Below are 112,467 nucleotides of genomic sequence, written 5' to 3'. Positions count from 1 at the left end.
GAATAGTGCTTAGCAGGTAATTGATTAATAAATACTAACTGTCCTTTTAGTTCTGTAAATTTTGGTTATCAATATCCTACTTAAGAGCTATTGGATCTTTTCATCTCAAAATTGGAGTCCGTAAGTCTTTCTTGATCTCAGTTTTCTGACTCTAACTCCTTTCACGAATTCTTGTGGTTGGAACACTGTGTTTGGGGACCATTTCTCCCTATCTAGGCTGATTATTATCTCCACACTTCATTGGCTAAGAAATTTTGTATAAGAAAAAAACCTGTATCTCATTTTATTCTCCAGATTATTTTTCCTATCATCTCATAACAAAAATATTTTTTCTGTAAACCAGGAAAATTAAGGAATGTTCATATTATGTAGCATAAGTAGTAATTTAGGGTAGTATTACTTGTTTCCCAAAACATGATTTGAGGTGACATACCAGATGCATTAAAACAAATGGAAAAGAATGGGATGAAGCCAAAATAGAGGGGGGAAAAGAGGGTGAAACAGTTTTTAAATCATGCAAATACCATACTATCAGATCTTGTACATTAGCTCAGAGGTAGAACAAAATTGACAAAGAGCAGAAGATAATTAGAAGATTCATGGTAACCATAAGATAGAAGAAAGTTTATTGCACAGGAAAAGCAGTATTCCCTGGTCCTGAGACGTCCCCACAGTTCAGATGTATCTTGACACTGAAATACAGTCCAATAAAGGTAATGCAATAAGAAGTACTGATGCAATGGTAAAAGTTAACATTTTCTCAAAGTAACCTAGAACCATTCACATCATACTAACTTGGGTTGTTTATTTAAAATATAGATTCTAGCCCATCCAGGCGTGGCTCAGTGGTGGAGCATCGACCTAGGATCCAGGAGATTGAGGTTCGAATTCCGGTAAGGGCACATGCCCAGGTTGCGGGCTCCATCCCCAGTCAGGGGCGTGCAGGAGGCAGCTGATCAGTGATGACTCTGTCATCATTGATGTTTCTGTCTCTTTCCCTTCCTCCCTGAAATCAATAAAGATATATTAAAAAATATACACACATATATATATATGTATGTATATATATACATATATATATTTTTTCTAGGGCCCTAGACATGAACTTTTGGGTTGCCAGGAATCTGCATTTTGACAAACTCAAGTAACTTATTCATACTATGTTTGAGAACTTGCCCTAAATTTTGTCAGCACTGGTCCCTGAGAAATACTGCTCTGGAACAGGGATTGGCAAACTCACTCTGAAAGAACAACTAGTAAATATTTTAGGCGTTGCCACTTACATATTGGTCTCTGTTGCTTTTTATTCTTTAATTTTTAAAAAATCACCCTTTAAAAATGTAAAAACCATTCTTACCTCAGGTTGTACAACCCAGGCTGACCCTTCCTCTGGAGGAATGAGTGGATTGAATGTGCCATAGGCCATGATTCATGAATTGTACTAAATCAAAGCTTTGTTAAAGTAGAGCTTGAGATAACTTGCTGTGATAGGACAATAGATGTATTGAAATTCTATCAAGTGAACCAAGAATCACCCTTTAGTAGTCAAGGAAAGTGGACAAGTTGATATTCTCATGAAAGTTAGCCTAACTAGAACTACTGAACAGAAAGGTGGGACTTGTAAGACAGGAAAAAGTGCTAAGGCACTGATTCCTCGGTAAATGACATAACTTCAGTATTACAAACAGATGGCCTTGGTAGATTAATTTTTTTTTAAAGTTTCCCTGTACTCAGGAACTAATTACAAAGGAAGAACCCTTTAAAGGTCATGGCTTTGTGAAGCAGGCTTTAGAAGGGGCCACAGCAGTCCTCAACTATTAACATCTGAAACAACGCAGTATAAATTTGAGAGTATGGGGTTAGGCCATTGAAATTCTGTGTGCTTGAAAGTTGTAGAGTCAAGAGATGTGGATGGTTTGTGATAATTTTTCCCACTTGTTTATTGTAATTTTAAAAGTTCATTGCTTGGATCCTCCAATAGGCAGACACTAAGATGGAGTCAGAAGGAGATGCCTGTGAAGGATACAGGGAGAGGGCACAGTAGGCAGGGAAAGTCTTCAGATTGCAGCGTGAGTCTGACACGTGGGTAAAAAGAGCATCAGATCTAAGCTGCTTGGAGAATGTCTGCCAGCTTGATGGAGAATCTCAGAGAGACTACCCCTTATCGTAGCCCAGCATTGGGCAGATATGATCTGACTGGTATGCTGGGAGCAACCTGGGGAGAAAGCATGGCCTACATGTGAATCCTCCAACCAGCTGGGAGGAATGGCACTTGCAGACTGCATCAGGTTTTCCTTTCCCTCTTTTTTTTTTTTTTGAGGAAGGAGAGTATTATTTTTTAAAATTTTTTAAAAATGTATCTTTATTGATGTCAGAGAGAGGAAAAGGGAGGGAGAGAGAGAGAGAGAGAAACATCAATGATGAGAGAGAGTCATTGATCGGCTGCCTCCTGCATGCTCCCCACCGGGGATCGAGCCCACAACCCGGGCATGTGCCCTGACCAGGAATCGAACCCCGATTGCCTGGATCCTAGGTCGATGCTCAACTGCTGAGACCTGCCCAGCCAGGCGAGAGTATTATTTTTTAAATATGTTTTTATTTGTTTCAGAGAGAGGAAGGGAGATGGAGAGAGAGAAAGTTACTGATTGGCTGCCTCCTGCAAACCCCTTACTGGGGATCAAGCCCGCAGTCCTGGCATGTGCCCTGACTGGGAATCGAACCTCTATCACCTGGATCAGACGTCGACCTTCAACCACTGAGCCACACCCAGCTGGTTTTGTGGGTTTTTTCCCCATGTTTTCAAACTTTTTTAAAGAGCTTGTCGAGGTCTGTGAAAGCTTCTGCTGAACCCTTCACTGTGAATTTTGCGGGAGGTTCTTCTGCAGTTTCCTTTTCTCTTGGTCTTCTTCAGCTATGCATTCCTGCTCCACTTCCAGCATCTCATTAGACAGTTTCTAGGAGCTCCTCAACATCATCCTCATAAAGTTTTTTGCCATCTCAGCCACAGCCTTGTTGATTTTGCAGGCTCCTCATCCTTGACCAATCCTTTGAAGTCATGAACAAACCTTCTGAGTGTCTTCTTCCAGATGCCATTTATACCCTCCTAATACCACTCCAAGCCCAAGCAAGGTTCCTGATGCAGTCATAGATGTTGTAATCCTTCCAGAACTGCATCACATTCTTCTCAGTGTCTTCCTCAGTTGCAGCAATAGTTTGGGATAAGGTGCCCCTCACAGTAGGCCTTAAAAGCTGTTATAGTTCCTTGATCCTTTGGTTGGATCAAAGAAGTGGTGTTTGGAGGCGAAAACACCACTTTGATATTGGGATGAAGATCACAAATAAAAGGATGATTCTGGGAGCATTATCAACAGGAATCAAAATCTTGAAAGATAGGTTATTCTGTAAGCATACTTCTCCATTTCACTGGCATAGCAATTCAAGAGCTCATCTTGGAAGAGGAGCTGGGCCATCCATGGCTTATTGCTCCTGTAGTACACCAACAGTGTGTGCTTGTTAATAGGCTTGACGGCCTGGGGTCTCACTGTGTCAGATCCCAAGGGTTTCAATTTGTAGTCTGCAACATTGCTCCCAACCAAGACTGTTGTCCTGTCCTCAAAAGCCTTGAAACCTGGCATTGACTTGGCCTCCTTATAGATCAAAGTCTTTTCAGGCTTGTTTCCAGAATAGGGAGGTTTCATCCATGTTGAATATTTGCTCTGGCAAGTAATTATCTTACACAATCACTTAAGATTTCCAAAAAGTCTTCAGCTGCCTTCACATCAGCACTCACTTTCACATTATGTAACGAGTAACAATTCCTGAATTGTTTAAACCACCCAGAGCTAGCACTAAATTCGTCATCATAGGTCCAACCTTTTGATCTTTCAACATCACAAACAAATCTTTTGCTTTGGCTATGATCATCATGGTGCTGAGAAGGATACTCTTCTGTGTTTGGTCTTTAATCCAGGTAATTAGAAGTCTTTCTATGCCTGATACAGGTCCTTGTCAAATTTTTTTTTGTTGGTCTTGCTGCCTTCAAGGATCTGAAGCAGATCCTTTAACAGCTTGCATCACTATGTTCTTGATCATAGATATGGTGGAATGGGACATGCCTGACAGGCGAGTAATAGTCATCGCTAACTTTCCACCTTGGTAGTTCTTTTAATTTTGTTTCCAGGTCAATTGCTTGATGTGGCCTCTCACCGGCAATATTCACAGTAGATTTTCTATTCTACAATGTTAAGATGGTTACAATGTCACTAGGTGATAGGAATTTTTCATATGCAGTCCGTCAGTCACCAAAAGTTTGTTATGCGGTACATGATGGTAATGCATTTATGTGATGTTCTATGGAATGTTCAGATTTCCTGTAATTTAGATTATATCATCTAAAGTGCAAGGGCTAACATATCCCTGAAGAAAAACTAAATGAATATTGTCCATTCTACATGTATGTAAACCATTTCTGGTCCTCTATCCTGGTCAAGATAGAAAAAAAAATTATTTGCCAAATCAATGACTATATATTATATACCTGAGACCAAGTTATTGGTCTGTTGTGCAGTCATTGGCTAAAAGTAAACCAGGAAGAGAGTGTCCTTGGTGTGAATTCTGAAGTGGATCCAAAAGACTGGCAGCTGGAGGCTGGCCAATCAACTATATTTCACAGCTAGTTTTAGGAGAGATCTGACTGGCGAACCTCTGTGGTTGCCACGGTGTTCGTGTTGAACAAATAGTTCTCAAGAAAAGAATAAACTGGAAAATAAAATCCACTGGCACCCCTTCCCCTCCTCCTGCTCTTAATCCCTAGAAGGAATTACTGTTTTTTGCATATTCTTTCAGAAATTCTAAATTCATTATAAGCATGTGTTCTTTTGCTTAACCCAGTGAGATCCAAACAGTGCTCCATAAGTTCACAGTATATCTTCAATAGCTTGCATACAAGTAGGTATAGTGCTACCTCAATTTTTAAAGCTGCTACATAAAATTCTATTATTTGTTTCTACCATAATTTATTAACCTTGGCTTAGTTGCATGAAATATCCCAGTATTCTTCCAATAAGTTTTTCCTCTTTGTTTAAATTTGTTACATGCAACCAAAGAATTCTAATATAATACAACAAACGAGACTGAGAACAATAAAATAAACATTATTTGACAGATTTTCAATTGAAAATTATTTGAACACAAATTGAGCACTGCTGGAGAGATAGCCCTTTGTGGGAGAAATCTGCATACTAATGGTAAAAAAAAAAAATAGTGCCTTGGAAAACTGGAGAAGCTTTCTATAGTTATGTCTAAAGCAAATCTGTAAATTTGATCATGTGGTTCATTATCAAAGGATGAAGAAAAAAGATGAGTTGATAAAAGAATTATAATGGCTTGTTGACTGGCACTATATCTAATGGAGAATAAGCTGAGTTATAAGAGGGATATGGTAAAATTAAAGAATTGCCAAGTCTAATTAACCTCTAGGGACAATAAAGTACCAACAAGAATAGTAAAGTCATTTGTACTAGTTCAATAAAATCAATTGTGTATTTAAACACACACTCAAGGAATATATTAAAAATCCATAGTTGGTGTAAGTAGAGGATGGAATCATAATGAAAGCAGAAAGAAAGGAAAGGCTGCCAACCAATTCAGTATTTCCAAAACAATGTTTATAGTCTTCAATTTTATTTCAGTATGTACTCCACTCCATCTCTAAATCTACAGGGAAATCCATTTGATAGCTAGTCAGAAACATTTAATATGCATTTGTTGGCACAGGTAGTAAATATTTTATAAATTCAATTTATGTATTAGCAGATAAACTAGCATAATTCTAGACCACTTCATGTAAGGTTTCTCTGCCAAAAAGCCTGATGTATACTGCGCCTCGTCTGGGCTGAACAGACGCGACATTTGGCAACATAAATACGTTATCCCCAGAGCAGAGCTATGCAGATTTCCCAGTTCAGGGAGCCTGCAATGAAGTCAACTAATAAGACCAATTAATAAGACCAATTAAGTCCACTATTTGCTCAGTAGTCTTTAATAACCCTAGCCTAATCATTTGACAAGAATCATTCTATATAGTGAACAAAGTCAAGTTAGAGCAGAGTCTGAATTTTAGTTTTGTAACATACAAGTTCTGTGATTGTGAACAAGTTAACCTCTCCATGCACCATTTTTTTAATTTGCAAAAGATGATCAATGATAGGTGTTTTTTTAATTTAAGAGTGATTCTAGTAGCATTTGGAACATAATTGATATTAAAGAAATGGCTCTCCTAGAATTTCTCCCCTCTGTACTGAAGGCTCATAAAAGAGCTAAGTGATATCCTTTGGCTTCCACTAGCATAAAAAATACTGTGAACACTTAAAACAAAAACAAATTTGCCCTGGCCGGTTTGGCTCAGTGGTTAGAGCGTTTCCCACGGACTGAAGAGTCTTGGTTTCGATTCCGATCAAGGGCACATACCTGGGTTGCAGGCTCAATCCCTGGCCCTGGTTGGGGTGTGTTCGGGAGGCAACCAATTTATGTGTCTCTCTCTCTGGCGTTTCTCTCCTTTCCCTTCCACTCTGAAGAGCAATGGAAAAAATATCCTCAGGTAAGGATATTTTTTGCATAATGTTAACAGTAAAAAAGCAACCTTCAGAATGGGAAAACATATTATATATCTGATAAGGGATTAATGTCCAGAATATATAGAGAACAAAATTCAGCAATAGAAAAACAACCCAATTAAAAAATGGGCAAAGAACTTGGATAGACAGTTCTCTAAAGAAGATATACAAATGGCCAATAAGTACATGGGAAGATGCTCAAAATAACTAATCATTAGGGAAATGCAAATCAAAGCTACAGTGAAATATCACTTCATACCCATTAGGATGACTAATAGGTGCTGATGGAATTCTGCCTACTACAATACTTAATGGAAGATACTTCCTTCTCACTTCCTAAGTATCCAGAACTATTCTAATTGATTTCTCTTTATCAGTTGAAATCCCCTCTCTGATAGGTGCTGACGAGATAAGTCAGCTCCTCCTAATGTATATAGAATGAGTTTCCCACAAGAAGAAAGGGGAGCAGGCAGTTTTCTTCCCTAAAAAGATAATAGAAGAAATACTGAATGAAAAGAAAGTGATGGGAATATTAATATAGAGACAGTTTCTTGTTTTACTGGAGATAAACAATATTTGAAAGATTAAGACATAGGTTTAGAGGAATTAAGTGACCTTGGAATGGTCACACAGTAGCAAAACTAAAATAACCAGCCACTTGTTCATTGCTAGTCACTGCTCTCAGGGGATTTCAGCTGATAAAGAGAAATCAATTAGAATAGTTCTGGATACTTAGGAAGTGAGAAGGAAGTATCTTCCATTAAGTATTGTAATAGGCAGAATTCCAAAACAGCCTCCAAGATTCCCATCCCCTGGTGTACATTCCCTGTATAGTCCCCTCTCCTTGAATGAGACCTGTGAATATAATGAATTACCAGTCCTGTAATTAGGCTATGTTGTATGACAAAGGTGAAGGGATTTTGCAGTTATAATTAAGGCCCCTAATCAGTTGACTTTAATCAAAAGGGAGATTTTCCTTGGTCTACCTAATCGAGTGAGCCAGGTAAGAGAAGATCTAGAGGACAGAGATCTGAAGCAGCAGAGACACTCCTGTTGGCTTTTAAAATATATATATATACTTTTATTGATTTCAGAGAGGAAAGGAGAGGGAGAGAGAGAGAGAGAAACATCAAGGATGAGAGAGAGTCATTGATAGGCCGCCTCCTGCACGCCTCCCCACCGAGGATCAAGCCCGCAACCCAGGCATGTGCCCTGACCGGGAATTGAACCACAGTCTCCTGGATCACAGGTTAATGCTCAGCGGCTGAGTCACACCAGCCAGGCTCCTGTTGGCTTTGAGGAAACAGTGCCACATGAGAGGAGAGGAGAGGGAGGGGGAAGTGATGGTCATATGACACAGAACAGTAAGTGACCTCTAAGAGACAAAGCCTTCAGTCCTACAATCACAAGGAACTGAATTCTGCCAACTCATGAACTTGGAAGAGGAACCTGAGCCTCAGATGAAATTGCAGCCCGGGGAAACCCTGAGCAGACCTGTGCCCACTCCTGACCGTGAAAACTATGAGATAATAAGCATCATCTGTTGTTTCAAACCACTAAACTTGGGATTTTGTTATACAGCAATAGAATCCTAATACAAATATCTTTGTAGGAAAAATATTCATATAAAAGATGCATATTGATTATTAAATATATTTAACAATTATATTTTTAATTTATATTTTTATTATATAGTTTATAAATATTCACGTTTTTTATATTTTTACATAATATATATTTTATACTATAAAGCTATTTATAGTATAGACACTGTGTGTGGCAGAATTGTGCTGCCTTCCCTGATGGTGGGATAACAAGTCATGGACGTAGCTTACAGGTTCATAGGATAGGGGTCTAGTATATTGAATTTAGGGCAGTAGCAATGTGTCATGCAAAGAGCACTGGATTGAGAGACAGGAAATAACTAATTGAGCAACCCTAGATAAATCAGTTAACCTGGGGCTTCCGTTTCCTCATCTGGAAAAGGAAGGGATTAGATTGGGTGAATTCTGATGTCCCTTCTATTAACTTTCCATCCTATACACATGATGTAGTTGAAGGGAGGTAAGCCTTTCAAAGCAGTGCCATATGCATATTCAGGAGCTAAAATGCATTGTGTGCTCTCAGTTAAAGGTCAGGTCAGCAAAGAGAGGCAGCAAAGAAATTAGAAAGATGAGGGGCAGGGAGGAGACAGACGCGGCAGAGGAAGAAGAGAATCCCACGCACTTTGAGCACGCCCGTGTCCTCTGTTCCTCGGCATGTACTTCACTTCTGTCCTAAGCTCTAAGGGTCCCAGGATGACCTGCACCCAGGGGAGCAGCGCGTCCCAGGCTTACCCTTGATCCTGTCTTCCGGAGCTCTTCCTTTGCCTCAACTGTCCCAAGTTTTCATAAACTTACTCTCACTTTCACCTGGAAAAGAGAGAAGGGGTGGGGGGGAGAGGGAATATATCAATGTGAGCAAAGTCTGAAAATCAAGGAAGAAGTGAGTTTTTAAATGCACCTGGGTGTGAATTGTAAAAAACATAACCTGCTAATCTTTGCCCACTCAAAAGATCACAGGCAGTAAATATCCTGTACTCTTTATAAATTTCTGTCTAAATGAGAACACCAAGATGAATGTCCTTAATGCGACCAAACTGTACACTTAAAAATGCTTAAAAGGGGAAATTTTGTTATGTATGTTTTACTACAATTTAAAAAAAATTAACAAACATTTGTAACAGTTCTACCATTAGTCTATTAGGTGCCCATTTCACCACATCTTTCATCAGCATTGAAAATCTTGACAAATTGATATTTAAAAAGTATGGTAGCATTATATTGCAAGCCAGTGAATTCTAGTAGGGATAATATTTTCCGAGTGCAAATCCAAACTCTTCCTGAAGTTTTGCTATTAGACATTTTTGTCCTTTGAAGTCATGTTTTTGAGGCATTTCAGGCTGAGTTTAATGTCATGTCCTGCTTCCCACAGTTTGAGTAACTTTATTCCCATCTCAGCCCAATCTCTAGGTTAAATTCTGGTCTTTGGTGAAACACATTAAATACCTTTTGTCCAACAATAACACTTGGCATCAAATGACTTCTGTTACTGGCAAGATTCTGATATTATACTCCATTTTTGGTAATTGGATTTCTATTTTGTCTCCTATGGCTGAGTGCCTGTTTCTGTAACCTTTCCAATATCCTAAATGCTCTGTGCTTGAGCTCAGACTTTAAAAAAAAAAAAAAAAAATCTTTATTGATTTCAGAGAGAGGAAAGGAGAGGGAGAGAGAGAGATATAGAAACATCAATGATGAGAGAGTCATTGATCGAGCCCACAACCTGGGCATGTGCCCTGACCGGGAATCGAACCCCAATCACCTGGATCCTAGGTCGACGCTCAACCACTGAGCCACGCCCTGCCGGGCAAGCTCAGACTTTGACTGAAGGGTATTTCAAGGGTCTACTATGTGCCATGCATAGTAGGCTGGGGTTAAATCAGTGATTAAAATATAATCCTTGCCATTATTTACTTTATAGTGCAGTAGGGAAAACAGGCTGGATTATAAATGTTATTAAGCTGGAAGTGTGCCTGGAATGTTTGAGGGTCAGCAACGAGGCCTGTGTGCATGGAACAGAGAGAGCAGTAGTAGAACAGAGAGGTAACGAAGGGTCAGGTTAAGCAGAGCCTTAAAATAGCTGCAGACACATTGTTTTATTTTGAAAGAAATTGAGAGGCATTGGACAGTTTGGAGCAGAGAAGTAATATGATCTAACTTAAATTTTAAAAGGATCATTTTTGCTATATTGTTGATAATGTGCTCTGGATAGTCACGGGTAGAAACAGGGAGGCTTCTGTAGTAACACCAGCAGGAGGACTTCTGCTTCTGGCCAAGATGAAGTAACAGAGACTGAATTTACCCTGCTGTCTGAAAGAACTAAAAAGTAAGACATAATACTATATAAAACAATGGTTTTCAAATATTGGGCATCAGTTAGCACAAGGTTTATTTCTTAGAGGTGAGCAACAACTACGGTGAGTCCTGTAACTGCCCCAGCTTACTACCTGGGGAGTTTCCAGGTCAAGTGCAGAGAAAGGCAATCTCACGGGAGCCTAGTGGTCTCAGTGAGTTGAAGAGACGGAGCTGAGAATTAGAGGGCCAGCATAGCTGGAGTTCTCAGAGCGGAGTACCAGAGAGCAAAGAGCTGCACACAGAATACAGAGATCTGTAGAGGGTCTCCCTGAGTTTTTGGGTGAGTACTGATGGGCACATGCATGTAAAGAAACTACTCAAGTGCAGAGAAAAAAACCACCTGAAATTATCAGTGGGAAGTCCCTGGGGCTCACAAAAGGACCAGAATAGTTTGTATTCCCACCAGCCAGAGTGGAAACACCAAGTATGTCATGGGAAAAAAAGTAGAGAACTCTAGTGAATTTTCCATTTCAGTTATTTTTTACTTTTCAACTTCAGAATCTATTTGGGTCCTTTTAAAAATTTCTGTCTTTTTATTGATATGCTCTGTTTGATTAGACATTGTTCTCATGCTCTCTTTTGTTCTTTAGACATGGTTTCCTTTAGCTCCTTGAACATATTTAAAATGATTTAAAGTCTTTATCTAGTAAGTACAACATCTGGGCTTCTTCAGGGACTGTTTTTATTGATTTTTTTTCCCCATGTGTATAGGTCATACTTGCTCGTTTCTGGGAATTTTTTGTTGAAAACTAAATATCTCAAATAATGTGACATCTCTGAATCGGATTCTCCTGCCTCCCCAGAGTTTATTATTTTGCTGCTTTTTATATTTGTTTTTTGCTCAGTGACTTTTGGACTAACTCCATAGAATTTTTCAATGTCAGAGATTTGCAAAGTCCCTATGGATATTTCATTCCACAGCTCTTCCTTTGAAGCTTTTTGGTTAGTCTGTTGTTTGTGTCATCACCTCAGACAGCTGTGCTGTGTAAAACCCAGCAGACAGGGCAAATAATGACATTTCTTTGGGAATGAGATCCTTTCAGCTCTCCCCAGGATTAGGAATGCAGGCTGCTGTTTCTCAAGGTTACAGTGGAACTGGGAGTGGGGGATGGACTAAGGTAAATGAAAATGCCACAAAGCTCACTGCTCTCACCAGGATCCAGCTGTTTTTCTTAACTAAATGTCCTGTGATTGCTGCAAGGCTATGGTTAATTTTCAGTCCAAAAGCTGTTTTTGACCATTTTTAATTTTTTTAAAATCCTCACTCAAGGATGTTTTCATTGATTTTAGAGAGAGGTGAGGGAGGGAGAGAGAGAGAGGGAGAAAGAAACATCAATGTAAGAGAACATCGATCGGTTGTCTCCCTTACACACTCCCATCAGGGATCGAACCCACAACCTAGGTATGTGCCCTGACCAGGAATCGAATCCCTAACCTTTCAGTGTATGGGCCGAAGCTCCCACCAACTGAGCCACACCAGCCAGCGCCTGACCATTTTTTGGCCAGGCTTTTTCTTTTTCTTTTATGGAGGGATAAACTTTTGGAGGTTTTTACTGTATGATTTTTTGCTGAAGTCACCCAATGAGGTCTTTTTCCCTCATTTTTCATTCATTCATATTTATTAAATGCCTGCCACAGCGAGATACTGTTTTAAGTGTGCTGCGGATACAGCATGTTCTTCCCTGGGCTCGCATGTTATATAAACACAGTCATAAAACAGCGGCTTATGGTATTGTAATGATAATGATTATGATAATGTAATATTATCTAGCATCTTGCTCTGAAGAGTTTGTATCCTACTCATTCTCTCCTCTTTAAAGCTTTATTATTCATATTTTTTATTTGTTTTCATGTAGCTAAGCAAGTATTCTGCTTCCTCTGGAAATACTTGTTTCAAGTTAAACCATTCCCTCTGTGCCTACCAATTCCCCAAGCGACTCTGTTTCATTAAACGTAGTTTAAATTTCTTTATGAAAAATAATAAGCCAACAAGAACACATTTTTGGTTTGCTGTACTCTTTGCAGGGAAAACAAAATGCTATTTGTAATGCTACTCATTTTAAGAATACTGTTTTTATAGTTATTTAATCTAAAAGCCAGAAATAATATCTTGTGTTAACACTGAAAAGTTTGGTCACTCTTCAATTTATGAGTTTAACCTACTTGTTCTCTTAAGCAGTCAATGAAAATGTACTGAATGCTTCCTATGTGTCCAGCACCGCTGAGTTTTTAGGAGACCTTTAGTTCCCCTCTCCATCAATCCCTTATAAGCTCCTTTTCCAGAAGAAAGTTTATCCTTCGCAGGAAGCACTTCTGTCTGTTCCATCAACTTCCACCTCCTCACTTCAAAATAGTGCCACCAGACTCAGAAAGGGTGGGCTTGATAGGGACAAGCAGGTGTCTCAGAGGAAATGATGTGATTGGGGCTGAGGGGGAAGGTCTTATCTTTCACAAAGAAGACTTGTTGTTTTTTTTAATTTGAAAGAATTTGAAGTTAAAAAGTAAGAGTAAAAACACAATGAAAACCTGGATGAAAGATTCACTGAAGCTTCTCAGTTACATGCTACACTCCACTGAACTTTCCCTTGTAACTCTTAACCCAGCCCACAGATTTGTCTTCTAAATGAGTAATATTTGTCATCGGTAGCACATTTTAGGTACAAAATCATATGCTGTTCAGTGACATTTCTTTAGTATTTTTTGTTTGTTATTGGACTTTACATATGGGAATATCTTATGTTATGAAATATTTCCCTTGAAGTCAAAGAAAAGGTCTTCAAATATATTCTCTATTTCTTTTTGTGTCCAACATTCTGAAGGTGTTATATATATTTAATATCAATAAATATTATATATAGATAGAGATATATAGGGAGATTTATAATTGGCTCACATGTTTGTGGAGGCTGGCAAGTCCAAAATCATAGGGTAGGCTGGCTGATTGGACTCTATCTCCGAATACAGCCACAGCCTCAGCTACAGGAAGTTAGGACTTCAATAGATGAATTTTGAGGGTGGCACAATTCATTCCATAACAGTAATCAATAAATATTTGTTGAAAAAAGAAGTCCTTCTCCCTAAGTGTAATCTGAGCATGTGAGCTCTGTGATTCTCCCTTACCTCTTTGAAGGTGAACTTTTAGTTTTTTAAAACAAAATTTTGTTTTGTACTTTGGGAAACTAAATGATTCATTTCATGTCCCGGTTTGGGTGTGGTTGGGCGGCAACCTCACCGAACTTTGACATATTGCATAGTTCACTCCCATGAATTTGAAAAAGGAAGAGTGAAGCCTATAATTAGTAGAGAAGGGTGGAGGAAATTCAGAGGCAAGCAAGGAGTGGCCCTAGCTTCAGCTGGTTCCTCCCTTCTTTTTCCCAATGCTATGACTTGGTTTGATTAGCTCCTGCTCTACAGGCGCAGAGCCTCAGATCAGCGGTTCTGGAGTGGGACAGAAACTGGCCCCTCTCTGCTGGCCTTTGGTATGAGGAGAGCAGGAAGCTGGCTTGCTGAGAATATCATCCCCTAGGGGGTAGCACCAAGGTATCTCCTAGGAAATTACCAAGCCAAGTGGCCTTTTGGAGAGCAAAGTATTCAAAGAAAATGTTAGCAGATGGAAGACCAAAGACCGCATGTGAAAAAGTAGAAAGAATCTAGAAATGAGAATATAACACCCTTGAGTAGAATGGTGTGGGAAAATATCAAATATATAAAAAAAGGTCAGGGAAACTGGAGCTATATAAAAAAGAACTCCAAACATACTGGAACAATTTTTTTTTCTTAGCTGTACTGATGAGTGTTTATCATCACTAATTTTTTTGGTGTGGTTAAATTGGAAATTTATGAGTATTCCTGAATAACTATTTTATATATATATATATTTTACACACACACACACTCACATATATATATACATACACACAGTCATGCCTAAGATAATATATAGAATAAGATAATAAGCTATTATAAGATAATGATAAGATAATATTTAATTGGTATAATTATACCAATTATAATTGGTATAATTCTTACTCCAGAAATACTTTTATTGTTTGCAAGAGAAGTCCACATGCAAGAGCGCTTCCAGCCCAGCTGGGCATGGCTCAGGGGTTGAGTGTCGACCTAGGATCCAGGCGATCAGGGTTCGATTCCCGGTCAGGGCACATGCCCGGGTTGCGGGCTCGATCAATGACTCTCTCATCATTGATGTTTCTGTCTCTCTCTCTTCTTCTCTCTGAAATCAATAAAAATATAAAAGAAAAAAAAAAAAGCGCTTCCAGGTAATAAATGGTGCCTATTTAGGCTAAAGCCCTCAAGTAAGGATTCTGATACCCAGAACAAAACTAAGTGAGCTAACTCTTTACAGAATCATCATTAACACAGCTATTTTATCTGTATGTGCCACATGATATGCCAGGAATAGGTTTTATGCAGCCTAAATTTTGGAGATTATTAAATCCTGGACATTTCCCTCACCAAATTCCAAGCAGATGACCAGGCTGATAACTACATTAAATGAATTTTAAAATAGACCAGAAGAGATAAAGATAATTGGTGGGCCAATTTGACTGACAAAAGTGGTAAAGGGAAGTAAGCACCTCCCAATGGAAAAGTTAGCCTCCTACAGAGGAGCTGGTAACCTTGGCGCTGAGTGAGCCCCTTATCCAGAAAGCAGAAACAGAGTGATGGGGCTAAGTAGAGACAAGACTTGCCAGAATCAAGCTTCTATCATGTTTCTGTCATATGCCAGTGTTCTGGGCAAATCGCATTCATGGGGACCTCAGGGAGTGTTCACACTTATTTTCTTTTTCTTTTTCTTTTTTAAAATTTATCTTTATTGTTGAAAGTATTACAGATGTCCCCTTTTCCCCCCATTGATCTCTTCCACCCCACATCCACCCCACCCCAGGCCTTCCCCAAACCAATGTCTGTGTCCATAAGTTATGCATATATGCATATAAGTTCTTTGATTAACCTCTCCCCTCCCACTCCCTCACCCCCGCCTTCCCTCTGAGATCCTTCAGTCTGTTTCATGCTTCTGTGTCTCTGGATCTTTTTTGTTCATCAGTTTATTTTGTTTATTATATTCCACATATAAGTGAGATCATGTGGTACTTGCCTTTCTCTGCCTGGCTTATTTCACTTAGCATAATACTCTTCAGTTCCATCCATGCTGTCCCAAAGGGTAAGATATCCTGCTTTTTTACAGTTGCATAGTATTCCATGGTGTAAATGTCCCACAGCTTTTTCATCCACTCGTCTACTTATGGGCCCTTGGGCTGTTTCCAGATCTTAGCTATTGTAAATTGCGCTGCTATGAACATAGGGGTGCATAAGTTCTTTCTGATTGGTGTTTCAGGTTTCTTAGGATATATTCCTACATGCTTATTTTGCAAAGCAGCTTAATTCATATTGAGAGCAGAGAGAGGTTTCCTGATTCTAACTCAAAACAGCTATTAGATTAGGAAATGTAATTGATAGGAAAACTTTGGACTAAATTAGTATAAATTTAACCAATGAAGCATATATGAAGTTTCCCCCAGCTTTATTGAGATATAATTGAAAAATAACATTGTATTAGTTTAAGGTGTGCAACATAATGATTTGAAATATGTATATATTGTGAGAGGATTACCGCAATAAGTCTAGTAAACACATCCATCACCTCACAGTTATCATTTTCGTGGTGAGAACATTGTTTCTGTTGCTTGTGTTTTAAGTGTCATATCTGGCTTATGTCTTTATGCCAGCACCATACTGTTTTGATTACTACAGCTTTGTAATAACGTAGCTTGAAATCAAGAAGTGTGGCAACTCCAGCTTTGTTCTTCTATCTCAAAATTGCTTTGTCTATTCAGGGTCTTTTGTGGTTCTATATAAATTTTAGGAATTTTTTTCCTATTTCATGAAAAATGCCATTGGATTTTTGATAGGGATTGCATTGAATCTACAGATAACTTTGAGTAGTATGGACATTAATTCTTCTGATCCATGAACATGAGATAGCTTTCCATTTATTTGTATCTTTTTCAATTTTTTACTGATGTCTTTGTCAGCATGTGAATCTTTCACCTCCTTAGTTAATTTTTAAGTATCTTATTAGTTTTGATATTATTATAAATTATTATTTTTTTTAGATGGTTTGTTGCTTGAACTATCTAAAAGGTAAGACTGGCCTCATCAGCAGTTAAAAGCTACCTGACACCTACCTTAAATGGTCACCTCAGGGAGGGGTAGATAGGAAAGGGAAGGGTTGGTACAGGATAGAACCGTGAATTTAAAGACAAGTAGTTATTAATAATAGAAAAAAAAGGAATATAGTTCAGGATATCTCAACATTCCAGGTTTTATGTTTTTCTAAATTAATATTCATTTTCTTATATACTTTCAATATATTATGAATGTATTTATAATAAAGTAATTTACTTACGACTTTTTTTGATGTAGACTAAAACCTGAGTCAGATGTACCGGTTTTCCCTCATGTCCATATCAGCCTGAGCCTCCAGAGGCAACCACAGAGTGTTCCACACTTAACCAAGACTTTGGTACATACATATAGGTGTGTGCCTGTTGTGTGTATTTGTCATGGGAATGAGGGAAACATGGAGGGATTATTTTATACCGTAGAAATGAGTTCCCTAGGGTATTCCTACCAAGGCTCCCAAGTGATTTTATGGAAGATCTTGTCATGATCTCACCAGTGCTCACCACTATTGACTGATTGACTGAAAGTTTTCTAGGCACCAGGTGTTATATGAAATGTGGAGATACAATAAATAACAAAACAGAGTTCCTGCCCTCACAGCTTATATAGTTTGTGCACACTGGGAGAGGTTCCCAAATGAATGTAGATGTGACTCTTACATTCTGGGCCTTTGAATGCTAACTGAGTACTCCAGGGTGGAGATTGAAATTAACATTCAGTCGTTCACTTATATATCACTGCTTCTATGGATATATATTTTTAAAAATTATAGCTGATAAAACACAGAGGCAGCTCCTCATATTTTCTGAGCAACTCTCCCATCGAGGGGAAGTTCATCTGGATTCATTCCACAGACAGCTCATTATTGTTGGCATCTTATTTCTTCTACCCCATATGGCTGCTATTTTCATTTTACTCCTGGTAGCAGAATACCAAATTAAAATTGCTAACAATAAGTTCAGAGAAGTCCTGGGAGGAACAGACTGCAGAAGACAAAGGATGGAGAGAGAAAGGAAGACAGCTTCATAACCTCTTTCCATTGGACATTAGTGAGAGAAATGCAGATGGGAGGTTGACATTCTGCACCTTTGTTATCAGAACCTTGCTCTAAGCTCCAGGAAGGCATTCATAGCAGAAGCTCTCAAAGTGTGGTCTCTGGACCAGCAGCATCAGCATCACCAGAGAACTTGTTCAAAAGGCAAATTCTCAGGCCCCACCACAGACCAAGGAATCAGAAACTCTGGGACAGGGACCCAGCAAAATGTGTTTCATGAGCATTTTGTTATGTCTTCCTTATTAACAAATCAACTGAGACAGTGAGTATGTGAAATTAGCTGTAGGAAAGAAAATTAATTAATGATGCCACTAATCATAAAGTCCTACCAACCAGGAGCCCCAAACAGGGAAGGAACATGGAAAGAGTTCAGGATCAGGAGGAGAGGGAATTAATTTGTAGGAGTGAAGAGATGGATGGGGTGTGGGATCACCTTTGCCCTTGGCCCCCCATTTATGCATTCACACTGAGTGCCCAGGCCGGGAGAAGGCGGATAAGCATTAATTCTCGCTCTGAAGAGTTTCACAGTATGGGTGGGGAAAGAGGAAAGCAAGTAAAGAGCAACGAGACAAGCTGGCTAATGCTGCGGTCACGTTCACTAGGCCCTGGGGCAGAGAAGAAAGGAATTCGTTCTGCTGGAGCAGTGGAGAATGTGAGGTGGGCTAGAAATGCCTCCGCGGAGCTGCTAGCTGCATCTGGAAGGGCAACGAGAAGTCCTCCAGGTAGAGAAGGTGAAAAGGCAGTCCAGGCAAAGGGAATGCACAGCAGGGCCAGCACGTGTATGAGGAAGCTGCCTTCCAGGGCTTTTCCTGTCTGCTTCGCTGTGACTCTGGGCCCTCTGCTGACCATGTGGGACCCTCAGTGCACCCTAACAGGAGCAAACATCTGTCCATAAATCTTTCTCTTTTTAATGCGAGTGACAAGCTTTTTAAATGTAAGAAATATGGGAACTAATTTACTTTGTACTATTTTTACCACCCTCAAGATCTTTATTTATTGTTGTTATTAATTTTTTAAAATGACCTAAACTTTTTTTTTTTTTTAATCTTCACCCGAGGGTATTTTTTCCATTGCTTTTCAGAGAAAGTGGGAGGGAGAGAAATTGGGAAAGAGAAACATGGATGTGAGAGAGACACATGGATTGGTTGCCTCAAGCAAGCATCCCGGCTGGGGCCGGGGATCGAGGGGGTCGAGCCTGCAACCGAGGTATGTTCGCTTGGCCGGAACTGAATCCAGGACTCTTCAGTCCACAGGCCGACGCTCTAACCACTGAGACAAACCAGGTAGGGCATTATTATTAATTTTTAATCATGGTAAAAACTACATATAAATATAAAATTTACTGAAGTAAATTTACTGAAGTAATCTAAAATTTACTGAAGAACAGATTGGTTAATAACTTGTCATGGGTCACACAGCTAATAAATGGCATTCGCTGTACAGATTCTTTATACCATTATCTCTCTTCTGTAAGAATGGTGTTTTCTGGTTGCCAGAGCAGTAAATAGCTGTTTTAAATCTCCCTTAGCAGTAAAGTTGACTTCCTAGAAATATAAGCTAAATAAATTTAATGTGAAAAAGCACCCCTCCCTAGCTCAGGCATTATTATTGTTTCATTCATGGCTAATATACTGGGTGTACAGAGAGCCCTCAGAGCTGGAACCACACTGGCCTCCATTCTGGCTTCTCTCTTAGATGCACAGGATTGGAAAATGTGCAATATAATCCCAAAGTTAACAAATCTTATCTGATGGAATCATAGGGCCAGGGTAAAAGAAGATTCATGGCTGGAGAGAATAAAGGCCTCTTTACTGGGATTTTAGAAAAGCTAAGAGAACTAGGTATGAGTAGTGGTGGGCCCTGAAAAGTGAAAAAGAAAAGAGGAGAGAAAAATTTAGAGTCAGGAAATTCAAAGTAGGAGAGAAGGAAAGTGTGCCAAAGGAATTATGCTAACGTTCTACAGTGTTTCTTTATTTTTAATTTCCTTTGTCTTGACTTATAAAAAATGCCTCACCCCTGCATTATAACTCAGAATGAATTATTGTTTGCTTTAGGAAGTCATTTATCTTTTAAAGTGATTTAAATGTCTTTTATATTTATTTTATTTGATAGCATTTCTAGAGATCTTCGTTTGTGATTCCTTAAGTTTAGCATGGTAGCACAAAACACAAACGAGTTACTATGCTCCAGTAAACCTCTATATACAAAACCTAGGGCAGGGTGGATTTGACCCACAGGCCACAGCTGGTCAACCTGGGCCTTACATCTTCTGCCCTAAGAACTCCTTTTAATGTTGTTGGTAGCACAGATCTGCTGGTAATAAATTCTCTCAGCTTTCGTTTGTCTGAAGAAATCTTTTCCCTCTTCATTATTGTAAGACAGTTTTGTTGGGTACAGAATGCTGGATTTTCTTTTACTGTTTTAAAGATGTCAATTCATTGTCTTCTGGCTAACATTGGAGAAGTTTGCTATAATTCTTCTCTTTGTTCTTCTATATAATGTGTCTTCTTTAACTGGCCACCTTTATTTATTTTTATAATTTTTTTAATCCTCTTCTGAGGATATTTTTTTCCCATTGCTTTTCAGAGAGAGTGGAAGGGAGAGAGAGAGAGAGAGAGAGAAACATCGATGTGAGAGAGACACATTGATTGGATGCCGGGGTTCGAGTCTCTGGCCATCTTTAAGACTTCTTCTTCCTCTCTGATTTTCAGCAGTTTGAATATGATGCTATTAGGTGTGTTTTATTTTGATATTTTTCTTGCTTGGAGTTCTCTGTGATTCTTGGATTTGTTATCTCTTGTCTTTTTGATGATGTCCATTTTGTCCAACTCTTTGTGTTTCAGTTTGGATAATTTCTATTGACCTTTTATTTTTAAAAGATCAGGGGTTTTTTTGTTTTGTTTTTTAAAAAAATATATCTTTATTGATTTCAGAGAGAGGGAAGGAGAGGGAGAGAGAGATAGAAACATCAGTGATGAGAAGATCACTGATTGCCTGCCTCCTGCACGCCCCCAACGGGATCGAGCCTGCAACCTGGGCATGTGCCCTGACCGGGAATCGAACCCCGATTGCCTGGAGCCTAGATCGACGCTCAACCACTGAGCCACACCCTGCCAGGCTCTATTGACCTTTGAGACAGATATTGTCTGATTTTTTCTCAGCTGTGCCAAGTTTGCTTATGAGCCCAAAGGAACTGCTCATTTCTAATACGATAACGTTTCTACAGAGCCAGAGCAGCCCTGCCTAGTCTCTCTCGTATTGCTATCTATCCTAGCCCTTCCTTATTTCACTGTCCCCAGCTTTAATAAGCATACTCTCAAAATTACCTGGGCTCATATTGTGAGATCTTTCCTGCACAAAGCCAAGAACCTGCGCACCACCAGCCAGCCCTAGGCAGACCCACTCTGGGCCTGGTCCCCTTTCTGGTAACAGTAGGAGACAAGCAAATCGAGTTACTGAAAAGAGTAAGGCAGGGCTGCCACCAACACGCCCCCCACACACCAAAACGGTCTGGAATGTGGTTCGGAATGTGTAAGCCGCTTGTTCCTAATGGTCCATAGTGAGGGAAGATAAGATCTTGTGATTTATTATCTGCCTATAAATTACTCAGCCCTTTAACTACCTGTCTCAGTTTCCCCATTCCACTTGCCAACTAACTTTCCTAGCTGCTTTTGGACAGCATCAGGTCTCTAATTTCAGGCCATAAAGTATTCAGAATTTCTCTGGTTCCTTCAGTTCTTTCTTCATGTTTTATCCACCCCAGTTACTGAAAATTCTTTTTTTTCCCTTGTTGGTTTTATTTGGGTTGGTCATTGGTCCAGAAAGTATTTTAGCTGATTTATTCTGTAAGTGGCTTTTAAGTCTTGCATTATAACAAGCGCTATAAAGAAACTCAACGTAGGCACTTTTTTTTTGCATGTATGCATGTTCTCTTTTCCTGTTAGGAAACATTTCCATAGGAGTTGCTGCGTCAAAGTGTATCCAAATCTGAGAAGATTTTGATGCTCACTGTGAAATTACCTTCAGGAAAGTTGTCCTCGTACAGTTTCTCAAGGAGTGCGTACGTCCCTATTTCCTCACAGTCATAATATTGAGCAGTGCTAATTTTTCCAAATTCCCTATTAGATAGAGGTATTATGGTTTTCTATCAACACTGCTCCCATCCCCCTGATCCCAAATACGTCTTAATAGATTAATAAAGAGGTGAAAAGATCGAATGGGCATGAGAATTTGGAACAAAACCAGAAAAAAGGGGTGGAGTCCAAAATCTGTTCTGTGTTTGTCACTGTGAATACTCAGCACTGGCTTTCCCCCCAAACAGGTATTGTGGACTGGCTGAGCCAGTATGAACCTCCTGGGGAGAAATTAATTTAAAGAAGTGAACGGAAGCCCCACCCTCACTTACCACTTTAGCCTCAGGCCCCGGAGGATGATTGGCTGGAGCTTCAATGATAGTTCCACGCCCGGCCTGGAGAGTTGAAATGTGTGCTCCAGCAGGGAGGTGGATCTCTGGTTCCCGAGCCTTCAGATCTGCGTCACCCACGGAGATGTGGGCTCAACTCCTCTTGGGAATATTGGCTTTATCACCAGCTATTGCAGAAAAACTCCTTCCGTAAGTGCTTGACATCAGAGTTATTGAGGACAAGTGGCTTCTTTGCCCACCTTTCTCAAACCTAAGTTTGGGATGAGGTGGGGAGATAACCTTTAGTTTATTTTAATTTCTTTCTCATCTTTTCCCTTTTTTGGTTGCATTTCTCCTTCACCCAGAAGGAAAAGTTGAGGCCCAAGAGGAAGCTTTAAAAAAAAAGATAATATTAAAATATAGTAGACTCCCTGTGCCCTGTCCTCTGGAATAGAACTGACTTCCTCCTTGGTACCCTAGGCATCGGCTCTCAGTGATGGCTTCCTGACTGTGGGAGGTTCAAGGCTGTGCACTGAGTTGTTCGTTACTTGTCTATTCCTCTACAGAAAATAAGGTTCATAGAGGCAGGGGCTCAGGCTGTTTAATTCTCTGCTATATGCTGCGTGTTTGAGAGGGCTTAATTTCCCACTGAATGCATGAATCATTACTGTCTTGAAATCCTTTTGCTTCTTTAACAGAAACTACCTGGTGACATTACCAGCCCAGCTTCACTTTCCCTCTACTCAGAAGGTTTGTTTGGATCTGAGCCCTGGATACTATGATGTAAAATTCACTATTACTCTGGAGACCAAGGGCAAGACCCAGAAGTTGCTAGAACACCATGGAATGCAGAAGAGGCACTTACATTGCGTGTCCTTTTTGGTAAGCACAGACTTAGCCCCAACTCTAATTCCATGCTTTCCCACCCTCCTCCTTAGACGCTCATTATGATCTAACTTTAAGTGTGATCTCTGTTATCTCACTTTTGCCAGGGCCCTTAAACCTATCTCCCCTAAACTTGACTTCAGTTCCTGGCCATCACTCATTCATAATTTCCCTGACCTTGGATTTCCTCTTTTAGTTCCTGACCTTAACTTCTGATGATTTTTCCCCTTCTTCCTGGCAATGTGTTTTATGGCTCTACCTTGGCTACTCCCATCTAACGCAGTTCTCTCCTTTCACCCTCCCTCTCTTGGGTTGAGACCAGTCAATTCTGTTCCCCCGTCTCTCCTCTCTTGGCCAGGTACCACCTCCTGTGGGCGATACAGAAGAAGTGGCTACTATCCGGGTGTCAGGAACCGGAAATAATGTCAGCTTTGAGGAAAAGAAAACGGTTCTAATTCAGAAGCGGGGCCATGGCACCTTTGTGCAAACTGACAAGCCTGTCTACAAGCCCGGGCAGCCAGGTAAGAGGCACGCTTATGGGGTTAGACAGAAAAAAAAAAAGGCTGGGGATCAGCGGTAGGTATTGGTAACCGGGGGCTTTGTGACTTGGTGGCAGGCCTGTGGCGTGGTGAGCGCAGAGGAGAGCAAGGCCTGGGGGATGCCGTGTCCCACAAGCCAGAGTAGCGGGTGGAGTGGGCTCCTGTGCGCGTGTTTCTGGATGGCTGGGCCCCCAGGCGAGCGGCTCGTGTGAGCAACATGCAGAGACTCCTCTGGCCGGGCTCCTGTCATTCGCGTTTGTTCCTTTGTACTGAGAGGGCCATTCCACTGAGTGTCAGAGTCCGCACGGCGAAGAGGAACCGCTTGAGGGCTTTATCTTTCCCGCGGACTAGGTTTCTTTATTTTTTAAAAGTAAAACCGGATGGGGTTTTGCTCACCCCGAGTGTGTGTGAGGAAGCAGAAGGGCAGAAGAAAGAGAGACTCGGGGGGAAATTTCCCCTTTGCTGACGGTGCCCGTCTCCTTCCAGTGCACTTCCGCATCGTCACTCTGGACAGCAACTTTGTTCCCGTCAACGACAAGGTGAGGGTCTAGCTGGGCGATGGGAAGGGGAAGCGGAAGGGGAAGGGGAAGGGGAAGGGGAAGCGGAGGGGAAGGGGAAGGGGAAGCGGAAGGGGAAGCGGAAGGGGAAGGGGAAGCAGAAGGGGAAGGGGAAGGGGAAGCGGAAGGGGAAGGGGAAGCGGAAGGGGAAGCGGAAGCGCAGGCTGGGAGAGAACAGGGGAAAGAAGAGGCTCTTTCCAGGGGCGAGAGGAGTGCGGCCCCCTGACATGCAGGATGCGCTGGCGACGGGAATACAGGCCTAAGCCCTCCTAGCCCCTGGCTGCCTGGGGACAAGCAGATGGTCCAGTCCTCAGGCCTGACAGCTGAGAGCATTAGTGAGGTTCACATTCCTCAGAGATGGCTACCTGCCCTGCTGTTTTAAAAGAGTTTTTCCAACTTCAGGACTTTCCAGGAATGACACCAAGATGCTTGGCTGTTCAAATATTTAGAAATAATTCAGGAGTGTGTTTAACAAAAGGGAAAAATAAGAATATTCACCACCACCCCGCTCAGCTTTTTTTCTTCTTCTTCTGTGAGGCAAGGTAATTTATAACATAGACAGTTCTCTTAAGGTAACATTTAAAAATATCAATTTATAAAGTAGACAGTTCTCTGAAGGCAGCATTCAAAAAGTGCCAAAGGTAAAAATGTGGTAACATTTGGCCAATACTTAAAGTTTCCTGGAACAACTCGATTGCTAGAATCATGAGCCTTAGGAGAGGTGTGATCTCAAGCATGTTGTTTCTGGATGCTTGGGAAATACTTCACTTTCACACAGCCCTGCTGCCTTCTTTCTCCTCAGTCACAGCCTAGGAATTCAAGGGAAACTTTCAAAGATAATTATAGGGAAAGCATTTTTACTTCCATCTCCAGGTTCTCAGAGCTTCTGTTTCCTTTCCCTGTGCACAGGGAGGCTATGGCTTATTGATCAGTAGCCTCGCCCACCACTGCTTTCTTTCCCAATTTAGAATTCTTTTTAGTTTCTCCTTCCTATCACCTGTATCCTTCATAAAAAATTCGGTATAATATCGAGTCGTTATTATTTAACAGACTGTTGATTCCAGAGCTAACAAGAGGAAAGGCTAAAGTGAAAGTGTGGTCACAGGCAAAGTCGTCTCAGACTCTGCTGCGCCTTCGAGGCTGATCTCATTAACCACCCCTGTTACAGCCATTACCTTTCCTCTGCTCACTTTACGCCACTTTACTGGGAGGTGCTCTGATTTCCATAGTTATGCTCTGTTTCTGATGTAAAATTGCTCCTTCCTCTCCTCTCCATTTCTCTAGCCAGCTCCCCCCACCCCATGCCAAGTTCCAGTTTGAATGCTGAAAACTTGAAATGCTTAATTTGAAACACTGAAATTGACCAAAGGAATTTTACTAAGAAACTGAGAGACAAAAATTATGAGTATACAGAGCACAGTGTTTTATCCTCAAGCAACCAAAGTATACTTGAGATTGACGGAGCCTGTCTGCTTTGGTTGCTACACCCCTTCATTCAGAAACCTCGGGCAGCTTCCAGTTGGAAATGCCGTCTTCCTAGCTGAACTCTTGTTTCCTTCCAGAGCCTACTTCTGGGTAACTGGTGTCCTCCTTGTGTCTCGACTCCCTGTGTGAGAAAAATACTTTGTCATCTGAGGAAGTGTTCTTTTTCTGGAATTTCTAGGATTCCCTAATAATCTCAGTGATAGTTGTCTCCTTATTGTCTGTACAGTCCCTGGTTTGTGGAGGTCCTGTCCTTCTTTGATCCAGAAGTAGAGCAGAACAGGCCACCCCAAAATGTGCCCCTTTGGCACGTAGGTTATTTTGAGTTGAAGGCATTTAAGATTCTGCAGACTCAAGAAAAACATTTACTTCTCCCTTAACTGGTTAAATGAATTTAGGTGGAGAGCCTGTACCAGAGAGAGCTGTTATCAGAGATCACTTTTTCTTTAGCTGAAAGACTTACCTGCACGGCAGGGCAAACATCTGATTACCAAGCATCTGCTCTTCTCGTCTCCTGTGAATTGCCCTCCTCCCCTTTGAAGGCCCAGGCCCCTGTTCCGTCCCTTAGCTCAGGATGGCATATAAGCCTCTCAGTTGCCTGATTCCTTTTCAGTCTCGTTGTCTTTGTGATGCTCCTATATGTACGTAATTAAATTTGCTCTTTCTTGTTAACCTGTGTTAGGCCAATTTAATTATTAGATTAGCCAAAGAACCTAGAAGGAAAGAAGGGAAAAATTTTCCATCCCTACAATTTCTCTCTCTCATTTTTTGGCTTTCCTGGAGAATTGCCATTATCCTTGGTGTCAAGGCTGATGTTTGTATGTAGTGACACTCTGCTTCTCCCGCTGGTCGGCATCACGTGGTACTTGGCCCAGGAATCAAAGGCAAGTGCCAACTAGATTCCATTCTGTCTCCTTTCCACGTGAGACCCAAACTTTGTATCCTAAGACGCCCATATCTAAATTCCAGCTTTCAACCTCATTTAGTTGCAAGTCCTTTTAAGTGTGTGTAATAAATACTAACTGGAAAGCCCTGAATTCAGCAAATGTATAGCCTCTAATCAGATTTTTAATTATATTCACACCCTAGACATTGTAATTATCTATTTCCATGGCCATGATTTTGTAAAATTCCAACAGTTACAATTTATTATTATTTTTTAAATTAAAAAAAAATCTCTTTATTGATTTCAGAGAGAGGAAGGGAGAAGGAGAGAGAGAGAGAGAAACATCAATGATGAGAGAGTAATTGATCGGCTGCCGCCCACAACCCGGGCATGTGCCCTGACCGGAATCAAACTCCGATCTCCTGGATCCTAGGTTGATGCTCAACCACTGAGCCACGCCTGGCTGTCCCAACAGTTACAATTTAAAAATCAAAATCTCTTACACAAACAGAAGCAAAGCGGTAAAAAGAGAATTCTCTCATAGGAAATTTATCTTGAGCAGTCATTTTGTTTTCAACTTTCAATTATTAGAATTCTCAAACATAACACCAAGATTCAACATGTTTCATTTTGCCACATTTGTTTTAACCTATCATTTTTTAACTAAATAATTTTAAAGTTGCAAACATCATAACATGTTACTTCTAAATACTTTAGCATATATCTTCTAAAAAGGATGTCTTAAAAATAATATCATTATCACACCTAAGGAAATTAATAATAATCATTTAATATCACTTAATATGCAATCCTAAATCAGTTTTCTCCACATTTTCAAACTAAGAGTGAAAAAAATAAAATAAAATTGATGCATTACATTTAATTATTATGTTTTAATTTTTCTTAATATAAAATAATCTCTTATTTTTTATTATATTGACTTTTTTTCCCGAGAGAGATTAGGCTAGATGGCTTTTAACATGTCCTCATTCTGAAATATGCCACTCACTTAAGGAAACCTATTTGTCTTACGGGATATTTGACATCCTTAATTTGTCTGATCATTTCCTTATTGTTTAATGTAACTTGTTCACCTAGAAGTAGGTGAAGTAGGTGTGAGGTCTCAATTAAATTTAAGCCAAACGTTTTTGGCAAGAACACTTAGTAGGTGATGCTGTGAACCTTAAATGTATCTCTTCCGGAAGGAAGCACATAACGTCCGGTTTCCCACGATTAGTGATGATGAGCTTGATTACTGGTTAAGGTGGTGACAGCTTAATTTCCCCAGTGTAAAGCTATGTATTTTTTCCTTTGAAATTGGCAAGTGATTTGAGGGTGCTACTCACACCTAGCGCAATGACTTGCTCGCCAACTTAATGGTCTTAGCATCCATTTTCTTGTGGAAACTATACATGATCCTTTGATGGAACTCTTTTAGACAAAGTTTTTTTAGAAATTGTTTTGCAATGCTTGGAAAGAAGGTTCCTGCCCAGTGGCATGCACATAGCAGAGGAAGGGCCAGGAGATGGTTGGCTCCAAGGAAAGGTTTCAACAATGGGACATCCAGACGCCAGCACTTTCTGGAAGAGCTCAGTCACAGAGCGCTGAAGTGTCTGCAGCTCCATTTCGTCAAATATTTTGGAAACTGGCAACCCCTTTGAGGAAATCCCTTCTCTCTCCTCCCCCAGCCAGTAAGCCTTTGCCCCAATGTTACTCTTATCTGAGCACAAAGAAGCCATTTGAAAGGAAGGAGTGGGCAAAGGAGAAAGAAAGGCCTTTGTGAACTTGCTGTCAACAAACCCATCCTTAGTGCCTATCTTGCTTTAACCACATTATCTGGTTTTCCTTTTCAGTATTCTATGGTGGAACTGCAGGTGAGTAAAAGTTTCTTTTGCTTTTCTGTCAGTGGTGGTGAAGGATGAATGAGAGTTTGGTGCTAAACTTGGAAGCCAGAAAGAACTCGGAGATCTTGGCCCAGGCCCGAGACTCTGCCCAGCACCAAGTGCCCACAATTCCACGCACACTGTGCCTGTTGTCTGGCCTCAGCCGGCCCCTGTCCTCTCAGCCCTAGAACTCTGTAAGGAAAGTCACCAACCTCTGCTGCGACTAACCCTCCCACTCTGATTCCTGTAACTTCTCTGTGCCACGCCAACTCACTGGGTTCTCTACTCCTCTTAGTTTTCAGTAATAAGCTCTTGTCATAGACGCTCAACAGTTGAATATGACATCAATACCTGTGAGAAGTGTTAAGAAGGGGCTAGAAGTGCAAATTCCCCACAGCATCCCCTCCATTTTCCTGTTAAATTATTTATCTCTCAGATGTCTTAAAACCAATCCCCTCAGCACTGTCCCTTAATAGGGACCAAGAATAAAGTAAACATTCTTCGTAAAGGACATTCTAAACCTCACTCTCTGAAACTGGTCATAACACCTTAGAGGACTCAGTCTGATCATATGAAACTACAAGAGCCCCTTTCTTTCCAAATGGAGGCTGACTCTGTAGGTAAATTGATCTCATTTAGTAATGCAGAAAATTATAAACAACCCAGGGAGCTGTTCTTCCTGGACACAGACCACGGGGGGAAATCTGTACCAGCTTTTTGCTCCTTTACTTGCTTTTTGCAGTGTAAAGTGGGACTCAGGCAGGCAGGTACATCATGAGGTTTCTTTTCAATGGACACAGGATCCAAATAGCAACAGGATTGCACAGTGGCTGCAAGTGGTGCCCGAGCATGGCATTGTGCAGCTGTCCTTCCAACTGGCACCAGAGGCAACGCTGGGCACCTACACAGTGGCAGTGGCTGAGGGCAAGACCTTTGGCACCTTCAGTGTGGAAGAATATGGTAGGTGGGAGAATTACGAGGTCAAAGTGTTGGACATAATCTGGTCCCAAAATCAGCAAAGGCGAAGTAAAATCTTCTATCTGGAGGGGTATTTATTCATTTTTGAATCAGTGCTAAACCAGCCAATAACTTCAGAAGCGTTTTACCTTAATAAACCCCCCATTAATTAATTAAATGGTCACCATTCTTATAGCCCACTGTTCACTACCTGTATGGTCAAGCTCTCCTGCTACTCCTTTCCCATTTTTCTTTCCACTCTCTCCAGTGCTGCCCAAGTTCAAGGTGGAAGTGGTGGAGCCCAAGCAGTTGTCAACGGTGCAGGAATCTTTCTTAGTAAAAATTTGTTGTAGGTAAGAATAAGGCTCTGGATCTGGTGAGATCACAGCTATGTTGAGAAGTATGGAGAGATGAAGGCAGTGGTTAAAACTCAGGATAGTTTATGTTGTCCAGAGTCAGGATTTCTCCGAGAACACAGGACTGCTCCTAATCCTGTTTCTGCTCTCACTTCCCACTGCTCACTCAGCATTATCCATTCGAGTCTACTTTGTGCTGAATGCAACATTGACTCTCATGGAGAAATAGGAGCAAGGCAAACGAAAGACACTTTTCTGTGCTTTGGGTGGCACTTACCGTGTCATGGCGATGCTCTGAGGCTTTGAGTCAAGCCAGGAAGGGAGCGAGAGCGAGAGCAGGAGAAGGGTGGGATCGTCAGAGCCCTTGCAGAGGGTGGAGTGCAGGAAAGAAGGGAAAGTGGTGTTTTGGGGGTGAGGGTTGGCCCTGTAGTGGAATTTCCCAACTCTGACTCCTCACACTTTTCTGGGTTAGGTACACCTATGGAAAGCCCATCCTAGGGGCACTGCAGGTATCCGTGTGTCAAAAGCCACATAATTACTGGTTTGGAGAAGCAGAACAGAAGCAGCTCCCTGACAAATGCAGGAACCTCACTGGACAGGTGAGTGAATGGCTTGTAGAAAAGGCGTCTTGTTCACATACCCTAAAGAGTAAGAAAGTAAGTAAAGGCCAACATGGAAAAGCGGTACAAAGCCCAGAGCAGAAAGCATTTCACACGATTATTACCCAGTTCCAAAGACCGAAGGAGTCTTTTTTATCCTAAACAAATAAAGTGTTTTAGAATCTGCCCTGTAATCAAGAAATAAACTCTAACCTTTGGGAGATAGAATTTTCCTGTTCTACAGCTGGTTCTTTTTCTCTTCTCATATTTTGGAGCTTCAAAGTCGTTTCATGATTATATGTGTGCAGGTGTATACTCTATGTTGTAGGGGAGGTTTTCTATCTTAAAAAAGATGCAGAAACTAAAGTATAAAGATAAGAAATTATTTCCTTCTACGGTATATTATGAAATGGAAGTTGTGATTAGATTATTCTCTCCCCCCCCCCCCCCCGACTCACTAGACTGACAAAGCAGGATGCTTCTCGGCTTCTGTGAACATGTCCACCTTCAACCTCACTGGGTATTTGTACAGCCACAGCATCAATATTGTGGCTACGGTGGTGGAGGAAGGGACAGGTAAGTGGGATACTTCTTGGTTCATTAAGAAAAAAAGAAAGGAAAGGGGCTGTTGCAGGGACACACCTATTCACTCAGAGGATTCAAGACCTGCCCTCATTAGTGTTCCTAGTTCACAGTCAAAGGGAAATGCCAGATTCCAATCTGCCATCCAGTACCTATTTCCCCCAAATGTTTGGGGAGGAGGAGTTGGTTTTGGACCTTTGGCTGGAAATATATTCAGCTTTATACTTCCAGGGGTTCCTGGAGATTTCTTACTAAACATGAAGACGAAGCTTTCAGGCATTTAGGTTAACGTACATCTGGTTTCCTTCTGCAGGTGTGGAGGCCAATAGCACTCAGGAGATCTACATTTCTTCACAAATAGGATCAATGACCTTTGAAGATACCAATAATTATTATTACCCCAATTTCCCCTTCAGTGGGAAGGTATGTTGAAGTCTGTCTCTGCACAGACAAAAAAAAAAAAAAGCTTAACTGTTGCCACCTTTTTGTAGACATATAAAACTAAAACTAACAGCATTGTTCTAAGTACTCTATGGGTATTCACTTATTTAATCTTTACAACAATCTATGAGACAGACATTATTATTGGCCCCATTTTACAGATGAGGAGACTGAGGTAATAGAGGTTAAGTGATTTTCCCAAGGTTATATAGCTAATAAGAGGTAACTATGATAAAAACCAGGCAGCCTGCATCCAGAATGTGTTAAGAGAATACTCTTAACTCCTTCCTTTGTGCTGCCCTTAATCCTACATGAGATGTACCTTGAATATTAATGTGACTTTAGTGTCCTTCCTACTACCAAGGACTCACATTCTAATGTTCAAGTCTTTGAATTTTAGAGCTGCAAGGTATTTGGAGAAATCTAGTCTGGGCTCCTGGATCTAGACAAGGTTAATATCAAACTTTCCTTAACAGAGAGACATTTATAGATCCTTAAGCATTTTTTAGAGAGTTTAAATTTTCTTTTGTCTTTCTAATAGCTAACAATCTACCCTTTTCTCCAGCTTATCTTTCTTCACTTCTCAGACAACTGGCCAACTCAATATTGTACATCTTTAGATCCATATTTATTCCTTAGTCATCTTTTCTCTAGACCACGAGCAGATCCAGATTTTCTTAGAGCCTAATATTATACAATTTGAGAGGGGAAGAGGATTCTCTTTAAGAAAATGAAAGCAGAATACTGTACGGAGCCTTAGGAAGAGCCTGTGCAAATGAAGGGCCCTAAAGCTTTAATCGCTACATGGCAAATATACTTCTGCTCCAGGCCAAGCGACTTCTGTTTGTTTCTCAGTTCTTCACAGAGCTTAGTTTCCAGCCCCTGAATACATTTACCTTTTTCTGGACTCTTTCCTGAAGTGCATTCGTAGGAATTCTGTTATCATGTCACTTTACCCTATACTTGAATCTACTCCCAACCTAACTCTAATGACCTTTGCCCCTCAGATAAGAGTTAGGGACTATGATGGCTCCCTCCTCAAGAATCATGCAGTGTTTCTGATGATTTTTGGCATAAATGCAACCATCAACCACACCCTAATTACTGACAACGATGGCCTGGCTTCCTTCAAGCTGGATACGGTTAACTGGAATGGGACAGACATTTCTCTGCAGGTAAGCACTGGGGAGGACCAGCTTTCCAGCAAGGAAAGCTTCCCTGAAAGAAAGCTTCAAAATGTTTCTTTTCTCCCCCCACCACCCCCATTTGTAATTCCATCTTCCTCACTGACCAATTCTACAGCCCCATTGGAGAAAACCTTTTCTTAGATCCTGCTTGCTTTTAATATTAATCAAATAAGTGACCCTTCAGATCAAAATTGTTCTTTATACTAATACATCTTATAACGTATTCCTTTCTTTATCAGCCCTAATGTGAAATCAGAATAGGGAGGAAAATGGTCCAGAGTCGTTTTCCACCCCTTGTCCCCTTACCCCTCCCCCATTACTCATAAAAATGGCAAAGAAGATAACTCTAGATTTTGGATACTTACAGGGAAGGATACTTGTATCAGTTACCAACTGTCACACAATGCTGCTTAACAAACAACTACAAAGCTTTAGCATCATACAATGAAAAGCATGTATTGTTCGTGCATCTGGGGTAGTTAGACAGCTTGAAGTATATTCTCATGGCAACAGTGTGTTGCAAGAGCAAAAGTGGACATGCAAGGGCTTTTCCAAGCCTCTACTTACCTCACATATGTTAACGTCTATTTCCAATAAGTCACATGGCAGGCCCACTGTAAGATTTCATGGTAAAGATGTTGATTCAGGAGAAATGAAAAATTGAAGCCATTAATGCAATCATCTAGCTACACTACTTAAGCAAACACATGCTGTTTGCCTCATGGCTAATTTAACTATTTCTTCAAGCATTCCTTGATCACTATATTTAGAAATAATTATTTTCAATCCTATTTTCCTCTATACCTAGTTTTCTTGTCCCTGGGATATAGTCTTTAATTTCTCTATAATTGTAGTCATGCTTATCCATTCCCCAGCCATCATTCTATAAAAGTATATCACCCACAATTTTCCATTACTTGACAACTATAATTCAGCCCTTGTTTCACTCTCCTATATACCAAAATGTTGCTGCACAAAGCCACTATTGTGAATTCCTCAGATACCCTTAGCTGGACTTGTAGTGAAATATCTACCTGCCATTCTTAAGCAGTGAAGATTTGAGAGAAATCTATTTGAAAATCACAAGTCATTGTGGTTAATATGGTTGGAGTACATGCTGAAAGCGCCCCCCCCCCCACTCTTTCTCAGGGCAGGTTCCAAAAGGAAGATACGGTATATAATCCAGAACAGGTGCCTCGATACTACAGCAATGCCTACCTGTACCTGCAACCCTTCTATAACACAACTCGCAGCTTCCTCGGAATCCGCCGGCTGAACGGCGTCTTACAATGTGGGCGGCCCCAGGAAGTGCTGGTGGAGTATTACATTGATCCAGCTGATGCAAACCCTGACCAGGAAATCACCTTCTCCTACTATGTGAGACTGGGAAACGGGGGTTGGTGAAAATGTGTCGGGAAGGAAAGGAAACGGGGAGAGTCAAATGGAGAGGGTGGGTAGGCCATCCAGATAGAGATAATGCAAGCCACATAGGCAATTTCCAAAATTTTAGAAGCACCATTAAAAGAAATTAAAAGAACAGGCGAAACTAATTTTTAAAATATATTTTATGTGATCAGTATAGGTGTAAAGGAAGGGGGGAAATGAGGAATAAAGAGATTGTGAGCAGAATCCCAGGGAAATTGTGTGGGGAAATAAGATGAGGAATTAACAAGAAAATGTTGCTGGCCAGAGCTGAAAGGGAACTGGGTGGGTGGGTAGGTGGGAGGGAAGATGAGGAGAGGACCCATCTTCAGAATAAATTTAATTCTGTGTTTTATTGACCAGTATTTTAAAATAGATGATTCAGGGTTAAAATTAACATTGATAGCAGCCTTGTTGGAGAAAGAAAATCACAACTTGGAGCCTGAAAAAAATGTGTAAAAATCAGCAGCTTTATTGGCCACCTCGGTGATAGTGAGGATTAGACTCCTGTAAAGCTCAGGTTTGATGGTCCAGAGTCTCTTCATTCCCTTCTCACCCTCTCAAATGGTGCACTCACCTTTCAGGTGCACTCATTTCCATGGAATTTTGAATTGAGTGGTGATAATAAAGTTTGTGAGGATGGATTTTAGCTAAATTTATGTTACAAAGATTATAAGGGAATAAAACCTGGAGATGTTCAAGAAATTGCGGACAACTGTCTACTGTGAAGAACGGTTTCCATTAGACCTGAAGGAAATGATGACTTTTGTCTCAGGCAGACCTTCAAATGGAGGAAGAGTCATCAGGACCATTGGCAGTGCCCAACATTTGATGCTAAAGGATGCTCTGTGAAATGTTGAGTCAGGCTCTGGAACTATGAAAGGAGACTCTCCTTACAGAGAGATGCAGGGATGCCCCAGAACTAGGGTCAAGGTTAATCCCCCATAACATCTGTACTGTTGATGATTTTTTCTCCCTCTCTTTCATAGTTAATAGGGAAAGGAAGTTTGGAGATGGAGGGGCAGAAACAACTGAAATCTAAAAAGAAAGGTGAGTGTTCATGCTTATTTTGGAAGAGAAAAGAATAATTTAAACTTCCAGGAAATAGTTCTTGTGCACAGAAGCAATGAGAACAGAACAGTAGCAATGACCATAGAAGCACAGGAAATGGGGGAGTTACTTGCACCATGAGGCAGGATGCTGGCCCAATGGGAAGCGCAGACATAGGGCTGGATGCCGTGGGCAGGTGAGTGCACGCTCACCCCTGTGTGTCCCCTCTTCTCTTTCAGGCCTGAAAGGCTCCTTCTCTCTCTCACTGACATTCAATTCCAGACTTGCCCCTGATCCTTCCCTGGTGATCTATGCCATTTTCCCCAGTGGAGGTGTTATAGCTGACAAGATTCAGTTCTCAGTGGAGATGTGCTTTGACAATCAGGTAAAACGGCAGCTGAGGAGGGTGAAGAAAAAAAATCTGGGAGTAGAGAGAGCTCTTGTGTATGCTGGGGTTGAAGATAAGGCAGGGGCTGGGAAATAAGGTAATATTGAAGTTGGGTGGCATATTGTATTTATTCCTTTAGTATGTTTTGTTGAAATCTGTCTCTCTCCTGCTTCTTTTTAAAAAGTCATGCTGGGAAATCACATATATAGCTCTTTCAAATATAGCTATTCCATATGTTTTCTTTTTTCCTACTTTTTATCTTTTTAACATTCTATATCATTTTACTCTGCTGCCCACTTTTCTCAATTCTATCACAAGACACTGGTTCTCAAGGGCTAGGCTTTATAAAGGAAAATCAGTATAAAAGTGAAAGAGTGGCCTGGATACCATAGTTGGAGCATATTAGCTGATGAGCCAAATTACATTTTTGTCTTGTCCTCTCCAGACTGACCTGATTCTCAACCAAGTTATATTTTTCCTTCCCCAGGTTTCCCTTGGCTTCTCACCTTCGCAGCAGCTTCCCGGAGCAGGTGTAGACCTACAGCTGCAGGCGGCTCCTGGGTCCCTGTGTGCAGTCCGGGCCGTGGATGAGAGTGTCTCACTGCTCAGGCCAGAGAGAGAGCTGAGCAACAGCTCCGTGAGTAGTCTGCTAATGGGGTGGGAAGAGGGAGTTGACAGGGAAGACAATTAGACTGTATTAGAATAAGGGATAGATTAGAATAGGGAAATAGAGCACCACCATAAGGTGGCAGAAAAGCGGGTATGCAAATAAAGGTGGAAATGATGGTATGAGAAGAGCATGGCTAATATGGACATAGAGATAAAGAAAATGAAGTAGGAGATAAGGATGACAGATTATGAAAAAAGGTGAGATAGAGGTTAAAATTTTAAAAGTAAAGGAAAGGGTTATGATGAAATAAACATAAGAATAATTCTGGAGTAATGAAGGGAAATAATATGGGAGTGGTGAGCTATCGCACCAGAACCTGAGAGAAGTCTCTCAACTGATTTCACTGTCCCAGTACTTTATTTCTTTTTCCCCTTTTATCTCAGGTCTATGGGATGTTCCCATTTTGGTACGGTCACTACCCCTATCAGGTGGCTGAATATGATGAGTGTCCAGTGTCTGGCCCAACGGACCTTCCTCAGCCCCTCACTGTTCCGGTACCTGAAGAGCGTTGGAGCAAGCGCTCAATTATGTGGAGGCCTTGGTTCTCTGAAGGCATGGACCTTTTCAGTTTTTTCCAGGTAGATGTTCTTACCTATTTTGTTCTTATAGAAACAATGGTAGTGGGGGGGAAGGGGGGAGGAGAGTCCATATCTTAAAAAGCAAAGAGAGTCATGCAGGCCCTGACAGATAAAATCTTGAAAAAAACCTCCTGATATGCAAGGCAGCCACTCTTAGTTCTGAGGCTTGAAGGATTTGCCCAGCTGCATTGGAACAGAACCACTGAGAGAGGCTGTACACCTAGACTTCTCTCTTGGTGGTCCCCAAATACTGATTTCCATGGGAGCAGTCAAGAAGGAAAATGAGGGAAGGTAGACCAGAAGTCTCTTTTCATTACTAGAAACAAATATTGCACCTATTTAATGAACAGAAGTTGGGGTGCTGTGGCCCCAGTCTGACCAGGAGGCCCTGATGGGAGCCATGTCTTGCTCATCTTTGTCGTCTCTTTAATGCCTGACCCTTCATAATGCTCAATGTATTTTTGTTGAATTGATTGAGCTAATATGGCCCCCTGGTCTCTGAAGTTTCAGAGTCTACATCAAATAATAACATTTTTTTATTAATATTTGAAAGAAGCATTAAACATATTTAACAATGAAGTAAGTTTAACCGGAAACCTTTCACACTAGCTGGAACAGAAGTGAACCAATCTTGGTAGCTGAGTATTGATTAATAATCACCAGTCTTACCATTAATAGGAAAAGAATGTCTTGGTTGAACCCTTTGAGGGTGCAATTCCTAGGCAGTAGCCCTTGTAGTAAGGGAGGGGACTTAACATTTTATTCTTTGCTCTCTTTGATACCTATCAGAATATGGGACTGAAAATACTGTCCAATGCCCAAATCAAGATGCCAGTCGACTGCAGTCACCATTCTCCAAAATATAGCAGCATCCTGGGTGAAGGTAAGCTACCTCTGTGGCTTGTGGAGTCACTGAGATGTTTAGAATTGCGGAGCTCTGAAAGCTCCCTCTTTGCCTCTGGCTCTTGTCCGGAGCCTCTAGCCTCAGAATAATAGGTTGTGAATCATAGATGCAGGCAGTTTCCCAAGGATCCCCCTCTCTCCAGGGAGGGCTTCTGAAGTCTGAAGGCTTTATCTATCCATTCCCTGGACAAATGTCCTTGTCTGTCACCGGCCCTGTGACTAGTAGTCTCTTCACTTCAATTTATCTCACAACAGAAGTCTCCTGTTTTCTAACATTCCCTTATTCTTAGGATCCTTAGATGATGGTCGTATTACTTCAGGTGCTTCTGAGTTCTCACCTTCATCAATTTCATCAGAGGATTCTCAGGTTCGCCAGTACTTCCCAGAGACTTGGCTCTGGGATCTGCTTCCTATAGGGTAAGTGATGTCTCAGTGGTACAGCAAGATTATACAGTGTGAACTCAGCAGAAAACTCAGGATCAGACAATTTCTCATGAATCTAAGTCTCAAGCCAAGAAAGTTTAATGGGACGTGGGAATGTGTTTCTTTCCTGAATTCTTATACAATCATATACAATCACTCAAAACAAATTCACGAATCTTCACATTTACACAGTACAGACAGTGCATTCTCACTTTAGATCCACAACATCTTAAAGGGACATATTGACATTAGTTTAGTTCTTGCTCACAGTTTACCTTGTCATTTTGACAAGCCACAAGAATACATACCTTCATGGACTCAGAGGGCACTGGTCTCTCAGATACGTTTGCACACATGTGTCTACCCACACATACCACCCCCAACATACTCAGGCATTCTGCTTTTCCTATCTTCGTACATCTTCATTCACCTGCAGATTCACACTCCAAGATTACACGGTCCTCCAATTTCAGTTGCCTCTTTGCTTTTCCACCCAGGCAAAACCACAACAAAAATTCACTTCTGCAGGTGACTTTGTAACTTAATTCTCAAATGCTGTCTTTCGTTTACTGTCTGCCTCACCTGGGTTCTTGTGTTCTCGCAGTAACTCAGGGAAGGAGGCTGTCCATCTCACTGTTCCTGATACCATCACCAAGTGGAATGCCATGACTTTTTGCACCTCCCAGTCCAGTGGCTTTGGTCTTTCACCCACTGTTGGACTAACTGCATTCAAGCCATTCTTTGTTGATCTGACCCTCCCTTACTCAGTGGTTCGTGGGGAATCCTTTCGTCTCACTGCCACCGTCTTCAATTATCTAAAGGACTGCATCAGGGTAAGAACTGGGGGTACAGGGAACAGGTGCCAGCCTGGGAACCACAGCCCCCACTGTAAGTTTTTCCTAAATTGGAAGCATACCAGTTTTCCCTGGGAAAGAGATGCAATGTCGGTGTCTCAGCCCCCATGCTTTCCTAAGCCTCCGTGTTCTCTCTCCTTTACTCAGACTCTTTATCTCTTAAAAATCCTCTTCAGGTTCGGACTAGCCTGGCTACATCAGAGGAATACCGGGTGGAATCATGGACCGATTCTCAGGCCTCCAGCTGTCTCTGTGCTGATGAAGCAAAAACCCATCACTGGAATATCACAGCTATCAAACTGGGTAAGAGAAGGAAGTGGTGGGTGGGCAAGGAGGGCACAGCTTGAAAGCTCAGAGACTGAGAACTCCATCCTTTCCTCCGCTGCATTCTGTTTCCCCTTTCCCTTTCTTTTTATTAGCCTCTATTTTTCTCCTTCCTACATCTCTGTTACAAATGTATAAGCAAATACTCTTTGATATATAACCTAAATATTTATCCAAACTGGACTGTTTTGAGTGTGAAAGAGGGAGCTTTTAAATATTTATACCAGGACAAGGGATATATGGTCATGTCACTAATGTGGGCCAGGCACTATTCCCACTGCTCTACATGTGGTAAGTCATTTCTTTATCACGCTAACTCTAAGAGATGTCATTAGCTCATGGAATAAATCCTTGCAACCCAAGTACTGTCTTCGAGTGTATTAGTTATCTACTGCTGCTCAACAAATCACCCTACAATGTAGTGTCTTAAAAGAACAAACATTATCACACAGTTTCTGTGGGTCAGGAATCTGGGTACAGCTTAGCTGGGTGCCTCTGGCTCAAAGTCTCTCATGAAGTGCCAGTCAGGCTGTCAGCCGGGGCTGTGTTCTCATCTGAAGACCTGACTAGAAGGGGATCCATTTCTAAGCTTATTCCACAGTCTCTGGTCCTCACAGGCTGCTAGACTGAAGGGTACAGTTCTCAGCCTCAGCTGTTGTCTGGTGGCCTCTATCAGTTTCTCATCACATGAATCTGTCTCCTGGGTGCCTCATGACATGATAGTTGGTTTTCTTCAGAGCAAGGAGTTCAAGAGAAAGAGTGTACCCCAAACAGGAGCTGCAGTCTTTTTAAAAACTGAATATCAGGCCTGGCTGGCATGGCTCGGTGGCTGGACATCGATCTATGATCCAGGAGATCCTGGTTTGATTCTCCGTTAGGGCACATGCCCGGGTTGTGGGCTCAATCTCCAGTTGGGGGCATGCAGGAGGCAGCCAATCAATGACTCTCTCATCATTGATGTTTCTCTCTCTCTCCCTCTCCCTTCCTCTCTCTCTGAAATCAAGAAAAATATTTTTTTTAAAAACAAAAACAAAAAACCTGAACCTCAGAAATGACATCTCATTACTTCTGCCCTCTCTTCTTTATTAGTAGTGAGTCACTAAATCTAGCTCACATTTAATGAGAGAACATTACACAACAGTGTAAATAATAGGGTGCACGGATCTTTAGGGCCCCTTAGAGGCTGCCTACCACACTGGACCATCATCACTGATGTCACCTGGAAGCTTTTTAAGAATGTAGAATACAGGCCCCTACCTCAGATCTACTGAATCAAAGTTTGTATCATAACAAGATCCCCAGGTGATTCGTATGCTATTAAATTTAAGAAGCACTGGTCCAGGGGGGGCGAGACCTCATTGGTACCTCTGGCAATAGGTCTAATGCCTTCCCTTATCCTTCTTTCTTCTCAGGTCACATAAACTTTACTATCAGTACTAATATTCTGGACAGCAATGAACTCTGTAGGGGCCAGAAAGGCTTTGTTCCAGAAAAGGGCCGGAGTGACACACTCATCAAACCAGTTCTGGTCAAGGTGAGTTTTCTGCAAGCCTGGCTTCAGAGGTATGGACAGTAACCAACCCAGGGATGCTCAGTGTGGGCCTAACATACCAGTTAGTCTCTCACAGCAGCCTTATTCCAACTCCAGTCAGGTAGCTCACCTTTCTCTTTCCCTGGCCCCTTTCTACCTTAAATGATTTGCTTAATGCATACTAATGGTCCATGAAAATGCCTAATACACTTTATTAGTGCCTGGTACTTCCTAGATACTCAATGAGTGTTAGTTTCTCTTATTAAAGTGCCTAAAGTCATCATTAGCTGCTTTTTTATCCTATCATGAACCTCCCCGTAATCTTAATTCTTGGAAGTTTCCTAAACTTGTCCTTAGCTCTTACCCTTACCCTTACCCAGAAAGAATTTTACTGAGAGGCCCATCCCTGGGTTGAAATGGAGTCCTCCTGAGCTTCAAAGAAAAGCTCTGTTCTCTCCAGCTCTGAGAGAAGCCCAGAGGGCAAAGGGAGGGCCTCTTCTCCCCATTTCCCTTCCCCTGCCTACTCCTTCAGTGCCACCTGCCCTGACATTCATCATCATATTTACCCATCTGTGTCTCTCTTTATGTCAGCCTGAGGGAGTCCTTGTGGAGAAGACACACAGCTCATTGCTGTGCCCCAAAGGTGAGTGAACTCAGAGGGGTTGGTGGTGAGGATTCCCTTAGGCGACAGGAAGTTTTCTTAGGCAAAATGAAGAATATAGAGGACAAGAAGGTGTGGGAGCATCTAGGGGTGTCATCCCAAAAGGCGCCAATTAGCTGGAAGGCAGGATGAAGAAGAGAAAACGTACAGCAGAGCCATGAATATATTTTCCGCAAAGATCACTATGAATAGGTTCAAAAATCTGCCTCCACCCTAAAGAAAGCACTGGGTCCAGAAAACCCTGGGTTATGAAAAATTTTCTTATGGGTTGGGCTTGAGAACCCCACTATTTCCACCTTCTACCTTCCATTGTTTCACCTTTCTGCCCTCTCTCACAGGAAAAGTGGCTGCAGAATCCATCGCCCTGGAACTCCCCGTGGATGTTGTTCCTGATTCAACCAAGGCTTATGTTACTGTTCTGGGTAAGCAGTTAGAGATTCTTGGCTCAAAAAAGGAAAGGAGGCTGCCAAGGTGTGGAGCGGGGTGGGACATGTGAACCTACCTGAAGGAAGGTGTGGTGGATTAAAAGTAATGAAGGAAGAGCTTATTTTATATAGTGAGCGATACAGCCAGGTACAGCTGGATTAGACAGACATAGGCTGTAGTTAAAAACAGAAAAGAATCTGGGCAGGAGTAAGTTGAAGGTTGTTGAAGCTTGATATGTATTTAGGTTTAGGCCATCTGTCAATTGGGTGGAGGAGAGACAAAATGTATACAGCAACCATTTAAAAATGAGGACTTTATTTGCATATAGTTTGGGGAAGATTCGACCATATTTGCCTAGACAGGACACTTTGCTCCATTGGGCAAGGAGAGGGAGCGAGTAGAAAAGCATGAGCTTGAAAATCGTGTCAAACTGAGTTAGGATTCCACTTGTGCCATTTATTAGGCATGTGACCTTGAATAAGTTAGCAAACAATTCCAATCCTTCTTTTCCTCTGTAAGGCTGTGATAATAACCTACCTCTCAGGATGAGTGTAAAGATTAAAGTTGATATCAAGTTCCCAGCACAATAGCTAGCTTAGAGTAGAAGCCCTAAAAATGGCAGGTTCTTTCTTTACTTTTACCCCCTTTCAAGATTCCCTTCCAGGCTAAAATTTATCCATTTTGACTGTATTTCATTCATACCTCTGGGTAGCACTCAAACTCACTGCCTATCTTCTACAGTGCATTGCGAACTCCTTGAGGACAAGGGCCATGCGTTCTTTATTTCTGATCCTCATACAGTTCCTGCAACATAGTTGACATTCAGTGCATATTTATACATTTGAATTGGACTCCATGGCTGATATGCAAATGTTCATGAATCGTTTAGTTCAGGCTTCCTGGCTTATGAAGTATAAGGAAGGGTCAGTAGCTATAACTTGGAAAATGGTATCAGGATTGTGTGTGTTTGGGAGGGACTTGGTGACTTAAAGGGTGGTGTACATACAGGCATTGGAGGAGCTTAGAGATTGAGTCTAAGTGGTGTAGGTTTTGTTACATCACTTATCATCTCCAGTGACACGTTTTTTTTAAAGCCGTAAACTCCCTCAGGTGGCCCATGTACCTCTCTGTATACTACAGCACCTGTACATTCCCAATATTGTAGCACTATATTATATTTATAATGATTTATAATTGCAATGTATTGTAACTGTTTGCCCCTCTGCTCTTTGAGGTAGAGACCGTGCTTGACTTACTGGGATCTCCAAGGCCAGAGTATTCACAAAATGATAGCTAATACATGTTAAGTGAAGGATAATAACTCTTAAAGGTTCCTTCTTCAACCACCACCTTCTTTCTCTCTCCTTTGGCTTCCAGGAGACATTATGGGCACAGCCCTGCAGAACCTAGACAATCTGGTACAGATGCCGAGTGGCTGTGGGGAGCAGAACATGGTGTTGTTTGCTCCCATCATCTATGTCCTGCAGTACCTGGAGAAGTCGGGGCTGCTGACCGAGGAAATCAGGTCCCGGGCAGTGGGTTTCCTGGAGCTAGGTGAGTTCGTTCAACCTTTCTTCTTGGGCACCTTCTGTAGGGCCCGTGATAGCTTATTAAGATGCAGGGAAGTTCAGCCCCTGAAATGTCCCACATCCTTGAAAGCCATGGGGGGTGTTCTTTGAAACTGTCACTGATCTAAAACTCTATCTGGCTTCCCAGGGTACCAGAAGGAGCTAATGTACAAACACAGCAATGGCTCTTACAGTGCCTTTGGAGAGAAGGATGGAAACGGAAACACATGGTAATATTGCCCAATTCTCAATCCTTCTGTAGAGGAATGGAGCTCTTCCTCTACCTGCCCCCGTAACACCTTTCCTTCCTGCACTCTGTCCTCTACCTCTTTCATTCTGCTTATCTCAGCCACATGTATGGTCTCCTGCCTGACCTTGTACCTCCCAGTTCCTGTCCCCATTAATACCCATAGTGCCTCCCTTCCCCAGGCCTTCTAAGGCATCATATTTCCTCAACTCCCTCTTGGAACCATAGACCAGAATAGACTACAGAACTATTGCACCCTCACCTAGAAATCCCCCTTCATGCCACGTTTCCCTCTTTACCCAATAGGCTGACAGCCTTTGTCACCAAATGCTTTGGCCAAGCTCAGGAATTCGTCTTCATTGATGACAAGAACATCCAGGATGCTCTCAAGTGGATGGCGGGAAACCAGCTCCCCAGCGGCTGCTATGCCAATGTGGGGAAGCTCCTTCACACAGCTATGAAGGTGGGGATCTGCCCAGGGGCCTGCCGCCCACCACTGTGTCTGGGAGGAGCTCGTGCCTCTGACTGAACGGAATCAGAAGAGCGTCGGTCTGGGAGTCGGTTTTGTTCAAGTCTCAGCCTAGTCTCTGGGTGACTTGGTCAATATACTGAACCAGTCTGAGCCTCAGCTTCCATGTCTGTAAAATGAGAGTATGAACTAGAACATGGTTCTCAAAGTGCAGACCCAGACCGACAGCATCAGCAGTGCCTGGGAACCTGTTTGAAATACAAGTTCCAGCCGCCACCCCAGACCAACTCTGAGAAACTCTGGGGGTGTGGGCCAACAATTTGTGTTTTAACAATCAATCCCTTGTGACTCTGGTACTTGCTACAGTCACCCCCTCCCACAGGCTTGATTATTTTTATTGTTTTAAAATATATTTATTTTTTATTTTTCAATTACAGTTGATACTCAATATTGTATTAGTTTCAGGTATGTAGCATAGTGGTTAGACATCTGTATAATGATCCCCCCCAATAAGTCTTACACACGCCTGACACCACATGTAGTCATTACAATATTATTGACTATATTTCCTAAGCTGTACTTTACATCCCCATGACTATTTTTATACTTGCTAATGTTTGATAACCATTGGATCCGAAGATTTCTGAGTCTTTCATTATCTCTCTAAATCTGAAGCAAAGCCACTTGCTCGGGTGGGGATTAACAGGCAGCCCAGTGTCACTGTGAGGGGTTTTACTCTCTGCCAGGCACTGTTCCAAGTACTTCATTTATTTGATATTTAATGTTTACAACAAATCATTGAGCTAAGTACTGATATACCACTATTAATCACATTTTACAGATGAAGAAACTAAGGCTCAGAGATTAAGTCAGTTGCCCAACGTGAATGCTAATGAGTGAAGTGGTAGGACTAACTGGGACCACAGCAAGTGGACTCCAGAGACACGGCTCCCACCCATTCACCCCATTGCCTGTCTGCTCTCAAACACGGGGGAGGTGTTGATGCTGCAGGACATACTTGTTCAATCCAGGACATACCAGTGAAAGAAAGAGTTGCATGAACTTTCCTAGAGAAATTATTCACTGTTGCAGGACCTGGATTCAAACTCTGGAGCATTCAAACGAAATCTCAGTATGAGATTCGTTAGCATTCCTTATGCAGAATCTTATCAGCGCCCTGCCGCCCCCAGGTCTCTTTCTTCTCTTATGCACTGTGCGAAATAAACCCGGAGGTAGCACAGGCCAGGACTTGAAGCAGGTCCCAGAGGCTTTTGTTCTCCTTTCTGACTGGGGCCGGCCAGTCTGCGGACCCTCTCGCGTGCAGGCAACCTTAGTGGTCTGCACAGGATCCAGAGTGAAACTCCCTGGGTTCAGATCCCAGTCCTGCTCATTAGCCCTGCAATCTTGAACAAGCTATTTAAATACCTTTGTAAGTGTTTTGTCTTTCATCTACAAAATGAGGATAAAAATTTAGATGATTTTTTTTTTTTAAACTTGCTAAATCTTTCTGTGAAAGATGTTAAACAGGGAAGGTGTCACTTAACCTCCACTGGGGCTTTGTGTTACCTGAGGGGACATACATTCGAGGAGGCTGAGATTCTGTAAGAACCTGGGAATAAGAGAGTCTCTTCTTTTCCTCCCCCCTTTTAACCTCTCATCGTTTCTGACCCCTTCCCTTGGGTTTCCGATACAGCCGCTCACGGCTGAAGACCTCACGTTACCCCCCATGGCTGCTGTTTAAGTCTGTGCGGTTATTGAAGTCCAGCCAGTTCTCCCTCACTGCGTGTCCTGGAGGCTTGGGGTGCAGTCAGCCTGTAGAAAGGAGTGCCTTAAAAAAAAAAAAAAAATCCGCGTGTGTGGGGGGGGGGACAACGACACACTATTTTGTAATTTGCACACAATTCTTGCCTGTGCTGGCTGCTCCCCTGACTTTCTGCCTCCCCGTTTCCCTCCAGGGTGGTGTTGACGATGAGATCTCCTTGACCGCATACATCACAGCTGCATTGCTGGAGATGAAAAAGACCAGAGATGTGAGTTTTGCTGGCTCCTCTTCTTTATATTCTTCTCATCGTGCCTATTTCTAGAGAAATTCACCTATTTTTGTCCCTATTCAGCCTTTTAAACTCAAAGAAGATATGATGACTTCCCTATCACTTCCCATCTTACAAGAAACACCTTATAAATTCAGTCCTTCACTTTTGCTTTTCAGGACCCAATGGTGAGTCAGGGTCTGCAGTGTCTCAAGAATTCTGTTTCCTCCACCACCAGCCTCTACACGCAGGCCCTGCTGGCATATACCTTCTCTCTGGCTGGGGAGATGGACCTCAGAAACATCCTTCTGGAACAGTTAGAGCAGCAGGCTATCATCTCAGGTATGTTGGCCATGTTAGGAGTTTTTGGAAATTGTAAAAATAAGCTGTGAGTTATCTATAATTTTCTCTAGTCTCCATAGCTCCACATATATTCAATTCTAGGATTCATTTTAGCAAAAGTTATTGTCATAAGCCCTGGCCGAGTGGCTCAGTTGGTTGGAACCTCATCCTGTGCACCAAAATGTCATGGGTTTGATTCCCAGTCAGGGAGTATACTTAGGTTGCGGGTTCGATCCCTAATTGGGGCGCCTACGAGAGGCAACCTATCAATGTTTCTTTCTCACAGCCAGATGTTTCTCTCTCTCTCTCTCTCTCCTTCTCTCTCTAAAATCAATATATATATCTTCAAGTGAGGATAAAAAAAGTTATTGCCATAAAATCATTGAGAGTTTTGTGGGAAAGCCCATGTAAATCCTCAAAGGCATTGCTATCCTTTCGACAGGAAGGGGAAATAGATGGTAGAAGCTAGTTAGAAAACTTCCTGGCGTTGTAGCATCACCCTTTTGCAGGTATTTAACAAGTCTTTGGTGTGAGATCATTGAAGCTGGTGGAGTAAGACTAAGCCTTAGAGATTTCTCAAGGCCCCTTTAAAACTTTGGATATATTTAGAACAATATTTGAGGCTCTAACAGATCTTGTAAATGAAATATTAATGCATTTTATTTATTTAGCTGTGTATTTAAAATTATACTTCTAGGCAAAAATTTAATCTCGGCCTTTCATTTGTACAAATGTCATTGCCACATTGTCCTCTCATATGGACTCTGGATCATTTTTGGCCTGGATATAAGCAACTCAAGTCATGGAACAGGCGTCTCAGGCAGTGATACTCACTCCAGAGTATATTGATTTAATGTGGTTGTCTCTTCTCTATTATCTTGCACTGCAGGTTCTCATGTTTTCTGCTATGTTCTTCCAAGTACGTTGCCTCCTTTGGGTTATTTATTTATTATCTATAAGCACATTTAGTTAGACTTTCACTCTTCTCACTTCTATTTGTTCTTCTTTGTCTTCTGTCCCCTTGGTTGTCAGAATTTTTATTTGTACTCATATTCTATTTGCTCACCCTTATCAGCATTTCTTCTATGGTTTCTCAGAGTTCTTATGCAAATGCTGAAAATTAATAAAATTTTGTTAGCCAAAAATATGCCCCAAACATATAAGGTTCTTTTAAGAAGTATCTACCCATCTGTCTCCATTAGCATTAGAATTTATAAATTGACAAGGGCTGTTTTCATATAATTGCCAGAGGCATTTATCGATGCTCCCAGCTTTACTTTGGGAATTATGTGTGAGTGTGTACACACACACACACGCGCATGCATATATTAGGGCCAGGTAATCAGATTCTGAGAAATATTTTTTTCTAACTCATGATTAATTTTTGGTTGGTGCTTTCTCTGCTTTAAGGAGTAGCATTTACAAAGTGAATATGGGAAAGTTATTTCCTTTGAAGACCTTCCTAATTATGCGTCTTTCTCCATAGGAGAGTCCATTCACTGGAGCCAGAAACCTGCTCGGTCGCCGGATGCCAGCCCTTGGTCTAAGTTTGAGGCTGTTGATGTGGAACTTACGGCATATGTATTGTTAGCCTGGCTTAGCAAAGCCAGTCTCACTCAAGAGGAGATAGCCAAGGCCACTGGTATAGTGGCTTGGTTGGCCAAGCAACGTAATGCATATGGGGGCTTCTCCTCCACTCAGGTAAATAGCCTGCTCTCTTACTGTCACTTATCAGGTAGGATTAGATCCCACGTGGAGATGGAGGAAAAACTATTACTCTTTCCCTCTAGGTTTAGGCACTTATAATTCTATAGAGAGGGAGAAAAAGCATGTGAAAAATATATAGAAGGAGTCATAAATTGAGTCAGATGAGTCATAAGTAGTACTATATGCATTTAATGCTCTTCCTTTGCAGAGTGTGAAGCGTCACGAGATTCATGTTTCATATGGAAAGAGAACATACACAATTATGGCTAAATTTATATATTAACAAATTAGAAAACCAATTATGGGGGCTGTAAGCATAAAAGCAAGATTTTATGTGCATACCTCCTTCTATTATTTCAGGTATTGAAAAGCTAGTAAGATATAGTCTAAAAAGTTTACAGTCTAGAAGGAAAGTTAGGAAAAGTTGTATATATTACCAAGCAGGATCTGGTTATATAACATAAGAAAGATACAAAAGGTAAAAAATATTGAATTTCACAAGGGAGAGAAAAAAAAGGGAGAGATTGATTGCATAAGCTTGGGCAATAAAAGTCTTCACAGGGGAATAGCATTTGAGGTAGATCTAAAAGGATATGTAAAATTTGGGTAGACAGCTATTAAAAGAAAGAGGAAATGGTGTGAGTAGAGACACCCATCTGCAAAAGTATAGGGTGGCTGTTGAGAAAACTGGTTTAGCTGAAGCATGATGGGGCTTAGGTTGGAAAGGTATTGCAGGTTCATATTATGAAGGGCCTTGTATATCAGACTCAAGTTTGTGCCTAATTCTGAGCAGCTATTAATGTTTTTAACTTTGTTTCAGAAATATTAATCTGTCACTTGGTGTATGGGATGATTTAGAGGCGGGAAACACTGGATTTGAAGAGATCAGGAGATTATTTCACTTATGTAGGTTAGGGGTAAGGAGAAATTAATTAGTGGGGTGGCAGTAGGGGAAAAAGGGTATGATAAATTCAAATAATGTCATAAAAAGGGTCAGATGATCACAAAGAGAGTTAACGTTAATTTATTTGTTCGACAAATGTTATTAAAACATACCATGTCCAAGTCACTGAGGATACAGAAGTAAACAAGAAAACACATTTCTTGTCCACATAGAGATTATATTCTTGTTTTAATTAGGGCCATTTTCGTTGAGGTTATAACATGTAAATTAGGCCTGGAAGAATGAACAGATTTTAACAGGTAGTGTGTCTGGTAAAGATGTTATGTGCACTGAGCTTGAGCACGGTAATAACTTAATTGAATTTTAAAATATTACGTGGTACTCTGCTTCCTTATCTCAGGGAAATTCTTTGCCAAAGATCAGGAAAGACTTCCTTCTTCTTGTCGAGCCCTAAATAATTACAATATATAATTTTTAAAGCAGTGAATCAAGTGTTTAGAACTCCCAGGGACAGATATATGTCAGAATTGTTTTCAATAAAATCCTTGGCTATTCTAAGAAGGCATATATCAGCCACATCAGTTTTTGAGCTGACGTGTGGTCCCATTCCTTGAATTGTTTCACATGTCCAAGCAATAAAGACCTCCTTGGCTCTAGTTCACAGAGGGTGGACTAAAGTTGTTTGTCAAAGTAGACTGTCAAGCTGCACAGGCATCCCTTATTCACAGCTTCCCCAGGGTGATGACATATCTTTTTATTTTTATATGACAGTGTCATGTCTAAATAAGACTGTTCTCTGGCATTTGGGATAGGAGGAAGTGGGTTCCTTTATTCAGTAATAGATATTTTATTATATTAAGTGTTGAGAATGTAGAGATTCTCGTGACACAGAGATATGACAGTTTTGCCGCACACCTCATTCTTTTCTTCTTTCCCCTAGTTGTAATTTATATAAATAAAGGTAAAATGTTTTCAGAAGGAAAGGTGCAAACCATGTGATGCCAAGCTCTCTTAGTGCCAGGTTATCAGCCTTCTTCCTAGATGAAGGAAAGCTTGTCACGTGGCATAATGGCTCCGAAGCCTTGGCCTTGGCCTGCAAGGAAGGATTTCCCAGGGATTTCCTAATGCCCTCTCCAACTGGGCCACAGAAGATCGTTACATAGTTAAATAACTTCGAAAAATGTGCAATTTTTAGGGCTATCAAGCTGCTGCCTTTTCCTTCTCAAATAAGGAAACTGCAAAATATATGCTGATCCACTCGCTTCTAACAACAGCCCATCTGAAACTAGGTTTGGTTAGTGAATCTGAATGTATGGGATTAGCCGAGGGACCTGTGCACGGTCAGGAACAGCTTGATGGAGATTTCCTCCGCAGGTGAGATGTTGTGATTTCTACGTCAGCTTCCTCAGGGCTGGCGAGTGTGATTCTTAGGTACATAGAAGATACACCATGTGAGCTAGCAAACCACCACCAGCTATGTGGTTGGCGACATATCGCTTTAGGGGCTATAGGGCTCCTGAGGCTCACTGCGGTGGCCCACGGAGCGGTCGGCGCACGCTGTCTTCCTCAGGACACTGTCGTCGCGCTCCAAGCCCTGGCCAAATACGCCACCACCGCCTACGTGCCGTCCGAGGAAGTCAGCCTGGCTGTAAGATCCACTGAGAATTTCCGGCGCACCTTCAGCGTTCAGGCGGCCAACCGGTTGGTATTTCAGCAAGAGATTCTGCCCAGTGTTCCCGGAGTGTACGCCTTGGAGGCCGCAGGCCAGGGCTGTGTCTATGTGCAGGTACGCAGAGGCCCGCGTGGGGACGAGCGTGCGCTGGGACGGAGGGTCCGGGGCATGCTCGCCTCCGGAGAACCTTCTCTCTGTCTACCTTATTTGTAAGTCAGACAGTGTGAACTGTACACGTTCTGAAGTTCTTCTCAACTCAAACTTGCTTATCTGTTTCTTCATACCAGACGGTGCTGAGATACAACATTCTCCCTCCTAAAAATGCGGAGACCTTTAGCCTAAGTGTGGAAATGGGAAAAGCTGTATGTGACCAGCCAGCTTCACCTCGATCCTTGGCGCTCACCATCCGCACCAGGTGAGGAGAGCTGAGGCTGTGGTGGGGGCACCTGGGTTATAGAAGCTGAGTTGGGGTTTGTGTGTGTGTGTGTGGGGGGCAGAGCGTGCTGAGAGGGAAAATCATGGGCTCACACAGGTTTGCTCCTTTCTGCCAGTTACGTGGGCAGTCGCAGCTCTTCCAATATGGCCATTGTGGAAGTGAAGATGCTTTCCGGGTTCAGTCCCACGGAGGGCACCAATCAGCTAGTAAGTCACTTCACTCTTCTTCATTTAACCAGTCCCAGGGCACCTAACATTATCATTAAAAAGCTGGCGAAATGGGCATCATGGTATATACACACACACGAGTTGTATACATACAACTCATGATCGTATTATCTAAATGGGCTACAGAGGTGTGTCAGATCTTTGAAATGGAACCTGTAAGTCTTTGTTCCTTTTCTTACATTTGTCACCATATATATTGTTTTCTTGATCACGACAGAGCTTTGGGAGGTTCCCGTGGAGCGTAGGGAAGGCTCAGGCTCTTAGTCTCTTTTTTTCTCCTTTCTTATTCAGCTTCTCCAGCAACCACTGGTGAAAAAAGTTGAATTTGGAGCTGACACACTTAACATTTACTTGGAAGAGGTAAGTATTCAAGAACTGAAACAACTATATTTTCTAAAACAAAAAATAATAAGAATGCCGGATTGTTTTACATTTTTGCTTTACTATCTGGCTTAACTGAAGTGAAATTTTATCTGCTTCTGTAGTCAATCTGTTGCAGTATCACACATTAAGTAGCCCCTGTACACGTGTACGTAAAAGAGAATAAGAGTGGAAAGAAAACAAATAATGTCTTAGTATTATTCCAAAAATAATTTCGATCTTGCAGAACCCTACATATAGTCTAGGGGTTCCCTGAGAGTTCCTGGGCCACATTTTGAGAGGCACTGTACCTAAAAAGAAAATCCATTTGGAAATCTCTTCCTATTAGGCATTTATAATTCCATATCTAAATGTATAACATGAATCTTATTTTTTTATTATATTAGATTAATTTATACAATTGTCTTAAATTCTCCCTTTTTTCACTTATTCAACAAATATTTATTGAGCAACCAGTATATGCCAGACACTCTTCGATGTGGAGATGCAGCAGTAAAAGTAATAGACATGGTCCCTGTCCTCATGGAGTTAATGTTCTAGTGGAGAGACAAACAATATGCAAATTTTAAAATAAATATATATGCGCACACACACATTCCGTAGTAATTTCAATAATAAGTGCTACGAGGTTAAGGAGATAAAGAGTGATGGTGGGAGTAGAGCAGGATGTGACTATTTTAAAATAAGATGCTCAGGAAAGGCCTCCTGAGCATACGTCATTTGATCAGAGACCTGGATAAACAGAAAAAAGCAAGTAGGGAGCATAGAGCTGTTGGAGTAAATGTCTCTGCTTCTGTGGCCACTTCAGTTAATTTAGTGGAGGAGCCATGGCCTCAAGTAGACCAATGATGAGGAACCACTTTACAGAAGGGCCAGGAGGCTGTAAGATCCTGAAAAGAAAGAGCCAGAAAGTCAGCAGGCAGTACCTTTCAGCCTGGCATAGGGCAGAAGGGACAGATAGAGGGTTTCAGAAAATCTGTGTGAAGACCAAAGTCCTTTAACGTGCACATTACATAGACTGTTATTTCCACCTTAGTTTCAATGTGATGTTGTGTCTATCTTCCCCATAGCTCAGTAAGGAGACTCAGACCTACACCTGCACCATCAGCCAGAGTGTGTTAGTCACCAACCTGAAACCAGCAACCATCAAAGTCTACGATTACTACCTCCCAGGTGAGGGCTGAGCTTCACCTGCGTCTCCCAGCAGAGTTCTCCTCATTCTTTAAAGCATCTCTCCCGCCCTGACCGGTGTGGCTCAGTTGGTTGGAGCACCGGGCTGTCCTGTGGGTTCACTTCCCAAGCAGGGCTCACACCCAGGTTCAGGTTCCGTCCTGGTTAGGGCGCCGTGCGGGAGGCAGCCCATCAGTGTTTCTCTCTCATGTGGATGTTTCTCTCTCCCTCTCCCTTCCTCTCTCTCTCAAGTCAATAAAAGCATATCCTTGGGTGAGAATTAAAAGAAATATAAAATAAAATATCTCTCCTAATTTTACAAATATTCCTTCCCAGGGCAAGTAGCATATAATTATATTATCTGATCTCTTAAAATACTTTAGTTCAATTATATGCCATTTTAAGAAGTCTTCTGCATTAGAGATATTTTATAGGATGTGGTCCGTAGACCAAAAGAAAAAGGTGGACCATTGTTCTCTAAGGACTAACTGTTAATATTCTTGCTGTGGTAAATAATTTACCATAAGAGTGCAAATATCAGTGATTGGAACCTTCCTGTAATTCTGAATATAACCTGTAGAGATCCTTTGAAAAGGGCTAACACAGTAGCTTTTATGAAATACTTTCTCTCTAATGTATGAAGCCTGCGATGTAATAAAATATGTCATTTCATCTCACAGATGAACAGGCAACAATTCAGTATTCTGATCCCTGTGAATGAGGTAAGCCCGGGAGAGGGGAGGGTGGGCTTTTGGGGTAGGGTGGTGGTGGTCAGAAGTTAAGGGAACCTTCTTCTGAGTTACTGTTATTGTCTTTTGGGAGCTTATTTTTGACAGAAAGTGGGTTTTTCTTTTTTGTCCTAAACACTTGAAGGGAGAGTAATAATCTCCATAGTTCACATCAGAAAAAGTTAGTAGTCCCATTTGTGTGAGAGGGTCTATGTGATTTTAAAAAAAGTGTTTTTATCTGATTGAAAATTAATGATTTTTTCTAATTATACTTACATTATATTTTTGTACATTTGTGAGGGTTTCTTTTGCTTTTTTAAATAGGGAAAAGCTCCTCTATAATTGTGAAGACTTTCTGAGTATCATGATGTGTTCTTCTGTTTTTTGTTTCCCCTCCTCAGACAGAAGCTGGAAAGAGACTACGTGAATCCTCTCTGACATTACTGGACAGCATTCTTCTGCCTCTGAAAGCAGAACTCATTCTATCAAATAATTTGATTTCTCGGATTGTCTAGTGAGTGAGTGACAGATGAGCAGGTCCTGAAGCTCAGCTGCTTCCGACTACTTCACAGATACTTAGATGCCAAAATAAAGGGTTGGGGGAGATGGGCTGGGGATAGTCACACAAAGGAGGAATCACGTGGGAAAGATCACTGGGGGAGAAGATGTGGTTTAGCCATTTAGGGGACTCTCCAAAGAGGAGATGGTGGTAGAGAGTGATACAGGGAAGATAAAGATGTCTTCCTAGAGGTTAAATCTAAGGGAAGATGTAATTTAAGGCTTTGGGAGTAGACTAAAAATAAATAAGTGTTCTTTTCTTGGAAAGAAAATCTGTGCACTTGTCTCTGTGAATATTTCTGTGGATACCAAAGTTTGTTTAAAGATGATGATCATCTTTAAAAAAAATGCACATTTTTGCTTCTCCCTTAAACCTTTTGACCCAGACTCCTCAGACTCCTGTTAAGGATTCAGGGAGGGGTCAGAGTAAAGAATCCTAATTAAGGGATCATGTTCAGCCAGCCATCACTGCAGGGCAAACAGTGATTGGTATCTCCGCTTTTCTCCTGCTTGCTCCCCAGCTCTATGCACATGGGAAACCCATTGCGGTGTAAGCTCTTCTTTGGTACAATGGTTTTGTTTTGGAAACAGGTTTAGAGGCAAAGGGATGGGGGAAAGGTGAGTGATATATAAACAGAGAAGATTCTCTAAATAATTACACACTCTACCCTAGATGTCCACACTCTGATATTGCTCTTCAAGATGGTAAACTCTGAACGACAGAGTCAGGGAAAAGTAAGTCCACGATGTGGAGATGCTCCCCTGAGCCCAGGGCCACACAGACTATTCATTCTCTGTCTCCCCCACCCAAGACTCTGCCCTGGGCCTCCTAGGAGTTCCTACATGAGAGAAGATGGGGAACACACCCAAAGAAGGCTACCCTGAAGCCTGACTTACCCCTCAGGGAGCATGGGAAGAGAACAGAGAGCACTCTAAAGAAAGGAGGGCACTCAGCACTACTCCCACTCAGAGAAGGCTCTACCCTCTATTACATTTGGATTTGTAGCTCCTACCAGAGAGTCCCCCCCACTTGCTTTTTTTTTTTTTACAGTGGAGGGAGGTGGTGATCCTCAAGACACAAGAAGTCGTATCTAAGTAGAAAACACTTTAAATGATTGCAGAAACTATTCTTGTATTGTTTGGGCTTCAGATAGGAGAAAAAGAACATTCTTGTGACTTAAATTATCAACTCACTGAACAAAAGGATGTTAATAAGAAAATTTACATTGTTTGACTTACTAAAATGTAAACATTTGTGAGTACTTCAGATGTAAGGTGACTGTAAGGATTGACACTTGGTATTACAGTACTTACAGTAAGTACTCAATACATACATTTCTTACATGCCTGGTACTTTATCAGTCCTGGGAATATGAAGATAAATAAAGTGAGGTTTTTATCCTTAAGGGGCTCACAGATTAGTGGAGGGAGAAATAAACAAATTAACAGTTAAAATACAGTGTGCCAAAATATACTGATAGAAGAAAGCACAAAAAGCTAGGGGAGTACGTAGGCCTCACCTACAAATGCAATCATATTGGGGGTTAGAGCTTCAACATATGAGTTTAGGAGGAACACAACAGAGCCCATAACAATCCTCAAAGAGATTTTGGATCGAGTAATCAGGACCACCAGTTTTGTTTTCCATGAAGCAGATATGAGGGAAAACATGAACTTTACACATTTTTTATTGCATATCTCCTAAAAGAAAACTTTAAAAGCATGCATCCCCTTGAGTATTTTCAGTCAAAATCTAGAATTTTCATCTTAAATTTAAATAGTTGAAAGGATATGATTTCTGGATACTATGATATTGGCAAGAATAAAACTTGTGACTTAAGAAATATCATCCAGTGTAATGTATAGTCCATACAACTTGATACCCCCTATCCATTAAAAAATTACACAAATAAGTTCAATAGTCAGAATTTTTACATTGTTCCTTTTTCCCCTTCAATTCATGTTTCCACCCATTTTCATCATGGAATTTTTTTCTAATGTATTTTATGCTTAAAAGTGTTAGTGATTACCCTATCAAACTTTCTGCCACAAAAATACATATATAACTTGAAATAGCTAAGTGATTTTATTTTATAAGACTCAAAGATATTCAAGAATTCTTGTGGATTCACTTAACAATCAAATTATTAATAAACATAATGAATCAAAACAGAACAAATTTTAATAATAAAAAATTAAACAGCCACATATTTGGGTAAATAAATATTGAACATAAAATATAAAATAAACTCAGAAACACAGTTCCTAATGAGATGGATATAGCCGAGTGTGTTTTTCTCCAATTTGTGCATGTATCTATAGATGATTACTACTTATTCTAGAATGAGATTGGATTCAGGATTACTTTTATTCCTATTTTTAATTTCTATAGATGCATTCTTTGAGAAATATGACTCATGTAAATGAGTAGAAACAGAAAGCATTTAGCTTTAGCAATGTCACTGAATTTTCTGATCTCTTTCATGTTATATGCCAAAAAGTATATAATAATCTTTCATCAAAAATCATTCTTAGTGATCTATTTTCAGTACTCAGTTTGATTAGGTCTTTCTTCAATTTGGTCGAAAGCATTGTAAATCTTGACTTAAAAAAAAGAATTTTGTATTATTACCTACATAAAGTGACAGTATTTCAAATATTTAAAAAAACCCAGAACAAGAACAACGCACCAGGGAATGAATTAAAGTTATACCTTTTGTAAAATGGAAAGAAAAGGAAAAGAGGACTGATCGTGAAGCTTCAGCTCACACAGCCCATTCTTAGTGAGTTGCTGAGAGGGAGAGTCCATGCAGAAGTTGAAGATGTAGGAAGCCCTCGTGCCTTCAGAAAGTCTTCATATACTTCAGAGGTAAATGTACTGCAGCTTGAAAATTGCTGATTCAGTGTATATATGGTTTCAAATCTGCCTGTGTTCTACCACTTGACTGACTTAGGGCAAGTTATTAAACTTGTCCACACCGCAGTTTCCCCCTTTGTAAAGTGGGAGTAATAATACTCAAAGAGTAAGGTGAGAATGAAATAATAGTATCCACGAAAAGTGCTTAAAAGCTTATCTAGCCCTGGCTGGGTGGCTCAGTTGGTTAGAGCGTCGTCCTGATACGTCAAGGTTGTGGATTCGCCTCTGGGCAGGGCACATGCAGGAATCGACCAAAGGATGCATAAACAGGTGGGATAACAAATTGAGGTTTCTTTCCCTCTCTCTTCCTCTTCCTCTCTCAAATCAATAAATTAAAAAAAAAACAACCCAAAAACTTATCTAGAAGGAGGGAGGAATGAATTACAAATTAACACAAGGAAACTTTTGGGGGTGATCTTTATTACCTTGATTGCAGTAATAGTTTTATGGTTGCATACATAAGTCAAAATTCATCATGTTGCACACTTGAAATATGTATAGTTAATACTACACTCATTTTAGAAAGATGTTTTAAAAATATTATTTGGCATTTAGAAAGTATTCAATAAATATTACCTATTATTGTGAGGAGATCCTGGGCCTTTCTTTCCAGGAGCCAACATTTCCATCCCCATTTAGGCCCTCTGCCATGTAACGGAGGCCTCCTGTCATCCCTTCCCCAGCCCAGAGTGACAGTGGAGGCAGCGAGTACCTAGGCAAGGAATGACACCTTCTGGTCAGAGAGGAGAGCACACAATGGTGTCTTCTGCATTTTTTACGTTTAAATTTTGTTTTGTTTTGTTTTATAATTTATTTTTGGAATACATAAGACATACCAATGTAAAAATTCAATGGTACAAAAAACAACTTCTACATCTTTTCTTTCAGTTCCTTCCTCAAAAGTAACCACTATTAGTTTTGTCCAATGCTTGCTCCCTGAAAATACTGCCCAAACACCCAGTGGATAAAGCTGGGCTTGTTCAAACCGCAGTGAGGGAAGGCACCTTGAAGGAGGCTTAGTACTGTCTGGGAAGGGAGGGCGAAGTCAGGATATTTATGAAGCTTTGGGGTCTGGTTTAAGGGGGGTCTTTCAGTGTAGGGGGTTGATTAAGACTGGGTGAGAATCACAGTTAAGACTGTGGACACTTCATGAGGGTTTCAAAGTCTCAGAGAATAAATAATCATTTGATAACTGTTTATTGAAAAGCTGAGCAGTTTGAAATGTTTTTTCTGGATGTTTCTGAAATAACCAATACAATTATCTGCAACTTTAATTTTCTGAGCAAGAGTTTCCTGGACTATTGAAGTCCTGTTGATGAAGATAGTGGAATAGTAAAGGCAAGTGAATGCAGACTGTGTGGGTGTAGATGGTTCTAAGTTTCTAAGTTTTCAGAAGTATTCTGCATATTCAATTATCCATGTGTAAATTTAAAAATCTTTTCCCCTCTAACGGTTGTTGTAGAAATCCAGAAACTGAGTATGAGCTGTTCCTTAAATAAGAGCTATCCGATAGCATTTGCTCTGTAGTTATAGGTGATGTGCTTTTTTCTGAGTATGCATATTTTAATCTCTTGCATTGAATAGAATTACTGTCTGAAGTATTCTACTAGTATTTTCCCCCTGAGCAGCTTATGTAACAGATCATGGTTTTGGCAAAAACACTGGGACACTTTCTCTAATTCTTGGTGTACTTTTTCATCATAAAATACAGGTACAGGGTGGTGTGGCAGGGGAGAGAAATAATTCCACAGCAATGAAATATGAGGGCACCCAGAGAGGCCTTCATGAAATATATTCGTGGGGCACCTACTGAGTGCCAGGCACTGTGCTAGGCACAGGATGAACATAATAACCTCACTCTCCGCCCTTGTAGGCTTGGAGCTCAGTGAGGAAGATAGACACTGAATGTACAGTTATGAGTGGAAGGGATATAACAAAGGACAGGAGTTATGGGAACCTAACCTAATCTTGGGGCTGACGCCGGGATTCCTAGACATGAAGCTTGCTCTGTAGGCCGAAGGACAGGCAGAAATGGTACAGGTATAGGGGTGAGGTACGGGGGGAATGTTCCAGGCAGAGCAAACAGCTTATGCATTTTCTGGAAACTGAAGTTACTTTTCTCTGTTTTCCTGTTTTCTGTGCCAGGCATTTGTTCTCTGCATCTTGTGATCATGTTTCTAAATATTTTGAAGAGGAATGTTCACATACAATCTCCCAGGTCAAGTCTTCATTCTGAATACATAAGAATCTACCCTGTGACTAATGCCCCTCATCAGTGCAAGCCTTTCCTGTTAGTGGTCTTAGGGAGAGACAAGCCGGTACTATTTTTCAGTTTCCAGGAGATGCAGTGAAGATCATTATCTGAATCCGAGATAAAGTTCAAGAACTGTCCACTATTGGCAGAGAATAGAATTACGATTTAAAAAAAAATTAAAAGTGTCTTAAGAAATCACCTAGAAAGATTTCTTCAACTGACAAATAAGGACACTGAGACCTAAGGTGCAGAATTCTTTACAACATTCAAGACAAGCAGCACAGGAGACCTGAGCGCTACAGAAGCTGAACAGGTTACAGACTCACAGAAAGCCTGAGGCGCTGGGATGTCCCCCAACAGCTCGCCTTCTGCGATGTGTGGGAGACAGAGATGATTTAAAATAAAGGATAACGTATCCTAGGCACCTACTTATTTATTTAATTTTTTAACCAGAAAAATTGTTACTCTGGAGAAATTCTAGACAGATATCCAGGGAGTCTCTTACCTAGGGGATGAGGAATGTCCTCCATCAGGTCCAACTTTGTTCCCCCGGGAAGGCCCCACCAGTTCAAGTCCTCTGTGATTAGGGCTGCACCCTCTGGGGGCTCTGTCTTTGCCACTATCTTCCTTGGCCACATCGGAAGAGGGCTTTGGATTACTGAGCAGGTTTTACAACTTGTTCACTGCCTGCAGAAGATTAAGAATCCAGGAGCCATTTTTCAGTGACAATTCTCTTAATCCATATTCACAGTTTCAAAATTTGGTTAGCTTCTTGTCTATTTTATTCCCGACAGCTCCGGTGTCAGTAGATGCATCTGTAGTTCTTTCTTTCTCGACTTACCTCTTTCCCAACTTAACTGCCAGTGAGCACTTTAAGCCTATTAAGCTTTGGTGGAGAAGTAAACACAACATATTTTTTTTCCTCACTGAAAGGATTTGCTGTATAATATGTTAATCCACTGAGGTTTTAACAACTAATATGACTACCATACCTGGATTTGAACTTTGTCCCAAAACTAAGGTCTACTTGGCCTTTATTTCTCAAAGCTTTTCCATGCAGTTGCCTCTTCCAAGCCCATAAGTCTCCAAATTTCTGTATCTTTTCCCCCCTTTCATTCCTGATTGAAAACTGGCCAGTTCTTTGCTCTGGTCATCTTTGGTAGTACCTTGCCAAATTTATTTAAATGCAGTAACCAGTACATGCTACTGTATTCTATTTTCTAACTTCTAGAGCTATAAGATCATCAAACACATGATCTGACTTCCAAGTTACTGCAGAAAAAATAATAACATATCATCCCACACTTTTGGTCTCCACTAAGGTCCTTAAGCAAAAGTTAAATATTTTAGGAATTTAATGAGAATAGCACCTTATTTTTTATTTTTTTGTTTGTTTGAGGTTCTATATTTTATTTATTTTTTCTTTTCTTTCTTTTTTTTAAACTTTTTAAATTTATCTTTATTGTTGAGAGTATTACAGGTATACCATTTCCCCCCCAATTGACCCCCTCCACTTGGCTCCCACCCCCTTCCCAGGCCTTCACCCTGTTATTGACTGTGTCCATGGGTTATGCATATATGCGTATAACTTCTTTGGTTTATCTCTTCCCATCCTCCACCCCCCCTTCCCTCTTTCCTCTGAAATATGATCGTCTGTTGCATGTGTCAGTGTCTCTGGATCTATTTAGTTCATCAGATTCTTTTGTTCATTAGCTTCTTCTGAAAGAAGACCCTTCAACATTTCCTGTAGTGCTGGTCTGGTGGTGATGAACTTCTTTAGCTTTTCCTTGTCTGAGAAGCTCTTTATCTGACCGTCAATTCTAAGTGATAGCTTTGCTGGGTAGAGTAATCTTGGTTGCAGTTCCATGTTTTTCATCACTCTGAATATTTCTTGCCACTCCCTTCTGGCCTGCAAGGTTTCTGTTGAGAAATCAGCTGACAGTCGTATGGGGGCTTCCTTGTAGGTAACTAACTGCTTTTCTCTTGCTGCTTTTAAGATTCTCTCTTCGTCTTTAACCTTTGGCATTTTAATGATGATGTGTCTTGCTGTGGCCTCTTTGGGTTCCTCTTGTTTGGGACTCTGTGCTTCCTGGACTTGAAAGTCGATTTCTTTCCCCAGGTAGGGAAAGTTTTCTGTAATTATTTTTTCAAATAGGTTTTCAATTCCTTGGTCTCTTTCTGCCTCTTCTGGCACCCCAATAATATGAATGTTGGGCCTCTTGAAGTTGTCCCAGAGGCTCCTTATACTATTTTCATATTTCTAGATTCTTTTTTTTTTTGCTCTTCTGTTTTTTGTTTCCTCATGTTCCAAATTGCTGATTTGATTCTCAGCGTCCTCTACTCTACTGCTGATTCCCTGTAAATTATTCTTCATTTCAGTTTCTGTAGCCTTCATTTCAAATTGGTACTTTATTATGTTATCGATTTTCTCAGTTATTTCCCTAACAGTCTGCTTAAACATCCTTATAAACAAAATTCCGAACTCTTCTGTTAGCTTGCTTGGATCTATTTCATTTAGTTCCTTTTCTAGAGATTTCTTCTGTTCTTTCCTTTGTGACATGTTTCTTTGCCTCTGCATTTTGGCTGCTCCAGGTGTTTGTTTCTGTGTATTAGACAGAGCTGCTATGTCTCCTGGAATTTGTAGAGTGGCTTTGTGTAGTAGGTGTCCTGTAGGGTCCAGTGGTTCAGCCTCCCCAGTCACCTGAGCTGGGCCTTCTAGGTGCTTCCCTGTGTGTGCTGTGTGCACTGTCCTGTTGTAGTTGAGCCTTGGTTGCTGTTGGCGCCCCTGGGAGGAACTGACCCCCAGGCCAATCAGCTGTGAGGACCAGCTGCAACTACAGCCAGAGAGCTGCTGTGCTGGAGACACCCCTATGGATCAGGACTTACTTCAGTGGAGCTTTGGTGCTCACCAAGTGCGCCCCTTGAGTGTGCCACTCGTGGCTGTGGTAGGGTTGTAATCCAGTGTGGTCGAGCCTGACCACCAGGTGCATTGTCTCTGGGGCCTCTGGGGAGGTGCAAAGTCAGCCTGTGCCAGTGCCTTGCCCAGGGCCACCCAGCATGAGCTACACAGCAAACCGTAGTTGGCTGCTACTTGTCCTGGGCTTGGAGGTGCCCAGGAGAGGCCAAGCTATGAGCCAATGCAGCTGCCGCTAGTGCCAGGCCTGGGGCACTTATCAAGCCCTATGGGGCCTGCTGCTGCTTGTTTGAGGGATTTTAGGAAAGTCCTAAGCATGAGGCTCGAGAGGCCACTTGCACAGAAAAGCCCCTGGAAATGGCCTGGATGAGCTGCAGGTGGGGAGGGGCGGGGCCTCCGGGAATCATGGGGCGGGGCCAAAGGTGTGAGTCAGGTGCTGGCGATTCAAATATGGCGACTGCCTGCGGACTGTGTGGGGAGGACTCGCCAAAGGAGCAACACCCCCCGTCAGCCCTTCTGCCTGGAAGGAAGCCGCCCCTCCGCCTCTCGCCCGGATCTCAGGCAGGTTAGTTCCTCCCGAGTGTCCCGGGTCCTTTCCGGCCGCTGCCCGGCGCTGGGCTCAGAGGGAGCGTCCGAGTGAGTCCGTGCCGGGCCCTTTAAGAGGAGCTGCTGGGGCTCCCGCAGCCTCCGCGACCCTCAGGGACAGTCCCCGCTGGTTTCACAGCCCGGAGTTGTGGGGACGTCTCTTCCCGGCCTAGAGCCCTGGGCTGGGGGCCTGCTGTGGGGCTGGGACCCCTCCCTCCTCCGGGAAAACTCCGCCGCCGAGATTCCCTCCCGGGTTTCAACTGCGGCACCGGGTGTGGGCCCGAGGCTGCGTCTCCAGGATTCAGCCCCGATCCGCCCGCGTCTCCGCCCCTCCTCCCGGTCTCAATGCTCCTTCAGCTCCCTGGTTGTGGGGCTTCTGTGCAGCCGGATCTCAGGAGGCTCTGAGTGACGGTGGTTCTGTATTTTAGTTGTGATTTTGATGTGGTTGCGGGAGGCGGCGGGGGCAGCTGTTACCTACGTGCCATCTTGTTTCTCTCTATCGCATCTTACTTTTTAGTACCAATGAGTAAGGATTGTTTAGGTTAAGGTGCCAAAATAAATAGGCTCAAAACTTAGCCCTTAAAGTCAAAATACGTATTCCTCATTGTACATGTCCACTGGGGGTTGGACAGCACCTGTGCTCCACGCTGTCCATCCCAGGAACGGAGGAGATGGAGCAGCTGCTGTATTGAATGTTGCTCTGCGCTTTCGCAGAAGAAAAGAGATGCCAGGTCAGCCGTGTGCACTGGCTCTTGAGGCTTCTGCCCAGAAGTGATGCACGTCATATCCACTCACCTTTCCCTGGCAGGAGCAAGCCACAAGGCCGTACCTGACTGTAGGTGGGTGGGGCAGTATAATCCCACCATACGCCTAGAAGGAGAAAGATCTGGAACATTTTTGACCAGTCTTAAAGGCTTCCTCAATATGGTAAAAACAGTAAGGGATTTAGAATTTGATATTAGAATTTTAGCCCCTGTTCATATATTTATGTTGCCACGGACAAGCCATTTAGCATTATCAGTTTCGGTAACCTCATTTACAAAAATGGAGAAAATAGTTCTTAATTCAATGAATGCTTGAGAGGGTTAAACAAGGCATCACATGTGAAATCACTTAGCCCAATATAGTTTTCTTCTTTCCTTCCACTCACTGCCCAGAGATAATGTATCATGTGGTTTTAATATTTTTATTACAGTTAAATTTTTAAAAATGTATCTTTATTGATTTCAGAGAGAGGAAGGGAGAGGCAGAGAGAGAGATAGAAATGTCAATAATGAGAGTCATTGATGGGCTGCCTTTTGCACGGCCCCCACTGGGGATCAAGCCCCCAACCCAGACAGGTGCCCTGACCCGGGAATTAAACCTCAATCTCCTGGATCATAGGTTGGTGCTCAACTGCTGAGCCACGCCAGCCGGGCTGGTTTTAATATTTTTAGTAAGGAAAAATTTGTATGTGTTGGTTGGCTGCTTCAATTTACATTAGTAATTTCCTCTACCCTACCTTATTACAAGCTTTTTGAGAACAGGGCCAATGTTTTATCATTCTTCTGTACCTCTGACATTGCCTAGCACAATGTCAAAAACATAATATGTACGAAAAAATATATGTATTGATTATTTTCTCCTGAAAAGCGTCTCACTTTGAAGGGTTAACTCTCAAGTAAACATTTTCAATAAATTTTAATTTTCTCCCCTAGGGCTTTTGTTTTACAGACTTTTCCAACTAATTATTTTATATTTACAATATCATGGTGACACAAATGATATTACACTTATTTATAGTTTTAAAAAATAGAAATTAGAGGAGCTTTTGTGGGGGTCATTCTACATTTCACCTTTTGGCACAAACAACCTCAGAGACTTACAACCCAAGAAACCACTGACACAATTTTGCCATGGTTGCCAAGGGACAAGGAGGGACAGTGAGCGGGGAAGGTGAGGCTTATTTGCTGTGGCTCCTCTCTGGATCTGGCTCTTCCCTAAGGCCTTCCAAGAGGCCAGTCAGAGACAGAGTTTGAATACAGGCTCACTAATAACCCCCCAGACCTAGATGAGACACTGTATTGATGACCTCTCGGGATCAATGTGAAGATTAAATAGATAAGTAAAAATCATCTAGCATGGAACACAGTTAGCTAGCGTAAATAACAGTTCAGGTGTCATTTGGCCAGTTTGATCAAGAGATGAGATTCTTAAAGATTGTTCCTCTGATTCCTTCATATTCTGACCAAAGTCTACTTCAAATATTATTACTCTCTTTCATGGGAAGGGCAATTCTTTTGATGACCAGATATAGACTTTGGTATCCTTGAGTACATATAGTCTTCTTACTGAGCTCTTATCACCATCTGCTTATACTCTAGTTATTAATATTAACAATCAGTATTTATCGAATGCTTACCAAGGACAATCAATGGGCTAAATGAATTCTGTCTGTCATTCACTTAATTCTCATAACAACCTTGAAAGCTAGGTAGTTCCTTCATTTTACAAATAAGGAGAATGAGACTTATAGAGGTTACGTCACATGCCCAGGACCATGTAAGTGGCACAGTTAGTAAGTAGCATAGTCAGGACCCAAATCCAGATCTCAAGATTTGTGCTCTTAGCCACATTAAACAATATATATATATATACCTGACTTTGTTTCCTAATTATATTAAATTGCTTGAAAGGAGTGAATATTTTTGTTTATTTCAGTATGTTCACAATGCCTAGAGCAAGACCTTGAACAAAGTGAATAATTAAATTATGGGACATAATTACTAATTCTCTAAAGGGTGTTTGTGTGGAGAATTATAGATTTGGGTATATGAATTTAGGTTTTACGAGTGATGCATTTGAAGGGTATCAGAATATGCTACTCCAAAACATGCCACATTGGCATAAAGATCATATTGAGCTGAAGGCAATTGAAAAACAGCAGATGCAAGAAAAGCTCTCTACCTCCCCCTGTCTGCCTAAAATCAGGGTATAAATTTCCTCTTGTAAAGGTGCTCCCTTCCCTTCGCCATACCAGGAAGAAGAGAGCTGATTCACAGGAGACACAAACCTTCCTAAGGTAATTCTTATTTTCCATTTGTTTCCTCCAGACATTTACCTTCTCACAATGTACCTAGAAGCCCAAACCCCTTTTTCTTTGTCTTAGCACTTCACAGATTTCTTGCCCTTGTTAAAATGATAAGCTCCCAAACCTAACTGCTTTTGGGGATTTTTGATGTTTTTTCTGTGAGCCCCTTTCCCCGTGTACATACGAAATAACCCTTTCCTCTTATCAATCTTTTTGTCAGCTTAATTTGCAGGCCCTAGCTGCAGAACCTAAGAGGGTAGAGGAAAGATTCTTTTTTCCTCTCCTACATACTCAAAGCTAAGAAATCAGACTTTGTGATGCTCTGACAGTAAAATAATCACCTTTAGCAGGACTACGGAGCCATTAGGTCCAGAAGCCATTTCCTGCCTGGGATCAATGTTGTTGCTTTCTCTACTTGACTCATCATTTTAAGTTGTTCCCAAGACAAATATGAGAGACATGCTGACCATTCATGCGATATTACAGTTCAAACTTCAAAAATCTAAACTTGTTTTCATCTGTATATATGTCACGTTTGAATGTACTGGAGAAATGGTTAAACCGGAGACTATTTATGCTAGGTTCGATGAAGAGCAGCCGAGGAGAAATATGACAGGTCAGAGAGTAGGAGGTAAGTATGAGGGAAACTCAGCAAGGCCTGTGTGTTCAGATTTTTCTCAGAATCCCTTGGACTTCAGAGATAAGAATGTTCCTCTCCTCCAGGTCCAGGGAGGGCACCGCTCACATGAGGGCTCATGGCCTCTTTCAAGGGAGAATGGTGGAGAAAAGGTCACTCTGACTTTCCTGTTTCTGCTGTTTTCTCAGACTTCTTTATCTTAAAAATATTCAGTATGCCAAAGAATCATGCTTTGGAGTAGTGTGTCCTGAACCCCATCATTCCTCTAACACAGTGGCACATGCTTCCTCTGCCTGCAGCCAATGTGTCTGTGAGGTCTTCCCTGACAGCCTTATTTAGTTTTTCTCTCTTTTTTTTAACCCTCGCCCGAGGATATTTTTTCATTGCTTTTCAGAGTGGAAGAGGGGAGAGAGAGAAACATTCATGTTAGAGAGGCACATTGATTGGTTGTCTCCCACATGTGCCTAGAATGGGACCAGGCATCGAGCCTGCAACCGAGGTACATGCCCTTGGCCTGAATCAAACCCGAGACCCTTCAGTCCATGTGCTGATGCTCTAACCGCTGAGCCAAACCAGCCAGGGTCCTGACAACCTTATTTAGATTCTAAGCCTCATTTCCCAATTCTCCCAACCCCTTCCCATTTAAAAAAATCTCCTTGATTGCACTTGTCATCACCTAACATTCTATACATTTTAGAGTTTACTTATTATTTATTATTTTTCTCCCCCACTAAAATACAAGCTCCATGGGGTAAGAATTTTTGCCTGTTTTGGCTACTGATGGGCATTCATGACAGAAAAAGTGACTGTTATAGTAGGCCCTCAAACTATTTTGGTTAAATCTGAATAAATGGATGAATTAAATGTAGAGTATGAATTAAAGAGTTGAGAATGATTCCACCCTGGCTGTGTGGCTCACCTGGTTGGGTGTCATTCTGTGCACTGAAAGGTTGCTGGTTCGATTCCCAGTCAGGGCACATGCTCGGGTTTCAGGCTCCATCCCCAGTAGGGGGCGTGCAGGAGGCAGCCGACCGATGTTTCTCTCTCACATCAATGTTTCTCTCTCTCCCTCTCCCTTCCTCTCTCTCTAAACAACAACAAAACAATGTATTAAAAATAAAGAATGATTCCAAGGTGTTTTTTTTCTTTTTTGCCTAGTCAACTGGGATCGCTGTTTCTAAGCTGGAGGAAGTCTTAGAAAGGTTTGCCATCCACCTCTCCAGAACTCAGGCAGGAAGGAAAGCTCAGGCAGAGTGCTCTGATGGGGAGATTTGTCCTCCCTGACTCCGGCAACTCTTAACAGTTTCTCTACTCAGATTTACAGTTGTCAAAACAAACAAACAAACAAACAAACAATCTAAAAGTTAGCCATGGAATCTAGAGCTTACTAAGTGTTTTTTCAGGTTAGCACTGGGCTTGAGCCTTTGACTGACTTCCCAATGACTGGGCCACTTTGTGACTCTGGAGACGCAGAGAGGAACTTACTGCCCAGCAGAGGAAAAGATCATTCTTAAGGGTATGGTTCATGAACAATTTGGGACCCAAACCAGCAATCTTTTCTACCATTCCTTTATTAAATTGCCCGTAAACACCCAGTTTTTCAGATGCACTTTGAACTGATTTTAGTATCTCACTGGTTCTTTCATGAATTAATGAGTTATATAAAATCTTTGACACATGTTCATTTTGTATTTGCATGAGAGTTATTATACTTGAATAGCGTTTCCCACAGAACTGAAAAGCTGTCCCTTAAAATGACCGTGAGCACCTACTCATTGATTAGTCCGAGCATGGGATAAAATCAGTTCTCCAGCCGTGAGCAAACAAAGGCGTAATGAAGTTGGCAATTGGCTGGACTTCAGGCAGCGCAAAAGGTCTAAGATTAGCTGCTGCTTTTGGACATATTGATTAGCTTATGTGTTAGTTTCCTACTGCTGCTATAACAACTTAGTGGTAGAAAACAACACAATTTTATTACCTTACGTTTCTGTAGATGAAAAGTCTGACATGCATACCACTGGGTGCAAATCAAGGTGTGTCATCAAGGGCTGGGCTCTCTTTTTGAAGGCTCTAGGGGAGAATCTATTTCCTTTTTTTAATATTTATCCTCACCAGAGGATATTTTTTCCCACTGATTTTTTAGAGAGAGTGGAACGGAGGAAAGGGGAAAGAGCGAGCCAGAGCGAGAGCAACATAGACTTTGGGAATTGAGCCTGAGACCTTTCGGCCCATGGGCTAACACTCTAACCACTGAACCACACCACCATTTCTTCTCTCCTAACCCCCCCCCCCCCCCCCCGCTGCTTCTACAGGCCTCCTACATTGCTCAGCTCAGGACCCGCCCCTTCCCTCTTCAAAGCCAACAGTGGAAGCATGAGTTCTTCTCACACCGCATTACTCAACCTGTTGTTCTTCCTCACCTACACTTCTAAGGACCCTTGTGACTACATTGGGCTCAGCCAGATAATCTAGAGTAATCTCCCTATTTTCGGGTCAGCTGTTTGAAACCTTAATTCCATCTGCAACTTAATTCCCCTTTGCCTTAGCATAACACATCCACAGGTTTCACGGATGAGAACATCTTTGAGGCCAAATTCTGCTTACCATGGTTTATAAGCAGACAAGGAAGAAATCAGAGAACTTAGGGAAATTATATACATCCATCCCTATTGTTTGCTGAGACATCTCCCTATTGTTTTTGTAGACTGACAACCAGAGCTATTTTCATTGTTTACAAAGTCGGAGTGGGCCTTCCATTGCATGCATTTACAATGACAAATGCTAACCATCTTTGTGCAAACACGCGTCGCTAAGCATTTTAAATAGATCTGCACTACTCTACATTCACACTGTGAACGATATGATGTAGTTATGAGCTTTGGGGTCAGACAGACCTGAATTTAAATTCCGACACTATTGCTTATTACTCCCATGAACCTGGAACAATTTACCTAATATTCCTGAGTTTTGATTTCCTCATCTGTAAAGATCAATAATAGCTATCTGAAAAAGGTTATTAAGAGGGTTGAATGCAATAATGTCTGTGAAGCCATGAACAGAGAGAGGCTCTAAGTATATTTAAAATATTTTTTCCCTTTAGACTTCTTCCCAGGGGTTAGCTCTCTTGGCCTAGGACATATAACCCCAGGTGGTATAAATAAACCTAGTGCTTTGTCTCAATATGGATTTGTACCCAAGTCCTGGAAAAGCAGACCAAAGACACACTTGAAGCCCCAAAGAGATACAGCTCCCCACCCAGGGAGAAAAGAGAGTACTTCTCTCAGCAATTTAGCAATTTATGTCCCTGAAAGCCCCAAACCTTTTTCATTTGTTAAGAAGGGTATAAAAGCTCCTCTAATGGCTTCTTTGAGTTTTAATTCTTTTCGGTAAAGTCTCATACAAGTAAATATTAATAAAAATTGTGTGCCTTTTCTCCTGTTAATTTGGCTTTTGTTAGTTTAATTCATGGGCCCACATGAATTGAATCTAAGAGAACAGGAGAAAAGTTTTTCCTCCTTGACAGTAAATTCATTAACTCATAAACTTATTACCCAATTGTGAGTTTAGAAACTTACAATGTAGCTGAATGAAAAATAGTGGTTTAGGTACATTTGATGAGGACAAAAATATACTGGGCTATTAAAGGAAACTAATAATAGCTTGAACTATGTCAGATACTGTATCAAATACCGTATAAACATGTCATTTATTTCCAACAAATACTGGGTGTTATTCCCATTTTACAGAAAGAAAACCAAGGCTGAGAGGTTCAGGATTTGCTCTTAATCGATGGTAACCGTCTAAATTGTTGATGCCTTTGTTACTGTCATCTGCATGCTACTCAAGGATGTGGGAGTATATCTGTTTCTTTTGAGGGTAGTGATACATGGAATATTGAGCTGAACCAATCAACATGGTAATTTTAAATTTCTGTTCTAAAGAAAAGAGGATGGTGAATATACAGTAGGAAAAAGCTTTCCTCAACCCTCTTAGGGTCCCTGGCTGAGTCTGGAAATTAAACTGACAAAGACAGATTAACAGGAGAATCTTAAAAGAATGACTAGAGAAGACAATTTAGGTGACACATACTTTTATTTAACACTTTATGAAGTGGACAGTCTCCATGGGAGGGCTGCAAAATCGAGTGCAAGGCAGGAAGCTTTGTAGGATAAGGAATGAGTTGGCCTGGTGTTTGGGGACTGGCCGACTGGATAGACTGTGTTTCTGGTCAAGTGGAGCATTCCCAGGGACGTGAAAGTTATCTCAGTTTCGGTTTGCTGACAGGGAACCCTAGGCAGGAGTGGCTCCATCTTGGGCGTACAAACTTATTTCAACAAAACTTATCTAAGTTGTATGTGCTACGAGAGTCTTCATAAGGAATTGAAGAGCCAAAGAAAGTTAGACTGGTATATTTTTATGCTGGATTTGATGAAGAGTGGATAGTCATGGAGGAATACATAGGTTAAAGAGTGTAAGGTAATTGGTTAACTGGGGGAAAGTTAGCAAGGCCCATTTGTTAGGATTCTTTTTTTTAAAATCCTTACCGGAGGATATTTTCTTTCATTACTTTTCAGAGAGTGGGGGGGGGGGGGGGAAGCATCGATGTGAGAGACACATCGATTGGCTGTCTCCCGCACCAGCCCTAACTGGGGCTGGGGATTGAACCTGCAACCAAGGTACATCCGTTGGCCAGAATTGAACCCAGGACCCTTCAGTCCACAGGCCGATACTCTAACCATTGAGCCAGACTGGCCACGGCAGGATTCTTCTTGGTGTCCTTTTGTTTTGGGGCTGAGGATCCTCCTCTACTCCAGGGGCACCTCTCAGAGGGTTTTATGACCTGGCTGAGGAAAGAAGAGAGAGGGAAGGAAGGAAGAAGTCAGAGTGACTTTCTTGTTTCTGCCTTTTTCTCAAACTTCTTCAGGTAAAAGTAATATGCCAAGGTGCTATATTTGGGGTGTGTCCTGAACTCCATCATGAGTATTAATGGCAAGGAATGAGAAGTATCTTTATGTTTTCCTTTTCAGTTGAGAAGGGAGAGCATCTAGAAAATTAATTAACAATTTTTTTTTGACATCTATTTGCCACGGATGATAACATGTCCCTCTTCTACATTCATCTTCTAGCTTCAATTTTCTCCACTCAAAATTGAGAGGCTTGGATAATTTTAAAGTCCTTTTTTGCTTTAAATATCTAAGAGCCTATAAATCCCCTTTATCTTCATTTCATTTTCTCCCAACTAGACCTTAAAGTGGCATATAGAATGGTGGTGGGATGGGTGTGGGATGTGCATGGTGGTTTACATCCCAAATTGGTGGTGGTTAAAGGTTTTGATTTCTTTCCCCCCCTACTTCATCCTACCTATATTTGCATAAAAATGTGATCACCCATGCTTACTTACTAGGTTACTTGTAAATAGACACATTCCAATGATAATAACACCTCTAGGGTTAGACCACCTCTGCCTTCACAATTAATTCATTGCACAATGCTGGGCTTAGAAGAGAAGCTTGAAGAATGCTCATTCAATGCTCAGTTGATATACAAAATCACATTAGCCTACTTTCTATTCTATTTGCTTTAGTAGCTTCCAAACAGTTAATTTCCTTTCAAATCCTGATCTTTCGTTATTTAGGTAAGTTTGCAGGGGGAGGGTTCAATATCCACTCACCAGATAGAATGCATTTCCTTTTCACCTATTTAGGCTAATGCCTTTCAGTGTTATGCAGAGTAAAGAAATTATTTAGCCTCCATTCACAAGAGCTATTTGGTTTGAAAAAGAAAAGAGTGATTCCCGCAGGATCATTAAATGAAAATGAGAAAGTTTAGCAACAAAAAAAAGTCAGTTGTGAATTTTCTAGGAGTCACAAATTCATTTGCTCTGTTTAGATTGAGATGAGCAATTCCGTACCTGGTCCCAAGTTGATTAGGTCCGCAACAATGATTTTCTTATGAATAGAGGTTTTCTACTACTTCACTTTACTCTTGATACATTTCTTTTTTATCCTGAATTTTTCTTTGGGAAATTGCTTAGACCTATAACCCAGGAAGACTCCTGTGTCTTGGAGAATAATGAACTTGAAAAGAATTACTGTGAAATACGGGGTGAAGTCTCTGTATAAGTTAAACTACTGGCCCATACTCAATAAAGCATACTCTGTGATAGAGTATTCCTAGGCTAGGTTTATATTAGACAGTCAACAAAATTATACATCATCACTATCTTATCCCCTAACACCACCTAAACCTGTAACTTTTAGTAGCTATAAGGACTGATAATCCAGGAAATACAAAAAAAATCTTTAAAAGTGGGATGTAACTTAATCAATTGGTAGTGGTTCTGCACCACCTCTAATGGGGCTGAAGTGGCCAGGTACCCACTAGGTACACAAGTTCCATAGGCTATTGGGAAAAATATACTCTTGGCATCTGGACTCCTTATTCTTGGAATATATTACAGGCCTTTTGTAGACACGTAACAGCCGTAATTAGCCCACGGAACCCATGAAAGCAAATGAATACTGTTTCTTGACCTGAATGTCATATAATTTGAAAATTATCTATAGGTACAACTTTTTCATTGGTGCTAGGATATTCAGCTTAGGTTCAGTATATCCATTCTAAGCCTTCATAAGAAAGCTTTCAACTTTGCCATGCCACAAATCTAGGTTTGAATTAAATGACTAATGCTTTAGTTTTACCACTAGTTCTCTGCCAAAATCTTTTCAATTCATCCTCAGCCAAAGCCTGTCATCCATCCTGGCAACATACCCTTTTCACCTCCTTACACCTCACGTCTGTGCTTTTCCAGCCCTTTGGCTGCCCTCCGGTTTCTTCCCTCGCATTCTTGTCTGACTGGTTCCTTGAAGCCTGGCAGAGATTCTTCTCTGACACAAATCTGGCTACTGCTAATTAAGAGTCCAAACACTCCTCTCAATGCAAATCTAAACGGATCTAACTTATAAACAAAGAACAAAGAGAACACTTCTAGATCTTTTGTAAAAACAAACCATGCGTTGGCTTTTAAAGGAGCGAATAAAGAGTGGGTTGACAAAGAAAATAAGTGGATAGAACAGAGGTTAGGAGAAGAGGTAAAAATAGTTCCTGGACTACGATCACAACAGAGAAAACCTCAGCCTAGTGAGGACTCCACCAGGTGTCCCCGGCCGCTCCCGCACAGGTCAACGGGGCCGTTCTCTGCTTTGTGCGCTCACGTCGTCCGGGCTCCCAGGACAGTGAGTGGCACGGAGTAAGTGCTCTGTAGATATTTGCTAAATGTTCAAAGTTGACGAGAATTAAAAACTGGCAAATGGCAAAGGCTACAGCCTTGTCAAATGCTTAGTGTCCCCCAATACTGCCCCATTGTTCTACTCTTTATAGTCCTGCCTTCTCCCTCGTTTTTCGTCGTTCTCTTGTACATGCACATTTAAAGCCAAGAACACACAAGTTCCCTGAAGTTACAGGCTGAAACGTGCTATTCACAGCGGGTCGGGCGAGGCCGCCGCCCTCCCGGTGCGGCCGCGAGCGTCCTTCCCGCCGCGGCGGAGCGAGGGCGAGCGAACAATCCCCGCTCCCTCCCGCCCCCGGGCCGCTCTCCCTTCCGGCCGCTGCTCCCTTTCCAGCCCACCGTTTCTCTGGGGTCGCTGCTCTGCTGTCTCCCTCTCTGCCTGTTGGCCCCTTCGGTTCTTTCTTTCTCTCCCTTATTCCCAGAAGCTCCAGAAAAATACCTTCTTTCTCCCCTTCTCACGTCACTTCCCTCCCTTCTCCCATCTCCCTCTCCTTGTCTGCGAGAGGTGAGTCCCCCACTAGAGGCCAGCACTCGCTCAGCTCCGTCCCTTCCACCGCCGCGCCGAACTCGGAGAGAAAGCAGGGAAAAAAGAGGAGAGGGCGACGGCGAGAGAGGGCGAAAAACAAGCCCCGGGGCCTAGGGCGCGGAGGCCCGGGAGCGCCGTCGTCATGGCAACGGGCGCCGGCAGGAAACGAGGGACGCGCGGAGGGAGGGGGGCGGGCGCCGAGGGGAGGGGGAAGGCTGGGGGAGGGGTCCGGCTGCCCCGGAAGCACCTCCCCGCCAGCCCCCTCCTCCAGCCCGGCCCGCAGCCCCCGGCCTGCAGCCCCCACCGTCTCGGCCCGGCAGGAAGTGACAGGCCCGGAGCGAGCCCCGGAGGCCTGGCAGAGCCGCGGCCGGGCCCGGACCCGGAGCGGCGGGAGGGGCGGGGAGCTGCGGCCGCGCCGGGCGCCTCCCACCCCGCCCTCGGCGCCCCCGCCCCTCCAGGAAGGGGAGGAGGAGAGGGGAGCCCGCCGCGGAGGCCGAGCGAGCCCCCCGCCCAGCCTGGGGTCCCTGGCACATGAGGCGGACGCCCCCCGGGAGCCCTTGGGTGCGGAGCCTGGCGCGAAGGTAACCCGGCGACCGCGGGCTGGGGAGGGGCAGGACCTCTGGGGGCTTGGCTGCGCGGGGAGGCTTCTGAGCCACCTCGGTGTGTGTAACGCCCCAGGTACCTCCCCCAGTTCCTTTCCCTGCCTACCTCTAGCGCTCGCTCCGCGGTCCTTCGGCTCTGCCCGTCCCAGTCTTGCAGCTCTTCAAGTCGCTGTGCTTAGCGCTGTCCGCCCGTCACCCTTGTTGCTTCGGACCGCTCGTTCCCCATTCATTTTCCCTCCTTCGACTCTGGTTCCCGGCCGAGCATGCTTGCTGTCGAGCTGCCTCCTGCTCTCTGGTCCGCGGGGCTCCTCAGCAGCGCCTTGACTTCTGTCCGCCTCTCTCCCGCCAGCACTAAGCACACTGCCCTGCTCACTTGGGTCAGTTCCTGGCACCACTCTACCCGCCCCCTTCCCCCTGTGTACTTGATTCCTCTTTGGAACCTCATTTTCATCAAGGTTCTCTGTACAGCCAGGACCCCTGGGTGTCTGCTGTCCCCGTTCTCCGGACTACTGCATTTCTTTTGCACAATCTTTCCCGAACCTCCTCCTTCTCCCGCCTCCCCCCCTTCCCATGCCCCATGCTTCTACAAGACAAAGTTTCATGCTTAGGGAAATTGGTCTTCAACTCTTGGTTCAGTCGGCCCTGTAGCAGGTCCACTTCAATAGCCTTTCCCGTCTCCCTTCCAGGGGGATCTGTGCTTCTACCCACACCCAACCCATATGCACCCAAATGCCACCTTTCAGAATGACCGTGGGTTAGCTATTCTGGGGACCGCTGTGGATCAGCTTCTCACTCTTTCTTCCCCTTTAATTCTGAACAGTTAAATCCACTGTGCCACCCAAACTTTTTGTCGTCTTTATTTTCTGTACTTAATTTTACAATTCCAGCGTTGATCACGAATGAATAGATATATGTGCCTGGGATCCAGGAATCCTGGTTTTGATAAGTTTCCCTTGATGTTATTAAAGACTTTAAGCTGGTCCCTTTCCATCTCTGTATTCATGTCACAACCTGAAAAAATTATTAATAAGGCTTCTATTTTGGGGGAGATGAGGGATCCTATAGTTTATTAGCATTTTCACTTAACAATGTAGGAATTAGTGTCCCCTCTGGCTAGTAAAGGGGTCTCATGTCTGAGTCCAGTTAACTAAGTCCAGTGATCTATACAACTGTGCGTGCTGCCTCTAATCCTTACCCACTTTTTTTCTTCACATGCTGATAATGAGGATTCATGGGTCTGTATCTGTTTAGTGCTTTGATATTTTGGCAAAAGATGTGGGGAGAAGATAGAGTTGAAGCTGATATTATTTCTTCTATATACGTCTTGGGTTATATTGGTGTTTTCAGTGATGAAACTGAAGAGATGGGTAGTTCTTGGGGGATAATGCTATGATCAGGTGATACTGGGAGCAGAATAATAAGAAATCTCCCAAACTCTGTTTAGTAGGCCAAGCAAGCAGTTTGATTTTATTTACTTTGTTTGCTTGTTTTGGATGCAAACATTAAGATAAATCCATCATAATAAAACTGTTGACAGCCCTTAGCACAAATTCTGGTTTGATGTTTACATTTGTAAACCAAATAGTGCTTTGCTGACCTAATATTTCTAGTAGCCCCTTGTCCTCAGAAGTACAGAATATAGTGTCTGGGTTTAACAAAAGAGAAAAATAATAATGAACAAAGAAACCTTATTATCATTTAGTGCTGCTTTTGAGGTATACATGTCTTCTTGTTTCTCTTCTATTTTTTTTGCTTGATTCTTACCAATGAATGTTACTGTAGACTCCAGAGGGTAGATTGTGACCACTTAAGTAGACTAAAAAAATTGAACCTTACTTTCTGGAAGATTTTCATTGCTGTATGTTTAATGTTTAATATCCAGAGGTTATTTGTTAAAGTGATATATTACATTCAGTTGTGAAGCTGCCTTTGCAAATGGGGAAACAGGTATACGAAGGGAAAGTGACATGCCTGGGTGGTGTTAGTAGTAACCTGAGCCGGAACCAGTCAGCTATTTGGGCTATATGGGCCCTAGCCCAGCTCTTCTACCTCCTAGTTTTATGATACATTTAACATATCTATATCTTAGGCTCCCTTCTCCATAAAATGAGGAAATGAGTACTCAAGCTGAGTGACACTGCCTTAGTCACAGATTTTTTTTCTGGTTTGAAGAAGATGCATGTGCTAATGTAAAGACTTGCTACTTATTAGGACAACTTCTTTAACCTCAGGAAACCTCATTTCCACAGTTGTAAAGTGGGGATATTATTATTTACCTAAAAGCACTGGGAGAGATAATGGAGGTGAAGAGCCTAGCCCAGTGAGAGGAGGCACCTAGTGGCTTCTCAGTAAGTGGTAACCATTATTAAGATGATACTGGTAAGGATGTCACAGATGCAGGTAAAAATGAGATTAAACGAAAGTTTTAAACAAGAAGCTTTTAAACTGTTACGAAGTGTTATGGAAATGTAAAGTGGCCTTAGTATTATAAGGTGTGGTCTTACATTCTGGTTGTTTTATATTTAATGACAGCTGTGACCGAACAGGTAAAGGTTGTGTCTTTTGAGTCACTGTATAGCTTCAAAGAATGGTGTGGGGAAGAGTGTATTGCAGATTTGGTAGTTTTAAAACCTAGAAATCGTGGATTATGGAAGAAGAGGAATATTAGATCTAATTTGAATAACATGAAATAATAGTTTTAAGAGCAGGTGTAAATTTTAATCCCTTGCTCCTTTTATCTAGGTCTTGAGTCAGAGCACCAGCCTTGGGGACCCTGGACCATGGAGACTGAGAGTGAGCAGAACTCCAACTCCACCAATGGGAGTTCCAGCTCTGGGGGCAGCTCTCGGCCCCAGATAGCTCAAATGTCACTGTATGAACGGCAGGCAGTGCAGGTGAGGCTCAACTCTGAGGGGCTGTGATCTGTGAGCACTGGCTTGGGGTAGGGAAGGATGCTGGAAGATAATCACCCTTAATTCCTTTCAGTAAAACTGTGGGAGTTGGATTAGGTGTGACTAAGGTCCCTTCTAGCTCTGAGAATCTTAGGAATTTACAGCAATTTGAGCAAGCAAGCAGAGAATGAGATGCAGTCTTTAAAAAGGTGTTTTTTTTGTTGTTGTTTTTTAATTTACCATTCAGTTCAAATAGCTAGATTCCAACCATTTCTCTTCATGGATTGCCAGGTTTTTAATCTATGATCTTTTGTATAAATCACTCTGAGTAATGGAAATGTGAAACTCTAGACTGAAGTTTTATTTTTAGACAAATAGTAAATTCCGTGTTTTAAAAAATCTGGAAATGGGCCTTTTACTTAAAATATTTTGGTTACTAGAGTAACTATGCACAACATAAGCATAGTTCTAATTATTAAAGAATGTTAGTTAACACTAAAACTGAATTACCAGTAACATGTTGATAAACATCTATTAGCATTATCCTGTAGATGTTTGAAAATGCCAGTTGTTTGAAAATTTTACCTGATAGAATCTTTCACAAGCTACTGCTTTTATTTTTTCATCATTTTCAACCCCTTAGAACTCTTTTACCTCTATTGTACCCTTGGAATATGGTCTTTTTATTTTCTTCCCTTTACATTAATTGACATCTCATTGATTTTTTATCCTGTCTAGTCCCAATTCTTTTTCTTGCTGTATTATGTATTTCCAGATTCCATTTTGGGAAATAGGCGTTCATGTGAGTTACACTGCTTTACTTTTTTTTATATACAAGAATAGAATAGAGCATAGCAGAATTAATTGCTTCTCCACTTTTTGAGGACTATATGAACTTACTGGTTCTCATATAAACAAACTGGACAAATCAGAAGTAGATGATTTAGCCATATTCCCATCTTCCTTTATTTCTCTCTTTGCCATGAGTCCCTTTCACAGGATCACAGCAATTTGTATAGAGTAGGAGTTGGGAGTGATTCTAAGTGGGCTGACCCTCTCTTTCTCCTCCTAGGCTCTGCAAGCACTGCAGCGTCAGCCCAATGCGGCTCAGTATTTCCACCAGTTCATGCTCCAGCAGCAGCTCAGCAATGCCCAGCTGCATAGCCTTGCTGCCGTCCAGCAGGTGAGAGGTCAGCAGCCCGCTGGCCCAAGTGGGAGGGGCAAGGTGCTGCAGGCGGGTGGGTAGGGGCATACCCCGTCTGCCACTGAGCCAGGCTGGCAACATAGTCTGCCCTGTCTACCTCCTGCAGGAGCAGGAGGGTGAATGGATCTTGGTTGGCTTCTGGGCTTGCAGTAAGACCTGTGGGAGAGAGCTCCCCTTTAGAAGCAGAATGCTGTGTTTAGACCTGCACTGTGCAATATGGTAGCCACTAGCCATGTGTAGCTATTGAGTGCTCAAAATGTGTCCAGTCCAAATTGAGATGTGCACTACGATTTTGGATTTCAAAGATTTAGTAAGGAGAAAAAAGTAAAATATCTTAGTAGTTTGCATTGGTTGCATTGAAATGAAATACATTGGCTTAAATAAAATAAAGTAGAAGAGGGTATAGAGGGATAAATGGTAACGGAAGGGGACTTGACTTGGGGTGGTGAACACACAGTACAAAATACAGATGATATAGAATTGTACCTGAAACCTAATTTTACTAACCATTGCTACTCCAATAAATTCAATAAAAAAAAATAAAGTGTACTTCTGTTTCTTTTTCCTTTTAAAAAATGTACATACTAGAAAATTACACATGTGGCTTGCATTATATTTGTATTGGACAACTCTGGGTTAGACTTATCAGTGCCTCATGATGTGACCTGGTCAAAGGGTCCTCCACCTAAAAGAAAGTGGGAGGAGGACAGGCTTTCTGGCTGCCCCAGGAGGGTTATGTGGGAGTTGCTGGGTTGGTTAGCACATGTGGTAATGTGAGGGTTATTGGTGTAGTGAATATATTTGTCTTTGTTCCACGATAGAGTCTCTCAGTTCTTACCGGAAATGTCTATTATGTTTTGTGTCTCTGATTTTTTTTTTTTTAAATCCTCACTGGAGGATATATATATATATATTTATATCGCTTTTCAGAGAGAGTGGAAGGGTGGGAGAGAAAAAGAGGGAGCGAGAGAGAGAGAAATCAATTGATGTGAGAGACACATCGATTGGTTGCCTTCCTCATGTGCCCCTGACTGGGGCTAGGGATCAGGCCTGCAACCAAGGTACATGCCCTTGGCCAGAGTCGAACCCAGGACCCTTCAGTCCCCTTCAGTCCCCTTCAGTCCCCTTCAGTCCCCTTCAGTCCCTGGGCCGATGCTCTAACCACTGAGCCAAACTGGCTAGGGCTGTGCCTCCGATTTATCACTGGAAGATTCACAGCCTTTTCCTTCGTTGTCTCTGCTCTTTCTTATTTTCTTTCCTCTCTAACAGGCCACCATTGCTGCCAGTCGGCAGGCCAGCTCCCCAAACACCAGCACTGCACAGCAGCAGACTACCACCACCCAGGCCTCAGTGAGTGCTGCTTCTCTCCACTGAGGGGCTTCTCGCTCTGCATCTTTGTCTCTGGGTTAAACTTTGTTCAGCTGATCTGGGAGTGTTTATGGTGCCACCAGTGGTATTTACAGCCCTTATGTAGAGAATATTTGTAAGGAAAAGCCACCAGTTTGGATTTGTATAGGAGTCTTTTTTTTTTTTTTTTGGATTTGTATAAGAGTCGTAATGAGGAGGTCTAAGAAAGGAGAAAGAAAGTTCTGGGGAAGAAGAGGGCTTAGTAAAGGGAAGGGACTGATCTCTGAACCCTTCAATGAGAAGTGAAATCTGTTCCATTTCGTTCCTTTGCCTTCTCAACTGTTACGCTACTGATTAGGCCCTGGATGGTACTACCCCTTAGTGGCCAGGATGACAGCTGTGGATAGGAAAGTATTATTCATTTCCCCCTGACTCTGTGAAAGTGAGATATTCTGTTCTTGACCGTGTCACTCTGAATTTATCAGTCATTTACATTTCCTTTTACATCTCCTAAATCCTTAGTCCTGGTTCCTTTCTATACCACACAGATCAATCTGGCCACCACGTCGGCCGCCCAGCTCATCAGCCGATCCCAGAGTGTGAGCTCTCCCAGTGCTACCACTTTGACCCAATCTGTGCTACTGGGGAACACCACCTCCCCACCCCTGAACCAGTCCCAGGCTCAGATGTATCTACGGGTAAGCCACAGACACAACTGCCATTGTCCCAGGGGCATAATTGTTCTGTCCCTGGCTAGGACTTGAGTGAAAGCTATTTTATTTAACCGTAGTTACCCAGCTGTTTAAGACAAGCTGATCTACTTCTTCCTTACTTACCTCTAGAAGTAATGCTCAGTATTCATAGGTAGCCTGCAGATTACATTGAGATCCTAAGTTAGAAGATGCTCACCCTAACATTTGACTAAATTGGCATCAGATACTCTATAATCTTTAGACCCGTGGTTCAGTACACATATCCTAAGGGTTCTCTTAGCCTGTCTACTTACTGTACATAAATACTTGTTCTAAAATTCTCATTGTCTCAGCTTCTTTCATGTTTGACTCTTTGTTATCAATCTGTAGTTCTATACACATTCTAGGTTTTCTTCTGGATGATTCATCATGTATGGAGAATAAGGGTCTCCTGGGTTGGTGTGGAAAGGGGCAGGACTTCGCTGTTTCGTATCTTCTGTTTATTTTGTCTTGTGGTCCTTCCCTTCCGTCTCTTCTGTCTTCTTTTCCCCTTGTTCTCTTTCCTCTGCTCTTCCTCCTCTCCTTGCCAGCCACAGCTGGGAAACCTATTGCAGGTAAACCGGACCCTGGGCCGGAATGTGCCTCTAGCCTCTCAGCTCATCCTGATGCCTAACGGGGCAGTGGCTGCAGTCCAGCAGGAGGTGCCATCTGCTCAGTCTCCGGGAGTTCATGCAGATGCAGATCAGGTCAGTGGCAGCATTGACCTGCTGAGGGCACTGGGGAGGAGGAAGGGACTACCACAGATTAGGGCCCCCTTCCACCTTGTTACCATTTTTCAGAATTCTTGTTTTTTATTATTTTGCCTTTAATATCTGTAGAACTTGAATCCCTTACAACTTTTGAGTTATTTGAACTAGGAAGGGAAGTAGATTTGACTGAAAATAGCCCTCTGGCTCTAGGAAGGCTTATTCTTAACACAGGGCAGATTTCCTTACATTTTCTAGCCCTTGATGGCTCAGTTTATTCAGGAAGTCTTTAATTCTCTCTCCTTGCATTACTGTCTCTGGAAGATGCGGGTGGTCGAGGGAATTCTGTTACATAGATGTTAAGCTGACCTGGCTTGAGTTGCTGGCAGAAATGTTTGATCCCTTCTCTTTATGAGTACCTCTCAACTTTCAGCAGGATGTTTCTGCTCACAGTGTAGTCCCAGTGAAATCTTTCTTACCATTGCTTTTCACCATGCCTTACCCCCTGAAATATACATACATATGTATATATATATAAAGTGTTAGTGTTGTGTATATATTTTGAGCATGAATTTTTAAAAAAAATACATCTTTATTGATTTCAGAGAGAGGAAAGGAGAGGAAGAGAGAGAGATAGAAACATGATGAGAGAGTCATTCATCAGCTGCCTCCTGCACGCCCCCGACTGGGGATCGAGCCCACGACCCGGGCATGTGCACTGACCGGGAATCGAACCCCGATTGCCTGGATCCCAGGTCGACGCTTAGCCGCTGAGCCACGCCCAGCCGGGCGAGCATGTATTTTTTATCTTATGAATGGGATGTAAACTGGGATCTCATAGTACCTTTTTTTTTTTTTTTTAGTTTATCAGTTAGCAAGAAAATATTGAGCTTTCTATTGATGTGCTCAGATGTATACTAGAAACTTAAGGAGTTTGAAAATAAATATGAGTCAAGTCTTTATAAAGAGCTTAGAGAACAGAGAAACACAAAAGTAAACTTCACTGACTTTGAGGGTCACCAGTTCAGAGAAGAGTTGGCTGCATTATTTCTCAGTGACTTTTGGGATACTTGAGCATTTTTTTGGAGGATGGGTATGATTTCATTTGGAGTAAGAAGAAAACAGGAGTCAGAACAGTACGTGTAAAAGCGTAATTTCACATATATGTCTATGAGTTGGAGGTGAGTAGATAAAGAGGAGACAATAGGCCTGATAGTAGAAAAGACCATTGTTAGGAAGAAGTCTGAAAGCCAGGTAACTCCCTAGGTAGCAGGGGTCATTGCTGGCTGTTGAACAGCAGATTAATAGGATAAGACAAGTACTTTAGAAAGGCTCATCTAGGAACATATGCCTGGAGAAGAAAGAGATACAGTGTTGGGTAACCTACTAAGAAATGCTTGGGGTCATTTAGTAATAAGGTGAGACCTTTGTTTTAGACTCTGGTAATAGCAGTAGGGTCAGAGGATGAGGTTGAGACTGCTGCCATATCCAGTTGCTTCATTTACCCATCTACTCGTTGAGTGTCACTATGTGGAGGGACACAGTAGTGGTTAAAATGTGCGTCTGAAGTTTGGATCAGACTCCGATTCCATGACTTACTGTGTGACTCTAGGCAAGCGACCTAACATCTTTTGGCCGTAGTTTTTTTTTTTTTTTAAAAAAACATATCTTTATTGATTTCAGAGAGAGGAAAGGAGGGGGAGAGAGAGAGAGAGAAACATCAATGATGAGAGAGTCATTGATTGATCGGCTGCCTACCCCTCAATCCAGGCATGTGCCTTGACCGGGAATCGAACCCCGATCTCCTGGATCCTCAACCGCTGAGCCATGCCCAGCCATACCCTTAGGCCTGGCCATAGTTTTTTCATATATAAAACATCTACATTATAAAATACCTACCTCAGGATGTGTTGTGAGGACTCAATGAGTTGATATGTGTAAGTGTTTGAACAGTGCCTGGACATGAGTGTTAAGAGTGTTAGCTATCATTATTATATATCACACATTCCTTAGCCCTGAATACCCAAGAAAGTCATAATCCCTAGATGGAGATTACAAATCACTGAGGCACCAGACGTTAAACAGATAATCACCTTGATGGTTTGGTAGTTGCTTCATTAGAAAGTTCGGAGTGCTTTCTACTGAAAATGTAGAAAGGGAGTTAATGTAGCCTTGGGATGGGGGTAGAAGTCAAGAAGGCCTCCCTGAGGAGGTGACAGTTAAATTGGGTCTGTAGAAGTTGGTGAGGTGAAGACATGGAAGGAGAGGTGAAGGCAGGTGAACCTTATGTCCAAAGACCCTGAGGTGGGAAGGAGTATTATATATCTGAGGAACTGAAAGAAGACCTGTGTTCTTAGAGTTTGGCAAAGAGGAATGGAGATGGTGCTGGAGATGGCAGGAGGAACCTCATCATGCAGGACCTTGTGTGTTTTAGGATTTGGGACTTTTTGTGAAAGGCAGTGGGAAGCTATGGAAGGATTTTAAACATGGAAGTGACATGAAAGATTTGAGTTTATTTCTTTTAGTTTTTTGTTTTAAAGACTGTCGGCTTCTCTGTGGAAGATAAATGGAAATGGTGTGAGTGAATGTAGGGAGAACGACAGTATAACAGCTTGGATAGGTGGTAGCAGTGGAGATGGACAGAAATGAATAGATTTGGGGAAAACTTCGAAGGTCATTAAAAAGGGAGAACTGATTCAGTGGATAGGGAGTTGAGGGAGATGCCAGAGATGTGGATAGGTAGCTAGTAGTGATTTTTATGAGATGAAGAATGTTGGAGAAGTGCATTTGGGGTGAAGTTCACTTTTGGATATGCTGGCTTAGAAGTGCCTGGTAGCCATCAGAAGGAGATACTGGGTCAGCAGTATTATTTATGTGGTGCCCGAGCTCTGGGTTGGATAAACATTCAAGATTGGTAGACATATAGATGATAATTGAAATCAAGAGAGTGTTTGAAATTCCTTAGGGGTATGGTATGGATTGAGAAGAGAGAAGCCTTTTAAGACGGAGCCCTGAGGATTAGGATGAGCCCTTAGAAAATAGAGCATTTCAAGGTGGAGTAAAGGGTGATTGGCTGGCAAAGGGGAGTAGGAAAGAGTGACAGAGACAAGAAAATCTGGATTGTGTGTGTCATGAAGACGAGGAAACAGAATGGAACAAGAAGAGGTAGTAGAGATAGCAGGAAAGTTGGAGTCACTGATATGGATGGAGAGCCATTTCAGTGGAGTCATGCGCGTGAGGCATATGCCGGGTAGAGGGAATAGATGCAGTGAATGTAAACAGTCTCTAAGAGTTTAGCAGTAACAGGAAAGGGGGATGAAACGGGGAGGGGAAGTGAGGTTCCGGGATGGTGATGGAAGGGAGCCAACGGAGGGAAGATTGAAGAGACAGGAAAGAATTGATTTTATAAGCTTCTTGAAAAGGAGGAAGGTGGAGGGAGAGAAGGGAGAAGTGAGTGATGGGTGCTTGTGCAGCTGCATGCATAGATTCGGTGGTGCAGCTGATGAATGGTGAGGCCCCATGCTCATGGAATGGTTTGATTGCTTCCGCAGGGGTGAATGACAGGGGAAAGAGAGAGTGGTGCTGAGGTATAGGGAAAGTAGGAAAGTTTTAAGTAGCCATTATGGAAAGGAAGGTGACTAGAAAAAACCATATAATTGCCAGATAATATTAAAGTGTCCCAGCACCCAATCCTGATGATTCTAAATAAATTGTTCTCAAAAGCTGTCCCCTCTTCTTTACTGCTGTTGCCTGAATCTAGGTTCTTTTCATTTTGCACCTGAATTACTGTTCTAGTTTTCTAACTGGTCTCTTGACTTATCTACTTCTAATTCTCTTTCATATTACTGTTAAAACAAGTTTTCTTAGAAAATATATGTTGTTACTAACATTTTAAATTGTACCTCTGGTATGCAGAATTTGATAAATCATAATCCTTGGCTCGTGACATCCTCTCATTAATGGCCCATTCATAGCCCACTTTTATTTATTTACTCAGCAAATTTTAATAATATAATAAGCAATCCTAGTTCCATCTACTGCCTGTCCCTACCCATGGTGAGAACATTCTGATTCCTAGGTTTATCCTTCCTTTGTGTCTCTTTTTATATAGTTTTATTGCATTTACATATAATAAAGTATTTTTTATAATGAAAAATTTCAAACATATTAAAAAAATAGGAAAAAAAAGTGAATCCCCATGTACTTACCATCTAGCTTCATCATTGATGACCACATGGCCAACCTTTCTAGGCCTTTTCCCTTCACTGGTGGATTATTTAGAAGCAAATCCCTGACACCGTATCATCACACACACACACACACACACACACACACACACACACAGGTGGGCAAAAGTAGGTAAATAATAATAAATAATTTAATAATTAATAAATTATAATACAAGAATAAACTTTTTTTACCCACAACTGTTAAACTACTTTTGCCCACCATATATATACACATATGTACATATATAAAAAATACACATTTTATTTGTATTTGCATTTGAAAGGTACTTGTACTGTATGCAGTCTTTGAGAAAGCTTAATAGCTTGCTGTCAAGATCCATCCATATGTTTTATGTCAGTGTACTCTATTAGTTTTGATGTCTGTGTATTGTGGGAATATATTATGGCTTATTCATCTTCTCTTCTGATAATGGCCATTGGGTGGTTCTAGGCTTTTGACTGAATAAACCGTTGCTGTGAATATTTTTATACATGCCTCAGGGTGTACACAGCAAGCTTCTCTTGTGGAATTGCTGTGTTAGAGGGCATGTGAATGTTCAGTTTAGGATACACGTGAAATGTTTTTCCGAGTGGCTGTACTGATTTAATTTACATTTCCACCAGTAATGTTTGAAAGAATGGTTTCAGCTGTAGATTTGATCATGTTTATTCTGATTAATATTCTTCAGGGGCTTCCTGTAGTTGATTAAGTACTCATCATTCCTTCTCTGTTCATATTTTGGAATATTTACTATGTGTCAGGCACTGTGCTAGGTGCTGGGAATATAACAGGAAGACGATAGATACATTTTCTGTTTCCAAACTGAAGTTCAGACTCTCCTATTTTAACACACCAGGTCCTTCATGATCTGGAACCTCTCTACCCCCCAACCCTCAGCCTACCTTCCTAGTTTCATTTCTTCCCACTCTCTTCATATGTAATGTATATAATTTCCAAAACTGCTATCCATTTTCTTGCCTTGGTGGTCTTGCAAATGCTGTTACCTATATCTTCAAACCCTCGCCTTCACTATTACTGATTAGGCCTCAGGTCAAGTATCACCTGTGTTAGGAAGTCTTCCCTAATCTTCGTCTTCTGAGTTACTTCCTCTTCTGTGCTCCCATAGCACTTCGTGCATACCTGTGCATAGTAGCATATGGTTATTGGTGATTTTCTTATCTTTTTCCCCTAGTAGAATATACTCATTAAGAGCAGGGACTGTGTCTTTCATCCCCGCATTCCCAGTATCCAGTGTAATATCTGAAGCATAGTAGGTATTTAGTGGATATTGACTGAATGGAGAGGAAAGGGAAAATATGAGACATTGTGAAGGAATAAATGACCAACCTTGATAGATTTGATACTGAATGAAGGAGACTGAAAAATAAAGTTTGATATAAGCATCCTTCCCTGGGTGACTGGAAGGCCTTTAATGTATATAATTGTGAAGGTGGGCATACAAGTTGAGGTGGGCTATGAAATATCTGTAGCTATCTTTGCTGCTTCTGAATCTGTCACTGTAATCTTTGACCTTACTACCTCTTATTCTCCTTTTCTCAGTCTTTTTCTTCTTATCTTTCAGGTGCAGAACTTGGCAGTGAGGAACCAACAGGCCTCAGCCCAAGGACCTCAAATGCAAGGCTCTACTCAGAAGGCCATTCCTCCTGGAGCATCCCCTGTCTCTAGCCTCTCCCAGGCCTCTAGCCAGGCCCTAGCTGTGGCTCAGGCTTCCTCTGGGACCTCAGGCCAGTCCCTCAACCTTAGTCAAGCTGGTGGAGGCAGTGGGAATAGCATCCCAGGGTCCATGGGTCCAGGTGGAAGTGGCCAGGCACCTGGGGGCTTGGGTCAGTTGCCTTCCTCAGGAATGGGTGGTGGTGGGAGCTGTCCCAGGAAGGGCACAGGAGTGGTGCAGCCCTTGCCTGCAGCCCAAACAGTGACTGTGAGTCAGGGCAGCCAGACAGAGGCAGAAAATGCGGCAGCTAAGAAGGCAGAAGCGGATGGGACTGGTCCGCAGAACGTGGGCATGAACCTGACACGGACAGCTACACCTGCTCCCAGCCAGACCCTTATTAGTTCAGGTAAACAGTCACTTCTCATAATGTCATTATTCTCAGAACCGTTTCTTTCTTTGCCTTTTTTCCTGCTTCTCTTTGTCACGCCACCCTTGATCTTATCAGTCCAGGGAGGCAGGAGGACAGGTAACAGCGATAGATCTTGTCTGTTTCCACCAGGCAGTAATCAGTTACAAGATGCCTTAGGCCCTGAGTTCTTTAGTTTACTCACTCTACCCGTTCTTATTCAATTGCCTGCTATGTTCTAGGAGGTGCTAGGGATACATTTTTGAAAAACAGATTCCCTGTCCTTATGGAGCTTACGGTCTAGCATAAGGGATGAATTCTCTCCTCACTCTGTAATGGTGGTTAGGTGGCCCAGTATAGAGCAGAGACGGTAGAAGTGCCTTAGAGCACTTAGATTAGCAAATAGAGCTGTGGGTTAATTTAGTCAGCTTGTGATCATCTGTGCCAATGATAAAGGTAAAGAAGAATAAATAATATAATAATAACCCCAAATAGTTTATACTTGCGTTCTGACTGTGGTTAGATATAGTTAGGTATGTGTACCTTACTTGATAATGTTTATTTTTACCTTCCTTGTATCTAGCACTTTAGTTTTTGCTACATTTGGATAATTACAAAAGAGTTAATTATCAGTTGTATTGCTAATAACTTAGTAGTGGCATACTATAGCAGTTCTGTTTCCAAAGTGCTTTCATACCATGTCTGTTTTCTAAACAATCTGGTGGGGGCGTGAAGGGTGGGTGAGGTTGTCAACTCGTTTACACTGGTAGAAACTGGGTAAAGTCATAGCCTACAGCTGCTGACTCCTGAGACTTCTCATGGTGGGGACCTAAACTGATGACATTCATGGGAAAATGTTATTTTTACCTCTGTGGACATTTGTTCTTTCAGTGATGATTAAGTGTTTCTGATGTGCTGGGCTGGATTCTAGGGATGTAAAAATGGATAAAACATGTGGACTCAGCCTTGAGGAACTCAGAGTCCAATCACATAGAAGATGGGCCAGCTTACTTTGCTGAGTTCAAAGTAACAATTTAAGTATAGCAAAGAAAATAAAAGTTAGATACATGTAAGAAATTACTGGAGATTATTAAATGATTGAGCAAGGGAATTCTTTCTTGGAGATCTTTAAGACTAGAGATAGTTGGTAATATCTGGTAATGTCTTGATTCAGGAAATTATGAATGAGGTGATCTTTCAGGTCCTAGGTTAGATTTCCATCCACTGTATGATTCCAAAACTGGGTACAACTTGGAAAGATGATTTTAGGTCCCATAATGATGATGATTTTCTGCTCTTCTTCCTTTTTGTTCCATTCTGGGCTGGTTTCTATAGCCACCTACACACAGATCCAGCCTCATTCCCTGATTCAGCAACAGCAGCAGATCCACCTCCAGCAGAAACAGGTGGTGATCCAGCAGCAGATTGCCATCCACCACCAGCAACAGTTCCAGCACCGCCAATCTCAGCTACTCCACACAGCCACACACCTCCAGTTGGCCCAACAGCAGCAGCAGCAGCAACAGCAACAGCAGCAGCAAGCCTCAACTCTCTCTGCCCCTCAGCCACCACAGGTCCCACCTACTCAGCAGGTCCCACCTTCCCAGTCCCAGCAGCAAGCCCAGACCCTGGTGGTTCAACCCATGCTTCAGTCTTCACCCTTGTCCCTCCCACCTGACCCAACTCCCAAGCCACCTATCCCTCTCCAATCCAAACCACCTATAGCACCAATCAAGCCTCCTCAGTTAGGGGCTGCTAAAATGTCAGCTTCCCAGCAACCACCACCCCATATCCCTGTGCAAGTGGTGGGAACCCGACAGCCAGGTACAGCCCAGGCACAGGCTTTGGGGTTGGCACAGCTGGCAGCTGCTGTGCCTACTTCCCGGGGGATGCCAGGTACAATGCAGCCTGGTCAGGCCCATTTGGCCTCCTCGCCACCTTCATCCCAGGCTCCTGGTGCACTGCAGGAGTGCTCTTCCACACTGGCCTCTGGGATGACCCTTGCTCCTGTGCAGGGGACAGCACATGTGGTAAAGGGTGGGGCTACCACCTCCTCACCTGTTGTAGCCCAGGTCCCTGCTGCCTTCTACATGCAGTCTATGCACCTGCCGGTGAGTGATGTCTGATGGTTTTGGAGGCACTATCACTTTCTTTTTTAAATTAAATTAAATTTTTAAAAAACTTTTTATTTATTGATTTTAGAGAGAGAGAAACATCAATTTGTTGTTCCACTTACTTATGCATTCATTGGTTGATTCTTGTATGTGCCCTAACCAGGGATTGAACCCACAACCTTGGCATTTCAGGATGACACTTAACCAACTGAGCAACCGTGCCAGGGCAGCACTGTCACTCTTGAGAGTGGACCTGGGGCTGAGTAGAAATAAGAGCTTAACTTAGTAGGGGAATGAGGAATTTAGACGGTATTTATATCTGTTCCTTTTGTGAGAGAGAGAGAGAGACTAATGGACACTTAAGATACTGGTATTCTTTTTGTAAGAGAACGATGTTAATGTATAATATCTGAACTTCATACTCCTAAATATGCTACTGAAGTCATTCTGGGTTTTTGGATCTGTACTAAGTTAGGTCAAGATAGTCTTAACTACCTAAACAGTCTTTAGAAAAACAGTAGTTTTTATTTGGGCCATAATGAATCCAGGGTTTCAAGGTCTAGGTCAGGACTAATGAATGTTACATTTTCTTTTGTCCCAATGTGGAAGTTACACTTCTTGGGAATGACCAGGAATCTTAATGAACTTGAAAAGTATACAAATTGGGGAATCTGGAACTAAGAACATTTTCTTTCAAAGTATGCGAGTATTTGTGATTCCTTATTATCCTTCACTTATAACTCTTGATTTCTTTCCTGTTCTTTTCTTTATAGGGCAAACCCCAGACATTGGGTGTCAAACGCAAGCCTGAGTCTGAGGAGGAACGAGATGATGTCTCCTCATTGGGTTCAATGCTGCCTGCCAAGGTATCTCCAGTAGCAGAGAGCCCAAAAGCCATGGAGGAGAAGAGCAGTCTTGGAGGTGAGAGACTGCTGCAGTGCTGTTGGAGTGCACAGAGATTAATGTTCTGAGTGAGCTAAAAGAAAAATCTGGTTCCGTAGAATGTGGGTCTGAACTTGGTGGACGAATGAGTGGATTGAAAAACGGAATCCAGGGTATATGAGCAAAGTGAACATGTATTGTGGAAAATCAAGCTGGCTTGGCTAAAGATGGGTCAATTTTGTTATCCCATATCTGTTCCTTAATTTGTGTTTATTTTCCAGAGAAAGTTGAATCAATGACCAATGTGAATGCTAATACCTCAAGCAGTGAACTAGTATCCTTGGCTCCTGCCCCATCAGCACCACCTCCTACACTAGCCATGGTGTCCAGACAGATGGGTGACTCAAAACCCCCACAGGCCATTGTGAAGCCCCAGATTCTCACCCACATCATTGAAGGCTTCGTTATCCAGGAAGGAGCAGAACCTTTCCCGGTGAGGGCAGGGCCATAAGGTGGGACTTTCAAGTGGGGACTTGGTCTGACTGTTGTCTTTTCAAAAGCCACTAAAATCAGAAGGCTCAGGACTATTTATTAGAGAATAGTTCAATTCTGCTGTTCATTTGGTGAGCTGTAAAGAAGGAAGGGAAGAGAAAAGGGAAGAATATGTGGACCAGAAAATGAAAGTGTTGGGAAGAGGAGAAGAAAAGGCAGGAGGTGACCTCTAAAGCGTAATGTTTTGTTAGACAAACTAGGTTTGGTTTATAATAAAGAAAATTGTGGTAGAAAGTTAATGGACTTTTCTAGGTATCCTGAGTTGCAAAACTGGAACATAGCTATCTTGACTACTAGTGCATTCCTCAGCTTAGGAAGGGAAAGGACAAAGCAGGGAGCCAGGGAAGGACCCTGCCCTTCAGTGGCTTATCTGAAAAAAGCCAGTGAGAGATTCTCGATGGCCATGCTGAAAACGATTCTGTCTGAACCAGACTTACCGCTAACTTAGGAATCCAGGCACAGAAATGATGATGAGAAATGCTGGGGAAAGCTGTAGAGAAGCAGAAAGGAATTAGGCTAACTGAACTGTACACTTTTTCTGGGACAGGTGGGTTGTTCTCAGTTACTGAAAGAGTCTGAGAAGCCACTACAGACTGGCCTCCTGACAGGGCTGAATGAGAACCAGTCATGTGGCCCCTTGGGAGGGGACAGCCCATCTGCTGGTAAGTATTTACTTAGAGACCCATCTGGGGAAGGAGGCTCATCCAGATGTGTTTGAGGACTCAGTATATAAAACAGTAATTGTCAATTTAAAGTGGGAATTATATGAGGTCCATCCAGACACAGGTACTATGTCATGTATTAGAATATGTAGAATCACACAGAAGGAATTCCACAGGATTAGGGGAAGTTTTATCAGGCTAAAGTAAGCTGTTATGTACTATAAGGATATATTTTTCAAAAGATGATCTAAAATAGGATATTTCTTAATTTTTAGTTCTCCTTAGATTTTATAATCTGTATTAAAGACTCTTATTTACATTTCTCCTCTGCTTTTGGAAGCTTTGTGGGAGAGGGATTTCCTTCTAGGCACTAGTCATTAGTTCCTCTCCTGTTCAGAAATGCAGTCTTGTCTGAAATCTGAGAGTGTGAATCGGGATAACATTAGTCATCAAAATGGAAATAGTCTGGCTGAAGGATAGGAAGACTATGATAAACATGCCTTTATGGTTTTGGAATTTGAACTGTTTTAGGGATTCTCAGTTAGGTGGTGTAGGTCTTTGGGGGCAAACCCTGCTCTAGGCCTAATGATGGTTTGAGCGCAGCAGAAACTGGTGGCAGCTTTCGAGTGATGCCTTGTTTTTCAGAGCTAGATAAGAAGGCGAATCTCCTGAAGTGCGAGTACTGTGGGAAGTATGCCCCTGCAGACCAGTTTCGTGGCTCCAAGAGATTCTGCTCCATGACTTGTGCTAAGAGGTACTGGGGGCACCCCCTCCTTGTCTTCAGCAGTGGTTCTTTCATCTAATGTTACATCCCTCCCTAGGATCATCTGTCTCACAGTTGATATTTAACGTCTCCTTTATTTTCATAGTCTTCCCCAAATCAGCTCTTAAATACCTAGTTTTCTATTAGCACCTTTGATCTACATGCGTCTGACCTGTAGGTATAATGTGAGCTGTAGCCACCAGTTCCGGCTGAAGAGGAAAAAAATGAAAGAGTTTCAGGAAGCGAACTATGCTCGTGTTCGTCGGCGTGGACCCCGCCGCAGCTCCTCTGACATCGCCCGTGCCAAGATCCAGGGCAAGCGCCACCGGGTGAGCCTCTGTCCCAGAGCCAGCTACTTTTAAAGTGGGCCAGAGGATGAGACCAGAACTCTGGTTTTGCATTGACTATATTACTCCCAAATTCCAAGATCCTGACTTGTTTTGTCTCTTCTCTGATTACTGGTTCATGTATCCATTAATCCTTACATTATATTTTGAGTATCAAAACTTGAGAACAGTCATTGGTAGAAAGGGAGAATCAAGTGATAGTTCATACTTGAAAGGCACTTGAGAGTAGACAGGTGACTTTGGACATTTGCAAATGAAGTACAAATTATTTCACTGGTGGCAAGATTTTGTTTTTCCTCCATGCCCAGTATTAACCCAAACCCAGGGTGGTTGGGGAGGGTAAGAGGAAACTTCCTCATGACCGCACTGTTTTCTGGTTTTCTTCATAGGGTCAAGAGGACTCTAGCCGGGGTTCAGATAATTCCAGTTATGATGAAGCACTCTCTCCCACATCTCCTGGGCCGTTATCAGTGAGAGCTGGGCATGGAGAGCGAGACCTGGGGAACCCCAATACGGCTCCGCCTACACCAGAATTACATGGCATCAACCCTGTGTTCCTGTCCAGTAATCCTAGCCGTTGGAGTGTGGAGGAGGTGTATGAGTTCATCGCTTCTCTACAAGGTACTGAGGGCCTGTGCAACAGAACCCAGCTCACATATATGCTTGGTTTCCTTAGGTCTTCGCACAAGTCTTGGTAACAGGGAACATAACTGACCTTTAAGCAGTAGAGGCTTGAAGGCTGTACTCTTGATATTTATTCAACTTACTCGCCCATAGGCTGGTTTACTAATTTCCTTCTGGGTTGTCACCCTCTGTTATGTCAACAGTTTCAGTGTTTGATTTCCATCTCTTAGGATTGAGCTATCTTATCAATAATTTTTGGATAAAGTATATTTTTATGTGTGATTGTGATACCCACCATGGATAGAAGACTTTTTTCATTGGAGAAGGGGATTAGAAAATTAGGGGCCAATAGTTGCCCCACTCTCTTCAAAGCAAGAATGTTTATGAGCTATTTTTTATTTTTGGTTAATCCTCACCAGAGGATATTTTTTCCATTGATTTTTGGGAGGGTGGGAGGGGGAGAGAGAAACATTGATGTGAGAGACACGTCGATTGGTTGCCTCCCACACGCACCCAGATGGGGCCTGGGGATCGAACCTACAACCCAGGCTCATGCCCTTGACCAGGAATAGAACCTGTAACCCTCTGTTGTGTGGGCCGATGCTTTAACCACTGAGCCATGCTGGCCAAGGCTGAATTCTGTGCTTTTCAACGTGTCACAAAGGGTCATTTTAGCTTTTCTTGCCAGTATAAAAGAAAATATGTATTTATCTTTGCTCCTACCCTTTCCCCCTCAAGCTATTTGAATGAGGTTATTTCTGTGGTTGAACTTAGTTCTTCCATTATCTTGGCTTTCTTTTAAATAGCCAGTTGCTCTCTGATTTCCTTTTCTTCTGAAGCTTGTCATCTCAAACCTTCCTATTACTGAATTTAGACATGTACTTTGGGATTAACCATTGCTAAGTCTCCATGTTTTTCATCTTTTAAGAAAATTTTTTTTTTAATATATCTTCATTGATTTCAGAGAGAGTAAAGGAGAGGGAGAGAGAGAAACATCAATGATGAGAGATTCATTGATTGGCTGCCTCCTGCACGCCCCTGACTGGGGATCGAGCCCACAACCCAGGCATGTGCCCTGACCGGGAATCGAACCCCGATCACCTGGATCCTAAGTCGACGCTCAAACACTGAGCCACGGCCGGCTGGGCTAAAAAAAAATTTTTAATATGTGGAAGGGAGAGGGAGAAACAATGATGAGAGAGTCATTGATCGGCTGCACATTTTTCATCTTGAGTTTTCCCCTCCTGTCCTCTGGTGCTACCATGTACTTTCTCATGCAATTCCCACTGTTTCCTTCTAGGCTGTCAAGAGATTGCAGAGGAGTTTCGTTCCCAGGAGATTGATGGACAGGCCCTTTTATTACTTAAAGAGGAACATCTTATGAGTGCCATGAACATCAAGCTGGGCCCAGCCCTCAAGATCTGCGCCAAGATCAACGTCCTCAAGGAGACCTAAGGTGGCCCTCTTGCACAAAGCAGCCTAAGGCAGACATTCCCCACTGTCCAGGTTATAACCTGGTACCAGCAGAGACTTTACAGGGAATAAAGAACTTTTCCAATTATGTAAATCTGTGGAGGGGATTACTAAGACGGAAGGAAAGCGCAAGAATTGGTTGCTGGTGCTACATGGTGGAGCTTTGACATTCTCTGGGTTATTTTTTAAAATCTTTACAGTTCTCAACATTTTCAGCTACTCTGACCCAACCTTTATAAAATGAACTAGTACTGCTCAGCCCTTTCCTGGAGTGGAGTATCTAGCCAGGGCCTTGGTTCTCCAAGAGGAGGCACATACTGTGTGGTAAGGCAAGGAAATGGGTGGAAAATGTAGGAGCACCTCTCCAGAGGCAGAGGGCTCTAGCTTGTGTGACACAAGTGGTAAAATCCAGTACTCCCTCTGGATTGTCTGACTGTAGCTGCGGCCGTTTTCTTTGTCTTCACTCACTACCTTACTATTGAACATTTTCTCCTATGTCCATGGAAGGCTCACCAGCCGGTGTAGACACTTGGTTGGCATCATTGATTTGCTGCAGGGACTAAGTGTTTGGCACACATGTGGCTGTTGTCATTCTTTCTGCATCCCCTCTGCTCCCTTCCAATACATGTGTTGTCTTCTACCTTTTCTTTTCAACTCTGCTGTGTCCTATAGCTTTATGAAACAGGAGTGCGTGGGGCTAAGGGCAGGAGGATGGAGGGTAAATACCTGCCTTAGGCGCTGTTCCTTGTACAACAAAAGTATTCAATATTTTTTCCCTCTTCAGTAAAAGGATAAAAATTGGTCTCAGTTGTCTTACTCCAGTCCAGTGTCTCTAGTCTCTACCCTCTTTCACACAAATGACTAGGCCAGCATGGTTTGTTTTTTTTAATCTTTCAAGTGTTTTTGTACAAAAAATGATAGTTTTTTTCCAACACCAGAATATGGGGGAGGGATGCAAACAAATAACAAAAAGATGTTTTTATAACATTATTTTCCCTGTTTAGAAAGAAAAAAATCATTGCGATAGTATTTAAAAGTCCAAGGATGAAATCATTTTATTTTCTCCTCTAAGGCTATAAAAGGCCCCTGCCTATTGATTCCATCCTCTTGTGCCCAGTGGAGCCATGTTACTCTTCAGTGGCACAGGTTCACTGTTAAATAAAGATCAGGCCAGGCCAGGTTCTGGGCACATGACCTAAGTAGAAAGGTGGAGAGCACTAAAAACCTCTCCACACAGAAATGTAGGCAAGAGACTTCCCTGAGCCAGAAGCAGGGACAGGTGTGGAATCCCCACACCAAGAGCAGAGGGTGGCAGAGCCCTAATGTCCTGCATCTGCCTCCATTCCCTTTCCAGAAGATTGAAAAAAATAGTCAAATGACATGCCTGTGGAAAGTGCAACATGTTTAGAAACACTGGTAAGAAAGGCTTTGCCAACTTTTACTGCAAGTGGGAGAGAAAAGCCATCTAAGAGATCCCACTACACGGTAAACAGACTTCCCTTTTCTGGAACTCCTGTAGCAGAGGTCACTTTCAGTTTCTCTTTCTAACAGACACGATTTGTGGATTAGGAATTTTGGCTACATGTGGACTAATAACCGCAAGACCACAATCCAGGGCCCAATTCCAGCTACAAAGTTACTCCAATGCTAGTGATGGTAATTTACAATCCTCTAACTGGGAAATTTCACATTTTCCCCACCCTAACCCCAGAGGTGGGAGAAGCAGGTCTACCACATCTCCAGGCTCAGACCAAATGGCAGTACTTGGACTGCAACAAAATATTCATTGCAAAGTAGTTCCAAGCAGCAAGAAATTACATGCAGATTCTCATGGAGACTATAAGCATGGAAGCAATCAAACCTTGTATAAAAAATGTTTTTTTTTGCTTTGCTTTTTTTAAATTAAAGAATTCCAGTGTCTGAAAAGCTTGTGAAAATGTTTAAGAAGGTCAGTGAGTCTTCCACATGCTTTTGCTCCTAACTATCCTCCATGTACCTTCCTATACCAAGACAGTGCCTTTTGTCACAGGCCTTATTATATTATCTCTGACCTACAACTGTACCACTCTAGAGGAAAAACCAAAAATAGGGAATAAAAGGAACGCATTTCTATTAGGGGGAGATGACGCAAACCAAAAGCAAACTGGAAAGCAAGAGCAACAGTAAGGGGGAGATGAGAGGCTGGAGCAGACTGCGTAAGAAATTGGCTGAGGATGCTTTGGTTTGGGGAACGAAGAAGCTGGGCGTATAAAGTGCATTCACATTGGTAGTAAATGATCATCCCTTTCTTCTGAATCCTCCCCCAGCTGATCATCCCCCACACCACGGTATGTAGCAGGCACATTTCGGGGTTTAGAACGGCACACAAAGTCACAACCATCCTGTAAGGAAAGAAATGAAGGAAATGATAATTTGGAATAACCAACTCTAGGGTAAGGCAAAGTAGATTTACGATCTAAGAACATGGTAAGAACTAGTTTTCTCCAGGGATAATGAAGAGAAACCCCGAAAGCTTCAAGGATCAGCCTAAATTGAATTGGGGGGAAACAGGAGAAAAATTCTAATGTCTCACTTTCCTATCTAGGCCCCTCAACAGCTATGTCCGATTCCTAAATCTAAGCAACAGCGTTGCTCTTCCAGTCAAGTCTTAGCAAGGCCAGTCAGTAGACCCTATGCTGCTTAGTACTAGGGCAACCAACTGTCTTGGTTTGCTGAGCCTTTTGTGGTTTTAGCACCCAGGTCCTGTGTCTCAGGAAACCTCTCAGTCCGGGCAAACCAGGATGGCTGGTCACTCAACTTTGTATGCAGGCTACAAGCGCGGCCAGCTGCTGTTACTTACTGCTATCAGGTTGCCAACATCCTGCCAGAAGGCTAAGTGGGGAAACTGCTCCATTCCCTTGGCTCCTACCACCAATCGTTGGTATAGGAACCCCCCGATGATATAGACAGCAACCAGTGATGCAAACCTGTTGAAGAAAGGGCTGTATCGTTAGCTGTTTCGTAAGCTGTGTTCTATAAAAATGAGAAAAAAAAAGGTGGTGAAGTTAAATGAAAGGGGCTGGTAGCTTTCTTAGAAAACCAAAGCAATCAGAAAAAAATAAGACTGTGACTTCTGCCAACAGTCACCATTAGATACACAATTCTGTTTTTCCAAAAGTTATAATCATCTAATGCAGTAATTTTCAACCTTTTTCACCTCATGGCACACACAAACTAGTAAAATTCTGTGGCACACCAAAAAATATTTTTTTTGCTGATCTGACAAAAAGTATAATTTTGAACCCTTCACACTGGAGGGCTATTGTTCTGTTGGCTGTTGTCATTTTTTAAAAATTGATTTTAGAGGAGGAAGGGAGAGGGAAAGAGAAACAGCGATGGTTGTCGCCCATATGCACCCCGACTGGGGATGGAACCTGCAACCTAGTTGTGTCCTGATCAGGAATCGAACCATGACCTTTTGGTATATAAGATGATGCTCCAATCAACCCAGCCACACTGGCCAGGGCAGCTGGTGTCATTTTTTTATGTGACAATTTCAGGGAAAAGAGGTCAGTGCCCCTGACTGAATTCAGGTATTGCATGTTTCAAAAATTCTTGTAGCACACTAGTGTGCCACAGCATACCGGTTGAAAATTACTAATCTAATGGGGTAGTATCAAAAACTGTCCAGCTATCTAGTGGGGGGAAGCACCCTCAAACATATTTATTGGGGAAAAAAATCTCTTTTCAAAAAAAAATATGTATTAATAATTTGAGAGAGGAAGGGAGAGGGAGAGAGAAAGAAACATCAATGATGAGAGAGTCATTGATCGGCTGCCTCCTGCATGCCCCCAACTGGGTATCAAGCCTGCAACCCGGGCATGTGCTCTGACCAGGAACTGAACCTTGATCTCCTGGATCACAGGTTGATCAACCACTGAGCCATACTGGCTGGGCAACAAATCTCATTTTTTAAAACATGTATAGTCAGACTTTAATGAGGATTTTCACATAAAGTTCTCTGCTCTCCAATTCTCCCCCCCCCTCCTCCTCCTCTCTCTCTCTCTCTCTCACACACACACACACACACACACACACACACACACACACACACAATTTATGCCCATATGCATTCATGAAATTAAAGAGTTAAAGAAAAGGGACCCCTGGCTGGTGTGCCTCAGTTGGAACATCTCCCATGCACTGGAGGGTCACAGGATAGACTCCCGGTCAGGGCACATACCCAGGTTGTGGGTTCAATCCCCAGGCTGAGGAGCATGTGGGAGGCAACCGACTGATGTTTCTGTCTCACATCAATGTTTCTCCCTTCCTCACTCTCTAAAAAATCAATAAAAACATATCCTCAAGTGAGGGTTAAAAAAAAAAACAGGCAGAGACTTATAAGGGAAAAAGGGTACTCACGTGACAAGTAAGATAGAACCCACACTGAGGTGGGAGACCTCTGGGGAACAGGCTAGGCTACTATCCATCTCAAAGAGGTAGAAACAATCTTCGACTTTGCCTCGCTCCTCAGACACAGGGTTAAAATTGTCCTGATGATAAAGGGACAGAACATATTGGAAATGCGTTGAGTCCATCTAAAAAAAGAAAAAACCCCACGAAACCCCAAAAACATTTTTTCCCCTAGTTTAATAACCTATTTTCCATGTATGTTAGAAGATGGGTGTCTATGACACGAAAAAATTACACTTCTAGTTTACTCCATCCCAATGTATCTTGTGCCCTCTGGAAAGTCTCTCCCACCTCAGGTCAGTCCTTTCATCTCCTCTAGGCTCATATGCCCCAGGGCGCCTCACCGCTAGGGTATGTCGATTGCAGGAGATCATCACCACTGCACGACGCTGCTCCTTGCCACAGTGATTGTCATATTCATCACCCCCTTTATAGATCAGCATGATCCAATTACCTGAGGAGGGACAAGGAAAATGGAGCTTTGGGGGTGGGGGAAAATAGAGGAAGACCTGGGTACTATGATAAAGTGGAATTGGGAAGTTCAGATAATTGGTTTTAATTAAAATATCCCTCATCAGTATGAGTTCTGTATACTGGAAATGCCAAGCTAAAACTTGTCTTAATTAAGAATCTTAATTCTTCACATTAAAGGCAGGCAGCTGACAGTGCAAAAGCAATTATGTTCCATACCTTAACAATGGTTCACATTTGCTGACCACCTGCTAACATCAAAGGAAGAGGTTCCTAACAATTAGTGGGTGGTGGGGGAAAGCCTAAGATTTAAGTTAGCCACAGATAAGTTCAAAGTGGATGATTTTTAAGATTGGGAGGCATTTCTTTTTCTTTAGTATTTACTGTGTTCAAATTTCTTTTGCAAAATATCATTTGATTCAAAAGTCATGTGAAGTCAATAAGGTAAAGATTCTGCTTCCAATTTTGCATTGCGAAAACAGTAAAAAAGGTGAAATGATTTTTCAAAGTCCTTTTCAAAGGACAAAGTAAATATGATATGGGTAAAAAATCCATCTTTTGGCCCATAGTCCCAAGTTCTTTGTGTCACTTATTTATAGGAACAAATAGCACTGGGGGGATAATTTATTTATCTGCCTAAGGGAAGCAATTAGATTATAGGTGCTCACATAGTCTTTTCCAGCAATAAGACTTTATGACTTTTGAGATATTATCACCATCATTGTCACAAGTTGGTAGAGAAGCTTTTGTAGACTGACTGGTTTGCAAAACTTGATCTCTTATAACTTAACGGGCAAAGTTTGATTAATTTGATGAGAAATGGTTGTGGTTGGTATTTTCAAGCCTAGCATGAAATACTCATTAAGTATTAAAAGGACTCCAGGCTATACAATTTCAGCTAGATTCTTCTTTTTTTGGATAAGCTTTTCACTAACTTTAAAACAAACACAAAGTCCTGAGCCTTGGCTCCAGAGGAGCTATGGAACTAGGTACCCTATGGTTTATTGTCTCAGGTGTGCTGAACCACACATACCATATGGTATTCTGAAGAGACTGAGAAAGTCATACAGGACTGTCAGAAGGACTGACTTGGGATCTATTAGTCAACAGGGAGAGTCTTACTTCCATTGAAGATGTGAGTCTCGTTGATTCTCCCCACCACTGTCTCCTTCCCGTTACTTTTGTTGATCTGCACCAGGCCTGCCCCGGAGGAGTGGTTGTTAGCTTCCCGGCACACCCTGAATATATACATATATGTTTCTTGACCCTGGCCCACAGTGCTCTCAAAGCTGTCAGGAAGCGAGGAGAAAGAAGGAAGAGAGTTAATGACTCTAAGCCTTTCTTCCTTTTACCCCCCAACCTCTGACCCCCAAAAAGGTGCATTCAGTTTATCTTTCTGAAGTCATGGCTAAATGTAATAGTGAGTATTTGTCGAATCATGAGATATCCATGACCCTGACCATCCTAAGTGTTGATGATGACTGATTAAAATATACCAGCTACCCCAGATAGCTAGATATTCTAGAATATCTGCTCTAGACTATGATAAAGTGTTAGCTTCTATTTCCCTGTGAATAAGGGTCTGTGTTCATGGGATACTCCCTTGTTCCTTAAAGATCATCTTCAGATTTATATACCTGATGATTCTTGACAATGCTGATGACGTGTATAGGCCTAAATATGCTTATCTGATACTTCTAAAGTCCTATTACATAAAAGGATCTAATAATGCTTTTTAAATTCCTACAAGCTGGTCTCTTGGATCCAGTCTTAGAAACAGATAATTTTCTGCATTAGAGAACTGCACATTGCTACTGAAAACTGGGTTGAGAATTGCTCTGTATCATAAAAGCAAGATAGCACCAGTTATCCCAGATAGAGATAGAGAGGAGATTATTATACATGTATTCTCTCCGTATTCAATAGCAATACCGAAATGAAATCAGTAAGAAGTGGAAGATTCTTTTAAAAATGCCCTTCTCTGCCCTGGCCAGTGTGCACAGTGGTTAGAGCATCAGCCCTCGCACTGAAGGGTCACAGGTTTGATTCCCGGTCAAGGGCACATACCTAGGTTGCAGGTTCCAGCCCTGGGCCCTGCTGGGGCGCATGTGGGAGGCAACCAATCGATGTGCCTCTCTCAGTGATGTTTCTCTCTCTCTCTCTCTCTTTCTCCCCCTCTCTAAAAATCAATGGAAAAATTATCCTCAAACAAATAAAAAAAGCTCTTCTCTGATGAGCATCACCTACAACCACCTCCCTCCTTGAGCCTCCCGGGGCTGGGGGTACCGAAGAGGGTCTGGGGTATGTGGAGGGTCAGGGGTACGGGAGGAGTTGGAGGTCTGTGGTTCTGGAAGTCTGGGTGATACTGGGGCAGCTGAGGTCTGGGGGGGTGAGAGGAGTACCAGAGGTTGTCTGGAGAGGCTGGGCGAAAAAAAAAAGTTATTTTCTCCAGCCCTTTAAGGTTCTTCTCATTTTTACCTTCTGTTAAACAGTGGTGTCATCCTCTTCAGTACAGCCAACTCTCTTTCGGACTCTTTACCCTTTTCTCCTACCAGGTCGCAGGTTTTTTCTTCTTTCTGCCAGGATTCTTTTACTGTGACGGCCAGGAGTAGCAGCAGCAGCAGTCCAGTCCTCCGGCAGCGGTAGAAGGGGAACATCCTTTTGGGAGAAAGTGTGTGTGTGTTGGGGAAATGGGGGGAGGATCAGAAGAGAAGGGAAAGAGATAAAAGCATATGACTGTGTAATAAATGAAAGGTACTTTTTAAAAATCTTTTTATCTTCCATCTATCACCTCTTATTTTACACTATCCAGTTTTCTTCATTACTATGAAGTTGGTTTTGTTTCTTGCATCTATTTCAAGCTTTTAGCTCTCATCCGTTCTTTTTCTTCCTATCTCTTAATATTCTGAATTGGATTCTTAGGTCTCTCTTTTTCTTTTTCAAACTTATTTTGAAAGCCTCTTCCTAGCTGACTCCATTGCCTGACACCACTGTTCACCTGCTGTCCTTCCTGTGCCCCTTCAGGACAGGGGCACAATGTGCATGCAAGAAAGACGGCAACATTGGCCTTGATGAAAGGTTAGTGTCCAAAGGTGGTTGTTGATGATTTCTGCAAGGTGTCCTTAAAAAAAAAAAGAGTATCTCGACTTCCAAGGCAGTTTACCAACTCCTTAACTCTACTGGAAGAAAGACACATTTTTTTTTGTTCTAGAAACTGTCAGAAGGACTAACCAAGGTAGGGAATACTTAGATACTACTAATGGATCGATCATGCAGAAAGTGTAAGATTCTTTAGCATATGCAACAAATAGTACATTTTAATATTTCTGTGCCAAAAGCATCTGTACCAGGAAGCTCATATTTAACCTTCAGTCTAATTCATAGTTAAGTCCTTCAGAATACACTATGGCGGTGAGAAGAGGGAAAGGAAAGAACAAAAAAGAATTAATCATGACAGGCTGAGTGGACACATCCTTGCCTCTTTCCTGTCTGGTGAAAAGTTAGGTAGTGATATCTCATTTAAAGCTTAATACTTTAAACTTTGTACAGTTTCACTGTATCAGCCATGCACACTCAGACATGTATGGCTTAATCTTTGACACAAGGATATGTTACTGGCAGGATCAACCAAGTTTTGTTCTGCTTGTTTGTTTTTCTTACTTTGTAGGTCACATATCTAAAGGGAAGAAGCTGAGGCCAGAGGGATGGGGGCTCTGCCTGGAACTTGCCACAGACACAGGAAATGAACGGCTGAGAAGTGTGTGCAGGGGCCAGAGTTCATAAATACTGCTTAAACCAGTGGCCTTCCCTAAGATAACACTCAAATTACAAGTTGACACTTGATAGGGTCTGTAATACTCAGATTACACTTTGACACTTGATAGGGTCTGTTTGAAAGCTATTAAGAAAGATGTAAAATAAAGAGACCTGAATATTTATTCAGGTCTCTTATACTTATTCAGGCCCTGAATTATACTGATATTCAGGAGTATCCAACAGTCTCTGTTCGTATTCACCAGTACAGTGATGAATAGAGATAAACACAGCACAGTGTCTAAGACTTGGCGTTATCTACTTTAAAGTCTCATCTCTGAAAAATCATCCATTCACTTAATTATAGGAAGAAAATTCACTAAGTCAAAATAAGTGGTTTGAAGAAGTCTTCCAAAACTCACCTCAGGCTCTACAAGTCACAAATCTTCAGTTTCTAGGTTTATAGTAAGTACAGTTAGCTGTCCTTGTACACTCCAAATTGCTGACTACCCTTGGGGGTCACCAAGTCACTTTACAATTTAGTAATCCAACTGACCTGCTGCTTGTACTGCTCTAGGAATGGAAACACAGGGCTCTGTTTTGCAACTCATTTTCTTTTCTCTAATCCATCTTCATACCCAGGACACACTGATTTACCCTTGTAAAAGACTTAAGTCTGGTATCATTAATGACCCTTGAGGTCAGTGCTATTTATTAATTTCATAACAGTATCACTAATTTTTCTGATACAAAGATTTCATTCTTTCAAACTTTTCTCACTTATAATAAAATGCTTCCATGCTACAAGTTTGGACTTTGATTTCAACACTCTTTAAAATGCTCTAATTCTTTTCCATGCTTGTCTACTAACTCCATTGCATTTTTATTTATTTATTTTTAAAAATATGTTTTTATTGATTTCAAAGAGAGGAAGGGAGAGGGAGAGATAGACACATCAATGATAAGAGAGTCACTGAGGGGCTGCCTCCTGCATGCCCCCTATTGGGGATTAAGCCTGCAACCTGGGCATATGCCCTGACTGGGAATAGAACCGTGATCTCGATTCATGGGTTGACGTTCAACCACTGAGCCATGCCAGCCAGGCTCCATTGCATTTTTAGAATAAAAAACTTGAAAAAGGCAGAATTTAATGTGTACCAATAAGCTTAAATATAGGAAAATGGAAGCTGAGGCCTGAATAAATTTTCTCCACTCCCTAAACAAACTTACATTTGACCTCTGTTTCCCACATTCCACTAGGACAACAAACGCTTGGAAGGTTGTCTCCCTGACTTTATGTACTCCAAACATTAATTCACTACAGTAATATTAATAAGATGTTTCCACAGAATACTTATAGCCAGTCATAAAATCTGAGGGCCGCATAAACACATTTAAAACACCAACAGGAAACACTTTGAGTGCTTGCCTTCTGCCAGGCACTGTTTGAAGCACTAAACATACATTAACTAATTAACCCTTATAAAAACCCTATGCAGTAAATATAATTATTGTCCCTATTTTACAGATGAGAAAACTGAGACAGCACTAGTAGAGTGAACCAGCTAAGTCTGGCTTTAGAGCTCATAGTCTATACTTAACCGCTACATGTATATCTATCTCCTTTCACATCAATTTTTTGTGGGATCGGAGTAGACAGTCAAAGCTTTGCTTTCTTTTTGACAAAGCAAGAAGGGGAAGGGGAAGGGGAAGTGATGCCTCACACAGTTCACTGAATAGGAGGTGGAATAAAGAACTCAGACCTCAAACTCCTACCTTCCCTAAATTAACTCATTGCTCAACACACAATGTGACCAGCTGAGTTACTAAAGAGAAACAAGAGATTCCTTTTATTACATTGACTTAGTATGCCATTTTCCTTATATTCTCTAAGGACCTAATTTATTTATTTATTGTATTATTATTATTTATATATCTTTATTGATTTCAGAGAGAGGAAGGGAGAGGGGGAGAGAGAGAGAAACATCAACGATGAGAGAGTCACTGAGCAACTGCCTCGTGCATGCCCCCTACTGGGAATCGAGCCTGCAACCCGGGCATGTGCCCTGACCGGGAATCAAACAGAGATCTCCTGGATCACACAGGTTGATGCTCAACCTCTGAGCCATGCTTGGCCGGGCTCTAAGGACCTAATTTAAAATTTCAACATCCTAGGCTTTCAAGATTTTTCTTCCAGGACCAGTTTTTCTAGAGGGATGTTTAAACAGAAAGCTGTGTTCTTTGGCCTCAAAGTCAGTTCCTTAGCTGTTAGCAGTTGACAACTTCTTTTCCCAAATTAGAACAAAGAACCTCACAAAATTAGGAAAGGGTGAAAGGTACAGCACTAGTTCAGTTGAACTAGCTTTCACTTGCTTATTGGTTCTAAAAGTCAGGATGAGAATCTACTTACATCCTCTCTCTTCCTTGCTTAAGGTTTAACTACATGAGTGAGCTGCTTCTCTCTGATTCAGTGGCATGTGACTCGAGTGCTTTATCTAGGTTATGTTCCTTAACCTTCGCAACCCAGAAAAGTGATATAATCTCTCCCATTTTATAAATGAGGAAACTGGTGCCTACAGAAGTTACTTGCCTTAGGTTATACAACTATTAAATATGTACAAGGTTATTGGGGTAACTTGGACAATGCATGGCATAAAGAGAGTTATTGGAAATTTTCTAATACAGGGGTGCAAAAATGTATCAGGAAGAGTATGAAATCCAAGGGCTGGGTAGTCCTTTTTTAATGTGCTACAATTTGATTCACAAGGTGTAAGAGTTTGTCTAGATACTTTGCAAACACGAGGCAGGACTGCAGATTTTGAAAAATTCCCTTCAATTTCCTTAGGATATGACATCTATTTGGTAATGCTAAAAAATTCTCCTTCAGTGGGATGACCAATAACTAAGCCAGGAATTGGAAGCAATTTACAACACTGGGTCTCTGTACCATTCTCTTCCCTACCCCTCAATATAGCCATGAGTATTTTCCATTTTTTCAATGAAATTTCCACTGTCTTTCTTCTGACTCATTTCTCTCCTGTCTCCAGCAGCCTACACTGTTAGAAGAGCAGTCCTAATTAGCTAAAAGGCCCAGTATTGAGAAGCCTCAGAGAATTAGCTCTGTGTCCCGAGGGCAGAAGTTCCCTACAAAGAGGAACACAAGAATAATCCCTCTCTTGGCCACTCTTCTCCACACCACACACTCATTCCCCTTTAAACTTCTTCCAGCGTTCTAGAAAGTCCAGTCTCCTAACTTTCCAACTGCTTAGGGCCATGCCTTCTCCAAAGGATGCTACTCTCCCTCCCCCCACGATGCTGGCCAAAATCCCGACTAAGGTATTCAGTAACACCCTCAAACACTCCAGACCTAGGGACCTTCCTTTCCCTGCCTTCCAAATACAAGTAAATTCCCTCTCTGGTCTTGGCGGTCCTTTCTCCTCACTCCCTCCCCTTGGGCTCTGTGACTCCTGCCCTCACTCCGTTCTGCTCCAGGGCTCCTTAGCTGGAGTTTTGGCTAGGACCCTGGACAAGGGAGACTTAACGATCGCGGCCCCTGTCACAGACGCCGAGGCGTGAGCGCTCTCCGGCCCCTCATACTCACATGTCGCGGGCACAGGGGCAGCCAAAGTTCAGACTCCCAGGGTGAGTACCTGCCTGGGGCTGGGAGACAGGGCCAGCGAGGGGCCAGCCGCACACCCCGCGCCCAGAGCTCTTGCCACTGCCAGCGTTCCTCGCGGAGCCTCGCGGTGCTCCACTCCGGGGACCGGAAACAGGAAGCGCCAGACGGCAGCTGGGCAACTGTCCCTCCCACTAGACCCCGCGCCACGTGACCACAGAACGGCCTCACTCGCTTTCCCTCCCCCGGTCATCCTGGCCGCTGATTGGACACTATCGTGGCCGTTAGGCTCCGCCTTGTCCTTTCAACTCCAATCACTATCGAGATTTTCAAGTTTAGTTCCACCTTTTCAGGTTGCCTTTCTACCAATGGCTCCCAGAGTCCCGCCTTCGTGCTTCTCGGCTCGAGCTGGGGGACCAGTCACGCGCAGTCACGCGCGGTTACACACCCGGCCCGCTCCCGGGTGGGTCTGATGGAAGGGGGCACACGAGGGCGGGGGCGGAAGCGGAAGTACGAAAGGGGGCCTGTGCTCCAGGCCTCACTGGGAGTTGTAGTTCTCAGGCCGTCTCCTCCTCGTGGTGCTTCCCCCGATGATTCGCCGCCTGCGAGAGGCGCTGTTTCGCCGCCTGCGGGCCTGGAGGCTCGGGGCCACCAATGTTGGCGCCTAGAGGATAGCGGCGAGCGACTGGATCGTGGTCGTCCTGGCTTTCTTAACGACAGCTTTGTTTTTCCTTTCTACAGTTGACTACCTTGGGGTGTGCTGTTACTTCGCTACTCTTATCTTTATCATTCCCTGCCCGTCTCGTGGCATTTTGCGTGACACACACTCTGCACCCACTTCTGTTGCAAGGTTTCTAACGCGTCCTCTCCCCGCCTCTGTCCGTCCTGCGCGCATTTCCGGTGTCCTGGGGAACGAGCAGCTCAGTTTAGCCTTTGCGCCTTTGCTGAGACCCTTCGCGGATCCCCTCGTTGTTACTGCCGCCTGCTGAAGCCCCACCGATTCCCAGAGCTCACGTCCAGTGCTCCCGCTCCCGGGACTTGGCTCAGCTCTAGAATTTAAGCATAAATTAGTTATATAGACATATAGTCCCCAAGCATTACCTTATACTGACTGTGGAGGATCCTGCATTTGCTTATTAATTGGTACATTTATTTCATCTAGGTGATAATTGTATCTGAGTTGGGTTTGGATGTGTCCTTAAGTCAAAAATAAAGAGAATTTAAATGAGTTTCTTTCTAATAATAACAGTAATTTGTAAACAGAAAACACAGAGAACAGCAAAATAAAAATCCCCAAGAGGCTGTATATTTCCTTCATGAATATATTATTTCTTTTATTTTTTTAAGATTAATATAATCAAATATTTCTCCATATCACTAATTTTACAAATAAACTTTTTAATGGTTGCATAATATTTGGCTGTGTGGATTCGTACATACGCAATTCTATTAGTGTTGGGCATTTAAGTTATTTCTACTGACTTGCCTTTATCAGTTCATTTAACAAATATTTTCTGTGCAGTTACACTGAAATAAGTTTTGGTGATATAGCAGAGAAAAAATGACAGCTCTTTTGCAATGAGCTTTCATTCCAGAACTGATGTTAATTTGTTGACTTGAATTAGTTTTGATTTCAGAAATCTTGCCTCCTGGTCATTGCTTAGAATACCATTGGGCTGGAGGGAGGGAAGTGTGCAGGTTGGAAGAGGGGAAAGGTCCAAAAATGCAGTTGAGTAGATTTTAATAACCCGTCTTCTGTGGGAGTGGGAGCAAGGGAGAGCTTCCCTTTCCATCCAGTTGCAAATAATCTGGGTTACCTCCCTGCTTTTCAGGCTTCAGTGCCCATTCTGGAAGCCATTTGTGTCAGAACCAACCTCAAGGTTCTTGCCAGGGCAAACGTTGAAATTAACAGTTCTTTCTTACCTTTCTGCGCTGCCTCTCTGTAGCCTCATCATTTTTTTTTAAAAAAGTCTTTATTGATTTCAGAGAGAGGGAAGGAGAGGGAGAAATAGAAACATCAATGATGAGAGAGTCACTGATCTGCTGCCTCCTGCGTGCCTCCTCCTGGGGATCGAGCCCACCACCCGGCATGTGCCCTGACCGGGAATCAGAGATCTCCTGGATCATAGGTTGATGCTCAACCGCTGAGCCACACCGGCCGGGCAATGTAGCCTCATCATTAATAAGGATGCCCACACACTGTACCCACGCCCACACCCTCCTTCCACACACAAGATAAATTGTTCAATGCTAGGAGTTTTGTCCTAAAATCAAATACTGAGGATACCTCCTGTTTAGTGTAAGCAGAAGAGTGGAAGGTGCTTGAATGATCTAGGTATTCTGAATTCTTCCTTCAATTAATTTCTTTGATAATTCACCCAGACTTGCTTTTTTGTTGACTTTGAGCTGGGAGCTTTGTTAGGCATTTTTTTTTTAACATCCCAACAGCTTTATTCTATATGAGTTTTGTGTTATACATCTTGCTTCTGTTAATCTGTCTTAGGCTAACTTAATTATTAGACCAGTCAAAAACCTAGAACAGTAGAAAGAAAATTTGGTCCTCACCTGCAGTAGTTTCTCAGTCCTCTTGTTCATATATTTAATTTGACATCTTGAACTGGATTTCAGTTTTGAACTTTGGTGCTTTCCTTTTAAAGCAATCACCATTAAAAGAAAATCACATTTAACATATTAGAAGTAATAAATATATTTTTTGTTTGGTAATTTTCAATTTTAATGTAATTTAACACTTTTAGAAAAGATGCACGAATAGTACAAAAAACTTTCATATACTTTGTTTACATGTTGCCCATTTGCTTTATTAACCTCTCTTTCTCCCCTCCCTACACACACACACACACACACACACACACGATTATTTTGAACAATTTGAGAGTAAGTTCTGTGTTACCATTAAGTACATCAGTGTGTATTTCCTAAGAATAAGGACGTTCTCTTACATTACCACAGTATAATTATGAAAATTAGAAACTATAATATTGATACAATATTATTATCCAGTCTATATTTAAAATTTTCTCAATTGTTCCAATAAATATTCTTCACAATTACTTCTCATTCCCCAACCACAGAAGCCAACCTAGAGTCACACTTTGCAATTAGTTGTAATTTTAAAAAATCTTATTTGACCTTGAAATTTTGAAAAGTACAAGTCACTTATTTTGTAGAAAGTATCTTATTTGGGGTTTGTCTGATGTTTCTTCATAATTATATTTAGGTATGCATTTTTTTTTCTCCTCTAGTTTACTGTTTTTATTTACATAAACACCTTTCTGCTAGACAAGAACATTAGCAAAATGTAAGTCAAAAATACCTTGTTGGTTACAATCCTGTTCAGTTTTATTCTTCGAAGGGCCTTCTCAGCAGCCACTTACCACATGGAGCTTTTTCACAGTTTCAAAAAGGTTTTCCTCATTTTAAAACAGCAAAAAAGTAATACATTTGATGGTAGTTATTGTTAAATAGTTCAACCAAACTTATACAATTTTAATATGACCTGAAGCATGTAAATTATTTAATCAATACAAAACTCTTAAAACCCCTCAAACAAACCCAAGTGCTAGTTCATCTCTGGTGCCATGAGATGTAACAGCACCACCTATTTTTGTATTTAGTGGTAAAAATATAATCTAGTTTTAGCACCAATCTACAAGCGTTAGATGTCAATGAAAACATATGATTTGGCTTACTGGAAGGTAACAGTCTTACTATCCCCTCAGGGAGGAAATCTCCTTTTGCTGCATCCTGGCTCACAGAAATGACTAGTATTAATTAATATGAGGAAAGAGGACAGACTTTTGTCAAGGCTTTCCATTACTTGGATCACTCAAGGATTGATGTTGTATTTTGCTGGAAGTGCAGAACTGCAGCACGTATAGAGGGTCCCCAGGAGTTATATTGTTGTAGATATGTCAGGATGGATCACATTTAAGATGTTGACCATGACTTTGCAGCCTTAAACAGAGAACAGAGGAAAATCAGAAAAATTAATGCTAGTGATCAATTCCTATCTTTTTAACCAAACTGCTGTCTCATCACTCCGTTTCAAAAGTGAAGTATTCTGCCTGGCCGGGTGTGGCTCAGCGGTTGAGCGTCGACCTGGGATCCTAGGCGATTGGGGTTCGATTCCCGGTCAGGGCACATGCCCGGGTTGTGGGCTCAATCAATGACTCTCTCATCATTGATGTTTCTCTCTCTCTCCCTCCCCTTTCCTCTCTCTGAAATCAATAAAGATATTTTTTTTTTTAAAAAGTGAAGTATTCTGAAAATATGACATATCTTTACATAAAGGCACATTGAATTTTGATGCACTATATGTCAGTTATTAGACATGGTAAATACAAGTAGACAAAATAAAGTGCACCTTTACAGTATATAAAATATAAATTCAGAAATCACTTTTTAAAATAGGCAATATAGACTGAAACATAAAAGTACCCGACATAGCAAGTTAGATAGAAATGAAAAAAATTTCAGTTGAAAAAATTACAGTTTTTCAGTACA

The 112,467-nt window shown here is 42.1% G+C and overlaps 3 protein-coding genes and 1 long non-coding RNA gene across 6 annotated transcripts; 2 read left to right on the top strand and 2 right to left on the bottom strand.

Moving 5' to 3' along the window:
* Nucleotides 1-10,462: 10,462 nt before the first annotated feature.
* A2ML1 (alpha-2-macroglobulin like 1) lies at nucleotides 10,463-54,474 on the top strand. The gene is made up of 37 exons (XM_016221793.2): nucleotides 10,463-10,541; nucleotides 22,150-22,440; nucleotides 22,929-23,112; nucleotides 23,474-23,636; nucleotides 24,141-24,193; nucleotides 28,433-28,453; nucleotides 29,263-29,422; nucleotides 29,688-29,772; nucleotides 30,248-30,374; nucleotides 30,836-30,950; nucleotides 31,270-31,379; nucleotides 32,405-32,572; nucleotides 33,734-33,961; nucleotides 34,996-35,056; nucleotides 35,296-35,441; nucleotides 35,932-36,081; nucleotides 36,498-36,692; nucleotides 37,482-37,575; nucleotides 37,886-38,012; nucleotides 38,623-38,851; nucleotides 39,049-39,175; nucleotides 40,609-40,730; nucleotides 41,319-41,370; nucleotides 41,727-41,810; nucleotides 43,192-43,368; nucleotides 43,531-43,612; nucleotides 43,936-44,092; nucleotides 46,054-46,128; nucleotides 46,308-46,470; nucleotides 47,957-48,171; nucleotides 50,652-50,867; nucleotides 51,041-51,168; nucleotides 51,305-51,395; nucleotides 51,708-51,776; nucleotides 52,868-52,970; nucleotides 53,648-53,689; nucleotides 54,097-54,474. Exons 2-36 carry the CDS (start codon nucleotides 22,277-22,279, stop codon nucleotides 53,686-53,688), a joined length of 4,482 nt encoding a protein of 1,493 aa, XP_016077279.2. The 5' UTR covers nucleotides 10,463-10,541; nucleotides 22,150-22,276; the 3' UTR covers nucleotide 53,689; nucleotides 54,097-54,474.
* Nucleotides 54,475-57,753: 3,279 nt separating this feature from the next.
* LOC107544049 (uncharacterized) lies at nucleotides 57,754-75,312 on the bottom strand. Its single transcript, XR_001603864.2, has 3 exons — nucleotides 75,153-75,312; nucleotides 59,930-60,111; nucleotides 57,754-57,882 (listed from the first exon to the last, which is right to left on the bottom strand). It is a non-coding gene; the product is annotated as an uncharacterized LOC107544049 (long non-coding RNA).
* PHC1 (polyhomeotic homolog 1) lies at nucleotides 74,932-96,453 on the top strand. 3 transcript variants are annotated; one of them, XM_016221789.2, is made up of 15 exons: nucleotides 74,932-75,025; nucleotides 77,789-77,940; nucleotides 79,010-79,120; nucleotides 80,411-80,491; nucleotides 81,037-81,186; nucleotides 81,795-81,926; nucleotides 87,739-88,234; nucleotides 89,570-90,345; nucleotides 91,122-91,269; nucleotides 91,512-91,723; nucleotides 92,330-92,444; nucleotides 93,090-93,198; nucleotides 93,386-93,536; nucleotides 93,944-94,175; nucleotides 95,479-96,453. In XM_016221789.2, exons 2-15 carry the CDS (start codon nucleotides 77,827-77,829, stop codon nucleotides 95,631-95,633), a joined length of 2,982 nt encoding a protein of 993 aa, XP_016077275.1. In that variant the 5' UTR covers nucleotides 74,932-75,025; nucleotides 77,789-77,826; the 3' UTR covers nucleotides 95,634-96,453. The 3 variants fall into 3 exon arrangements, with proteins under 3 accessions (XP_016077275.1, XP_016077274.1, XP_016077276.1); XM_016221788.2 differs by having other exon boundaries at nucleotides 81,771-81,926; XM_016221790.2 differs by lacking the exon at nucleotides 81,795-81,926.
* M6PR (mannose-6-phosphate receptor, cation dependent) lies at nucleotides 96,437-108,093 on the bottom strand. The gene is made up of 7 exons (XM_016221791.2): nucleotides 107,929-108,093; nucleotides 103,053-103,232; nucleotides 101,697-101,863; nucleotides 100,448-100,557; nucleotides 100,053-100,183; nucleotides 98,491-98,617; nucleotides 96,437-98,032 (listed from the first exon to the last, which is right to left on the bottom strand). Coding segments are annotated over exons 1-7 (840 nt in total). The 5' UTR covers nucleotides 107,931-108,093; the 3' UTR covers nucleotides 96,437-97,909.
* Between the last annotated feature and the right edge of the window lie 4,374 nt (nucleotides 108,094-112,467).

The sequence above is a fragment of the Miniopterus natalensis genome, chromosome 2, assembly GCF_054644295.1.
Source record: "Miniopterus natalensis isolate mMinNat1 chromosome 2, mMinNat1.hap1, whole genome shotgun sequence".
NCBI classification, from domain to species: domain Eukaryota; kingdom Metazoa; phylum Chordata; class Mammalia; order Chiroptera; family Miniopteridae; genus Miniopterus; species Miniopterus natalensis.
Note: the sequence above shows the minus strand (reverse complement) of the source record. Positions and strands in the feature narration are given on the sequence as shown.

Coding starts and splice junctions, on each gene's coding strand:
- A2ML1 (XM_016221793.2), top strand. CDS start 22,277: ATGATAGTTCCACGCCCGGCCTGGAGAGTTGAAATGTGTGCTCCAGCA. Junction 41,811..43,191: donor GGCTTATGTTACTGTTCTGG/GTAAGCAGTTAG, acceptor TTTGGCTTCCAG/GAGACATTATGGGCACAGCC. Junction 50,868..51,040: donor AGGGCTGTGTCTATGTGCAG/GTACGCAGAGGC, acceptor TCTTCATACCAG/ACGGTGCTGAGATACAACAT.
- PHC1 (XM_016221788.2), top strand. CDS start 77,827: ATGGAGACTGAGAGTGAGCAGAACTCCAACTCCACCAATGGGAGTTCC. Junction 90,346..91,121: donor TGCAGTCTATGCACCTGCCG/GTGAGTGATGTC, acceptor TTTTCTTTATAG/GGCAAACCCCAGACATTGGG. Junction 94,176..95,478: donor GTTCATCGCTTCTCTACAAG/GTACTGAGGGCC, acceptor GTTTCCTTCTAG/GCTGTCAAGAGATTGCAGAG.
- M6PR (XM_016221791.2), bottom strand. Junction 101,864..103,052: donor ACACCACTGTTTAACAGAAG/GTAAAAATGAGA, acceptor GCTTCCTGACAG/CTTTGAGAGCACTGTGGGCC. Junction 98,033..98,490: donor ATGTTGGCAACCTGATAGCA/GTAAGTAACAGC, acceptor CTTTCCTTACAG/GATGGTTGTGACTTTGTGTG.